General features: G+C 38.4%; 2 protein-coding genes, 1 long non-coding RNA gene and 1 pseudogene across 3 annotated transcripts; 2 read left to right on the top strand and 2 right to left on the bottom strand.

Annotated features, from left to right (window-relative positions):
- Positions 1–5925: 5925 nt before the first annotated feature.
- LOC141835790 (lysM domain-containing GPI-anchored protein 1-like) lies at positions 5926–6630 on the top strand. The gene has a single exon (XM_074723193.1). The coding sequence runs from the start codon at positions 5929–5931 to the stop codon at positions 6628–6630; it is 702 nt and encodes a 233-aa protein (XP_074579294.1). The 5' UTR covers positions 5926–5928.
- A 14183-nt stretch (positions 6631–20813) lies between these two features.
- On the bottom strand, positions 20814–30396 carry LOC141835604 (uncharacterized). The gene is made up of 2 exons (XM_074723008.1): positions 28255–30396; positions 20814–21062 (listed from the first exon to the last, which is right to left on the bottom strand). The coding sequence occupies exons 1-2, from the start codon at positions 30394–30396 to the stop codon at positions 20814–20816; spliced, it is 2391 nt and encodes a 796-aa protein (XP_074579109.1).
- Positions 30397–33140: 2744 nt separating this feature from the next.
- Positions 33141–73246, top strand: LOC141835652 (lysM domain-containing GPI-anchored protein 1-like; annotated as a pseudogene).
- Positions 73247–84205: 10959 nt separating this feature from the next.
- On the bottom strand, positions 84206–84904 carry LOC141814501 (uncharacterized). Its single transcript, XR_012600488.1, has 4 exons — positions 84822–84904; positions 84556–84604; positions 84360–84448; positions 84206–84238 (listed from the first exon to the last, which is right to left on the bottom strand). It is a non-coding gene; the product is annotated as an uncharacterized LOC141814501 (long non-coding RNA).
- Positions 84905–142108: the final 57204 nt, after the last annotated feature.

The raw sequence follows: 142108 nt of genomic DNA, 5'->3' as shown, positions 1-142108 counted from the left end.
AACTTGATAATATACTTTGCTACAAATTTTAGATTTTTTTGAATTTTATGAAATTTTTAAAGTATTTCTGAAGTTCGTATCAAAAAGTTGCACAAAGCTGTTTCAGGGCACCAGTCGACTGGTGCAGATATCAGTCGACTGGTCCCAGTCGAGTGTAGACTTAATTTTCACTTGACTAATAAATCTATGAGTTTTGTTTAAACAGGTCAGTCGACTGATGAGGACCTTAGTCGACTTATGTCAGTCGACTGATTCAGAGATCAGTCGACTGATGTGGCTGAAATTCTCTGATTTTGATCCTTTCTTGACTATTTACGTATCCTTTGACCTACTATTCTTTGATGCATGCTCTAGGAGCATTGTTATGGTCTATAGGATTGATCAAACCTATACTTTAGGTGCCACAAATCCATTGTTGGTGCATGGGGAGTAGGGTTTTAGGGGGAGTGTGTGCCTAAATGAACAAATTTGTTATTATTAAAGCATGAGGCTCCTTATTGAACATTTGCCCTACCTCCTATTTGTTTCCACCTCCTTTGAATTTATGATCTTTTTGTTGTCTGTCAAAAAAGGGGGAGAATGAGTTTGGTTTAAGTTAGAATCAACATGTTCTTATGCTTTTATTCATGCTTATTGTCTTATGATTCATGCTTTATGATTATGGTTATTTTGCTGATATTATATCCTGTTGTATTAAAGACCTAACTTAAATAAGTTTTTGTCAAACATCAAAAAGGGGAAGATTGTTGGTGCAGTCTTGCCCCAAGCATCATTGAATTTTAATGTTTGGCTAAAATGAGTTTAAGTTAGGCAATGTTGGTGATCTAACATGTGTGATTTGAGTATACAGGAAAGTCCAGGTTTGAAGACTTGGCAAATGGTGAAGTCCCGGAGGCGCGGTCTCTTGGCAAATGGTAAAGTCCCAGAGGTGCGGCCTCTTGGCAAATGGTGAAGTCCTGGAGGCGCGGCCTCTTGGCAAATGGTGAAGTCCTAGGCGCGACCTCTTACGGGAGACTTAGCATGACGAAGCTGAGGGAAACATCTCAAGCAAGTGCAAGGATGGGCACGAGGCTTGTGGAAGATGTTTGAAGGCTTGCGTCAAGGCTAAGGGATGAAGAAGGAAGCTGAAAGGGGATTTTCAGCTTCACCAGTCGACTGACACTGCCATCAGTCGACTGATGTATTGATCAGAAACATACAGAGACTTTGGTGACTGATCAGTCGACTGACCAGTTGACCAGTTGACTAACTGATCAGTCGACTGACCAGTTGACCAGTCGACTGATGACCAGTCGACTGATGGAGCCATCAGTCGACTGATATTCAAACGTTGGGCTGACAGCTGGAGCAATAAACACAATCTAAAGTAGCCGTTGAAGCCCACCAGTCGACTGGTCCCTGGGGCAGTCGACTGGTATCGCGAAAAATATAAAATGACAGATTAAAGCTTGGAGAAGGTGTGATTTTCATTCTATCATCTCTGTAAGATCTTCAAGTGTTGTCTTTCATATTCTTCCTCCATACTTCACTATTCATTTCTGTAAGAGGAAGAGAGATTGTTTGTAAAGGTTTCTCCACCTTCAAAGAGTGCTTTGAGAAGGAGAAGTTTCATAGTGGAAAGGTCGCGTGCTGTGTGTGGATCCTTGGACTAGTCACCTCGTAGAGGTGGATACCAAGTAAATCGAACGGGTTAGCGTTGATTTCTTTTTCTCTTGCTTTTGTTTTTGTGCTTCCGCTAATGATTTTGTAGGCAAGAGCAAAGAACGCTATTCACCCCCTCTAGCGAACGCACACATCGGTCCCAACAGAAATCGTATAACCTTGGCACCTCCGTCTAACCTTTACTATGCCTGTATAGTCGAATTAATGGATATTTGTTCACTCCTAGTACCTACAAATTCCCATGCAGGTTGATCCGTAGGTCGGAAGGTAACCACTCCTATAAAATACTAGAAATTATTAAGGGTTTAATTGTAAAATAAACTTGCCTTAGAGGTTTATGGAAAGATTAGGAAATTTATTTAAGTTGAGTGGTTTAATTAAAAACCTAAGGCAATTAGGGTTATAAATAGAATTAAAGGTTTAATTAATTAAAGGTGAATGAGTTTAGATTAAACTCTAATTAATTGGATAAACTAAATAAGGTTTTGGGTTAATGGTTAATAGGTTCTAGGGCTAATGGGTTGTTGGCCTAATGGATCTTAAACCTACAAGCCCGCTAACGCCATATAAAGGAAATGGGTGGGAAGCTACAGTGCCGAAGCTTCTCCCAAATCGCGATTTTAAACCTCTGTTTCCAATCCCTGCTCCTCTGTTTGCCTCGTCGCCGTCGACAGCAGGGTGGATCTAGCTCCAACGACGGTGCCACAAGGAAGGAGGAGGTCGGCGATCAGCTGCTAGATTCGTTGGAGCATGGATTACCGCCGGAAGGGGTTTGAATCGGTGGCAGTAGCGGCTCAAGGGGGGCGAGATCCGGAGGAAGAGGAAGCTGATAGGTAAGGGATTTGAGTTAGATTTTTAGTTGTGATCGATGCTTGAGTTTAGATCTCAGTTTTCTTGATTCTCAGAACTTAGATCGGGAGCTTGATTGGGGTTGGCCAGCTGTTGGATTGTGTTGGAGCTTTGCCGCAAGCAAGAAGGAGAACGGTAAGCCAAGATCTAAAATTCTTAGGGTTTCTTGGATTGAATCTTATTACATTGGCCTTGAATCTTCCCTAATCTTGGATCGTCTTCCTCTCCACAGCTCGGTTGCTGTGATCTGATCGGATTAAGGTCGATGGGTTCGGTAGTGAAGGGTGGATCTAGGGCGTTCAATCCAATTAGGGGTAAGTCTTCTTGTCGATTAAAGGTTGATTATTCTTGATTAGCAAGAGATCTTGTGGACTTATCTTGGTGGATGGGTTGTGTGCTGTTCGGGTGAGTTGGAGTAGGGTTACTGTTTGATCGATTTGTTGACGTTTGGGTAGGTTAGATCAGAGGAATGATTAATTTGATATTTCTTGATTTTGTGGGTTGATTAGTTGGTGGGATTTGTGATGAGCTTAGATCATATATGATTTTTAGCCTTGTTTTAATGCTCATCTACTTGTAATTCATTGCATATGCTACACTTTGTCACACCTTATTTATTTATAATTGCATATTTCTTTTCTTTGCTCGAAGATCTGCTCTTTGTACATTTTGATTGATAGGATGCGATTTAGAGCCAAAACGATGCATTATTGATGGTGGAGCAAATAGTGGAGAAAAGAGACTCGCACTGGCCGTGCTCGTCATCACGGGCAAGTCTCTCATGCAGCAAACACGAAGAAATGGAGGAGAAGGAGCAACAACGCAGAACACGGTCGTGCCTACCAGGTACGGTCGTGCCTCACATACACACACGGTTTAGACACGACCGTGTCCCTCCAACAGAGAAGCGATAGTCCAGGGCCGTGCTTACCAGGCATGGCCGTGCCTTCATCCAGAGAGTCAACTGCTAAGGGCCGTGCCTTTCAGGCACGACTGTGTCTCCATCCTAGCATTGAGGCAGGGCATGGCCGTGCCTACTAGGCACGACCGTGTCTAATTTCCAGAGGAGCGGCTGTTCTCAGCCGTGCCCTAAAGGCACGGCCGTGCCAGTTTTCCAGAGCAGCGGCAGTACACGGCCATGCCTCCCAGGCATGGCCGTGCCCATTTTCTAGAAGGACGACAAGCCACGGTCGTGCCTCCCAGGCACGACCATGTGACGGAGGCGTGCCAGGGGTGTGCTGAGGCCTATAAATACATCTTTTTGCACCTTTCTATGATTATCTTGGGTCATTCTCCAAATTCTCCTTTTCCTTGAGCTCCATTATTAAGCCTTCCAAAGCTTACTTCATTCTCTTAGTCTTGGATCTTGTCATGGGTCCTCTCATTCCCTTCAATGCCTCTTCCTCCTTGGTTTTGTCTTGTAAACTTGTATCCCCTCCTTGGTCCACATCACCGTGCCTAATTTTGTGCTATCTGCACACTTAGATCAGCTCATCAGTAAATGTCACATATTTAACTTGAATATTTTGTCACTGTCAAAACTTAAGTTTGATCATCTGGTGCTCTCTGTACTAACATAAACTAATAATTTTTATTTAATTAAATTAAATTGAATTAAGATAGAATAAAATTTCAATTTTAGAATTAACATAAATCAAACATAAACAACTGAATTCAAATTGAGATTTAGATCAGTTTGATCTTATATAACATTATCACTAACACTGTAAAAATTATATTTATAATTAAAATTTTAAATATGTAATCATTAAAAATATTTAAAGTTATCTTATATTTTTAAGTTACTATAAAAAACTATCTAGTAATTTAAATTACAAGCATACATTTAGTAAAATATAACAAATTAACTTCATTATTTCCTACATCAATAATCAGTAATGATTGTCCCCGAGCTATGGTACAGAATATCTACATAATTGATCAATTGCAGTTTCCTGATTTACCTCCTCACAAATGGTCGGGGGGGGCCGCTAAGATGGCGGATTCCACCTTTAAAAGAGAAGAAGAGAATATCTACATAATTTCTCGGACATCTAAGATTCGAATTACAATTATAACTCACTACAGGATGAATTCCCATAAAAGAGATTAGGCTTAAAAAAGTTAGATTGTTAGACCACCTGCTAAGAGCAATTTTTGAATTTATTCTGATGGTCAGTGAAAAATTTTTATGGAACCAAATTAATTATTGATTAGTTGATTCAAAAAGTTAGATATACAATGTTAATTAAAAAATAATGTGTAACTATTCAAATTTATATTAGCTTTATTATATTTAAATTGATTTTTAGATAATAAAATTGGAATTAAATCAAATAACAAAAATAAATTTATTAAATTAAAAAATTCAAACCGAGTAATTAAAAAAAACCTAATCAAATTTAAAAGTTGATTCAGGGGAGGAAATAGTGTTTAGGCGCGGGAGTGAGGGACGATGGGCCGGACGACTGAGCACGAGCGGGCGGACAGAGCACGGCCGGAGAGAGCGAGCGCGACCAGGAGAGCGATCGCGGTCGGCGAGAGCGAGCGGGCCAGAGCGCGGGCGCCGGACAGAGCATGGCCGGGAGAGCGAGCGCGGGCTGTCGGGAGAGCGAGCGTAGGCGGCCGAGCATGGGCAGGCAAGGGGCGGAGGCGAGCGGGAGAACGCCGGTCGCGAAGAGCGGGAGAACGCGCGGTCGGGAAAAACCTAAAGGGCGTAACTTCGTACAGTAAAGCCGGATGGGAAGGGTTAAAGGCAGATGGGAAAAGGAAATTAAAGGAAGGTATTTTTAATAGCGTATGATTTATCTACGCTGTCAATATTATGTTTTTAACTTTCCTTTAACATCGTATAATTTTTATATGCTGTAAAAAATACTTTTCGCAGCGCACGTTTATACGCGCGTTGTTAATGTTAAAATATAATAACTTATCCGTAGCGCATTTGATTATGTGCGTTGAAAAAATTATTATTAATAGCACATAATAGATGTGTGCTGTTAATGACATGACGTGGAAAGTCAAATTTAGTAGAGTGGTTGAAATAAATCATTAAAATTTTATACATTTTAGTGATCTTTTGCAAAAGGCTTAAAAGATAACAGACTTCTAGGGGCAAAATGAAATTTGCTTTGCCAAAACATTAATTTATTATCTCCCACCCCACTCTTCTCTCCTCCCATCGGTTCTCCCACCCTCCTTCCCGTCCGCCCCCTGCATTCCTCCACTTTTCCGTCCATTCTCCTCCCTTCTCCTTCCCTACCCCCCTCCCTCCCATTGCATTCCTTCACTTTTCCGTCCGTCCATCCGTCCATCCATCCCCTTCCTCCTGCATTCCCCCCCCCCCCCCCCCCCCCCCCCCCCCCCCCCCACTTGTTCCTCCCTTCTTAACGACAAGCTGAAGAAACACTCGAAGAAATGGACAAGAAGCTTCTGCTCCTCTTCTTTATCTTGTTTCTCTTGGCGGCTACGACCACCGCCAAGTCTACCATCGAACCGTGCACAGGCGGCAGCTCGTGCTACGCCCTCCTCGGCTACACCCTCTACGCCGACCTCAAGGTCTCCGAGGTAGCCGCCCTTTTCCAGGCGGACCCCCTCGCTCTCCTAGCCGTAAATGCCATCGACGTCTCCCTTCCCGACGTCGAGAACCGCATCCTCCCCTCCGGTCTCTTCCTCCGCGTCCCCGCCATCTGCTCCTGCTCCGGAGGAATCCGCCGATCCATCTCCACGCGCTACACCGTCCGCCATTCCGATACACTCGCCTCCATTGCCGCCTTCCTCTACGGCGGCCTCGTCTCTGCGGACCAGATCCAGGAGGACAACGCTATATCCGACCCAGCCGCGCTCGATGCTGGCACTCCCCTTGTGGTTCCTCTCCCTTGCACTTGCTTCAACTCCACCGACAACTTCCTCCCCGCTGTCTACCTCTCCTACGTCGTCCAACAGGGGGACTCCGTGCCTGGCATTGCTTCCCACTACTCCACCACAGTAACGGACATTATGAATGCCAATTCCTTAGGAAGCCCTTCCATTCAACCAGGGGACATTATTTCCATCCCACTTCCAGGTTCTCATAAAACTCTTCTTGTTATTATTTTCATCGAGATGGCTGATGCATAATTGCAAATTCTTCCTAGTTTGCTTGCTAGATTTTTCTGTTTCCTTTGTTAACATTGTGTAGTGTGCATAGTTGGCTGATACAGTCTATTGTGAAAGCGAAATGCAGTCTAATACAGTAATCCCTACCTGTGTTTCTCAAAAGAATCAGGGACTATATTTAAAAATTGTTCTATTTTCCTTTCTTATTCACTTAGTATACGAAGAGAAGTGAACATACAACTTAGCGAGGTCTAAATTATGATCCATGACAGCGCGAACGATACTATTCCAATATAGTATCATGTCATGTTGATACAATTTCTATACTTACTTTTAAATAAAAGTATATATAAATTACAAAAAATATTTTCATTAATATTTAAGAAAAATAAGCATAAATTATTACTAAAATCTTGTCCACCTAATTAATACTTAAAGGGGTATTGTGCACTAAATGAGACCTTGAAATCAACTCTGTAGTTTTCCAAGGTTCAAATCTATTCTATTGAAATATGCTACTGAGTTGGATGCTGAGGTAGCAGTAATGATGCAGAGATGTGCACCTTGTAGTCTGACCTAGATGGTGTGACCTAGTCAACGCACACTAGAGCAGTCATTAGAGGGTGCCAAAGTCATTTGGCAAAACCCCTTTGATGCTTAAATAACTAGGATGTAATGGAGGCGAGAAGAAAAAAGAGGATTGAGAGAGATAAAATATATATATATATATATTGCTGGTTTTGAATCCATACTTGGATATTTATATGTGTGAGCTGACAAAGTCCCCTAGTTTGAAACCCTAAAGTTTGGATGCACTAAAATTGATTTATTAATGATATATCAGATCCCAAAGGGATTCGAGGTCATTATCTTAACATTAGGCAATCAACCTCACCTTTCATCTTCAGGGTTTATCCCTTTCTTTGTTGGCTAATTAGAGAGCGACCTTTGTTTCCCCGTTTCTCTGTTTTTCCAAGAGCTTCTCGCTTATTTCGACATCTACTTGAGTCAACTCATTCCTAACTCCTTTCGTCCTCTTGCTGGGATGATGATTGTCTTCCGCCATGTAGGCCTTCCTTTGACTCCCCTCTCTTTCATTCTTTTTTTTTTCTTTTGAAAAAGACTAAGGTTGGGGTCTTCTATCTTGCTGCCTGACCTAACTCTTTGTTTTTGGGGGCTTGCCCGACCTCCTGTAAGGGCTTAAAAAATAATTTTTTCTTTATCCGACCTTTTTTCCCTTTCTCTAGAAGGAGAGCTTCCCCCTATGCCTGACTTGGGCAAGTTTAAGGGGAGGAAAGCCTAGAACTTGTTCGCTAGGACCCTTCGAGGTCAGCATTATAATGTTAATTACCTCATCGAGAAGGGCCCTTTATATCACTTTGGGTTGAGCCTTGTTGAGACATGCCTGTAGGTAATAGCTTGTACTTCTCATCCATTCATGATGGTTTGAGATTTGATTTGAACTATTGTTGTGTAGAAGAAAAGATGTTGTAAACATTGATAACCAAGAAGTTGAATAGGCAAAGGAGGGCCTTGGATGACTCTATCCAAGAAGGCCCATCTCAACCATCCCAGCCATCTCCTCCCGTTCTTCGAGTTGAGTCTTCTCTTGAGGAGGCTAAGGAGTTCCTAGTTTGAAAGAGCCAACGATGTCTGTCGCTTCGCAAGTGCCTAGAGGCTTAAGAGGTTGCCATTGCAAAGGTTGCCCCTACCAAGGCCATCCTTGCAGAACTTCCTACGGCTCAACCACAGAGTCCCGAACCTTCAATCTTGTTTGGTGGACCTTCCTAGTCGAACTCGGGTCCTGTCCTTGTTACCTTGCTAATCGAGGAACAAGTGGCTTTAGCTGTCGAGATGTCACCACTCACACGTCGGCCAAGGTTGCTTACACTTGAAGAGTGACAAGCTATGTGGAATTTGTTGTTGGCTCACGTGGTGGATAATATTTTGGTCGGCTTGGGTTGCGTTTTGCCACTTACCCACTGATTGCTTAGTTATGTAGGTCTAATGTTGTCTGCTTTCTTAGTTATAATGGTCTAATGATGCAAACTTTCTATAACAAGCTTTTACACATTACAAGGAGCTAATGGAGTAGATTCCTTGCATCCATACATCTCAAATTGCATTTTGAGCATGAGAGGTGGAGTTGAAGTCCATGGTCGAGCATTGGGAGAAGGAGGCTAAGGCCTCCAAGGCAGAGGAGGCTTACCTTTCCTAGATGAGTTTGATGGGAACAATACCAAGCTGGATGGGACTAGAGGCTGACCTCTTAGAATCCCCCAAAGTGATAGGTTAGCCACCCAAGCCACCACCTTCTTTGAACTTAGGTTTGATAGATGGGTGGCCTAGTTCAAGGCACAGAGTTATCCTCTAGAGGGGAAGTAGCGAGTGTTATCTTATAAAGTTGTCCTAAGGCAATTAACATAGATAATATACTATTTATTAGATAAATAAAATCACTATATAAGTGTACATTTTCTATGTATTTGATTTGATCTTAAACTTAATTAGTGAGATCCACAATACAATGCATAGCATGAGAGACATTGTGATTGGATCACAATTAGTGAGTATCTCTACATATGTAATTATGTACGTATTGAAATATTCTATAGTCGATGAATTGATGAGATTAGACACTATTGATTCTGTAAGACTAACATATGTTAGACTTTTTAGTTTTACCTAGCAATCGATTCTAACTAGCTGGAAACATTGGAATGTTTGGAGTTAGTCTATGGATGCTAGTTAAGGGTAACTAGTTCATCGGAAATGACATTTTGCAGTTCGAGTGTAAATTTCCTTTGACTTGAGGTATTTAAGTCATCTTGGTCATGAAAATTTAGACTTTGACATCTTAAGCAAACGCCTCTACGGAGGTGTGGACTCGGGATAATTGAGTATAAGTCGAAGTGCCCGAAAGTGATTAAATAGCCAATAGGGGATTCAACACTTCTTTTATTAGATGTATACCCTGTGATCGTTTGTCAGGATTTTAATCGTAAGTCTTTGGCTAAAGTAGAAACACATTAAGAGGATAGTCCTTTTTGACATATATTTTGAATAACTTGAATCTGTAAAACAAGGAATTACTGCTTGAGCTAGGTGTGATGTAGTCAGCCTAGTGGGAACTGACACATAGATCATGTTCTAAACTAAGTCGGTGTAAGATGTGTGAAAGAACAAACGCACGAACAACTGTAGCTGTTGAAGGGTTCATAAGTGATTTTGGAATCAATTGTGATTTTTCGATTAATTGGAGGTCATGATGTACTATTAAGTGTCACTCATGATCGATTTATAATTAATGGTTAATTATAGATGACCAATATAAATCAGGAACCTATAAGGTCATACACACTACGAGATTCTCCAAGAGACATAAAATGAATTTGAGAATTGGATTCTTAGATCAAGAGAGATTGAGTCTGGTTGAACAAGGACAAATATAGAAGATATTTTATCAGAACAGAAGCTTGGATAGACCACGTCTTTTGAAGACAAAGTGGACTCTTTTTGATTTAATTATAAATCAAATTGGTTTGATTTTAATTAAAAGAAGGTTTGGTTTTAAACCAACACGGTTTAGTCTTGAACCAAACTTAAGGCTATCGATTTGGATTTTGGGTTAATGGACATGGATTTTTGGTTTATGAACCAAACCCATTAGAGATCTATAAATAATCTCTAAAGAAGAAAGATTTAACAGATTAAAAACCTAAGAGTTAAGTTTTAATATCCATCTCCTTCTCTTTTAGCGGTTGGCCACAAACTTCTTTCCATTGTCACCGCCCACCCTTTATGGCATTGCCGCTATCTAAGTGAGGGTTCTCCAATCTCCCTTTCGGCCAAACTTTCTTCCACTGATTAGCTACCTCCCTAAGTCAGACTTGTAGGATCGTAGATGCGCTAGAGGGGGAGTGGATAGCAGTATCTTTTTAGCGGTTTTTCTTGATTTTTGAAACTTGTATCGATTAAAACAAAGTCATTGCAGTGGAAATAATGAAAGCTATAATAACGATAAGCACACAAAAATACACTTTATTTTTACTTGGTTCATAGCTAATGGCTGCTATTCCAAGTCCCATGATCTTTGATCATTTACATATGAGCAATCCACTATAAAACTCTTTCCTTACGGAGAAGAGTTGTAACGATTACAAAAACAATTATGATACAATTTTATCGTAAAATTAGAGCATACAAAACTTAAATCGTTACCACAATCGGAGAAGATGCAGCTTTTGCGGTGCGACTCCGGCGTTACGACAGCTGGTAGGGTTTTCTTTCTTGCTCAGGGTGCTGTAGGCTCGCGTTGGAATTCTCTGAATTGATGATTCGAACCCTCTGTTCGATGTGCTTTTATAATGCCTTCCAGTTATCTGGATTTTCCTTCCAAGCGACTCCACGCAGATCGCCGATCCGCCATCTTCGTAGTTGACTCGGCTTTCTAGTCGCCTGGATTCCCCTTTCAGTCGACTCCGTGCTGACATGGAGGATATGGATGAACTTTGACTTCCGCTGCGATTATTCGAACCCGAGTCGTCTGGATTCAACCTTCCAGGCTCTTGGATCGTCCGGTCGACTGGATTCCAGATAAAGTTGACTGGAGTCAAAATCCTCGTCTTTGCAATTTGTATTACAAGTTAGTCCAAAATACAAAGTAATAGATTGGATTAACAGTTCTTTGAACTGTTAATTGGTCTTAACTTCAGGTTTGCAATGAAACATTGGGTTAGATCGACGTCAACAGTTCCACTCTGGGAACGTATCCTTACCCACTCCACTCAGGAGAATTTACCTGACTTGCATCCAAACTTGTTGGACTTCTCGCTTAGCCATGGTCCTCGACTCCCAGGGTTTGCTGTTAGGCTACCGGTCTTCCTGACTGCCTAGACTTCCACCAAATCTTAGTCCTCCTGACTTGCTTGGATTTCTGTTATGTTTTCTGGTCCTCCAGACCTGCCTAAACTTGCACCTTGTGCACTTGACCTTGTCAAGTCTTCTGCCTGATCCTCCAGATTAGGACTTTGCCTTTGTCTAGCCGCAATTAGGACTTGTTTTGCCTAGCCTCAACCTGCACACTAGATCAACTTGTTAGTCTACAACACACACTTGAACCTCGTGCCATCATTAAAACCAAGGTTCGATCATCTGACGCTCCCCGCACCAACAATCTCTCCCTTTTTAATTATGACAACTCGAGTTTCAAGTTAAGAAAACAACTTAACATATAAGAATTAAGATCAACATTTCATGTAAATAATTCATGCAAAATATACAATGTGCAAATGTGCAATTATCAACTCCCCCTACTTTCAGGGCTCCCTTGAATTTATACTCATTTTAAAACAAGCAGAGTTTTGAAATAAAGTCTTTTTAGTTCTCTCCCCCTGAACTTAACATGATTTAGTTTTGATCAAATTGATGCAAAACCATTCAAGTCCTTGAAAAATTTATCATGAAACAATTTTTGAACTTTTGAGAACTTTTTTCAAAAGATTTGAATTTTAGTACATAAATTCAAAATGTGAATTTTGAAAGAAATTTAAACTTTGAAAATTGAATAATTTGAAAAATAAATTTGATTTTTTTTGTTACGCCCCGGGAGACAGCTTTCTGAGAAATTTCGGCAGCATCTCCCCTGTAACAATTGACTTTCCCTGAATACATACATGATATAATCAATCCATAACAGGCTATGGATATGTAGTGACAGAAATAATTAAATAAAAGTGACCAACAAAGCCACATGCATATATATCCAACACATAATGATCCACAGGATCACTATCACCATCCCTGCAGCGAAAACAAGCACAACCACGCAGATATAATACGATCCACATCAACAAGTATATCCAAGTCAGAAAGAATCCCAAAATATCCGATCGACATCCAAAACTCGAAACTCCAGAATCACAAATAGAGTAAACTAAGTCTGAATAAGTCTGAGAAACGGATAATATGGGAAATATAAAGAAAAATAAATAGATCTCCAGGGACTAGCAGTGCAGCTCTCCAGACGGCATCAACCTGAAATAGACATACGGGTAAACGGAGTGAGTTCAAACGAACTCAGCGGGTATCAAGTAGACATGTATCAAATAGCTAGCAGACAGTAATGGAAATACCGATAGAAGAATGACAGGAATAAAAATCTGATCTCCTGTGTATATATACTCACCAGAACATGCTAACGATATAATCATAGGTAACCTGATCCCTAACAAATCCATATGATCCCTGTATATACATATCCAACATATGCAGATAACCTGAATGCAACAATATCACCAAAGAATCCCTATATCATACACAAGTACAAGAACATATCCTGGTCACCCCTGCTACCCATCTGATCCTTACATACCAAGGTGAGGTCGCGTGGGTCCTCAATGATAAATGCCCGTCAGATCCATCACCGAGATGTGAGGTCGCGTGGGAACTATGCCCGTCAGATCCATCACACTCGAATGGTGAGGTCGCGTGGGAACTGAATATGCCCGTCAGATCCATCATTGATAGGTGAGGTCGCGTGGGAACTGAATATGCCCGTCAGATCCATCACCGATAGGTGAGGTCGCGTGGGAACTAAATATGCCCATCAGATCCATCACCGCTAGGTGAGGTCGCGTGGGAACTGAATATGCCCGTCAGATCCAGCACTGGTATGTGAGGTCGTATGGGTAGGGGTATAACCGCTGTGCACTCTGACGTCATCGCTAATGCGTGACCGAATGGACAGTATGCTGGCCAGCGTATTATAATATAACCTGAAATCTAACCCTAGTACAGGTAATCACATCCGAACCATAATGCACGCTACACTAGTACTAGAATGGTACAGAGTCTTAGGTCTAACATGTGCATAAAAAAATGATGTATAGTACCCAACCAGTAGCATGTTGATGGTGTCAAATAATATACAGTCAAATGCCTAACAGATAAGTAACCAGATCATAGGTATCAACAAAGATCAGTATGAACTAAAAACATAATATCACTGGTAGCCAAACTATATATATATACATGTCTAAACGCGGCATATCTACTAAGAGATAAGTCAGAGACAAGATACCCGCCTTCAGTAGTAGTCCGTGTCGGAAGGAAAACTCCGTCTAGAAGTCCGGTAGCAAGTCAATATCCTGTATCACGGACTTAATCTCAGCTACTTACATACCAAGGTGAAGGAAAAACCTCAAGGCAAAAGTTCTCTTATAAAATAAGGTATTAGCATGCTCCTAACCTCTCAACAAAGGTCTCATACATTATGCCTTCGTTATTTAATCAGAATAAGTAAATAACTTTATTTTTTCTTTTTGAAATAGTTTTAAGATCCAAAAACTAATTATTTCTTAATTTACTATCACATATTAGAATTACAGCAAACCACCTCTGGATGCTTATAAATAAGCATATCAGGTATCCTTTTAGAAATCCAGTAATCGATAGAAAAAAACTTTTGTCTATTAGAGGTCAATCCACTCGATTGGTCATCCTCTTCCACTGATTGTAAACAAACGAGGTATGATGGGGATTTCTTTCATACTACAACAGACCAGACTCAGAAAAAATGCATGTAAAGGAACCAAATAATCGATGGAAATGCCATAAGAACAGGACTAGACCAGGCCGACCTTTCTTAGAAAGCAAAGTTTCACTTAACCCATTGATTCCTTTCCTAATGGTCCGCATCCTTGGATCTCGAACAACCAACAAGGTGAGATCTGTACCTCCTCAGAACTCTGACTCGTGGTGTCGACCAGGCAAAGGCAAGCGAGCGGCAACGTCGGCAGAGAGGGGCGCCGAAGGGGAGAAGAGGCGCGGCAGCAAAGTCGGCTGAAGGCAGTGGCGGAGCGGCGTCGGCTAGGGGAGGAGATCTCGCCGATCGGTGCTGGTGTCTGTCGGACCACGGCAGGCGGCGACGAGCTGTGCAGCGGCAGGCGGCGCTGGGCAGAGAAAGGCACGGCGCGGATGAGGAAGAGGAAAAGTGCGGCGCTGTAGGGTTTTCTTTTAACTTGTCCTAACGGGTTGTAGGCTTAAGATCCATTAAGCTATTAAACCATTAACTCCTTTATACTTAGGGCTTTATTAATTAATCGCAGCAAGATTTTAGGGTTCATTTATTTACGGATAAACCCCTAATCTTTCGGTATTTTACATTTTTGATTTTGAAGAACTTGAAATCTCATATTTCTCTCATCCTTTGACATAATCAAAATAAATAAAAGGGTTTGAGTCTAAGCATGTTAATAATATGTAAAATATTTAGACAAAAAAATGTTATCCGAGGGATGAGTGTCCAACTTTGGTTTTAACTAACTACTAAGAAATAGTAGCTTGACCCAGTTAGTCAAGTGTAAGTGTATCATTCCATTGAGCTTATGCTCAGCAACACTTAACTTGATTCAATATTTTGTTTAGAGCTCAAGTAAGGTTCGATGTACTGACATAAGCATTTGATACTTAAGCTAGAATCTTATCCATCTTACACCATTCTAAGTTTCACAATCACAATCAAGGTAACTAGTGTGCTGTGTGAAATGCTCCACCTAGATCTATAGGTATATGCTTTCTAGGTGGAAGATTCTAGTTTAAGGCTAAATCATTCCTTTCCTTACTTTTGAAATCAAAAAAATTTTTGAAAATAAGTTTTTCAAAAGAAAAAAATAAGTTTTTTTTAAAATTTTTTTAAAAACTATATAATAGTAGATTTGAAAAAAAAATATGAGTTTTTAAAAAATTGAATTTTCCTTATTCTACCAATCACAGTCAGAGTATTCAAGGATTAAACTGCAAATAAGTAAACTATTCAAGGACTAAAATGCAGATAAGTAAAAATATGCACAATTTATGTAATAGTGTTTAACATGTCTGAACAAGTCTAATCAAATGTCTACTGGGGTGGTGGAGGTGTGGATGACCCATAGTCCAAGCCCTAAGCATGTCCATCGTCTGTGTCTGTCTATCGATCAAGTCGGCATGCTGGGCTAGCATCCTCGCATCCTGATCATCAAGTCGGCTGAGCACCGTCTGCTAGAAACCCTGAACAGTCTCCTCGAGTCAGGTCAATCGTTGATCGGTGGTAAGTGGAGGTGGAGGTGGAGGAAACTGGAGCAATTCCTCTAAATCTAGGTCATCATCATCCACGTCAACGGATGCTGGTGGTGGTGGTGGGGCTGGGGTTGAGGCTGAGGCTGAGGTTAATGCCCTTGTCTCCAGGATAATACCCCATCATCATCTACTTGGACCTCAGCTAATGCAAATTTCCTAACTTCTAATATGTCATATTCATTAGGTGGTGTGATATCACTATCGGTGACATCAAACCCTAGTGATGCTAATAACTCAATCAAAATATGACAGTAGGGCATATGAACCCTCCTACTGGTGGTAACTGAGGATGCAAAAATAATGGTATGAAACATATGTAGACCAATGTCTATATCTAGTCTATGTATGAATGTATAAAGTAGAAAAGTGTGGAACGGTCACATCACAGCGATATCCCTGGTGGTTAGTGGTAGAATGCAATTAACTATCATCCTATACAGGACATAGTCCTATACCTTAAGCCTGATGGAGGAGAATTGGACCACAGTAGGAACACGCTCCTCCTGGAAGAAATACATATGCATGAGATCTAATGTAATGTGAGAGTAGGGATCCCCAAAAGGTACATCCCTGGGTGGGTAACATAAAAATGGGCACTGGGATGGGTGAAGTCCTAGAAAAGTACTAATGATGGTGGGTGATATGATAATGTCCATCCCCCTAACTCGGGTGGAGTAGGTCAGGTCATTGACCTGAACTAGGTTATTGTACAACTCAGCACACATAGACTCGTGTTAACCGGAGTAGTACAATAAACTAGTTGATGAAGGCCATAATGCTCTATGACCTCCACCGAGGGAATGCATGATTGTGCAAAAAATATCCTACAGATATACCTAGAATGTAATGGGATGAAGGACAATGAGTTAAATCTAATCCTAAGTTCCTCTGTAGGAAACTTGGGGTCAGTACTGGGTGTCCTAGAGGGGCCAGCCTCACAACCTCTTTTCTTATATCTAAAGCATAAAAAAATTACAATTTTAACTACTAAAAATAAAATTAATTAATTTAGGAGGGTTTTTTAGGAGATTACCTAGGTATTTTAGCAGTATTATAATAGACCTGATGACCTAGAGCGTTGTCGGCGTCGCAAGACGGTAGAAAATGAGGGTAGAAAGGTGATTTCATGTGATTACCATGTGGGCCAGGTGACTGTTTTTATAAAGTCATTCTAGGCGACTGGAAGACGAATCGAGTCGCCTGGAATGAAGCGGTGCGAGGCGACTGGATCTTCAGTCCAGGCGACTAGAGTCAGAAAACTGTGTGCTCACGCGAAAATCGCGGCCAATTTTTGGTTTCTTATTCGAGGCGACTGGATGTTAGTTTCCAGTCGACTAGACTTGGCTGGGCTAGATTTTTTGGGTCCGTTTCGGGTTAATTGGGTTGGATTTAATTGATTAAATTTTAACTTAGGTTTTGATTGATTCTTGTTAAGGTAAATTTAAGGTAAAATTTAATTTGGTTAATTTAGTTAAGGTAGTTAGAGAAATTTGGTAATTTTAAAATTAAAGTTGGTTTAAGAACTGATTAAGTTAGTTTAATTAAAATTGATTAAGTTAAGGTAAAATTAATTTAATTAAAAAAATTATTAATTAAAATTAATTAAGTTAAGGTAAAATTAATTTAAGAATTAAGGTAAAATTAATTTAAGTTAAAATTAATTTAATGTAAAATTAATTAAGTTAAAATTAATTTAATTAAGTAAAATTATTTTAATTAAGTTAAAATTAAGTTAAAATTAATTTAAGGTAAAATTAATTAAGGTAAAATTAATTTAAAATTAATTAAATTAAAATTAATTTAATATAAAATTAAAAATTTTAATTTAAAATAAAATTTAATTAATTGATTTCTAAATTAATTCAAAAGATTTTACCTAATTCATCTCACCCATGTCTAGATTATCACACAGTTAATCCTATAGGTTTTGTGAGATGATTTTTCAGTTTTATCTTATTAATTAGATTTTTAGGTATCTATTATTTGATTAACCTTGAGTTAGATTCAAGTTTAACCGTTCAACTTTCTAAACATACATTTCAAGGATCAGCTTCCAGGCCGTGGCGAGGCACAGGGGCCTTCTTGGGTATCGAAACAACGACCACTTTCTAAGACAAAGCTGATTCAAAAAATTATAAGCTTAGCTAGTCTAGAGAGAAACTTTGGTCTAATTAGTCTAGGATGTGGCGAGGTAGTTTCGGCTAGTTCGACCTGGCTAAGCAGACTAAGTAAGGTACTCCTTACCCCACTTGATTACTTAAACTGGGCCTCCCTAACGTACTATCATCTCGTCCCACCCTGGTACTATGTTGGGCAAGAATTAATCAAATATTTATCCTTACCTAGCCTAGGTTATTCTAATGTAGAAAAAAAAATAAAAACTAAAAGAAATGCAAGCAATCATTTAAAGGTTTTGGATCCCTTGGATCATGACCCTTGTTGGTCTGATCAAATGTATTTGATCCTTGGGGACCCAGAATTGGTTCGTTCCAATTGGATTTATTAGTTTGGACTTTGGAACCCATGCTTGGACTCTGGGTTTCTTTGGTCTGTGTAATAATGTCATGAATGCTCTATTTTTAGATTTATGTCCAATGCTTGATCGATTGTATCCAGCCTTTTGGGTTCCAAGTATCATGTCAAGATACTTAGATCCAAAGGTGAATTTTTCAAGTGATCACCTTAGATCGTCAACTTGAAGCTTTAATTGAGAATTTTTCTTTCTCAAGTTGGACTTGAGTCGATGTCCGATTCGTTATCGATCTCCGTTGGTTCGTCCCTTGCAGGAAGTGTGAGGAAGCTTGTCGTAGGTTCTTCATCCGAGTCCTTTGACGACGATTCATCCCAAGTGGCCTTTAGAGCTTCTTCTTGGATTTTCGATTCTTTTTAGCGCCTTCTGATTCAAGCACTCGACCTTGAAGTGGCCTTTCTTGTTGCACCCATAACATTTGAGTTCCACTTTGTCGGTTGAAGATGGATTGGTGTTCGTCTTGTGTGCTTCTTCACTTCTGGCTTCTTGATTCCGTGCTTCCTCCGGATCATTTTGCTGACCAAGTTCACCAGCTTCGTTGTGACTTCTTCATTGCTTTCGGAGTTAGATGAATCAGATTCTTTGACCTTTTTAGACTTCTTTTCTTTTGTTATACCTGCAAGAAGAGTAACACCTTTCTCTTCCACTTCGGCATTAGTCTGTTCATGCAATTCAAATTCAAAAAAATATTTCATCTAATTTAATTTTTGAAAGGTCCCTGGAGACCTTGTAAGCATCCAACATAGATGCTCACAAAGTGTTCCTTGGGAACGCTTTCAATGCGTACCTTATTATATCCTGGTTCTCTATCGGTTAGCCGATTGCATGAAGACCATTAAGTATGTCCTGAATTCTTGCATGAAGAGCGCTTGCCGACTCCCTGTTCATCATCTAGATATTACCACGACAACGATTCTCACGATTGGAAAGAGGGGTTGCGCCGACAAGGGTCGCTGTGCTCCAGCAAGGGGGCGGTGATGCGTGGCTCAGATTGTCGTCTAAATGAGCACGTCAATTTAATTAATACTGAATCCCCTAACTAAAGTAGTATAGGACAACTCGAGTCGTCTCCCAACGATTGTAGACGGTGTGTGGTAATTCTAGTGGTTATTACAATTGGGGATTTGGATTTTTTTTTTCTTTTTGGATTGGATGGGGGGTTGTTGTCTTAAGTTCTAATTCTAAACAATGGAAAGAACACTAAGTATCAAAAACAAATTGCATTAATAAAGTAAAGAGTGTAACAAGTAAATAAGTGCATAATCAAAGAAACAAGCAAGAGAAATCTAAAGAAAAACATATTCAAAACTGTAAGGGGAATTTAAACAAACACTTGGTATGCCAAAAGTCTAATCTAAGTTCAGAAATGGAAGAAAAAGTAAAGCTAATGATTCTCGCTAAGGTTCTCACCGAAGGTGGATGCAAAGCAAAGTGGACTCCATGAATGATGCGCCGAAGGAAGGAATCTCCAACTTCATAGTAATCCGGAGAGGATGTGGATGGATGAGACGACGTGAAGGAGAAGAAGGTCCTCTTGCTCCTTGATGGATGGAAGGTGGTCGGATGGAAGAAAGGAAATCTCCTCGCCTTCTTTTTCGGGGCAATGAATGGAGATGTCGGTGAAGAAATGAAGGTAGGTGGCGGCTAGGGCGAATCCCGAGGAGAGAATGGCTTTTTCTTCATAAAAATCAACTTTTATACCTCCCAAAAGCTGCTCCGCGACACGGCCGTGCCTCTTAGGCACGGTGTAATATCCTAAAAAAATTTTAGGGTTAGAACTAACAAATTAAAGACCGTGCCCTAGTTAGTTTGAATTTAAGTGGATTGAAATCTAAATTTGGCAAACCATTTAGGTTAACTAGGTTGGACCTAGAATTAGGTTAAGATTATTTTAAATAAATGGGATGGGAAGATTCGTCTCGCGAAGATGAATCAAACGAAATTAGTTTAGGTTAAATCGGAGATCATCTGGTTAGTGAACCAAATGAACCAAGATTGAACCAAATTGGTTTGGTTCGTACGAAAGAGGTTTTAATAAAATAAACTAGATGGAAAGATTCGTCTTGGAAAGATGAATCCAACAAAACTTGTTTGGATCAAATTAGAGGTCGTTTGGTTGATGAACCAAGCGAACCAAAGTTGAACCCGGTTCGTTACAATAATCGGTTCAATAATTTTAATATATCTTAGGTTTTTAATTTGGTTTAGCCGATAAAAACTTGATTTAATGGTGTTAGTTTAGAATTAATCGGTTAAACCGGTTCAGGTTACTATGCACTCCTCGTTATAAAAGGAAATCCATCTGAAGCCCCCTCAAAGTCGAACCCCTCTTCTCCTCCTTCTTTTGGCCGCCGCAGCCACGGTTCTCCTTGGAGCAGGGCGCCATAACCTTCTTCCTATTTGGACGCCGGCCTTCTCCTCCTTCTTGTCGCCGCCGTCACTGATCTCCTTGGAGCAGAGCCGCCATCGCCTTCTTCCTGCCCGACGCCGTCTGAAGCCTCCGTCGAAGTGCTGCTGCCGCAAGGGGAAGGAAAAAGGGGGAACGCCGGAGCCTTCGCTACTCGGGGATGCACCGATTCTCCTCCTTCTCTTCTTCTTCCCTCGTCGCCACCACCCGACGCCACCGCCTACCTGCTGCAATTTTCTGAAGCCACCGCCCTGTCATTGCTGTCGTTCTCTGCTCGATCACCACCGCCCCTACCTCGTTCCGACGTTGCCCTGATGTTTGTGTGAAGAAGAAGCCCTGCCGCCCGCCAACCGCCAGAAATAGCCGACGCCATGCCCAGCAGCCGCGTCTCTGCCATGGCTGCCCACCCAATATTCGGTAAAGGGGTTAATTGGTTCATTGGAGTAAAGTTAATTAATTACTTAAGGTTTATTTGATTAACAAAGGATAATTGATTAATTGAGATAATTTATCTAATTAATTTGATTATTAATCAGTTAATTATATATTAATCAGTTTAATAAATTATTAATTAGTTAGTAAGTAGTAATTAATTGCTTGATTAATTAGTTTAATAACTAATTGGTTAAGTTTGATAATTAATGAGTAGTTAATTAATTAAGTTTAAATAAATTATAGTGAGGGTTAATCTGTTCAATTGAACGAGTAGATAATTGATTATTGATAAGTAGTTAAGTTTATTGTTCTATTAGTTAATGAGAATTTAGTTATTTTCTTAAGTAAGGTAATGCTTAATTATTGATCAGTTTAATAATTGATTAAGGATCATGTAATTCATTTGAGGGTTAATTGAATTATTAATCAGATTAATAATTTGATCATATCAATTAAGTAGAAATTGAGTTAGGTTAACTTTTGAATCGACTAGGGTTTACTTTATTGAAAAGTAAATATAATGATTAGAAGAGGTTTATTTTAATTACAGGATCCGGATCTGTTGATCTTGCTATACGCGGAGGATGTTATTAGGGTTCTTGTTGCGACGATTTTGTCAATCAGGTAGGTGATTTACTGTATTTGGTCAATACAGTTCTTTCTATTTCCAGTACATGATTCTTTGACAGTTCTTATAGTTTGATACCTTGATTCCTGACTGTTACTTGTATATTGCTTATGTTACTTTTGTTCATACCATGCTTGACCCTATATTCGTTGACCTTGGTTTACTGTTCTTGATTTTGTTCCCTATCCTTGATACCTGAGATTATTATGACTTATACCTATGCATATTGATTGGACTGGTAGGTGCTAATGACTATGAAATGAACATCTCATCATGACGCCTGATAACGATTGTAAATCCCAATGATGTGGGTCTATCGTGTCTATAGTTGGCCTTAGTAGTATATAGGTGGTATTGACACCCTATTTCCATCATATTGATGGCGACTGTATGGCAGTGCACGCAGTCGGCGGCTGTATGGCAGTGTACGCAGCCGAGTCGATGATCTGATCCCGACACCGGTTAGGGGTGGTACTCGGAGAGTATTATAGGACAGATATCGGCCATAGGATATGGGATCACCGGACGCGAAGCACTGATCCCTCGATTTGGATCACCGGACTACTTTGTTGTAGGGCACGGAGTACTGATCCCCCGATGCCGGCCATACCCAGTCTCAGATGCTTGCACGAGTGCTGTAGCGTGTGGGGCAGTTGCATCATGCATACGCATATCATGTGCATGTTATATATATGTATTGGACCGTACTGATCCTGCATTTGATTGCTTATCTGTTTGATTCGTGATTGTTGCATTTTGCTTGACGTGTCATTCATATGATGCATCACATGAGACTATTCTAGTACTTACTACCTGCAGAGTTATTTATGATATCTGGCAGAACTTTGGTATGTATCTTTGTTATCTTTATTTATCTCTTCATGCACTATTTGTTTCTATATTACCCACTGAGTTTTGTACTCACCTCTTTGGACCCTGGGATTTTTCTGTCTTCCCAGGTACTAGGTAGGAGCTTACAGATAATGCTAGGGATCTGCCAGCTGTGTCATCTCACATCAGAAGAAGTGGTAGATTTAAGTTATTCACTTTAGTAGTAGTTTGATAGGGTTGTATTAGCATTCATTATATTCAGGATGGTGTAGACAGATTATATACATTGGTGTGGTTATTATCGCGGTTTTTTTCGTTGCGTGGTTGTATCTCATGTGGATTTCCGTATGTATGGTTTTTCGACTTTCTCGTGGTAATCTATTATAATATAGGATGTGTTAGTTTATTTGCATGTGGCCGTGTAAGCCTTGTATGTAGAGTTCTTTGTGTGAGTATGATGGGACGGGTAGTCCATATTTCCGGTCGCTTGTGGCCGAGGTATATTCGTGTTTGTATACAGGGATTTGTCAGCGATACTGGGGAGGTGCTGTCGAAATTTTTCGGACGGCTATCTCTCGGGTTGTGACACTTGATGATCATCCAGGTTTCAAATTGGATCTTCAGGTATGTTTCCATCCGTCCCTTCCAGTACCCAAAATCTTCTCAGGAGAAGAGTGGGGGACGAACAGTACTAAAACCCTCTTGTTGGGCCATTAAAACCTTGCACGACAAAAACAACGAAAAACTGTTCCAAGACTAAGTCTTGGATTAGTAGTGCGGGAATTAAGAATAAGATTAACAAACTCGAGTGGTGTTGCACCGACTTCGAGCAAAACCGATTCGCAAAAAAAAATAGAGTATAACTAAAAAGCTAATTCTAATTTGACTCCGAAAAATAAAAAAAATACCACGAAAATTGTTTTGAATGGTGATTGCACCGATTCAAAACAACCTCGCTCTGATACCAATTGTTAGATCGAAAGCGCTAGAGGGGGGCGGGGTGAATAGCGCTCGCGGCTATTTCGTTCGTTTCGGAATCGTACGAGTAAAACAAACGAAGCGGAATAAAAATAAAATAAGACACAGAAACACCAAGATTTACTTGGTTCGGAGCCTTGAGCGACTCCTACTCCAAGGCCTGCGATCGTTGATCGCTTTCGATGGGCAACAACTATAATATCGAAAAATCTTTATATAATAAGCTATAATAAAATTATACCAATAATTAAGAATGAGGAAGGCTGATTTTCGGTGGAAGCCTCCTTTCCTTTTTGAGGCAGAACGTTGAAGAAGAGAAGCACAATCACGTTGATGAAGGCTTGGACAATTGGCTTCGTTGGCAGCACGTTGAAGAAGAAAAGCTTAGATAAAAAAAATGATGATCTACTTCACGTTGAAGCCTTAACCCTTGCTTTATAGGGTGTTTAAAGAGCCTTGAAGCCCTCCACGTTGCATGCGTGAATCAGTCTTGCATGCATGGATATTAGCCGATCAGTGCAGACTTATTTTGCTACTTATCCACAATTCAAAGATTGCATTTAGGTCCCTGCAAAACATGTTAATCCCAAAGTAAACCAAATGTTACATTTTGGTCCCTGCAAAATATGTTAATCCCGAAATAAACCAAATGTTGCATTTTGGTCCCTGCAAAATATGTTAATTCCAAAACAAACCTGCAACACAAAGTTAGGACATAAATGGATAAAAAGAGATGTCGACAGCCTCCGGACTGTCTGGGTCTGACTTCGGATTTCCGTCCGAAAATCCTAGGTCAACCCGACGCCTACTGTTCCCTCTACGAGGAACGCGTCCTCACCTACTCCCCTCAGGAGAGATTACCTGATGCCAGTACAATCCTCCAGATTGATTGACCTTTTCCTTGGCGCTCGATGCTCCCGGATTTTCTGCTGGACTTCCGCTTCCCGGCTGGTCCAGTCTTCCACCTGGTTCGCGACACCAGGACTTTCCACCAAGGGTTACCATCCCCTAGGACTTTTTGCCTAAAGCACTCAACCCACCAAGACTTTTCGCATAGGGTTACCACCCCCTATGACCTAGGGTTACCACCCCCTAGGGTTTTCTCCTTGCCTAACCGCAGCTAGGACTTTTGCCTAAGTACACTTAGGACTTTCCTGCAAACTTATTCAAACCGTTAGATCACAAATGGACTTAACTTTGAATCCCTTTGCCATAAACAAAACTTAGGTTCGATCGTCGGATGCTTACCGCACCAACACTTGACTCTGCCAAGACTTCCGCCTGATCCTCCAAATCAGGTTTTCCCTTTGCCTAGCCTACAACTAGGCTTCACTCACCAGGACTTCCCTTGCCCAGCTTCACTCACCAGGACTTCCCTTGCCCGATCGTCTTGATCAGGACTTCCACTGCCTAGTCTAACCGACTAGGTCTTCTACTCACTTCCACACATCCAAACATCAAGTCCTGTTTGGATCAATCCTTGGTCAAACTGACCGACTTAGGTGTATTATCAAACATCGAAACTCTAGGTAAGATCTTAGTGCATCTTGCACCAACAATCTCCCCCTTTTTGATGTTTGACAATTTCTTAAATTAATATAGGTCAGGGTTTAACAATCTAGGAGAATTCTATATTATTAACTTAAGGTGCCTTCTCCCCCTTTTCATACATCAAAAAGATTTTAAATTTTAAGTTCATTCTCTCTTGCACCAACAATAAAGATATCCATATGGTCACATCTAAGTCTTGATAATTCTTGAAAGACCATAGTAGATTAGAAAATTTTCAAATAATTTATAAGTCTTTTAAGTTAATTTTTCAAAACTCAGTTTTTGCAAAATTTATAATTTTGATTTTCAAAGTAGATTTTGAAGATATTTTTAAACTTAGTTTTCAGATGAGTTTTTGAAATACTTTTGCAAACATAACTTTTGTAGTAGATTTTCGAAATAGTTTTTCAAAAGAATTTTCAAAATGGGTTTAATTTTCAAAATAGATTTTGAAAGTATTTTTCAAATTAGTTTTCAAAAGTGTTTTGAAAAATAGAATAATTGATAATAATTATGAATAATTTTGAAATGATTTTTATTGAAGGTATTTTTAAAATAGATAGTTTTTGAAAAATTATTTATTATCCTTTTTAAATTAGAATCTCTCCCTTAACTAGACACGTCCTCAGGACCCTTTGTTAACCACAAAGCAAACTCCCCGTGTGTCTTAGGGTTTGATCCTAAGTCAAAAGAAGAATGTGTAACACTACAACAATTTAGTAATTTAGCGACTAATTAAAATCGTCGCTAACATAACATTTTCGTCGCTAACCTTACTTTGCGGCGAAAATTTTTCGTCGCTAGTATCGTCGCAATAGGATTATCGCAAAAGAAACTTAGCGACGAATTAATACAATTTCGTCGCTAACATTAGCGGCGATATAATAATCGTTGCTAATCTAGGAAATTCATCGCTAATATTAGCGACGAAAGACAATAGTGTCGCCGCTAATGTTAGCGGCGAAAATAGTATTTCGCCGCTAACATTAGCGGCGAAATTAACGGAATTGTCGCTAATTAAAACCCTATTTCACCCAACCCACCTACGTAACTTAGCGATGATCTCCGTCGAATTCGTCGCTAACATTAGCGGCGAATTTAAAAAATTCGTCGCAAATAAAACCCTATTTCACCCAACCCACGTACGTAACTTAGCGGCGATCTCCGTCGAATTCGTCGCTAACCATGCTAATGTTAGCGACGAATTCTCTTCCTTTCGTCGCTAATTTACGATAATTCTGCACCCCTGCTTCTTTTCTTTTTATCTCATATCACATACATATAACACCTATCACATACAATATCACACGTATCACATACAGATTACACCAAAACAACATAAAAATTCACCTCAAAATATACTTAAAACACAAAGTTTGATACATAAACCAATTCAAATACAATACACAAAGTTTAGATACCAATTCATACACATTCAGACACAAAGTTCAGCAACGTTCAGATATATACAAGCTGTCCAATGCACTCAGCAACTTCTACACTTCAGCACACTCAGCAACAAAGCAACAAAGCAACTTCTACACTTCACACTTCAGTCTCTTTCTCCTCTCTGCGCTAACTCAGATCTTCTCCTGCATCTTCTCCTGCAGCTGCAACCGGTGGATCCTATATACATTTTTTTCCCTTTGTTAGTTTTCAATTATTGGACTAAAAGGAGTTCTTCCCCCTCTTTGATAAATTCAGATAACAAGTAATGAAACAAAATAAATACAGCAACAAGTAGAAACATTCAGATAACTTGTAGTTTCATCAATATTTAAAGAAATTAGCAGTAATGGAGAAATGCAGTATGCTGTCATGGTTACTCTCAAGGTATAACCCAAGTTAACACACTCCGTAGTAGCCAACTTTAACAAAAAGCAGAAGACAATGTTATGTGATATGAAAAGCAGGGGAAGGTCCATGTCACATACTAATTAAAAGGCTAAAACGTGTAACTTGGCAAACTTAGCACACAAACACAGTAAAACTATGAAAACATCTGGCATGAGAACATATCATAAAAATGAAAGCAATTTCGAAGTATACTGGAACAAAAGTAAACAAGAATGATTATGACAGAACAAAACAATCTCACACAATAATATAGGTACTGTGGAAACATACTAGAAGAACATAACAATCAAAAATGATTTGGGCATAGGCAAAAATACAAATGATAAGATCTACTTAGTACTAGTGTTCCTATTCCCATGGCATTTATATTTGGCAATGCATTTTCACATTGTTCAGTTAAGGGATATTAAAGGTGTCAAAAATTAAACCTGATGTGGATGTAGCACCTGAACTGATTGTATAAAATGAAAGAGAAAATCTGATGCATCATTTGGCAGATGTCACTCACAAATTCTGGTACAGTTTAGCCTGAATGCATAGTGGCAGACCGCAATGCAACTTTCACAATATAAAGTACTCATTAAAGGAAAGGCACCACAAACTAAACTTGATATGAATGCAGTACATGTAGTGATTGTAGTAAAACTAAAGTGAAAATCAGCCGTATCATTGGGCAATGTGTTACACATTAGTGGAAGAGAATCAGACCCATTTGATCATATCTACTATCTCTGCAACTGAAACAACCGAAAGTTTAGCATTTTAACTTACCATCACAATCTAAGATGAAGGGGGAGGTGGAGCTGAGAATCATGGATCAAAGATTGTATCGCTCCAGGTGCCAATCGATTAAGAATTTGTTCAAATATATCTTGTCTAGATTTCATTGCTTGCAATTGATCTTGGGTGCTTGCTAACAGTCGTGCCAATCGATTAAGATTATTTGTTCAAATATAACTCTTGTCTAGATAACCAGAGCGTGTACAGGACTTGATCAACTTCTTTACAATTATTGAGAATATACCAATGTGCTTTCTTATGCAAAGTTGCAGGGAATTTTTGATTATGATGGTTGCCAAAGACTCTTGCTTGTTGTGAGAAAACACTTAAATTGCATATTACTGGGTCTTTGTTTCGTTCTGGTCTGCTAAATCTTGTCTCAATTTGACTCATATATAAAGAACTAAAAGTCAATGCCTCATTTACAATATACCCCTCTGCAATAGATCCTTCAGGTCTTGCTTTATTACGAACATATTTTTTAAGTCTGCCCAAATATCGTTCAAAGGGATACATCCATCGTGAGGAAACAGGTCCAGCTAACATGGCTTCACGAGGTAAATGAACTGCCAAATGAACCATAATGTCAAAAAATGCTGGGGGAAATATTCGTTCCATCTTACATAATATGAGAACTATTTCCTCCTCCATTTTACATAAGTCCGCAATGTGTAAAGATCTTGCAGTTATTTTTTTGAAAAACTCACATAACTCAATCAGTGTGCCACATATGTCTTTGGGAAAGAATTTACGTATAGCCACTGGAAGTATTCTTTGCAACAAAACATGACAATCATGTGATTTTAATCCATATAACTTTCCATCATTTACATTCACATTTTTAGATATATTAGCAGCATATCCATCAGGAAACTTCACAGACTTTAAAAATTGGCAAAATTCACGTCTTTCTTCCAATGTCAATGTGTAACTTGCATATGGTTTACTAAACTTGTCTCCTACTTTCTTCAAATGCAATTCACTTCTAATCCCCATATCTTGCAAGTCTAATCTTGCTTTCAATGTGTCTTTCGACTTTCCATCTATATTTAATAATGTACCAATCAAAGCATCACAGATGTTTTTTTCAATATGCATCACATCTAGATTGTGTCTCAATTTTAAATCTGGCCAATACTTTAACTCAAAAAATATAGACTTCTTTACCCAATTTGTATCATCAAAAGATCTCTTCCTTTTTGTACTTAATGTAGGATGTTTACTGAATGTCACCTGAGGTAATGCATCCAATTGTGCTAAAATCTCATAACCACTAAATTGTTGTGGGGGTCTTTCTTGTTCAACCTTTCCATTGAAATTCTTATTTTTACGCCATGGGTGATGCACATTCAAGAATCGACGGTGACATGTGTAGCATATTTTACTCCGTAATCTTTGAGATTTAGTTTCATGCAGACATACTGGACATGCTTTATAACCCTTTGTGCTCCATCCGGATACTGTTCCATATGCTGGAAAGTCATGAATAGTCCACATCACAGCAGCGTGTAATTGAAATACTTGTTTAGTCGATGCATCATATGCTTCCACCCCATCATCCCATAGCTCTTTCAGGTCATTGATCAAAGGTTGCAAGTATACATCTATCTCTTTTCCAGGTGATTTAGGCCCAGGAATTAAAAGAGACATAATTAAATATGATGGCTTCATCATTTTCCATGGTGGCAAATTATAATTCACAAGTATAACCGGCCACATACTATAAGCATTTGACATGTTTCCAAATGGATTAAAACCATCAGTAGCCAACCCTAACCGAATATTTCGTGGATCACCTGCAAATAATTCATGCGACATGTCAAATTCTTTCCATGATTCACTATCTGCTGGATGTCGTAATACACCATCTGTTACAACCCGCTTTTCTTTATGCCATCTCATATCTTTTGCTGTATGTTCTGAAATAAACAACCGTTTCAGTCTGGGCTTTATAGGAAAATATCGAAGAATTTTTTGAGCATTCTTTTTCTTATTCATCCCATCATACTTGTATCTAGGTTCCTTGCATACTGGACAGGCATCCTTATTCTCGTGCTCACCCCAAAATAATATACAATCATTCTTACATACATGTATCTTCTCATATGTCAATCCCAACTCTTTTAACAATTTTTTGGCTTCATAATGAGAGTTTGGAATCGCATTTGGTTTGGGAAATGCCTCTTGCAATAACTGAAGTAGCATGTCAAAAGATTTGTTACTCCATCCATTTAACACCTTCACATGCATTAACTTCACCAAAAAATTGAATATGGAAAAATTATTACAATTGTGGTACAACTCTTTTTTTGCTGCATCAAGCATTGAAGTATAACTTCCACTAATATCATTTGCATTCATATTTGCAGGGATATCATCGAATTGAGGTGCGCCGATGTTGATATTTTGTGCATTTCTTAAATCAGTAAACATGTCTTCAAAATCATCGTCTTCAAAATCACAATCGTTTGCAGTTTCATTATCAATACTTATATTACCAGATGATGTAGCAGCTTCTCCATGAAAATTCCAGACTTTATATAATTTGTCAAATCCCCACCTATAAAGATGTCCTCGAACATAATCCAATTCATATTTAAACAAATTGCCACACCGCCGACATGGACAACGAATTTTTGATAAATTCAAACTTATCATATAATTCTCCGCCATCTTTAAGAACTCATGTAACCCATTTATATATTCATGGCTAATCCGATTCTCGATCATTATCCAATTTTTGTCCATATTTAAACAACCTGGTGAAATACATGAAAAATTTCATACCCTAAAATAGCTCATAAAAAAGTATGTAAATATGTTATGAACATTTTCAAACATGATTAATAATTTCTATAATTATCGAAGTTTCATTTATTAAAAGACATAATAAGAGAATAACAACCCGGAGGATGTATCATAATAAGAGCATAAGAAAATCTACGAAAAGTTAGCGAAAAAAGAATAAGAAAAACTATATCCTAAACAAACATCAATCCGACATGATGTTAATCCTAGGATTTCCTCATATAAAGAGGGAAATGTGGACTCAGGTAAATCATCATTATCATTATTCCCAACCCTGCTGCAAAGTTTATCTTCAGTGCCTGTTGTAATACCAATACCAAACCATACGAAAAACTAAGTGACCAAACCATACAAATAATCAAGTGAAACACAGATAAGTCAGGGTTAAAATATATGAACACTAGATCTTGACATTTCAATCTGAATATATACATATATATATCACTATAAGGAGATGATCATAACTATAGAGTATGATCATTTACAAAAACTAAGATTTAAACAGAATATGCATATCTAACAATTACATTGAAGGTTTTTATGGATAGAATTAGGGTAAATATGATACAAAATGTAAAGAATTTAGAATTAACAAAATGTGTTATTGTCTCTGATGTTTGAAAACTACACCTTCTTAAGGATTATATGTACATGTTACAAAGAGAGAATGCCAAAAACTGTTGACAGAATGTCTTACCATCAGAAGTAGAGGACTCTTTTGGTGAAGGTAGTGTGAGGACCAATATAATGAAGCATTCTAAATGGGAAACAAGGAAGCATGCAGATGTTTGGGTTTATTATCATCAACTCAGGCCAATTACTTTAGCCCAGATAAATGAGGACGATCGCATTAATGAATCAATTTTTTGCAAAGCTATGGTTAGAGGCAGAATGTGATGACTGAACCTTCTAGGGGACCTTTGTATGTGTACCATGAAACAAGTGTCTAGGAATTTAGTATGAAAAGAGTTGTTATAATATATACAACAAGTATAACTGAGCCTCAAAGGCGAAGAAAGGATAAAGAGAAATAAGAAGTGTAATTGGACAACTAATGGAAATCTCAACCTCTTAGGAATTAAGAACCAAACCAAGAGGGCATATAATAGAGATACATTGATGTTGCTCAAAGCCTAGGGCACCCACAGGGTGGGTAATAATCAGATTGGGATAAACAGAGAATAACTTAAAAGAACTAATTCCATAAAACATGAAGTGCTATGCATATATGCTGATCCAAGAAAGACACACATCCTAATCAATACCTTTGATCTGGGATTGCAGTGCTTGAATTTCTTCGTGTTGTTTGCTTCAACAGGAAAGCTCGGAAACAAAGATGCTGTGGCGGCGGAGAAGCTGTGGAGGAGAAGCTGTGGAGGAGGAGCTGTTGTGGCGGAGGAGGAGCAGCGGAGATCACTGTCAAAATTTATGTTTGATCATCTGGTGCTCTCTACACTAACATAAACTAATAATTTTTATTTAATTAAATTAAATTGAATTAAGATATAATAAAATTTCAATTTTAGAATAAACATAAATTGAACATAAACAACTGAATTCAAATTGAGATTTAGATCAGTTTGATCTTATATAACATTATCACTAACACTGTAAAAATTATATTTATAATTAAAATTTTAAATATGTAATCATTAAAAATATTTAAAGTTATCTTATATTTTTAAGTTATTATAAAAAACTATCTAGTAATTTAAATTACAAGCATACATTTAGCAAAGTATAACAAATTAAGTTCATTATTTCCTACATCAATAATCAGTAATGATTGTCCCCGAGCTATGGTACAGAATATCTATATAATTTCTCGAACATCTAAGATTCGAATTATAATTACAACGTACTATAGGATGACTTCCCATCAAAGAGATTAGGCTTAAGAAAGTTAAATTGTTAGATCACCCGCTAAGAGTATTTTTTGAATTTATTTTGATGGTCAGTGGAAAATTTTTATGGAACCAAATTAATCATTGATTAGTTGATTCAAAGAGTTAGATATACAGTGATAATTAAAAAATAATGAGTAACTATTCAAATTTATATTAGCTTTATTATATTTAAATTGATTTTTAGATAATAAAATTGGAATTAAATTAAATAACAAAAATAAATTTATTAAATTAAAAAATTCAAACCGAGTAATTAAAAAAAAACGAATCAAATTTAAAAGTTGGAATAAATCATTAAAATTTTATACATTTTAGTGATCTTTTGCAAAAGGCTTAAAAGATAACAGACTTCTTCGGGGCAAAATGAAATTTGCTTTGCCAAAACATTAATTTATTATCTCACTTATCACTTCACCTCCCACCCCACTCTTCTCTCCTCCCATCGGTTCTCCCACCCTCCTTCCCCGTCCGCCCCCTGCATTCCTCCACTTTTCCGTCCATTCTCCTCCCTTCTCCTTCCCTACCCCCCTCCCTCCCATTGCATTCCTTCACTTTTCCGTCCGTCCATCCGTTCATCCATCCCCTTCCTCCTGCATTCCTCCCCCCCCCTTTTTTTTTCTCTTCCTTTTCTCTCCCCATCGCGCCTTGGGAGGGACCACTTGTTCCTCCCTTCTTAAACCACAAGCTGAAGAAACACTCGAAGAAATGGACAAGAAGCTTCTGCTCCTCTTCTTTATCTTGTTTCTCTTGGCGGCTACGACCACCGCCAAGTCTACCATCGAACCGTGCACAGGCGGCAGCTCGTGCTACGCCCTCCTCGGCTACACCCTCTACGCCGACCTCAAGGTCTCCGAGGTAGCCCGCCCTTTTCCAGGCGGACCCCCTCGCTCTCCTAGCCGTAAATGCCATCGACGTCTCCCTTCCCGACGTCGAGACCCATCCTCCCCTCCGGTCTCTTCCTCCGCGTCCCCGCCATCTGCTCCTGCTCCTGCTCCGGAGGAATCCGCCGATCCATCTCCACGCGCTACACCGTCCGCCATTCCGATACACTCGCCTCCATTGCCGCCTTCCTCTACGGCGGCCTCGTCTCTGCGGACCAGATCCAGGAGGACAACGCTATATCCGACCCAGCCGCGCTCGATGCTGGCACTCCCCTTGTGGTTCCTCTCCCTTGCACTTGCTTCAACTCCACCGACAACTTCCTCCCCGCTGTCTACCTCTCCTACGTCGTCCAACAGGGGGACTCCGTGCCTGGCATTGCTTCCCACTACTCCACCACAGTAACGGACATTATGAATGCCAATTCCTTAGGAAGCCCTTCCATTCAACCAGGGGACATTATTTCCATCCCACTTCCAGGTTCTCATAAAACTCTTCTTGTTATTATTTTCATCGAGATGGCTGATGCATAATTGCAAATTCTTCCTAGTTTGCTTGCTAGATTTTTTCTGTTTCCTTTGTTAACATTGTGTAGTGTGCATAGTTGGCTGATACAGTCTATTGTGAAAGCGAAATGCAGTCTAATACAGTAATCCCTACCTGTGTTTCTCAAAAGAATCAGGGACTATATTTAAAAATTGTTCTATTTTCCTTTCTTATTCACTTAGTATACGAAGAGAAGTGAACATACAACTTAGCGAGGTCTAAATTATGATCCATGACAGCGCGAACGATACTATTCCAATATAGTATCATGTCATGTTGATACAATTTCTATACTTACTCACTTTTAAATAAAAGTATATATAAATTACAAAAAATATTTTCATTAATATTTAAGAAAAATAAGCATAAATTATTACTAAAATCTTGTCCACCTAATTAATACTTAAAGGGGTATTGTGCACTAAATGAGACCTTGAAATCAACTCTGTAGTTTTCCAAGGTTCAAATCTATTCTATTGAAATATGCTACTGAGTTGGATGCTGAGGTAGCAGTAATGATGCAGAGATGTGCACCTTGTAGTCTGACCTAGACGGTGTGACCTAGTCAACGCACACTAGAGCAGTCATTAGAGGGTGCCAAAGTCATTTGGCAAAACCCCTTTGGTGCTTAAATAACTAGGATGTAATGGAGGCGAGAAGAAAAAAGAGGATTGAGAGAGATAAAATATATATATATTGCTGGTTTTGAATCCATACTTGGATATTTATATGTGTGAGCTGACAAAGTCCCCTAGTTTGAAACCCTAAAGTTTGGATGCACTAAAATTGATTTATTAACGATATATCAGATCCCAAAGGGATTCGAGGTCATTATCTTAACATTAGGCAATCAACCTCACCTTTCATCTTCAGGGTTTATCCCTTTCTTTGTTGGCTAATTAGAGAGCGACCTTTGTTTCCCCGTTTCTCTGTTTTTCCAAGAGCTTCTCGCTTATTTCGACATCTACTTGAGTCAACTCATTCCTAACTCCTTTCGTCCTCTTGCTGGGATGATGATTGTCTTCCGCCATGTAGGCCTTCCTTTGACTCCCCTCTCTTTCATTCTTTTTTTTTTCTCTTGAAAAAGACTAAGGTTGGGGTCTTCTATCTTGCCGCCTGATCTAACTCTTTGTTTTTGGGGGCTTGCCCGACCTCCTGTAAGGGATTAAAAAATAATTTTTTCTTTATCCGACCTTTTTTCCCTTTCTCTAGAAGGAGAGCTTCCCCCTATGCCTGACTTGGGCAAGTTTAAGGGGAGGAAAGCCTAGAACTTGTTCGCCAGGGCCCTTCGAGGTCAACATTATAATGTTAATTACCTCATCGAGAAGGGCCCTTTATATCACTTTGGGTTGAGCCTTGTTGAGACATGCCTGTAGGTAATAGCTTGTACTTCTCATCCATTCATGATGGGTTGAGATTTGATTTGAACTATTGTTGTGTAGAAGAAAAGATGTTGTAAACATTGATAACCAAGAAGTTGAATAGGCAAAGGAGGGCCTTGGATGACCCGGGCCTGGATGACTCTATCCAAGAAGGCTCATCTCAACCATCCCAGCCATCTCCTCCCGTTCTTTGAGTTGAGTCTTCTCTTGAGGAGGCTAAGGAGTTCTTGGTTTGAAAGAGCCAACGACGTCTGTCGCTTCGCAAGTGCCTAGAGGCTCAAGAGGTTGCGATTGCAAAGGCTGCCCCTACCAAGGCCATCCTCGCAGAACTTCCTACGGCTCAACCATAGAGTCCTGAACCTTCAATCTTGTTTGGTGGACCTTCCTAGTCGAACTCGGGTCCTGTCCTTGTTACCTTGCTAATCAAGGAACAAGTGGCTTTAGCTGTCGAGATGTCACCACTCACACGTCGGCCAAGGTTGCTTACACCTGAAGAGTGACAAGCTATGTGGAATTTGTTGTTGGCTCACTTGGTGGATAATATTTTGGTCGGCTTGGGTTGCGTTTTGCCACTTACCCACTGATTGCTTAGTTATGTAGGTCTAATGTTGTCTGCTTTCTTAGTTATAATGGTCTAATGATGCAAACTTTCTATAACAAGCTTTTACACATTACAAGGAGCTAATGGAGTAGATTCCTTGCATCCATACATCTCAAATTGCATTTTGAGCATGAGAGGTGGAGTTGAAGTCCATGGTCGAGCATTGGGAGAAGGAGGCTAAGGCCTCCGAGGCAGAGGAGGCTTACCTTTCCTAGATGAGTTTGATGGGAACAATACCAAGCTGGATGGGACTAGAGGCTGACCTCTTAGAATCCCCCAAAGTGATAGGTTAGCCACCCAAGCCACCACCTTCTTTGAACTTAGGTTTGATAGATGGGTGGCCTAGTTCAAGGCACAGAGTTATCCTCTAGAGGGGAAGTAGCGAGTGTTATCTTATAAAGTTGTCCTAAGGCAATTAACATAGATAATATACTATTTATTAGATAAATAAAATCACTATATAAGTGTACATTTTCTATGTATTTGATTTGATCTTAAACTTAATTAGTGAGATCCACAATACAATGCATAGCATGAGAGACATTGTGATTGGATCACAATTAGTGAGTATCTCTACATATGTAATTATGTACGTATTGAAATATTCTATAGTCGATGAATTGATGAGATTAGACACTATTGATTCTGTAAGACTAACATATGTTAGACTCTTTGGTTTTACCTAGCAATCGATTCTAACTAGCTGGAAACATTGGAATGTTTGGAGTTAGTGTATGGATGCTAGTTAAGGGTAACTTGTTCATCGGAAATGACATTTTGCAGTTCAAGTGTAAATTTCCTTTGACTTGAGGTATTTAAGTCATCTTGGTCATGAAAATTTAGACTTTGACATCTTAAGCACACGCCTCTACGGAGGTGTGGACTCGGGATAATTGAGTATAAGTCGAAGTGCCCGAAAGTGATTAAATAGCCAATAGGGTATTCAACACTTCTTTTATTAGATGTATACCCTGTGATCGTTTGTCAAGATTTTAATCGTAAGTCTTTAGCTAAAGTAGAAACACATTAAGAGGATAGTCCTTTTTGACATATATTTTGAATAACTTGAATCTCGTAAGACAAGGAATTACTGCTTGAGGTAGGTGTGATGTAGTCAGCCTAGTGGGAACTGACACATAGATCATGTTCTAAACTAAGTCGGTGTAAGATGTGTGAAAGAACAGACGCACGAACAACTGTAGCTGTTGAAGGGTTCATAAGTGATTTTGGAATCAATTGTGATTTTTCAATTAATTGGAGGTCATGATGTACTATTAAGTGTCACTTATGATAGATTTATGATTAATGGTTAATTATAGATGACCAATATAAATCGAGAACCTATAAGGTCATACACACTACGAGATTCTCCAAGAGACATAAAATGAATTTGAGAATTGGATTCTTAGATCGAGAGAGATTGAGTCTGGTTGAACAAGGACAAATATAGAAAATATTTTATCAGAACAGAAGCTTGGATAGACTATGTCTTTTGAAGACAAAGTGGACTCTTTTTGATTTAATTATAAATCAAATTGGTTTGATTTTAATTAAAAGATGGTTTGGTTTTAAACCAACACAGTTTAGTCTTGAACCAAACTTAAGGCTATCGGTTTGGATTTTGGGTTAATGGACATGAATTTTTGGTTTATGAACCAAATCCATTAGAGATCTATAAATAATCTCTAAAGAAGAAAGATTTAATAGATTAAAAACCTAAGAGTTAAGTTTTAATATCCATCTCCTTCTCTTTTAGCGGTTGGCCACAAACTTCTTTCCATTGTCACCGCCCACCCTTTATGGCATTGCCGCTGTCTAAGTGAGGGTTCTCCAAGCTCCCTTTCGGCCAAACTTTCTTCCACTGATTAGCTACCTCCCTAAGTCGGTCTTGTAGGATCGTAGATGCGCTAGAGGGGGAGTGGATAGCAGTATCTTTTTAGCGGTTTTTCTTGATTTTTGAAACTCGTATCGATTAAAACAAAGTCATTGCAGTGGAAATAATGAAAGCTATAATAACGATAAGCACACAAAAATACACTTTGTTTTTACTTGGTTCATAGCCAATGACTGCTATTCCAAGTCCCATGATCTTTGATCATTTACGTATGAGCAATCCACTATAAAACTCTTTCCTTACGGAGAAGAGTTGTAACGATTACAAAAACAATTATGATACAATTTTATCGTAAAATTAAAGCATACAAAACTTAAATCGTTACCACAATCGGAGAAGAAGATGAAGCTTTTGCGGTGTGACTCCGGCTTTACGACAGCTGGTAGGGTTTTCTTTCTTGCTCAGGGTGCTGTAGGCTCGCATTGGAATTCTCTGAATTGATGATTCGAACCTTCTGTTCGATGTGCTTTTATAATGCCTTCCAGTCATCTGGATTTTCCTTCTAAGCGACTCCACGCAGATCGCCGATCCGCCATCTTCGCAGTTGACTCGGTTTTCTAGTCGCCTGGATTCCTCTTTCAGTCGACTCCGTGCTGACATGGGGGATATAGATGAACTTTGACTTCCGTTGCGATTAGTCGAACCCGAGTCATCTGGATTCAACCTTCCAGGCGCCTGGATCGTCCGATCGACTGGATTCCAGATAAAGTTGATCGGAGTCAAAATCCTCGTCTCTGCAATCTATATTACAAGTTAGTCCAAAATACAAAGTAATAGATTGGATTAACAGTTCTTTGAACTGTTAATTGGTCTTAACTTCAGGTTTGCAGTGAAACTTTGGGTTAGATCGACGCCTACAGTTCCACTCCGGGAACGTATCCTTACCCACTCCACTCAGGAGAATTTACCTGACTTGCATCCAAACTTGTTGGACTTCCCGCTTAGCCATGGTCCTTGACTCCTAGGGTTTGCTGCTAGGCTATCGGTCCTCCTGACTGCCTAGACTTCCACCAAACCTTAGTCCTCCTGACTTGCTTGGATTTCTGCCATGTTTCCTGGTCCTCCAGATGTGCCTGGACTTGCACCTTGTGCACTTGACCTTGTCAAGTCTTCTGCCTGATCCTCCAAATTAGGACTTTGTCTTTGCCTACCCGCAACTAGGACTCGTTTTGCCTAGCCTCAACCTGCACACTAGATCAACTTGTTAGTCCACAACACACACTTGAATCTCGTGCCATCATTAAAACCAAGGTTCGATCATCTGACGCTTCCCGCACCAACAATCTCTCCCTTTTTGATTATGACAATTCGAGTTTCAAGTTAAAAAAATAACTTAACATATAAGAATTAAGATCAACATTTCATGCAAATAATTCATGCAAAATATACAATGTGCAAATGTGCAATTATCAACTTCCCCTACTTTCAGGGCTCCCTTGAATTTATACTCATTTTAAAACAAGCAGAGTTTTGAAATAAAGTCTTTTTAGTTCTCTCCCCCTGAATTTGACATAATTTAGTTTTGATCAAATTGATGCAAAACCATTCAAGTCCTTGAAAAATTTATCATGAAACAATTTTTGAACTTTTGAGAACTTTTTTCAAAAGATTTGAATTTTAGTACATAAATTCAAAATGTGAATTTTGAAAGAAATTTAAACTTTAAAAATTGAATAATTTGAAAAATAAATTTGAATTTTTGGATTTTGAAGAACTTGAAATCTCATATTTCTCTCATCCTTTGACATAATCAAAATAAATAAAAGGGTTTGAGTCTAAGCATGTTAATAATATGTAAAATACTTAGACAAAAAAATATTATCCGAGGGATGAGTGTCCAACTTATGTTTTAGCTAACTACTAAGAAATAGTAGCTTGACCCAGTTAGTCAAGTGTAAGTATATCATTCTATTGAACTTATGCTCAGCAACACTTAACTTGATTCAATATTTTGTTTAGAGCTCAAGTAAGGTTCAATGTACTGACATAAGCATCTAATACTTAAGCTAGAATCCTATGCATCTTACACCATTCTAAGTTTCACAATCACAATCAAGGTAACTAGTGTGCTTTGTGAGATGCTCCACCTAGATCTATAGGTATATGCTTTCTAGGTGGAAGATTCTAGTTTAAGGCTAAATCATTCCTTTCCTTACTTTTGAAATCAAAAAAATTTTGAAAATAAGTTTTTCAAAAGAAAAAAATAAGCTTTTTAAAATTTTTTTTGAAAAACTATATAATAGTAGATTTGAAAAAAATATGAGTTTTTAAAAAAAATTGAATTTTCCTTATTCTACCAATCACAGTCAGAGTATTCAAGGATTAAACTGCAAATAAGTAAACTATTCAAGGACTAAAATGCAGATAAGTAAAAATATGCACAATTATGTAATAGTGTTTAACATGTCTGAACAAGTCTAATCAAATGTCTACTGGGGTGGTGGAGGTGGTGGATGACCCATAGTCCAAGCCCTAAGCATGTCCATCGTCTGTGTCTGTCTGTCTAACAAGTCGGCATGCTGGGTTAGCATCCTCGCATCCTGATCATCAAGTCGGCTGAGTACCGTCTGCTGGAAACCCTGAACAGTCTCCTCGAGTCAGGTCAATCGTTGATCGGTGGTAAGTGGAGGTGGAGGCGCAAGAAACTGGAGCAATTCCTCTAAATCTAGGTCATCATCTACGTAAACGGATGTTGGCGGTGGTGGCTGGGATTGGGGCTGAGGCTGAGGTTGATGCCCTTGTCTCTAGGACAATACCCCATCATCATCTACTTAGACCTCAGCTAATGCAAATTTCCTAACTTCTAATATGTTATATTATTAGGTGGTGTGATATCACCATCGGTGACATCAATCCCTAGTGATGCTAATAACTCAGTCAAAATGTGACAGTAAGGCATATGAACCCTCCTGCTGGTGGTAACTGAGGATGCAAAAATAATGGTATGAAACATATAGAGACCAATGTCTATATCTAGTCTATGTTGTAGGGATCTATATGCGCGAAAAACCGATTAAACCGCATATAACGCAGCGGAAAACAGGATCCCTCCAGAAGATCCATGCGAAAAACAAACTCGTTTGACGATTCTACCTACTAGAATCGAGTATACCTTCGATGCGTGCCCTTCGCAATCCCGACAGCAACTCTTTGCCTTTAAGGTCGTCGGATCTCAGCACGATCAGAGTGTTCGCGCCTCCACGGTATCCACACGAACACTGAGATGGAGAAGAACCAAACTGTGGTGCTAGCCACAAGAGGAGGTTCGGCCAAGAAGAAGAAGAGAAGAAGAGGAAGAGCAAGAGTGTCCAACAACCCCTTCATCAAGAGCCTCTCACCCTCTTTTTATAGCCCACCATGAGATATAATGGATGAAAAGGGAAAATTAATATAATATTAATTCCGAAATTAATATTTTATTAATTTCAATGCATCTCATGCAAAAGATCTTTCTCCTCTTTTAATGAAAGATCATGCATCTCATGCATGACAATCTTTCTCTTCTTTTAAGGAAGATAATGCAGCTTTTTAATTATCATGCATCTCATGCATGATAACCTTTTAGTCAAATTCGAATTTGGGTTGTGTGACTTGAGTCCAACTCGAGTCTCACACAATCTGAGCTGACTTGAGTCCAACTCGAGTCCAACTCGAGTCCAGCTCAATCCGAATTGACACTCAGGGCTAATTTTAACATATGTATGAATGTATAAAGTAGAAAAGTGTGGAACGGTCACATCACAGCGATATCCCTAGTGGTTAGTGGTAGAATGCAATTAACTATCATTCTATATAGGATATAGTCCTGTACCTTAAGTCTGATGGAGGAGAACTGGACCACAGTGGGAACACACTCCTCCTGGAAGAAATACATGCGCATGAGATCTAATGTAATGTGGGAGTAGAAATCCCCAAAAGGTACATCCCTGGGTGGGTAACATAGAAATGGGCACTGGGATGGACGGAGTCCTAGAAAAGTACTAATGACGATGGATGATATGATAATGTCCATCCCCCTAATTCGGGTGTAGTAGGTCAGGTCATTGACCCGAACTAGATTATTGTACAATTCGGCACACAGACTCATGTTAATCGGAGTAGTACAATAAACTAGTTGATGAAGGCTATAATGCTCTATGACCTCCACCGAGGGAATGCATGACTGTGCAAAAAATGTCCTACAGATATACCTAGAATATAATAGAATGAAGGACAATGAGTTAAATCTAATCCTAAGTTCCTCTGTAGGAAATCTGGGGTCAGTACTGGGCATCCTAGAGGAGTCAGCCTCACGACCTCTTTTCTTATATCTAAAGCATAACAAAAATTACAATTTTAACTACTAAAAATAAAATTAATTAATTAGGGGGGTTTTTAGGAGATTACTTAGGTATTTTAGTAGTATTATAATAGACCTGACGACCTAGAGCGTTGCTGGCGCCGTGAGACGGTAGAAAGGTGATTTCGTGTGATTTACCGTGTGGGCCAGGCGACTATTTTTATAAAGCTGTTTCAGGCGACTGGAAGAAGAATCGAGTCGCCTGGAAGGAAGCGGTGCGAGGCGATTGGATCTTCGATCCGGTTGACTAGAATCAGAAAACTATATGCTTACGCGAAAACCGCGACCGATTTCTGGTTTCTTATTTGAGGCGATTGGATGTTAATTTTCAGTCGACTGGAGTTGATTGGGCCGGTCTTTTTAGGTCCGTTTCGGGTTAATTGGGTTGGATTTAATTGATTAAATTTTAACTTAGGTTTTGATTGATTCTTGTTAAGGTGAATTTAAGGTAAAATTTAATTTGGTTAATTTAACTAAGATAGTTAAGAAAATTTTGGTAATTTAGTTAAAGTTGGTTAAGATTAGTTAAGAATTTTTTTTTTTAAAGTTGACTTAAGATTAATTAGGAAAAATTGGTTTAATTAAAACTGATTAAGTTAGAGTAAAATTAATTGAAGTTGAAATTAAGGTAAAATTATTTTAGTTAAGGTAAGGTTATTAAGATAAAATTATTTTAATTAAGATTAAAATTATTAAGGTAAAATTAATTAAGTTTAATGTAAACTTAATTAAGTTAAAATTATTTTAATTAATTAATTTAATGTAAAATTGATTAAGTTTAATGTAAACTTAATTAAGTTAAAATTATTTTAATTAAGGTAAAATTAAATTATGTTAAAATTATTTTAATTAAGATAAATTTATTTTAATTAGAGTAAAATTAATTTAAGAAAAATTATTTTAATTAAGGTAAAATTAATTAAATTAAAATTAATTTAATATAAAATTAATTAAGTTTAATGCAAAATTAAGTTTAATTAATGTTAATTGATTTATAATTAATTAAAAAATTTTCTCTAATTCATCTCACCCATGTCTATATTATTACACAATTAATCCTATAGGTTTTGTGAGATGATTTTTCAGTTTTATCTTATTAATTAAATTTTTAGTTATCTATTATTTGATTAACCTTGAGTTAGATTCAAGTTTAACCGTTCGACTTTCTAAATATACATTTCAAGGATCAACTTCCAAGCAGTGGCGAGACATAGGGGTCTTTTTGAGTATCGAAACAATAATCATTTTTTAAGACAAAGTTGATTCAGGAAATTACAAGCTTAGCTAGTCTAGAGAGAAACTTTGGTCTAACTAGTCTAGGATATGGCGAGGTAGCTTCGGCTAGTTCAACCTGGCTAAACAGACTAAGTAAGGTACTCCTTATTCCACTTGATTACTTAAACTGAGCCTTCCTAACGTACTATCATCTCGTCTCATCCTGATACTATGTTAGGCAAGAATTAATCAAACATTCGTCCTTATCTAGCCTATGTTATTCTAATGCAAAAAAAAAAAAAAAATAAAAAATAAAAAGAAATACAAACAATCATTTAAAGGTTTTGAATCTCCCTGAATCATGATCCTTGTTAGGTCTGATCAAATGTATTTGATCATTGAGAATCCAGAATTGGTTCGTTCCAATTGGATTTATTAGTTTGGACTTGAGAATCTATGCTTGGACTCTGAGTTTCTTTGGTCTGTGCATTGGTTTGTGCAATAATGTCATGAATGCCCTATTTTTAGATTTATGCCCAATGCTTGATCGATTGTATCCAACCTTTTGGGTTCCAAGTATCATGTTAAGATACTTAGATTTAGAGGTAAAATTTTCAAGTGATCATTTTAGATTGTCAACTTAAAGCTTAATTGAGAATTTTCCTTCTCAAGTTGGACTTGAGTCGAATCCTCAATTTTCGTGATTTCGATTGACGATCCAGAGTTGACTTTCTCCTTGAGGAGAACTATCTCCTCTTGGAGCGATTTAACTAAGGCATTTGATTTAGCTAATTTTTTACTTAAACTAAAAATTATCGAATAAAACTTTTTTGTACTTTCAATGGTATGGGAACCTTCGAAAACGGATGCAGATCCGTGGCTTGTACTCGTGTCGGTATCCGATTCGCTATCAATCTCCTTTGGTTCATTCTTTGTCGGAAGCGCGAGGAAGCTTGTCATAGGTTCTTCGTCCGAGTCCTCTGACGATGATTCATCTCAGGTGGCCTTTAGCGCATTCTTTTTGGATTTCCGATCTTTCTTCTGATTCGGGCACTCGGCCTTGAAGTGACCTTTTTTGTTGCACCCGTAACATTTGAGTTTCGCTTTGTCGGTTAAAGATGGATTGTTATTCGTCTTGTGTACCAGCTTCTTCACTTCCGACTTCTTGATTTCGCGCTTTCTTCGAATCATTTTACGGACCAAGTTCACCAACTCCGTTGTGACTTTGTCGTTGCTTTCGGAGTCTGATGAATCAAATTCTTTGACCTTTTTGTGTTTCTTTGCTTTTGTTGTACCTGCAAGAAAAGCGATACATTTTTCTTCCACTTCGGCGTTAGTCTGTTCATGCAATTTGAATTCTGAAAACATTTCGTCTCATTTAATTTTTAAAAGGTTCCTGGAGACCTTGTAAGCATCCACCGTATATGCCCATAAAGTGTTCCTCGGGAACGCTTTCAATGCGTACCTTATTATATCCCGGTTCTCCACCAGTTGGCCGATTGCGTGTAGACTGTTGAGGATGTCTTGAATTCTGGTGTGCAGCGTGCTCACCGACTCCCCATCCATCATTCGGATATTGTAGAGCTTGTTCATCAAAAGGTCTCTTTTGCTGACCTTCATGTCCGAGGTGCCGTCGTACAGTTCGATTAACTTGTTCCACAAATTTTTCGCACTTATAAAGGACCCGACTCGGTTCAGTTCCTCCTTGGTTAGCCCGCATTGCAGGATTTGGGTTGCTTTTGCGTCTGCCTCGATTTTTCTTCTCGTGGTCGCATTCCATTTATTGCAAGTTTATGGTAGACCGTCATTGTCAGTCGGGATTGTGAATCCTGTCTGGATGACTATCCACATGCCCACTTGTGTTTTAAGATAGTTACTTTATCCTACCTTTCCAATAGGTGAAGTCCTCCCCTGAGAACAGAGGTGGCCTTGCGATGCTAAAAGCTTCTTGGTAGGCCATTGATCTAGCACATAGAAAGCCAGAAAAAAATAATGTTCCAAGATTTAGTCTTGGATTAGTAGTGCGGGAAAAAAATATAAAATATAAATTTAAAAAATTTTAAAAACTTTGAAAAATCTGAAAACGACTTTGGAAAAACCTTCTCGATCAGTGGTTATACCGGATTCGAGAACCCCACACTGATACCAATTGTAGGATCGTAGATGCGCTAGAGGGGAGTGAATAGCGGTATCTTTTTAGGGACTTTTCCTGATTTTTGAAACTCGTATCGATTAAAACAAAGTCGTTGCAGCGGAAATAATGAAAGCGATAATAATGACAAGCATACAAAAACACACTTTGTTTTTATTTGGTTCACAGCTAATGACTACTACTCCAAGGTCTATGATCTTTGATCGTTTACGTATGGACAATCCACTATAAAATTCTTTCCTTATGGAGAAGAGTTGTAATGATTACAAAAGCAATTACGATACAATTTTATCGTAAAATTAAAGCATACAAAACTTAAATTGTTACCACAATCGGAGAAGAAGATGAAGCTTTTGCGGTGCGACTCCGACGCTATGACGGCTGGTAGGGTTTTCCTTCTCGCTCAAGGTGCTGTAGGCTCTTGTTGGAATTCTCTGAATTGATGATTCGAACCCTCTGTTCAATGTGCTTTTATAAGGTCTTCCAGTTGCCTGGATTCTCCTTCCAAGCGACTCCACGTAGATCGTCGATCCGCCATATTCGCAGCTGACTCGGCTTTCCTGTTGCCTGGATTCCCCTTTCAGTTGACTCCGTGTTGACGTGGAGGATATGGATGAACTTTGACTTCTGCTGCGATTATCCTAACCTGAGTCTCCTGGACCGTCCGGTCGACTGAATTCCAGATAAAATCGTTCGGAGTCCATATCCTCGCCTCTCCAATTTGCATTATAAGTTAGTCCAAAATACAAAGTAATAGATTGGATTAACAGTTCTTCGAACTGTTAATTGGTCTTAACTTCAGGTTTTTAGTGAAACCTTGAGTTAGACTAACACCTACAGTTCCACTCCGGGAACGCGTCCTTATCCACTCCATTCGGGAGAATTTACCTGACTTGCCTCCAGACTTGTTGGACTTCCCGCTTAGTCATGATCTTCGGCCCCCAGGGTTTGCTTCTAGGCTACCGGTCCTCTTGACCGCCTAGACTTCTTGTTGGGATCGTCCCGGTGCAATGCACGTGTTTACACGTTTCGTAAACGTGCGCAACGGAAATTTACAGATAATTAAACTAATATTATCACAACATACGCATGACAAAAGCAGGAATTAAACAAGTACAAGGCATGACGGGAAATTAAAATTTTTTGAATAACAAATTATTCTACGTGTACCTCGCGATGACGATGTTGAGCCGTGTTGAATCAATCGAGCGATCCTCGTCCGAGTCTCGTCTCTACTAGTGATCCACGCCAATTATTGGACGGCTTCGGAAGCCACGTGTCGCGTCATCGTCTTCGGTACTAGCCGATGATCGATGACGATCGAATCGAGAGAAGTTTTATTCCGGAAACCACGCAACAACATTTATCGCGATTGTTCCGGGACTTTCTAACTATCACCGAGAATCATATTCGCGGTATAGTTATTGGTTGTCAACCTTTTGACTACCGATTAGGACAGATAGGTCGGAACTGTTCCGACAATGATGGAACGTTCTTTAGAAACTTCGTAAGTTTGGTGAACGGTATTGCATTCGTCCCCATGCCCGAACAAAGACGGATTGCATCCTTTCCCACACAACCGAAAAACAGACTGTTGGGGCAACACCGACAAGGGTTGCTATGCTCCAGCAAGGGAAAGTTCGCCAGTCGACGTTCTTTCACGCAGTTGCTGTGAGAACCCTTCTCATCACAACCGCACGCCTAGGAAGAAGAAGGAACATAATCTTCATAGCAACAAACAGAGAGGAAGAGATCAGGACAGAAAACTTCGCGGCTTCTCCTCACTAAGGCCCGCGACACTCTGTCTCAGAGAAGAACAGGGCAGTGTTTGTTCCTCTTCTCGCATTATGTTTTCTCCCATCAACCATAAGGAAGAAGCAGTGCCAACGTCCAATGCCGGCGGCGGTGGTTAGGGCTCCGACGTCCTCACGGAATTGGCGCCTCAAGAAGAAAACACAGTCGCGAGCAGGAAGAAAGGGGGCCGACACTCACACCTCGCGAGCGTGAGGAAGGAGAGCGCTCGGGTGAAAATGAGAGGCGGCGGCGAGGGTTTCGTCGTCGGAGCTCCACACGGCTAGGGTTTCGCTGTCCTTCTTCTCCTCTCTCATGCGGCTGAGCGAAGGCGGCGGATTCTATGCCTCCGGCAGATGGCGCGAACAGGGGTTGGCGCCGCACTGGGGCTTTGCCTTCTTCGTCCCCGGCGGTTGCACGAGCAACGGTGATAGGCGGCGAGGTGCTCGGCTATCTAGGGTTTGGCCGCCGGGCTTCGGCGAGCCGGCACGCCACCTTGCCGTCGGGGTAGCACGCGGGGAGGAGATGAACTGCGGTGGTCATGAGCGCATAGGGTTTCTGCAGTACTTAAACCTTATTTCGGCTAAACCTGACTAAACGGGCTGAACCAAATGTTAACCTTACATACTGTAGCGAACCTACTGTAGCAAATGCTACTGTAGCAAATCGGATGCAAACTTGATTCATTTGGTTTAATAATCAAACGATCTCTAATTTGACCCAAACCAGTTTTGTTCAATTCGTCTTCACAAGACAAAGCTCCTCATCTCTTCCGTTTAGCTAAAATCTCTTCCATCATGAACCAAACCAAGTTGGTTCAATTTCGGTTCAAAATCGAATCATTTGATTTAGTAACCAAATGACCTCTGATTTGAACGAAATTAGTTTCGTTCGTTTCGTCTTCGTAAGACGAGTTCCATCATTATGTCCATTGTCTGGTTCAACCAGACTTTATTTCTCTCGTTCTAAGAATCCAATTCTCAAACTCGTTTTAAGTCCTTCGGAGAACTTGTTGTGCGTGTGACCCAATAGGTTTCCGGCTATGTTGGCCGTCCGTAATTAATCATTAATTACGGAACGATCATGAGTGACACCTAGTAGTATATCATGATCCCCAATTGACCGGAAAATCAACGATTGATTCCAGAACATCTTCTAAACCCTTCAGCAGCTACACTGAATCGTGCCTCGTTCCTTTCACCGTCTTATACTCGCTTGGTTCAGGACATGGTCTATGTGTCGGTCCCCACTAGGCTGACTACGTCACACCTAGCCCAAGCTGCTTTCTTGTCCTGTGGATTCAAGTTACTTGTACATGTATCCTAGAGTCTCGTACTCTTAACATATAATGCTTCGGCCAAAGACTTTTAGTAACAATCCTGACAAGCGGCCGCAGGGTATACGTCTCCTTTTCCAAGGAGCGGTGAATCTTTTGTGGGTTATTCAAACACCTTCAGACACTTCGACTTATACCCAATCATCTCGGGTCCACACCTCCTCGGAGATGCTTACTTAAGATGTCGAAGTATAAGCCTCCATGACCAAGGTGACTTGAATACCGCAAGTCAAAGGAAACTCGTACTTAAGCTGCATTGAGATCTTCATTGACATATATAAAGAACCATATGAAGTCTCAAGACAGGTCACTCCAATGAACTGATTACCTTTAACCAGCATCCACGTTTAACTCTCAACATCTAATGTTGACAGCAGTGAGATCAGCTACTTGGCTAACCAAGGAGTTCAAAGCGTGCTAGTCTCGACAGAATCGATGACGTCCATGCTCATCAATCCTCGACTAGGGATAATTCTAATACATTCATAATTACACGTGTAGAGATGCTCACTAGTTGTGATCCAATCACAAATTCTCTCACGCTATGAATCGTATTGTGGACATTCAGTATTTGAGTTTAAGATCCAATCAAACACATATGGAATGTGCACTCAAATAGTGAATTGTTATTTATCCAATAAATAGTATAACTGTAAGGCGATTGCCTTAGGACACCCCTTAAATTAACACTTCCACCAAGCCTTGGTCCTCCTGACCTGCTTGGATTTTTTCCATGCTTCTCGGTGCTCTAGACTTGCATGAACTTGCACCTAGTGCATTTGACCTTGCCAAGTCTTCTGCCTGATCCTCCAAATCAGGACTTTGTCTTTGCCTAGCCGCAATTAGGACTTGCTTGTCTAGTCTCAACTAGGATTTTCCTGTGCTTCCTGCACACTAGATCTTGTTAGTCCACAACACACACTTAACTTAAACCTCGTGCCATCATCAAAATCAAGGTTCGATCATCTGGTACTTCCCGCACCAATAGGTCTACCACTGAGCGCTATAGGAGCAAGAACCGGTGGCGGAAGTAAGGAGCAAGAGGAGAAGCAATGGTTGTTTCTCCATCGCGAGGTATCTTTCTTTGTCCCTCTTTGGCCATTATTCCGGCGGGCAATTGTTGTTGCTGGAACTTCCATGCCATTAGGTTAGTTGCCCCTTGTTTATAGCGAACCATTCGATTTTCGAACGGTAGTGTAATCACCTCCATTCAATTCGCTTTGTATTGTCGGGTTACTTTGAACTGCCGGATACTGAATTGGACCATAGGTTCTTTCTTGGACCATTCGTTTTCTTCCTTCGACTAGTATCGAAACGGAAATACTATATGTGACTTAGGGAAGTCGTCTTGTGGAGATCTCGGTGTGGATACGAGTAGAGACTGTAAGATTGAGTTAGAGCGCTAGAAAGGGCGTGAATAGTGCTTTATCACTTTTTCACTCTTTGAATAATTCGTGCGGAAATCAGAGTATGCGAAAACAGAAAGTGCAACGGAAAGAATAAATATGAACATTTTTGTTTTTTACTTGGTTCATAGCTATAGATTGCTACTCCAAGACCCACAATCCATGATCGTTTCTGACGGACAATTTACTATAAAAACTTCTCTCTCATGAGAAAGAGTTTGTGACTTTTACAAAATGTGTTAGGATTAGTGAACTTATGCCATTCTAATCTTTCAAGTACAAAAAGCAACAAAGCAATTACCGATTTAGTATTAGCTTTGTAGTTGTCAGTGCAGTTCCTCGGTGTTATGACGGTGGTCTGGATCATCTATTTACGCGCAGGAAGTCGTCGTAGAAGCATATTGAATTAATTCTAGGGTTCTCCCTCGTAGATGTTTATAAAGTCTGATCCAAGCGCTTGGAAGTCCTACTGGGTGCTTCCATGTCATCCTGTCGATTCGCTTTCGACGCTGACTCGGTATCTTCCGAGCGTCTGTATTTCTTTTGGGCGCCTGTATGCAGATGTGGAGGTTGCTGGATTAACTTTAACTCCGCAGCGTGTTATTCAAATTCGGGCGCCTGGAGGCTGAGGCGTTCCGACCACTGAGACTTTGCCACCTCATTCGCTTTACTAGCCCGTGTTGGTGCAAGAAGTACTAGATCTTGCTTAGAGTTTTGATATTTGACAATACACCTAGGTCTGGTCAATTTGACCAAGAGGTTGATCCAAACAGGACTTAATGTTTGAATGAAGTGAGTGAAGTCTAGTCAAACCAGATGACTAGCGAGAAGTCCTAGTTGGTTAGACTAGGCAGTGGAAGTCCTGATCTGGAAGATTGGGCAAGGGAAGTCCTGATTAGTGAAGCTAGGCAGTGGAAGTCCTGATTTGGAGGATCAGACAAGGGAAAGTCCTAGTTGTAGGCTAGGCAAAGGGAAGTCCTGGTTTGGAGGATCAGACAGAAGTCTTAGCAGGTCGAGTGCACCAGGTGCAAGTCCATGCAGTGTCAGGAGGATCGGGAAGCATGACCAAATCCAATCAGATACAATTAGGAGGACCAGAGGGTTGGTGAAGTCTGGGCTGGTCTGGAGGACCGAGTCGCAGCAAAAAAGTCCTGGGGGCCAGGGACCATGGCTAAGCGAGAAGTCCAACAAGTCTGGAGGACTTGTTGGCAAAATTTCTCCTGAGTGGAGTAGGTAAGAGCGCGTGTTGGGAATCCTATGCCATAAAATGAAAAATCGCAGCGGAAATTAAGATCCTCCGAGCGATCCATGCGAAAAATCCGTACAAGTTTAAACTATAAAATCCAAATCCTATCTAATAGGATTTACTTTTGATGCGTGCTCTTCGCTTATCTCGCTCGTCCAAAGGTGGTTGGATCTCAAGCACGTTCAAGTGTCCGTGTCTCTATGCGTATCCATACTAACACTCACACTTTGGAGAAACTTCATTGTGCTAGCAACCTTGAAGAACTTAGCCAAGAAGAAGAGGAGAGGAGAGAATGAATCATCCAAGAGTTCTTCCAAGAGGAGCTCTTTTATAGGCATGCCATGAATACCAAAGGTTTTTAGGCTTTTGATATTCTTCATTAATGCATGATTAATCCTATTAATTAAGCATGATAACTTCCTTGTATGTAACCTCCATGTATGTAATCTCCTCTTCTTCAATGCATGATTAATCCACATTAATTATGCATAATGAATCAAAATCCATCTTGGTTTAATTTGAGTCTAACTCAAATTCAACTCATACATGATGACTTCCATGCATGTAACTTCCTCTTCTTTATTGCATGATTAATCCACATTAATCATGTATAATGAATCAAAATTCATCTTGATTTAATTTGAGTTTAACCCAAATTCAACCGACTTGAGTCTAACTCAAGTCTAGGCCATTCAATGAGCTTAATTGTTCTTTTAGTCAAACTAAAATGAACCCATCTCCAAATAGTGTTATTTGTGTGTGACCCAATAGGTTCTTGTAACGTTGGCAATGTTTCTAAAATTTTTTTTAGAAACATAAGCAATGAGCGGCATCTAGCAATGCCTCATTGCTATCTAAGTGACAAGAATGTCGAGATCCGACATAACCTCCGTGACTATGATAATGTATGACCATGTCTTTTTATCCTCGATATCTAGATTGATCAATGAGGCATAGACCCTGTCATCCTCTTATCAATCTTTATGTTTTTTGATCCCCAAATAGACTCACTCAAGCAAATGAGCTTAATATCTCATATTGATTCATTTGAGCATGACCATGTATTTCATGGTCCTACTCTATCAAGAGGCCGAAAGATATCACTCCCGTTATATGAGAGGGATAGATCCCATTTACATCACTCACATCCTTCCGCATAATTTGTTACATATCCAGTGATCACCTTTATAGTCCACCCTGTTACCGGTGACGTTTGACGATACCAAAGTACATAACTCCTTATGTAACCTATTACCGGTTTGACGATACCAAAGTACATAACTCCTTATGTGACTTCAGTGTCTAAGGACTATTTATATCAATAGTTACATGAGAAAGTTTATGACACTCATATAACGATCCATGAAACTTTCTCATGGCGGGTCAATTCAGTATACATTCTCTAATGTATACCCATGTGTCAACTCGATATCTCATATCCATGACTTGTGAGATCAAGTCATCCAGTTGATTTACATGCTAGTCTTAGCGTATTAACATCGTCCCTGAATATTAATGTTTGACTAGGAATGGTTAAGGGTAGTGTTCTCTATATCATCTCACTATCGATTCAAACAATCGATATGATATAGATTAGAACTAGCTACCCAAGGACATTATTATACTTAGTTATTAGGCACAAAAGTAAGTATAATAACCAGAAAGCTTGCCTTTATTAATAATATGATACAAAAGTCCCTAGTCAATCATCACATAATTGACTCTAGGGCTACTACTAACAACGCGTTCCCAGAATGAAACAGTAGGTGTCAGACTAACTCAGAATTTCAGTAGAAATCTGAAGTTAGACCCACAAGGTAAAGTTTAGGATTCTCTGTTTGTTTGTGTGCTTGTCTTGCAGGAACCAGGAGCTGGAAGCAAGATGAAGAATGCAGAGGTGAAGCAAACAAAGGCAGCTGAACTAAGTCCGGGGTTAACTCAGGTCATACCTGAGTCAAAGTGACTCAAGTCGACCTGAGATGGAGTCAAGTTGACTTGAGTGGATGGAGTCGACATGAGTAGGTACTCAAGTCAACCTGAACATTAGATAACGCAGCGAAAAACAAAGTTTATCGGCAAGTTCCACGTCGGACTAGAGTCGACTTGAGTAGGGACTCAAGTCGACCTGAAGGCCAAGTCAGTCGCGGAGAAAGTAGATCGAGCGTACATGGAGTCGACTTGAGATTGACTTAAGTCGACTTGAGCATGCTATAAAAAGAGGGGTGACGTGCACATCCAAGATATAAACATACAAGCAATCCTCCTTTCCTAGTGGTGATTCAGAACGCAAACGAGGCTAAGCTAGTTCAATCGAGAAAGATCCAAGAGGAGTGCGAGGCGCTGAGGACTTCCAGATCGGCAACACTTGTTTGGTTCTATTTCTATTAATTTTCCTTTCTGTTTTATTTACTGTTATTATTTTGGACTGTAAGACGAGTTTCTCCACCTCCGAACAAAGTTCGGAAAGGAGACCACTAGTGGACGGACTCTTCTCGTGCATATGTCTTGGATGTACTAATCCTGGGGGTTAGGAACCAAGTAAAAAATCCGTGTGTCCCCTGTGTTGTGTTTCTAATATTCTGCTGCAAGTGTTTTTGTTAGAACGAATGATTTTGAAAAAGCGACAACACGCTATTCACCCCTCCTCTAGCGTGTTACAACGATCCTACAGCCCGTTCGGCTAACGTCCGGTTGCCTGGATCCCTTCTGGGCGCTTGGACCGTTCGATCGCCTGGATCTAGATAAGGACGTCCAGAACACAAAATTCCAGCCTCTTCTTTTCTTCATTACAAGTTAGTGCAGAAAAATAACTGGAAGGAAAATAGTTTTTGCAAACTGTTTGGTCTTGACTTTAGGTTTCCAGAGAAACAGTAGGTCAGACTGACGCTTACTGCTCCCCTTACTGGGAATGCGTTCTCACCCACTCTATTCGAGAAAATTTGCCTTTTGCTAATCAGGTCCTCTATACCTGTTAGACTTTTGCTCAGCCTTGATCCTCGGCCATCAGGTCTTTCACTGCTAGACATTCGGACTTTCAAACCCTCCTAGACTTTTGCCTAGTGCTCTGATTTATCAAGATTTCCTACCCAATCCTCTAGACCAGGGCTTCCTTACTTAGTCCTCCAAACTAGGTCTTCCTTGTCCAATCTTCTAAATCAGGTCTTCCTTTGCCTAGCCATAATTAGGACTTTCCTGTGCTATCTGCATACTCAATTCAGCTCATTAATTCATTTCTCAAACTTAATTTGAATCCTTTACCATTATTAAAACTCAAGTTCGATCATATAGTGCTCCTTGCACCAACAGAGACAACCTTCTCAAGGCTGCTAGTTGATGTCGTTTCCATTTCGTGTCATTCAACAGGTATAATTTGTTTATGTCATTTTTCTATGATTATGTTTTTATGAGTGTATACTTGTGTGAGTTTTATACGTAAATAATAATAATATTGATTATTATGCTTCCGCTGGATGTTTAGTGAAATATAAATTTAAAAACGCGTATATAAAAACTCAACAATGAGGAAGTTTTGTAGAGTTTTCTACCTAAAGCTTTTGAACCCAAGTAGGTCTCATGTAATTTTTGATGTAATTATGTAATATACTTGATTTGTGACACAAAGTAATATTTTACAAAAATAAATTTGTATTGTGATTGAACTTGGTGTAATTTGGTTGACTTTAAAGCCTATGGAAGAATTTAATCCTTAGATGTGGCCTAGGAGATGCGTTTGAAAGTTGACTCTAGAGCCAAGGGAGCTAAGGGGGAGAAGTCGATCCTGTGAACTTTAAGTGAACCACTGAGGTCATGAAGAAGTTACTATAAGTCAACCCTAGAGTCTTTCGACGAACCATTAAGACTAAGAGGGGATAGCTCGTCCTCATAATTTTTAGATGTACCATTAATATTTAGGAGAGATTGTAATAGATCAACTCCATAACTTTTAAGCAAACCACGCACTATGGTTAAGGGGGAGATCGTTCTACGACCTTTAAGCGAACTATTAAGATCACGGGAAGACCACATCGTAAGTAACTCCTTAGTCTTAAGCAAACCATTAAGACTAAGGCTCTGTTTACTTCTAAGTGTGGATTGAGGAAAAAAAGAAATCCAATATGGAAATAAATCTTTAGGGAAAAAGAAAGGAATATTTTATTTGGTGTGCTTATTTACTTCAATTGAGGGAAGCTGAATGAGATCAATCCATTACATTATTTATTTAAAACAAAGATAAGAAAACTAAATAGTTTATTGGCCAAAATACTTTAAAAAAAAATCATTTCTAGACTAAGAATTCAACATTCTTTATTAAACTAAAAAATATTAAAATTATTTATAATTGTGTTCTTTAATATTCAATATCTTTATTTTATTTTATTTATTTTTATATATTTGTTCATTAAGGTTTTCCTTATTTTACATTTAACCAAAAGACACTTGATATTTACAAACTAGGTAAATTTAAAATTAAACTAAAAGATCAATCGGTTCACATTAAACCAAAATACTTACATCATGGTCATATATTAAAATAAAAAATTATCAACAATAAACATTTCTTAAAAATAATCCACAATTATTACAAAATTATTGTCAATTTAAAAATTAAACTTATGACTTTCATGTAGCAATAACTATAGATAACTTATAACATGTCCAAACTAATTTCTATACCAATCCAAACCTTGCAAATTGTGACTATTTGGCTTAACACAATTCAAAATTAGAAAAAGAACATCTTTAGAAGAGCAAGTCTCTTCTCCGGTAGACATCACATAACAAATATCATTTTCTCCTTGTACTCTCTTAGGAATAGGTACTAATCAAATATATTTTCATTTGGGACACTAGCAGAAATTAAGTATTTAGAGTTTCTCATTTACCTTTTATAGACGAAATGACTTATTCTCGATAATTAAACTTGAATGACCAATTGCAACAATAACCTCCTTAATACTTAAGTCGATGACTGAACTTTTCTTACTACCATATATATCAATAGATGTAAATTTTCACTTCTTTAATCCCTCAACAAATGGTGAATTATCAAAGTCCACTTCGGAACTTGCATGTGCATCATTCCTTTGTTTTTTCACTTGAATAATTTCAATATTTTTTTAATAGCAGTGGAAGCTCCTTAACTGTTTAATTTGTCATGAGCGAACAACTCACAACTTCTCATAATGAGGCGCAGGGGTATATCTCTGCTTCTTAATTGATGGATTAGCCTAAACAAAAATAAACTTAATCATAAACATAATAGTTATATAAACGGACAAAATACGACTAATATCTACTATCAATACTTATATCAATAAATTGCTTCCTACTTCCTCAGCCTCAAATCTCTTACACTCAACATATCATTGAAATTTGTTATATTTGAGAGGTGTTCTAAAGTAATCACTTTAGATAATGTACTATTTATTGGATAAATAAAATCACTATTTGAGTGTATATTCTTTATGTATTTGATTTGATCATAAATTCAATTAATGAGGTCTATAATACGATATATAGCATGAGAGAAATTGTGATTGAATCATAATTAGTGGGTATCTCTACGTGTGTAATTATGTACGTATTGAAATATTCTCTAGTTGATGAATTGATGAGATTGGACATCATTAATTCTGTAAAACTAGCATGTGTTAGACTCCTTGGTTTTATCAAGCAGCCGATCCTAACTGGTTGAAAATATTAGGATGTTGAAAGTTAACATATGAATGCTGGTTAAGGGTAATTAGTTCATCGGAAGTGATCTGTCATAACACTTCATATGGTTTTATGAATGTCTATGAAGATCTCATTGCAGCTCGAGTATAAATTTTTTTCGACTTATAGTATTCAAGTCGTCTTGGTCATGGAGACTTATACTTTAATAAACAATATTATTTCTATTTTTTCATTAAATAAAAAAGACTTCTATTTGATTTTTAATAACAATTATTGTTATATAATTTTAAATGACGATCTTTATGGAACTGAAACATTATGCAATGATATCTACGTGTTAGATATATCCAATGACATATTCAATATCGAAACGAGCAACAAACGTGCTCGAATAGATGATCAATTAACATACCACACGTAATATTTACCGCCTAGGCAAGTAAAAAATGTATGCCCGGATTACACAAGTGTGGAATTTTAGAATTATTTGAATTTGATTCATTTGATACATGCGATTCATGCTTGAAAGACAAGATGACTAAGTTACCTTTTAAGGGAAAAAGTGAATGAGAAAATGACACTTTGAGCCTTATACATATCAATGTATGTAGACCCATGTCAACTCATGCATGAGGACGTCATAGTTACTTCATCATCTGGGGGCCGTTGGGGTGGCGGATTCCACCATTTGTTGAAATGTTATAGCTACTTTATCACCTTCATCGATGATCACTCACGATTTGAGTACGTGTATCTATTAAGATACAAGTCTGAAGCCTTTGAAAAGTTTAAAAAATTTAGATATGAAATAGAGAAACAATTTAGTAAAGGTATTAAATACTTTAATTAGATCGAGGTGGTGAATACTTAAACTAAAAGTTTCAAGATTATTTCAGGGATAATAGGATATTGTCTAAATGGACTCCATCTTATATGCCACAACATAATGGGGTGTCAGAAAGGAAAAATCGAATCTTATTGGGCATGATTAGGTCAATAATGAATCATGCAAGTCTTTTCAAATATTTTTGAGGTTATGCATTCGAGACAGCTGTTTACTTACTAAACAGAATCCCGACTAAGTCAGTCTCTATTACTCCATATGAGATATAGAATAGTAAAAAATCTCATTTATCTTAATTGAAGATATAGGGTTGTCTTATTTATGTGAAGAGGACTGTATCAGGCAAAATAGATGCTAAGTCTGATAAGTGTTTATTTATTGGTTACCCTAAGAAAACTAGGGGTTATCAATTTTATCATCCCTCGGTATAAAAAGTATTTGTTTTAAGACATATTATTTTTTTAGAGAAAGAGTTTCTTTTTTACAAGAAAACAGTGGGAGTGAGATTGAGCTAAGGGTAGCTCAAGAAACTTTAATAGACACAGAAGCGATGTCTAATCTAGACCCACAGTCTGTTACTCATAAGGATGAGATAATGGCTAAACCTGTAGATACACCGTCACTTCGTAGATCTAGTTGGATACATCTAATTCCCGAGAGATATGAATTTCTTATAAGTGAATTTATAGACGTATTACTCATTGAGAATGAGGAGCCTAGTAGTATGAAGAAGTTATGAAAAGTTCAGAAAGTAGCTCATGGTTAAAAGTCATGAAATCATAAATGGATTCCATTTATGAAAACCAAGTTTGAAACTTGGTGGACCCACTCAAGGGATAACACCTATAGGGTGCAAATAAGTTTTCAAGAAGAAAACCGACATGAATGATAATTTGATTATCCACAAAGCAAGATTGGTGGTGAAAGGCTATCGTGAAAAATATGGTATTGATTATAACTAGACATTCTCACTAGTGGCTATGCTTAAATCCATTCGGATACTCCAAGTCATAGCAACTCATTACGATTATGATATATGACAACTGATATAAAAATAAATTTTCTTAATGAAAATCTATTTAAGGATATGTATATGATACAACTAGAGGGTTCATATTTGTTAACAAAAATAAAATATGCAAGCTTCAACGGTCTATTATGAATTGAAGCAGGTATCGAGGAGTTGGAATATCTGTTTTGATGAGATAATCAAAGAGTTTGATTTCTCACAAAATCCAGATGAATCTTGCGTGTACAAGATGGTTAGTGGGAGTGCGGTTGTATTTCTAGTATTATATGTTGATAACATATTACTTATAGGAAATGATATGCTCGTTCTATAGTTTGTTAAAGTTTGACTGTCAAAAATATTTTCCATGAAAGATTTGGGGAAAACAACTTATATCCTTGGGATTAAAATCTACAGAGATAGATCGAAAAAGTTACTTGATTTTTCATAGTCTACATATATCGATAAAGTGTTAAAATGGTTTAACATAGAAGAATCCAAGAAATGTTTCATTTCTATAAGACATGAGATTCACCTTTCGAAGTCTGTGTCTGCGTACACAAGACGAGAGGATTCACATGAGCCAGATCTCATATGCGTCAGTTATAGGATCAATTATGTATGCTATGTTATGTATAAAACTTGATGTATTATATGCTCTGAGTGTCACTAGTAGATATAAGTCGGATCTAGATATGGATCATTGGGTGGCTGTCAAGGCAATCCTTAAGTACTTAAGGAGAACTAAGGATTCGTTCTTGGTATATAGAGGGGGTGATATGATTATACGTGGATATACTGATGTTAATTTCCAGACAGACAAAGATGATTCCACGTCCCAGTCTGGATACGTATTTACCTTAAATGGAGGTGCAATAAGTTGAAAAGTTCCAAAGCAAAAAAATTGTTACTGATTTTACCACTGAAGCAGAATACATTGCTGCTTCTGAAGCAGCAAAGGAAGCGGTTTGGATCAAGAAGCTCGTCACTGAACTTGATGTGATTCTAAGCATTATTGAAGTAATACCAGTTTACTGTGACAACACTGAGGTCATTGCTTATGCCAAGGAACTTAGGTCTCATCAACGATCCAAACATGTGCTTCACTGTTATCACTTATTCAAGGAGATCATTAGTAGAAATGAAATATAAATCGAGAAAATTTCTACCGAAAAGAATATAGCAGATCCTTAAACGAAACCTCTACCTTAAAGTAAGTTTGAGATTCACGTAGAAACCTATGATATTGGATGTCATGGTGATTGCCATTAGATCAAGTGAAAGTATGTTATATTTGAGAAGTGCTCTAAGATAATCGCTTTAGATAATGTATTATATATTAGATAAATAAAATTACTATTTGAGTCTACATTTTCTATGTATTTGATTTGATCTTAAACTCAATTAATGAGATCCATAATACAATGCATAGTATAAGAGAAATTGTGATTAAATTATAATTAATGGATATCTTTACATGTGTAATTATGTACGTATTAAAATATTTTCTAGTCGATGAATTGATAAGATTAGATATCATCGATACTGTAAGACTAGTATGTATTAGACTCCTTGGTTGCCAAGCAGTCAATTCTAACTGGCTAAAAATATTAGGATGTTGAGAGTTAATATATGGATACTGGTTAAAAGTAACTAGTTTATCAAAAGTGACCTCCCATGAGATTTCATACGGATCTCATTATAGATTGAGTGCAAGTTGTCTTCTATTTAAGGTATTCAAATTATCTTGTTCATGGAACTTATACTTTGACATTTTAAGCAAACGTCTCTATGGAGGTGTGAACCCAGGTTGATTGGGTATAAGTCAAAGCACTCGAAGGTGATTGAGTAGCCTATAGAGGATTCATCACTCCTTTTATTAGGAGACGTATATCCTATGAGTAGCCAAAGGAGTCATAACCGATGGTGGAAGCAAAGAGCAAGAGAAGAAACAACGGTTGTTTCTCTGTCAAAAGGTATCCTTCTCTCTCTCTCTTTGGCCATTGTTTCGGCGGGCAATTGTTGTTGTCGAAACTCCCATGCTATAAGGTTCACTACCCTTTATTGACAATGAACCGTCCGACCTTCGAACAATAGTGTAATCACTTCTGTTTAATCTGATTGGTATCGTCGGATTACTTTGAGCTGTCGGATATCGAATCGGATGGTAGGTCTTATCTCAGATTGTTCGTTTCCTTCCTTCGACTAGTATCGAAATGGAAATATAACACGTGACTTAGGGAAGTGGTCTTGAGGAGATCTCGGCGTGGATACAAGTAGAGACAACATTTTTCAAGATTGCTAGTTAATGTCATTCCGCTTGATGTCATCAAACAGGTATAATTTGTTTGTCATTTTTCTATGATTATATTTGCATGTGTGTGTATTTTTGTATAGATTCTATGCGTAAATAGTAATAATATAAATTATTACGCTTTTGCTGCATATTTAGTGAAACATAAATTTAAAAACACACATGAAAACCCAACAAAATCTACTTACATTCTTAAACAAATCATAACACGAATTCAAGTTAATCTTTAATGTTTTCATTCTATTCTTCAAATGATTCTTTGTTAATGGAATTTTAATCTTCTCACTACAAATGATAATCATTTCTTTGTATGAAATAGATATGAAAGTGCTATCTATTCGGTTACCATTAACTTGTTGATTTAACATAACATCTATAAAAATATTATCCATTTCATCGGTCCACTTAATCATATCCTTAGCATGCCTACTCAATATTTGCATCAAATTCACTCGTGAACATGAAAAAAATAAAATCAGATCTATTCATAGTTATAAACTCGTAACATTCAACTATATAATATTAGATTAATAAGCATAATTAATGCATAAAAAATAATATCCAATTAAAGAACATCTAACATTAAGATTTCGCAATAGCATGTTTAAAACATCACATTATTCAAATTAAACATTACTAGCATATTAAAAGTGGAACATAGAGTCACACATACTCAATATGTTATATCATAACATTCTTATAATTTTCCTAATAAAACCTAATAAGCCTTTTTTGGTTGTTATTGTGATTTAACCACATATCATTGGATATGTTATCCTTGATCATATTCCCTTGCCTATGGTCAACGTCTTGTCTCTCATTGCAACTCACTTCATTGTCATAATTTGCACTCAATTCATGATCCACTTCACTATTCAACCTCTCATCTAGATTCACCTCAATTAAGAAATTATAAAGAATACAACATACTAAAATAATATTTGTACGAATGCTAATTTCATAGTGAAATTCTATTTTGTTAGCAATTATTGGAAACCTCTTCTTTAGAACCCCAAAAACTTGGTCGATTGCATTGCGAAGATTGAATAACTCTTTTATATTTGTAGGGCTACATCTCGAGTATTCCTTCAAGCGATAACGAATTCCTCGATAAGGAACCCCTCTTTGCCATAAACTTGGAGTCAACTAAAAGTATTTACCTACTAACAGAAGGAAGGATATAGGTTACTTATATTTACTTCCAAACATTAACCACTGACGAACATTAATTATAAACTAAATACCATGAGGAATTAGTAATTTAATGCGTCTAGATAAAGCATTTGGACGATTCGAGAATCAAATGTAGTTCTTTCCCACCTAGACAACATATATGTAAACTTCAGGTCGAAAGAGCATTTAGCCAATACATGTAGTTGGCCAATCCTTTCTTCCTTTATATCTAGGTGTGCCTATATCGGATACCTTAAAATGCATATGAGTTTCATCTAATGCACCAACACAATCCTACAGTTAGGAGACAATGAGCATATTTAGTTGCAAAGTACCTTACAAACCTTCTAAAATTCAAAATGACCAAAATGAGTGATACCTTGAAGTAAGGGTAGAATCTATTATTACTCTCTATAAGTGGAGGGATTTCAGATCCATTTAGTTGCTTTATAAATTCAGTATGAAAGTTCAACAATGACTTTCAAGACTTCATGAAAATGATTATTAGAAGTGCTTACACTTCTACAAAAGAAAAAATTCATCTTGATGCTTGACATCATGACTAAGCAAATATAAAAACTTAGCAACCTTCTTTACAACACTTCAATTCCTATTGGCTTTTACCCTTGTGTTGTGCTTTAATGGTTCACAAAAGTGAACAAAGCCTCCACATTTACCCTAAGAATACTATGACATGCCTCATTATATATTATAAGGTTGTGTAATAGAATATGTTATGCATTATCTTTTTGCTCATTACTCTCCATTAAACCTTTACCTACTACTTATTCATAACCTTCAACATCATCCAAAGAATAAAAATACAATTACTATTTATGAAAACTTCATCATTTGAATTCTCATCCGAACTACCATTGTTCTCTGCATAACAATCATTAACATTCAGATAATCTCCTTCACCATTGTCCCACTCCTTACCAAATCTGCGAAAAGATAAACAATAATAGACTACTATAAAAAGCAAACAAAAGTTGTAATGGTTAAGTCAATCATGAAAAAGCTTTTGATGAAGTCAGTTGGGATGTTGATTCTTAGGACAATGGAATCCTCTATATTAATAGTGAATCTTATCAACTATTGATATTAGTTAACTATTTGTGTGCTATCTTAGGCATGCATTTCTTCTCCAATTGCAATTACAATTTCAATGATGGATTTTGTACACGGACTATTTTCTAGCAAAAGGGCAAATCCCAGCGACAATTACAGAATGCCTAGACTTAGTAAGGGGGGCAAACAAATATGGTTGTGATCCTCCTTTATGAAATAGATGGGAAGTACCGCTAATAGTAAGGACTATAGTGGATGCACTTGGTATGCGTCAAGCCTATGCTTTTATAACTCTAACATTCAAGATAGAGAACAGAACAACATTCAGGAATCGGATCACATCATATCGCTAGAAAGAACATATTCATACAATCATTATTGTCAGAGATAATGCATATTCAGATGAAAAATCATATGAAGATATTGTTGCATGCAAAAGTAATGGATTGTCTTCTATTTGATGCACATGGTCAGTGTGTAGCTTTATTTGCAAAGAAAACAAATAGAAAAAAAAACTACTATCTCTAAACATTTGAGTGTTCGCCATTCATCAAGATCTTTGGTTTGAATGGCTCCAGCCAATAACACCAAATATATATCAAGATCGTTAAAATGGAGACAGAAATCAACATAGATCAAGAAGATCTTTGGTTTGGCATGCATTTCTCCCTTCACTAATTGAACAATGGATTAAAAACTTGCATGTTTCAGTAAGATCAGATTTGAAGAAATGAAGGCAAGAACATTGGACACGTTGCCACAGAAGATGGTAAGGATAGCTAGAGCGGTGACGTGCAACAATTGTGGTAGCAGTCATGGAAGCAGTCATGAGAACTGACGTGGGTAGTCATAGGGGCAATCGCAGGAGAGGAGTCGGCACGGAAGAGAAAAAAAGGGGAAAAAATCTAGAGGATATTTATGTAATTTTTTAATTCATTCCTTCACTTCACTTTCCGTCTAATTCGGAGGGGATAAGGTTCTCTCAAAAATATATACCGAAGGATTATTTTTTCCATCTACTTTAAATTTTTAATAAAGTAAACATAAGAAATTGTCATAGAGGAAAATTTTCCCTTGTTTTATATTCCCTATCTCCAAGTAAATAGGGGATAAGGGTCTGGAGAGCTCAACCCTGTGACCTTTAGGTGAACCACTGAGATTGGGGAGAGGTAAATCAACCCCAAAATCTTTAGGCGAATCATTAAGGTTGCGGGGCAGTTCAATTCGGGACCTTTAGGTGAACCATTGAGGTCAGGGAGAGGCTATCATAAGTCAACTCTGGAGTTTTTAGGTGAACCATTGAGACTTAAGGGAGAGTTCGATTACATAATCTTCAGGCAAGCCATTGAGGTCTAGGAGAGGTTGTAGTATATCAACCCTAGAATCTTTTGTTGATGCAAGGAGTACTAGTCTATCTTTAGAGTTTCGATGTTTGACAAATACACCTAGATCTGGACAGTTTGATTAAGGGTTGATCCAAACATGACATAATATTTGAATGTGAGTGAAGTCTAGTCAGGTCAGTTTGACCAGAAGACTAGCGAGAAGTCCTAGTCAGTTGGACCGGGCAAGACGTCTTAATTGGTTAGATCGGACAAGGAGAAGTCCTAGTTGAGTAACAGGCAGGGAAAGTCCTAGTTGCGTCTTGCCCGGTCCTAGTCAGTTGGATCGGGCAAGACATCCTAGTCGGTTAGACCGGACAAGGAGAAGTCCTAGTTGAGGTTAAGCAGAGAAAGTCTTAATTGCTGCTAGGCAAAGGAAGTCCTGATCTAGAGGATTGAGCAAGGAAGACTTGGTTTGGAGGATTGGGCAAGGAAGACCGGGTGAGTGAAGCTGGGCAGGAAGTCCTGGTTGGAGGCTGGGAAGGAAGTTCTGGTGAGTGAAGCTAGGCAAGGAAGTCCTAACTGGAGGTTAGGCAAGAGAAAGTCCAAGCAGGTCAAGTGTGACTGGATGTTTGGCAGGTGAGAAGTTTATCAATGGAAGTGATTAGTCCTAACTGGAGGTTAGGCAAGGAAAAGTGCAAACAGGTCAAGGCTGACCGGATGTTTGACAGGTTGGAAGTATACCTATGGAAGTGACTAATCCTAATGGGAAGTTAGGCATGGGTAGGCCAGTAGATTAGACCTATAGGGTAAAGGCTTAGGTAAGTATAGTATGTCAGACAGACTACAAGTAGACTTAGATTGTTTTGTTTGTGTGTATGCTTATCTTGCAGGAACCAGGAGCTGGAAGCAATATTGAAGAAGCATAGGAGAAGCAATCAGAAGCAACCGAACCAAGCTTGGAGTCAATTTAGGTTAAATTTGAGTTGATTAGATCCGAGCGCCCGGATGTTACTCTAGGCGCCCGAACGGTCTAAACGCCTGGAATAAAAAGAATCGGCTCTGATAAAGATCGAAGAGATCGGATTAGATTGGATCCAAGCGCTCGAATAAGAATTAAGGCGCCCTGAAGAGTTTATATAAGGCCCTTAACGTGCACCACAAGGAATATCTTCTCTACTCATTCTTCATCTTGCGGTGCTGCTAAATGCGAATGGAGTTAGACTGTGCGACCGGAGAAGTTCTAGGAGGAGTGTGTTGCGCTCGAGACTTCCAGATTAACCTAACGGATGTTATTCTTATTTTTATTTAAGTCTTTCTTACATTCTTGTATTTCATATTTCTATTATTAGACTGTAAGACGAGTTTCTTCGTCTCTAGACAAAACTCCGAAAAGGAGATCATTAGTAGATGGACGTCTTTTCGTACGTAGGCCTTGGACGTACTAACCCTGGAGTTTAGAAACCAAGTAAATTCATGTTTCAGTGCTTGTGTTATTAATTTCGCTGCAAGTGTATTTGATAGAAATAATGAACGACGAGCGCTATTCACTCCCCCTCTAGCGCGTTCACCGATCCTACAATTGGTATCAGAGTAGGCCTGCTCTTAATCGGACTAACCGCCACTGGAGCAAGACGACAAAAATGGAGGGGGAGCGAGATAAAAATTTTATAGTTCGTTTTAAATTGCATAAATCTGGAAACAGCCTCCTGCCAAAGGCAAGGTAAGGCTGCGTACAATGGATCCTTTCCTCGACCCCGCAAGGCGGGAGCCTCGTGCACTGGGCTGCCCTTTTTTTTTTTTTAAATTGCATAAATATGTTTTAAGTGCAGGGAGAGAGGACACTATAAAAATCAGTATTCTATTCGTAAGATTCAGACGATACCACCAGCGACAAAGTAGCAATCGATGCAAGGAGCTCGGAGAAATAAAGAGCACATCACGTGCTTCAAGAGCTAGAATCGCGGATACTACAAAAATCGGTGCCCGGAGAGAAAGACAGCAGAGAAGAAATCGGAATTAGGAGATGCGATTCCGTAAATATGTTTAATTACGAAAATACCCCTAAAGTTTCACATGATAGAATTATTTCTTTTTACAAAATTAGATAAGTTAGAAAATATTAAATTGACTAATTCAAAATCTAACAATTTAGATACTTCAAACATAGAAAATTCAAATTTAATCAATTTGGAAAATTCAAATTTAACTAATTTGAAAAATTTAACTTTAGAAAACTCAAATTTAATTAATTTAAAAATTCAAATAATTCAAAGTTAGATAATTCAATTTTAAATAATTTAATCAATTCAAAATTGACTAATAAAAATTTAAATAATTTGATAAATTCAAAATTATCTTTTTTAACTAATTCAAATTTAAATAATTTGATCAATTCAAATAATTCAAAAAATTCAGAATTAAATATAATTAATAATATTCATTGGCAAAGTCAATTTATTTTGAAATTTTAATTAATAATAAAAATAATTTAAAAAATCTAAACTTAGATATTATCAAAAATGAAAATTCATCTAACTGGACAAGTTCAATTGATAAATCCAAATTAAATTATAATTTGACTAATTCAAATTTAATAAATTCAATTATTAATAATTTAAATTTAATTAATCTAGATTTAATTCAAAAAAATAAAAAATTAAACTAATTCTTTAATTCATTCAAACAAGATAACTCACAATTGAATAATTTAAAATTAATTAATTTAATAAATCTACGTTAGGGAAACTTGGTCTAGATAGTTAAGTGGGGTAAGGAGTACTTTGCTTGGTTTGCTTAGCTAAATGAACTTAACTGAAGCTACCTCACCATATCCTAGACTTGTTAGATCAGGATTTTTCAAGAAATTGATTAAGGTCATAATTTTTTAAAAAGACTTTGTCTAAGAAAGTGGTCATTGTTCCGATATCCAAGAAGGTCTTTGCCTCGCTACGATCTGAAAGTTGATTTTGAAAATGTGAACTTAACTAACTAACGGTTAAACCTAAATATACTATAAGGTCAAACATTCAATATAATTAACTTAAATAAATAAAGATAAAATTGACACATCTTATAAAATCCATAAGGTAACCCCTGTATGCCATATACTGAGGCACTTAGAATGAGTGAGATGTTAAGGACTATTAAATCATAAAGTTTTAAAAAATATTTTTTTTCAAAAATTATTAAACTATTTTTTTAAAAATTATTTTTAAAAATTTGATAAATATTTGAAATTCATGTTTGCTGTGTGTAATTATATGCTAAAGTTTTCAAAACTCTATATCTTTGAAAATTTGTTTACTAACACTTAGAAACACTATGTTTAGAACCCTAAGACATATAGGTAGAAAATCTTTGTGGTTAACAAGGAGCTCTAAGGAAGTGTCAAGGATAGGGGGAAGTCCAACTTGAAAATTCAATTAAAATTTATATTCTGATAAATTATTTTTAAAAATCATAAGTTATTTGTTCTGGTGATTTAGATTAATCTCTTAGATACACAGGAAACTTGCCTTGTGGGTAATAAGGAGTCCTAAAGAAGTGTCAGATTGAGGAGAAGGTCTAAATCAATGGAGCAAAACTATATCAAAAATTATTTTTTATAAATATTTAAAAACTCTTTGAAAATTATGTCAAAATCATGTTTCAAAATTATTTTAGAATTATTCTTTTAATTTTGGTTAAACTCTCAGACACATAGGGAGGTTGCTTTGTGGTTAAGAAAGAGTCATAAGGACGTGTCAAGTTAAGGGGGAGATTTTGATTTAACAGAATAATAAATAGTTTTCAAAAATTCATCGATTTTACAATACTTTCAAAACTATTTTTGAAAAATTCTGTTGAAAGTCTTTGCAAAATTCTTTCAAAAGATAATTTTAAAATTTATTTTGAGAACTCTTTTGAAAAATCCTTTTGAAAAATTATTTTATAAAATTATTTTTGAAATCTACTATGGTCTTTCAAGAACTATCAAGATTAAGTTGTAACCATAGGACATACCATAATTGTTGGTGCAATATAACAAGTTTTTTGATGTATGAAAACGGAGAGAAAGGACTTAAGTTAAAAAAAAATCTCTAGAATTCTCCCAGACTTATAATGATCTGATTTTAAACTTAAGAAATTGTTAAACATTAAAAAAAAAGAGATTGTTGGTGGAAGGAGTACTAGTCTATCTCTAGAGTTTTGATGTTTGATAATACACTTAGGTCTGGTCAGTTTGACCAAGGATTATTCCAAACAGGACATAATGTTTGGATGTGAGTGAAGTCTAGTCAGGTCAATATGACCAGAAGATTAGCGAGAAGTCCTAGTCAGTTAAACCGGGCAAGAAGTCTTAGTCGGTTAGATCGGACAAGGAGAAGTCCTAGTTGAGGTTAGGCAGGGAAAGTCCTAGTTGAGTTCTGATCTGGAGGATTAGGCAAGGAAGATCTGGTTTCGAGGATCAGGCAAGGAAGACCTATTAAGTGAAGCTGGGCAGGAAGTCTTAGTGAGTGAAGTTGGACAAGGAAGTGCTAACTAGAGGTTAGGCAAGGGAAAGTCCAAGCAGGTCAAACGTAATCGGATGTTTGGTAGGTGAGAAATCTACCTATGGAAGTGACTAGCCTTAATGGAAAGTTAGGCATGGATAAGTCTAATAGGTTAGACCTATAGGGTAAAGGCTTAAATAAGCCTAGTAGGTTAGATGGACTACAAGTAGACTTAGATTGTTTTATTTGTGTGTATGTTTATATTGCAGGAACCAGGAGATGGAAGCAATATTGAAGAATCATACGAGGAGCAAATAAAAGGGGAAAGTCCAACTAGGTTAAGCGTGACCGAATGTTTGGCAGATGAGAAGTCTATCTATGAAGTCACTAGTCCTAACTGGAGGTTAGGCAAGGGAAGGTCCAAACAGGTCAAGGCTGACCGGATATTTGGTAGGTGGGAAGTCTACCTATGGAAGTGACTAGCCCTAATGGAAAGTTAGGACACGGATAAACCTAGTAGGTTAGACCTATAGGGTAAAGGCTTAGGTAAGCCTAGTAGGTCAGACGGACTACAAGTAAACTTAGATTGCTTTGTTTGTGTGCATGTTTATCTTGCAGGAACTAGGAGCTGGAAGCAATATTAAAGAAGCATAGGAGGAGCACATAGAAGCAACAAGTTTAAGGTCAACTCAGGTTAAACCCAAGTTGACTAGATTTGGGTGCCTGAATGTTACTCCAGGCGCTTGGACAGTATAGACGTCTCTAGATGGTCCAAGCGCCCGGATCAAAAAGAATCAACCCCGATAAAGATCGAAGAGATCGGATCGGATCGAAGCGCCTGGATAAGAATCCAGATGTCCAGAAGAGTCTATATAAGTATCTCAACGTGCACTACAAGGAATATCTTCTTTACTTCTCATTCTTCATCTTGCGGTGCTACTGAACGCGAATGGAGCTAGGCTCGTGTGACCGAAGAAGTTCCAGGAAGAGTGCATTGCACTCAGGAGTTTCAGATCGGCTCAACGAGGTGTTGTTCTTATTTTTATTTAAGTCGTATATTCTTGTATTTCATATTTCTATTATTGACTGTAAAACAGGTTTCTCCGCTGCCGGACAAAGGCCCGAAAAGGAGACTATTAGTGGACGAGCGTTTTTCTGTATATAGGCCTTAGACGTACTAAACTTGGGGGGTTAGGAACTAAATAAATCCGCGTGTCCTTGTAGTTGTGTTACTAATTCTGCTGCAAGTGCATTTGATAGAAAGAACGAACAACGAGCATTATTCACTCCCCCTCTAGCGTGTCCATCGGTCCAACACCTTTACTTGAACCATTAAGGTAAAGGGGTAGGTCGATCTACGAGCTTTAGGAGAACCAATGAGGTTGGGGAGAGACCATCACAAGTTGACCTAGAGTCTCTAGGGGAACCACTAAGACTAAGGGGGAGAGCTCGATCCCACGATATCTAGGCGAATTGTTGTGGTCTGAGAGATTGTAGTAGATTAACCTTAGAACTTTAGGTGAACCATTATGGTTAAATGGGAGCTTGATATGCGACCTTTAGGTGAACTATTAGGGTTTGGGAGAGGCTACTACAAATCAATCTTAGAGTCATTTGGTGAGCCATTGAGACCAAGTGGGAGAATTTGATTCTACAACCTTTAGACGAACCGCTTAGGTAAGGGAGAGGTTGTAGTAAATCGACCCACTAGAAGCTTTAGTTGAGCCTTGAGGATAAGAGGGAGCTCAATTTGCAACCTTCAGATGAACAACTGAGCTCAGGGAGAGTTGTAGTAGATTGACCCAATAGAACATTTAGGCGAACCTTGAGGTTAAGGGGGACCTTAATCCACAACGTTTAGATGAACCATTAAGATGGGGAAGAGGTTATTGCAAGTCCACCTTAGGGTTTTAAGCAAACCATTGAGACTAAGGGAGAGAGCTTGATCCTGTGACTTTCAGGCCACTAAAATCGGTGAAATGAGGTAGAAATTGTGATCCTAAGATGAGGTCTACGAGGATTATCTGGAATGGAATAGTAACAAAATTGAAGGTGTATTTTAATTGAAAAAGGAGTAATATATTAGATTAAATGCAAACAAAAAGGCAGAGGCGTCGAAAAGTAGAATAACTTCCCCTCAAGTTGGAGCATGACCACTGGTTGTATGAAGCTCAGAGGGTGCTTGGCTTAGAATAATGTACAAAAAAGCTTGGCTATAGTATGGATGCAGGTGAAAAGTGTTCCACATTCTCTTCAACTCATTCTCTTATGCATCTTGCAAGTAGTAAGCTCCTGGGTTGAGCTTCTGAACGACCCTTGAATGACCCTTCGCATTTGGTGTCGACTTTGCCTACCTCTCCCATAGGTTGAAATCTTTCAAGGACTATGTTCTCAACTTGGAAAGAACATGGGACCGCTTTAGCTTGGCATACACGGTTTTTGTAGGGCTCCATCCCTTCCCCTCTTTCAAATGTACACATAGAATCATTTATATGTTAGTTTGTGTTTTTAGATATAAGCCTATTCTCTAGAACTTTCAGATGATATTGATGACATACCACTATAGCTCGTGTTAAAGGAATGATAATGTATTAATTATATTCTTTTTTTATTCTTTATGATTACAAATTATGATTAACCTCTACAGAGACCATCAAATCTCCATCATGACTTCTTTATAAGTTCGTGGCTTGCTCTATAGAATTCATCCATGAGGCCATCTTGGGCTGGTAGCTTCACGTTCCCTAAAGATAAAAGCTGTCTCTTGGATTTCCTCCATGGAGGATGGTTCTGCTAGTTGGTCCTTATTATGTTCTGAAGGTGTTGACTAGCATAAGAATGCTCCTATTAAGAGCAGAGTTAAGGTATGTTTCCAGTCCAAAGAACAGATTAAAGAATGTGAAGTTTGTTGGCTATCTGACATGATGAGTTTCAATTACTCCAAGGGCCAATAAGAGAAGTCAAACCTATATATTTTCATGTAGGATGGCACAGTGATACTAACATTTACTACTCAAAACAGTTAAGATATTTTTGTTGTTACAAATCTATTGCCATGATTTGTTAATATTTTAGTTGGTGGATTTTAAATATATACTTTGTTTTCGCCCTTGACATAAGATTTTTTTAATCACCGCATTAATCATACATCAAAGCATGTTGGATTTCTTGGTGTAGCATGCTCATCAATGTTCTCCAAGAGTGCAACAGATTATGGTTTGACTGTGGCTAATGGGACTTATTTCATAACGGCAAATCACTGTGTGCAATGCAGTTGTGGACCAGGAAATCTCAAGTAAACTATTAATCTGCCTTTCCTTCTACACACTTTAGTTCATTTTGTTTTACCCTGAAGCTAAGCACGCTGTTCTTTGCAGTTTGTACTGCGCACCAGCATCTGTAGCAGCATCATGTTCTAGCATGCAATGCAGTAACAGCAATCTTATAATAGGGAATTTTACTTCCCAGCAAACTAGTGCAGGTTGTAGTGTTGCCTCTTGTGATTATAGTGGTTTTGTTAATGGATCTATCATCACTACGTAAGCAGCTTCCTTTCTCATTTTTTTATCCTTTTATTTTTGCTTAAATGGATTGTGTGATTTTGGATTATTTATTCAGGTTAACTACATCTATCCAACCCCAATGCCCTGGTAATATTTCACTTCCTATTCCTATTTCTGACTATTTCATGTGTTTTGAAGTGCTGACATAGCATAATTGTGCGCTCCAATACCTTGTTTTAGGGATGCATCAACTTCCTCCAGTTATTTCCCCACCAGCCACTCTAGAGCATCAGTCATTTCTCTCTCCATCACCATCACCATCACCATCACCGGTGGCTGAATCAGGTGGTACTGCCACAAACCCAAGGTCCTCGGTGCCTGGAATATTTTCTCTTCCTGGTATTTCTCCTGCCTCTGGTCCATCTGGAAGCATTTCCGATGCTATTGTTATCAGACCTTTGTGCCACAATTTGGATATGTTGGCCTATTCCTTGTTTGCGTTCAGCCTCCTGTCGAGTGTTTATGGCATTTAAAAGTCATGTAATTCGTGTGAAAGTTTGCTTTGGGAATTCCACTTTGCCAGGGACTAATTTCTGTTTTCATGTATCTGAACAATTAGCTGTAATATATCTCCATTGTTTGAATGAAATCTGAAGATCAGATCAGTATAAGGTAATGCATTCTTTTATGCATTAGTAAATAATATCAGATGGTTATAGGCAAAAGTGTGTAGCATTTTTGTTTTTCTTTTGGTATGTCGTTGGTCCAAGCTTATTAGCAAAATTACACTAGAATGCAATGGAACTGATGAGGCGTAGGATCCCTTACAAACTCACGTTGAAACCTCAGACAGTTTCTCTAATATACCATCCTTCCACACTTCAATATCAGAGCTCCTCCAGCTGCTCTACACCCTTTGAATTTCCTCCCTTTTGTTGGGATTGCGCTGAATGCTAGTCTCTCGTCATCTCCACCACCCCCTCTGCAGCGTCCGTTGGTCCTTTTCCATTTGGTCGCATATTGTATGCCTCTTCAATGCCTACATGCAACAACCATTCTCCCATGCCACCTCCAAACACACCGTAACGCTTTTGTCTAATACCACCATCCAGCTTCGTTGCCTGCCTCAGTTTCTCCTAAAGTATAAACCCACTATCTCGAGTATCCTTGCTAGCCAAGTAACCTATAAAAAAACTAATTAATAAAAATTTATTATTAAATTAATTTTTTTAATAATATATTAATTGATATTTTTTTTATTAATTTGTCGAGCACTTTAATACCTTTATAAATTATATACCTTATAGATAAATCATTAATGAAGAAGTTTTATATCTTTGTATTTTTTTTTCTCTAGTTCGGTTACCTTTCTCTATTATGGTATTGGAATTACTATTTTTCTAATTTTTTTTTATCGTCGTTCCATAGTGATTTGTTTTTATCACCACCGCAAGTGCACATATTATTTCATCTCTTCCTTTATCGTCATTTTTTTCCTTTTTTTATTCACTCTTTTCCTTTATTTTTTCTTTTTTGCTTCTATGTTCAATGTTGAATACTCGAAGTGAATGTCAAATTTATCTTAGAGTTGGGCATTTTGTTACTCAATGTCTTAGATGATTTTACATAAATTTTATTGGTGGTCCTACAACTTTAAAACAATCGACTATTTTATATATTTATTCTAAAGTATTCTTGTCCGTACCTACTTTTGATAAACCATCAAAGTTTTCGTCTACTGAATGATATATTGACATTGAAGTAACTTTTCATGTCACATCAGATTACAATATCCTTACAGAAGTAACATTACACTATGGCTCAGAAACAGTGCAATTAGGCGATGACTCAAGTTTGCAAATTACTAACTTTAGAAACACATATATTCATTTATCTAATTGTACTTTCTACATGTGCAATATCTTTCACGTTCCATCTATTACTAAAAATTTATTTTTCATAGGTCAAATTTTATCCTGATAATGATGTCATTTTTTAATTTCATCTTAATCATTATTTTATAAAAGATAGAAGAACAAATATTATCTTATTTTCTAATAGAATCAAATATGACTTCTATTATCTTCAAAATTCTTCAATTAAAGCTTTTATTGGTGAATGTACAAATAAACTAGTTTGGTATGCCCGACTTGGTCATCCTTCTTTTCGCATTATTTAGTCGATCATCAATGGGTATGATTTACCTACTTCATTTACCTCATCTCCGTCTCATTCATGTAGGATCTAAAAGTCATAAATTACCTTTCTCTTCATCTGATCATGTTTCTAATCTTTTGCTTGAATTATTCGAATGTTTGGAGCCCTGCATCTATCTTGTCTAACCGAGGTTTCCTATATTATGTTACCTTTATTGATCATTTTAGTAAATAAACTTGGCTCTATCCTATGAGAAGAAAATCTGATATATTGGACATATTCTGTTATTTTCAAAAATAAGTTTAATGATATTTTAATTATAAAATACTCTTTGTTCATTCTGATTGGGAAGACGAATATCAAGTTTAGTTAAGTTTTCTCTAGGAATAACCTTACATTCTTTACAAATCTTTATATCATTCTTCTTAATTATAAGTTCTTAGAATTACGACTTATTATTCCCACTTTTGAACGTGACTAAATGTTCTTTTCTTTTCTTGAAAAACGTATTAGCTAGTATAAGGTCATACTCTCACAAAATTTAATATAGTTTTCCTTTCTTTGTTTCTTGTTCCAAATCCATAACCCACCCGACCACGGTTCAGAATCGACGGTTCAGAACCGCCGGTTCGACGGTTCGGAACAGCCGGTTCGACGGTTCATGGCAGGTCGACCCTACCTTAACCACTCAAGACGGTTACAGTTCATAGTTCAGAATCGCCGGTTCACGGTTCGGTTCACGATTCGCGATGGTTCGAGATTATTATATTAAAAATTTTAAAATTTAAAATTTATTAAAAAAAAGGCTTGCATTTATTAAGTTGCCTACGTATCCTCTTAGGGTATAGGGGAATAAAAAAATGGTCAAATGATCTTAGCCGTTGAAAAAACAAATCAAAAAATCAAAAAAAAACCCCAACGGCTCCGAACTGCCGGTTAACCGGCGGTTCGGAGCCGTTGGAACCGGCGGTTCGGAGATTGGAACCGCCGGTTCCAACGGGAAAGTGAAAAAAAAAATTAAAATTTTGAACTGGCGGTTCAACCCACCGATTAACCGGCAGGCTGCCGATTTCAAATCCTCTTGAACCAGAACCGGCCCGGCATCCTGCCGGGCCGGTTCCGGGTGGCCTGTTGACCCGGGCCAGGTCCGGGCTGGACCCGGCCCATGGTCGGGTCTACTCACACACAATCATATTCCTCATTTTTTACTCCTGTATGCTCATTTAGATTTTCTCCTATTAAAATCATTTCGATTGACAGAATATTTTGTAATACCTCATCTAGGTCATTCCAAAATTTAGATTTGTGTTCATCTAATCCTACTTAAGGTGCATATATGCTAATTACATTAATAGTTTCTTTTGTCACTGCTATCTTAAAAGTTATAATCATATCTTCCTTTTAAACTACTTTTACTGGTTCATCCTTTAGCGAACTATTTACAACAATACCTACTCCATTCGTGTTTTACTCCTTCTTGTATATTATAATTTTAAATCTGAATTCTCTATCATTTTTTACCTTCTCTCCTATGTATTTTATCTTTTGTATACACAAAATATTAATTCTTCTCCTAATCATCGTATCTATTACCTTCATTGCTTTACTAGTGAGTGTCCTAGGTTTTATATTTCAAATCATAGACAATTAGTTTTCTATAATATTTGTTTTTATCCAATCTATAATATGAGAATACTTGCATATTTAACACTACACCCAAATTTTTATGGAAATATAGTGGTCCTTGCCGAGTGTTACAGTCAGATCCTGCAACACTTTCTTTCCGAGGAGCATATTTTTTTAATGAAATTAATTAAAATTAAAATTTTATTCCATCAAACCCGCCAATGTTGATCCCAAGTCTGGATGAAAAAGGGTGAGGATTATGTGTTAGGTTGTCATCCAGTTTTGATTTTTAGGCATATGTTCAATGAATGGATTCATCAAACTATTATGCTAATGTTATGTTGTTCCCCAAAAGGAACGCATTGCAGGTTCCGACTGTAACATCTTGGCAATGACTACTACATCTTCATGAGAACTTGAATACAGTATAAATGTGCAAGAGTTCTCACACTATAAGTTGGATAAGAACAAATATTATAGGAAAATTAATTATCTAAGATTTGAATCATGGATTCTAGGAATGCTTACTAGTAAAATAATGGAGGTAGTAGATACAATGATTAGGAGAAGAATTAATATTTTATGTGTACAAGAGACAAAATGGATAAGAGAGAAAGCTAAGATAATAGAGAATTTGAATTTTAATTTATGATACACAAGAATGAGTAAAATAATAAATGAAGTAGGTGTTGTTGTAGATAATTCACTAAAAGATGAAGTAGTAGGAGTAATTAGAAAGGAAGATAGAATTATAACTCTCAAGATAGTGGTGGTGAAAGAAACTATTAATATAATTAATATATATACACCTCAAGTATGATTAGATTAAGTTGCCAAATCTAGGTTTTCGAATAACACATCATGCCAAACGAAACGATTTTAATAGAAGAATATCTAAATTAGTATGATGTTGGGCTTCTATATGCGTAATTTAAAATTTTTAATTTCACAAATCATAATAGTGGAAGCATAATAAAAATTTTTATTACTAACTACATAAAAACCCATCCAAGGAATCACACGCATGCAAAGTAAATAAGATATAAACAACTTCATACCTTTTGAATGACACGGAGCGAAAACGACATCAACTAGCAACCTAGAGCAAGGTTACCTCTACTCGTATCCATGTCGAGATCTCCTTGAGATGACTTCCCTAATCATGTGTCATGTCTCATCTTTGATACAAGTCGAAGGGAGGAGACAAATGATCCGAGAGAGACCTACGGTCCGATTCTGTATCTGACGGCTCAAAGCAACTCGGCGATATGAATTGAATTGAACGGAGGGGATCACACCACTATTCAAAGGACATATGGTTCACTTTCAAGAAGGGGTAGTGAACCTATGTAGTGTGGATGTTCTTGCAGCAACAATTGCCCCAAAACAAAAACCAAATCGAAAGGAAGAAGCGATACTTTTCGGTGGAGAAGCAACCGTTGCTTCTCCTAGTGTTCCTTGCTTCCACCATGGGTTGTAGCTTCCTTTGGTTCTAGAATAGCTAGACCTTGAAAGGATACTGATCGTAGGAGGATTAAGAATCGATGGTGAGTTTTGGAAGGTCCTCAATGGCTGCCGGCAACAAGAACTCCAACAAGGAGTAGCCAGCGGCAACAAGAAGGAGGAGGCTTTGGTTGGGTGGCTAGGGGAGGAAGAGAGCTACAGTTTTAAACCTTGTTAATATCTCTTTATAAGAGTTATAATTATAGACCTCTAATGGGTTTGGTTCGCTAACTAAAAACCCACATCTATTAATCCAAACTTCAAACCGATAAACTCAAGTTTGGTTCACAATCAAACCGTATTGGTTTTGTGTTTGATTTAAAATCTAACAATTAGGTTTTTAATCTATGTAAATAACTTTTCATAAGAATTATATTTATAGATGTTTAACAGATAAATTTGGTAAAGAATAATGAACAGAATCTGTTAAACCAAACATTAATCTTTTAGCCTCAAGTTTGGTTCACAACCAAATCGGGTTGGTTCAAAAGCAAACCACCTTTAATTAAAACCAAACCAATTTGGTTTATAATTAAATCAAAGTGGACCCACTTTGTCTTCAAAAGATGTGGCCTGTCTGTGCATCATTTCTGGTAAAATATCTTTCATATTTATCGTTCATCTAGTCTAATTAGACTCAATCTATCTTGATTTGAGAATCCAATTCTCAAACTTATTTTACGTCTCTTGGAGAAACTCGCAGTGCGTATGATCTTATAGGTTCTTGATTTATGTTGATCGTCCATAATTAACCATTAATTATGGATCAATCATGAGTGACACCTAGTAGTATATGATGACCCTCAATTAATCAAAAAATCACAATTGATTCTAGAACTACTTCTGAACCCTTCAGTAGCTATAGTTATTCATGTCTTTATTCCTTTTATGCATCTTATACCCGCTTAGTTCAGGACATGGTCTATGTGTTAGTCCCTCCTAGACTGACTACATCACGCCTAGCCCAAGTTGTAGTTCCTTGTCCTGTGGATTCAAGTTACTCAAAACAACTATCCAAGAAGATCATCCTCTTGACGTGTTATTTTTTTGGCTAAAGACTTACGAGTAACAATCCTGATAAGTGGTCATAGGGTATCTGCCTCCTTATTAAAAGAGTAGGGAATCCTCTGTTGGCTACTCAAATACCTTCAGGCACTTTGGCTTATATCCAATCATCCTGGATCCACACCTCCGTAGAGATGTTTGCTTAAGATGTCAAAGTATAAGTCTCCATGATCAAGATGACTTGAATACCTCAAGTCAAAGGAAAATTGCACTCTAGATGCAATGAGATCTTCATAGAATAGAACCATATGAAATCTCATGGCAAGTCACTTCCAATGAACTAGTTATTCTTAACCAACATCCATATATTAACTCTCAACATCCCAATATTTCTAGCTAGTAAGGATCAACTCGGTAAAACCAAGGAGTCTAACATATGCTAGTCGCATAGAATTGATGATGTCCAGTCTCATTAATTCATTGACTAGGGAATATAATTACACATGTAGAGATACCCACTAATTATGATCCAATCACAATTTTCTCATGCTATGCATTGTATTATGGACCTCATTAATTGAGTTAAAGATCAAATCAAATACATAGAGAATGTATACTTAAATAATGATTTTATTTATCTAATAAATAATATAATATCTAAGATGATTACCTTAGGACACCTCTCAAATATAACATATGTAGGAATGAAAAATGAGAAATATAAGATGCATGGGGTTATGGGTTTGGAATAAGGAATAAAGAAGAAAAAAACTATATTGAATTTTGCAATAACATATGATCTTATACTAGCTAATATATTTTTTAAAAAAAGAGAAGAACACTTGGTTACATTCAAAAGTGGGAATAATAAGTCATAAATTGACTTTCTTATGGTTAGAAAGAATGATAGAAAAAATTATAAAGATTGTAAGGTTGTCTCTGGAGAAAACTTAACTGTCCAATATAGGCTAGTAGTGTGATATGTACCTCAAATAGTATCAATGGGAGAAAAATATACAAATCCTAGAATTAAATGATGGAAGTTAAAGGATGAAAAACACAACATATTTAAGGAGAGGGTAGGAGTATAAGTATTAGGAGAAATACATGGTGACTCGAATATAACATGGAATAAGATGACATTAAAATTGAAAATAGTAGCCAACTAAGTGAGTCAAAGGGACGTGCACCACTATATAAAGAATCTTAATGGTGGAATGAGAAAATATAAAAGAAAGTGATGAAAAAATGCGCATCCTATAAGGAATTATATGCTTGTAAGAATAAGGAAAACTTTAAAAAGTATATAGTAATCAAGAAAGAGACCAAGAAAATAGTAATGAAATTTTTAAACATTTATATTGAAAATTGAATACAAAAGAAGGAGAAAAAAATATTTACAAAATAGTTAAAGCGAGAGAGAGGAAGACAAAAGATCTTATTCAAATAAGATGTATTAAAGATGACTAGTAAATGATGTGAAAATAAAAGAGTAATAGAAGAGGTATTGTGCTTGCTAACTACAAGTACATGATTGTCATCAAGTAGGAAAATTATTGTCCTTTGGGACCGTGGTATTGTCTACCAATTTATGTGCAAAAGGAGGTTATCTAGATGAATCGAATTGAGGGAATTATTATGAAAGAAGCGCAAACTAAGAAAATTTTATGAAAAGTGATGAAAAAAATAATTCCTAAGATAATCCTAGGATTTCGATTTCACCACGATAATCATTGACAATTTAATTGTGATTCCCTCTCTTACTTCAATATTAGATTATGCTTAAAGATGATTTATCATAAGGTAACTAATGTTTCCTCTAGAAATACACCAATGTATCTACCCCCAACACAACCACTATTCCCATTAAGTTATGTCACAACTAATGTTATTTTCGAGAGAATTTGAATTACTTTCGTGATCAAACTCCCAAGTCCAGTTTTATAGATCTGAGATTAGAGTTCACCTCTTAATCTATCCCCTAATCTCTAATATATGCTAACATACACTAATACATCAATAGTTAAGCATGCTAAAATTGAATCAAGAATCAAACATATCATTAATAAAAGAGAGAAATCATAAATATCAATTGTCAATTTAACATCGAATTACTCCCTAATCTTAGAATTAAAGAGATTACTCCATCACAATGGAGATACAAGCCATAAATATCAAAGAAAACATTCTACAATGTAAAACTAAGATCAAAGTGCAGAAAGAACTCAGTTGTAAATGTTGTCAACATCTCTGGTGTTGGGTGTCTATGCATATTTTAAAATTTTATTTCAATAAACATGTAATGGAAGCATAATAATCTAAATTATTATAGCATGCACATCAAATACACATGAGGATACACATGTGTACAGATATAATCGTAGAAATAGACAGCATAAATAAATTATACCTGTTGGATGAGGTGAAACAGAAACAACATCAACTAGCAACATTTAGAAAAGTTACCTCTACTCGTATCCACACTGAGATCTCCATGAGATAACTTGGACAAGTCACATGTTATGTCTCCATTTTAATACTAGTCGAAGGAAGGAGACAAAGCGATCTGAGAGAGAACTCATGGTTCAATTCGGTATCCGACAACTTAAAGAAACCAGACGATACAACACGAACTGAACGGAGGCAATGAAGCTGTTGTTTGGAAGTTATAATGCTCACTGTCGATGAGGGGTAGTAGGTCTAATGGCGTCAGAGTTTTGACAATAATAATTGCTCGCCATAACAACAACTAAGGTGTCGGAAGAAAACCATTCAGTTGGAACAACACCTTGTTGTTCAGCTTTAAAGTGGTGTCAGCTGTGACCACTGGTTGGTGCTTTCTGGAGGGTGATTGTTATATTCGAGAAATTATAAGAATTATTTATAAATAAATTTACCTTTATTATTACGGATAAAGGGGGTTAATGAAACCAAATTTGTAGTTAATTAAATTAAGTCTAATTTAAATCAATTATGTTAAATGGCCCAACCTTAAAACCCAAATAAAGGGCCCAATTTGGAATAGTGCATCAGCCCAAGGTAATGGTTATTGGATTGGTATGGAATCCGTTAACCCATCGCCCGTTAAGAAAAAAAAACAATTTAAGCCGCGATCGCGACTCCTTCCCTGTTTCGCCTTTTCGCCGCGAGACCGCGTCGCTCGCCTGCGGAGAAATCGGAACAGGGGAGGGCTTTAAAGGGGCCACGGTGGGGAACCCTAGAGAAAGCCATCGCGACCCTCTGCCGCACGCCCCGATCATCGTCGCCGCCCGATCGCTACCACCGCACGCCGTCCTCTGCTCGTCGCCGCTCTGCAAGACCGCCGCCGCCCTGAAGAAGCAGCCAGCCCTACACTACAACAAAAATGACTTTCCGCAGCGCGCAAATACACTATCCGCAGCGCGCATCGCACGCTGCACAGTTGCAAGCTGTTAAAAGTCATTAAGCATCCGCAGCGCGCAATGCACAAGGGAGGAGACAAATGATCATTAAGCTGTTAAAAGTCATTAAGCTGTTAAAAGTCATTAAGCATCCGCAGCGCGCAACAACAACAACAACCACACACAAATAACACAATAATAATATTGTTATTATTATAACATGTCAATAATAATGAATACAGATTCGAACAAGGTAGATATTGTTATAACATGTCAATAATAATGAATACAGGTTCGAACAATTACAAATTGCAAATTCAAACCAATAGTTACAGAAGCAGGAAGATATAGAACTTAGCTCAGATGAGCGATGTCAATCTCCTCAGAAATCTTGAATGTTGCTACTGCACCAAACTTGCTCCTCCCTCCCTCCCACTCATCCTCGGAATCCTCGCTATCCTCGTCCCCATTGTGGCTCCATGTTGATGGCGTCGAGGGGTCACTGATACTCCTTGAAAAGCAGTTTTTAGTAGTAAGCATATCAACTTGACCTAAATGAGATATCTTAACCACAACTGCATCGTCATCCACAGGCAAAGGCTGCTTCCATGGTTCTCCATCAATTCACATAAATGTATGCTCTGCTGCACCCTTGTGGAATTCGAAACGAATTCTACGCGCCTGAGTGAGAAATGCAATAAGTGCATTAATATTTTGATGATACATGGACCCATGAAAAGGTGAACAGTGAGGTACATATCATTGTGGAAGTACACAATATTACACACAAAATCAGTAGAAAAGACATGAGATAAATACTATGTCAAATTCTCCAATCTAGTCCTTTTGAATAATGAACAAAAAAAAAAGGTCTCTTCCCTTATCTTAAACTTGGGAGTATGGAACTTCTACACATTTTACAAGTGAACGCAATCTGTTGACTTGGCATCACATGACTTTCATATTTGATATTTTTATTAAAAAAATAAGAAAAAAATCAACATGGCACATGCAATATTTTAAAGTTGCCTCTTTGATATCCAATTTTTTAGACGTTCACAAAGAAAACATCGAATTTGTTTCAAGAAAATCTTACAGCTTAGTACCATCGTAAGCCTTTTTAACATGGACTTCAAAATTAATCCATCATAAGCCTTGTGCAAATTCATTGTGTGCATTTTTTTCAATAGAAAATCTCCTCATTAAGCCTTACCTTTGAAATGTCTTCATCCTACTGTTTGCATAACAACCTTTGAAAATAATCACCTAAATAAAATCACTAGATTACTAATTGGGGGAAAGAAAGAATAAAATTGTCTACACTAGTCGTAGAGACAAGAGAAGCATCATTGACATAACTGACAAAACCTCATATTTTGGCAAAAAATAGGTAAATGAAGGAAATGGATGGATGCTATAAGTTAGTGGGTAATGAATAAATTCATTGATCCAAGAAGAAAATACTGAACTTCAGAATCTAGCACCTTCATTTTAGACATTCATTTAAGCAAGCTTGTTACTTGCATTAATAAACACAAGTAGATTTGTGGAAGCTTGGTAAATTGGAAAATTCAAATAGTTATCTTGTTCTTTGGCTTGTAGCACTTTGGTTGAATTCTAGAGTGTATGTATTATAGTCAATGCAACTGGTAAGCTCTTTCAACTATCATCCTCAAAAATCTGTAGTCTAAATTTCAACTGTCACAGTGGCCGATTGCTTTAATAATCTTTATGGCAAAGAAGAAATCATTTTTGTTAGGACTACCGAAGCAAGTCTTTTTCAGAATGTAATTGCATAAGTTATGGAAAAGTTATCGATTAATTCTAACTTGCAGATCAATGTTACAAAAATGGAACACAGAAATTTTCTAATACAACACAGATTAATGAGAGTGCACCTTGTTCACACGTATCGGCTTTCCGTAAAGTTTAATCATGTTCAAAATCTTTATAGCCTGCAAAAGAACAGGACCAAAAGAGAGTGAAATAAAATAAACAGCCAATACACATGCCAAATTGGTTCACATAAAAATTGCAAAAAGAAAATTAAACATGAATGAAACTTAATGAACTGACATAATCTGCATCTTCTTCACTCCGAAACTCAATAAATCCATATCCTTGATGAAGATTTGTAACTCTATCCTTTGGAACATAGACATTAACTGCAAAACAAAATCTCAATCCAGTTTAAGGTTTCCGAGTTAAAATTGAGCAAACCAATGAATCCACATACTGACAAAAAAAAAAACTGCTTACGCTTTTAACTTACCAACAGGGCCTGCTTGGACAAACAATTCCCACAGTAACTCCTCACCGACCTACAAAGTTGACAGCAGACATCAGGGTACATACATATCAATGATAACCAAGACAACACATAGGAAAAGCTCAAGGTTTATTAGTGCTCGAATCAAAGTAGCCAACCAAAAACCTAGTACCAGAAGCAGGAAGCCATAAAACCTATGTGCAGGAATCAGGCTGTGAAATCAAAAACAGGGAAAAAAGGGTAAAAGACGGGAAAAAACGGTAGAGCACCTGAGGGTCAAGGTTGCCAACATATGTGGTAGCCTCTTGGTTCCTCTCTGCGGCGTGCTGACCGAGGAGGTTGGCTCCGACTCGCGGTCATGGTACTTGCGGTTCACCTCCCTGATGTCCTCGTTGCGATTGGCCCCCATGAGAACATCGAGCTGCTTCCGGATGGCGTCCATGCTCACCTCCACTAGGGTTAGGGTTTGGCGAGATTTTCTCCGACCCTTCCCGAACACTGGGAGCGGAGAGGAACGGCAGGAGGAGATGAACGGCTAGAGGAGAGGAACGCCGTGAGCGGAGAGGAAAGGAGAGGCCGAGCTCGCGACGGTGGAGAGGAACGGAGAGGCCGAGCGGCGGGATGGGGGAATAGGCGAAGGAGGTCGAGGAAAATAAGGAGGGATGGGGAAAGCGCGAGTGCGAGATGAAACCTAAGCGGGATCGGGGAAAAGTCGTGCGCGAGACAAACCTAGCCAAGGCGTTACAACGTTTTTGTTTAAAAAAATAAAATTAATAAAATTATGACAGCGTATGGTGTATGCTGTTAAAAGTATTTTTAACGGCGCACAATGTGCGCTGTTAAAAGTATTTTTAACAGCGTATTATTGTTGCGCACTGCGATTGATAAAATTATAATATTATCCGCAACGCATTTTATTGGGTGCGCCGTCAAAGCAACTATTAACGGCGCGCCTATGATGTGCGCTGCGGATGACGCGCTGCGGAAAGTCATTTTTGTTGTAGTGCTAGTTTCTCGCCCTAGCCCTTATCCCTAGCTCGCTTCTATTCCTTCCCTCCTCTGCTGCTGCCCTACCGCCGTCCGAAAACAACAACCTCGACGCCATCCCCTTCGACCAGCGCCACCGTCCCCTGCAGACCGGAGCCCGACCGCCATCCTCCTTCGTCGCCGCGCGTGGAGAACACCAGCAGCGACGCCGTTCCCTGCTCAATCGCAGGCCGCCAGAAGAAGCCACCGCCGACGCCCTGCCGCCACGCCTCTGCCGCCGGTCGCCAACCAACACCAGGTAAAGGGTGTTGGGATTAAAGTTTAGAATTTCTTAAGGGTTAGTAATTAGTTAATTAGGTTAAGGCTTATTTGATTAAACCGATAGTAATTGATTAAGAGGAATTATCTAGTTAATTGGATTATAACCAGTTAATTTTGTGTTAACCAGTTTAATAAAGTGTTAATTAATTAATTAGTAGTAATTAATTGCTTGATTTAGTAGTTAATAACCAAGTTGTTAAGTTCGATAATTAGTGAGTAGTTAATTATTTTAGTTTAATCGATTTAATAGTGGGGGTTAATCGGTGGTTTAATTGAATAAGTAGATAATTGTGTTGTGTTAATTAGTTAAGTTATTGTATTAATTAGATGGTTAATTACCTTGATTGACAAATTGATAAGGGATTAAGAATAAAACGTGTTTAATTAAAGAATAAGTTTAATCGAGTTAATTGATTAGATAGGATTAATTGGATTAAGGTTTCTTAAGGTTAAATGGATAATTAATCGGTCAAAGTATTACGTAATTAGATTAATCAATTTAATCTAGATTGATTGGAAAGGATAAGTTGTATTAATTGTAATTGAGTTAAATATCTTAGAATCGAATAGGGTTTACTTTGTGGAAAGGTGAATATAATATTTAGAAGATATTTATTTTAAATTTCAGGACTTTGATTTGTAGATCTGGTTATTTAGAGAAGTTCTTATTTCGATGATTCATCAATCAGGTGGGTAATCTCTGTATTTAGTCAATACAGATCTACTCTCTTTTCAGAGCATGATTTCTTTTTCTGTTGTTGATTTCATTCCTATACCTATTGCTATCCTTATTACAGTTGTTCCTTGATTCATTATTTGATGCTTACCGTTGACCTTAATCTGATCCTTCGACCTTAGTTAATTGGATGTCTGATACTTGATACCTAGTTTCGGATACTTACAGTTGATATCTTGATCTCATATCGTTGCTTGATTATTAGTTGTTGGCTCTTAGTATTGTTAAAAGTTAGTTGTTGGAGTTGTGCAATATGTCCTGTTTGGCCCCTCAGTTCACTGCCCCGAGGGGGGGGGGTAACTGGGGAGTGTAGAGTGCGGGCAGTGACTTGCACTTGATTATGTCCTGTTTGGCCCCTCAGTTCACTGCCCCGAGGGGGGGTGACTGGGGAGTGTAGAGTGCGGACAGGGACATACATTGGATTACGTCCTGTTTGGCCCATCAGTTCATTCCCAAGGAGTGACTAGGGAGTGTAGAGTGCGGACAGTGACTTGTTGTTGATTTCGTTGTTTGTGCGTTTTGACATGTATTTGTTGTTTACTGTATTTATAGTTGCTGCACTTGTTGCTATATAATTATGAAATTGTTATTATATGACTGTCGCATTCGTATGACATGACATACATGATTAACATATTGCATATTGATTTTACTCTTGTAGTATTATGTTGAACTGTATATCTATTGATATCCATGCTTATACTCCTTTAATACCTTGACCCATTGTGCACTTTCATGCTAATACCCACTGAGTATTTTTATACTCACCACCCAGACCCTGGGGTTTTCTGTCTCCCCAGGTAGCAGATAGGTACTTGGAGCTTGGAGATTGGTCGGCTGCTTCCATCTCACACCCGAAGGTTACTAAGTTATTATTCATTTTTCTTGGCTTTACGATGTTTCCATTGCGTGGATTTTCGATTTTATTTTGATATTGTGCATGTAATGTTGAAATTAGCCCTTAGTGTCAATTCAGATTGAGTTGGACTCGAGTTAGACTCAAGTCAACTCAGATTGTGTGAGACTCGAGTTGGACTCAAGTCACACAAGCCAAATTCGAATTTGATTAAATGTTATCATGCATGGGATGCATGATCATTAAAAGCTGCATTATCTTCCTTAAAAGAAGAGAAAGATTGTCATGCATGAGATGCATGATCTTCATTAAAAGAGGAGAAAGATCTTCCACATGAGATGCATGGGAATTGATAAAATATTAATTTCAGAATTAATATTATATTAATTTCCCCCTTCATCCATTATATCTCATGGTGGGATATAAAAGAGGGTGAGAGGCTCTTGATGAAGGCGTTGTTGGATGCTCTTGCTCTCCCTCTTCTTCTCTTCTTCTTCTCTTGGCCGAATCCTCCTTTGTGGCTAGCACCACAGTTGGGTTCTTCTCCAACTATCAGTGTTCGTGTGGATACCGTGGAGGCACGAACGCACTGATCGTGCATGAATCAGCCGACCTTGAAGGCAAGAGTTGCTGTCGGGATTGCTTGGTGCACAGCGTAACGCTGCTACTCCAAGGCCCACGGTCCTTGACCGTTTACTGCGGGCAAATCCACTACTTCACTTGCCCCTTACGGCAGCAAGTGCAATGAATTACAAATCAATCAAAAGCTCGGTACAAATATTAAACGAACTTAAATTCTTTATCGACTTTGATTATGCTGGAGCTCCCCAAAAGCTTGTTCTCACCGTATTGGCGGGTCTCAGAATGATCTGGATCATGCGCGACACCGATGTCGAGGATGGAGCGCTTGGGAGTCGCGAGAACGGAGTTTCGAATCGAGAGAAGGATTGAAATCGACTGCTACTTGCGGCTGTCTTTTATAGTGCACCTGAGTCGACTCAACTGTGCATCTGAGTCGACTCCAGTCGATGTGGCAGATCAAATTCTATCGCTCTCGCTCGTTTTCCTACCTGAGTTGACTCAATTGTTCCTTCGAGTCGACTCCAGTCGTCATGGCCGATAAAACTTTATCGCTGTTGCCTGAGTCGACTCAACTATTCACTGGAGTCGACTCCAATCTGATTTGGCGGAAAATCGACGCGCTGACTTTCAGGATTCTGCTGGCTCAGCTGGAGTCGACTCTAGTCCTCACCTGAGTTGACTCCAGTGATAAAAACTAGTATTTTTATCCCGGAGTTAGCTTTCATTCGATTTTACCTTTCCTGCAAAAATGTTAGCGAATAATATGCAAAATAAGCTTGTTTTTAAGCCGATTTCTAGAACCAACTTAAGGTCTTTACTTCAGGTCTCCAGTGAGACCCTGGGTTAGACCGATGCCTAATGTTCCTCTCGGGAACGCGTCCTGACCCACTCCACTCAAGAGAATTTACGTGACTGCCAATCGAGTCCTCCTGACCCGTTGGACTTTTGCTCAGCTCTGTCCTCGGCCCCTAGGGTTTGTACTGCGGCTCGGTCCTTCCCGACCAGCCAGTCTTCTGCTGCGACTCGATCCTTCCCGATCAGTCCTGACTTCTGCTACGGTTGGTCCTCCTGACCAACCCAGACTTCTGCTGCGACCTAGTCCTCCTGACCAGCCCAGACTTCACCTGATGTTCTTGACTCTGCCAAGACTTCATGCCTAGCTTCCACTAGGACTTTAACCCTGTGCTTCCTGCACACTTAAGTCAATATCTTAGTCCAATAACACACTTAACTTGAACCTAGTTCCATTATCAAAACTCAGGTTCGATCTGCTGGTGCTTCCTGCACTAACAATCTCCCCCTTTTTGATTGTGACAACTTAAGGTTTGAAGTTAAGTCCAAACCATATTTTCAAAAATAAATCAGTTTATTTTTGCAAAACCATAGTTTAAGAAAAAATAACTTAGTTTATTGCAAACGCTAAATCAACTAATTGCATGCATAACACTACAACAAAAATGACTTTCCGCAGCGCGTCATCCGCAGCGCACATCATAGGCGCGCCGTTAATAGTTGCTTTGACGGCGCGCCCAATAAAATGCGCTGCGGATAATATCATATTTTTATCAATCGCAGCGTGCAACAATAATACGCTGTTAAAAATACTTTTAACAGCGCACATTATGCGCTGTTAAAATTATTTTTGACAGCGCATATTGTGCGCCGTTAAAAGTATTTTTGACAGCGCGCATAATGTGCGCTGTTAAAAATGTATATTGACAGCGTACAATGTCCGCTGTTAAAAATTTATAAATTATAACAGCGTATATAATATGCTTTCATAATTATATTAATTTTATTTTCTTTTAAAAATTATTTTAAATTACTTTTATGTACGGCGAATAGGGTTTGGTCGGTGATTAGGTTCGGCGTCCTTCGCTGTTCGTTCTTCTTTTCCTCCCGAACCCAAGCCGAAGAGAAGCGGTCTTCGGATCCTTAAAGCGCCGCCATGTACATCTCCTTCCCCGATCCCGTGCTCGTCGCGCCCCGCTCCACTACCGCGATTCCTGTAAAACCCGGTGCCACTTCTCCTCTCCCTTCCTTGCCAGCCGCACGCGCCCCTTCTACCCTAAACCCCCCGCCGCCGCCTCCTCTCCTCCCCTTCCCTCGCAAGCCACGAGTTCTCCCCTCAAGTCGTCGCCTCCTCTGTTCCCTCCTAGCCGTCACCATCGCGTCCCGCCGGCAACCGAAGTTCTCCACCGCCAGCTGCCGCACGCCACCTCCACCTCCGGCCTGAAGACGTGACGCCGCCGCCGCTTGAAGATCAACAGCTTTGCTGCCGCTCGATTGTCGCTGCACAGCCGCCATTGTCGCCTCTTTTGCCACAAGTCCGCCGCCGCCGCCCCTCCCCTTCCTTGCCAAGCCCCAATTGCCCCATGGTTCGCCTCCTACTCCTCTTGGTGTTGGCCCGGGGGAAACCCTTGCTCACCGCCGCATGCAGAAGACTCACGGCCGCCGCCTCCTTCGCCAGCGAGCAAACCAGATAAGTTGATTAGGTTTTGTTTTTCTTCTTGTTTTCTGTTGGGACTTTTGGGATCGATTAAGATTAGTCTGATATTGACAATCCCCCGCCGCCGCCTCCTCTATTTCAGTTAATTATAACAATCACAGATTTTATTCTGATATTGAAGATGGTCTACTCCATCTTTGAGTTACAGCAGACAGGGAGCTTATCTTTTTATTTTTACTATATCCTAGAGTCATGGTAGACATGGAGCTTGTAATAAGTTTTTCTTAATATTTAAGGGCATCAATCTTCTTGATTTGCAGGTGAAGGAAAGCAAGCAGCTTGTTAAGTGTTTTCTGAATTACTTGAGGCATGATAAATCTGAAGTTGGTGTGCTCTTTGATATGCTGTCAATCTTCTTATTCCGAACTCGCATTGATTATATCTTTTTGAAGGAGTTTTATATAATTGAGGTAAGCAAATTCGTCTGTCTATCTTGTATGCCATAGAGGATTAGTAGTGACAGCAAAAGTTGCTGATAAGTTTCTCACAGAATTGTATATATAAAGGTCTCCATCATTACCTTTGGTTCTTGTATTGTCCTGTATGTTGGTTATCAGCATGATAATTTGAAATCATAGTTTAAAGTGATATCATATCCTCTACTCCACAGGTCAATGAAGCAAATGCAGTCTCTCAACGAGATGAAACTTTAACACAAAATGTTTCTGGAGTTTCAGTTGAAGAGTCTATTCCTTCAAACTCACCGAAGGAAGAGAATAGGCTGCACAAAAATGACTTCCTTTGAGCCGTGTGGTTTGTGTCTTATAAATCTCCTTCCAATAAGCTAGTCCTTTCTATAGAATTGACTTCTTTTTTTTTTGTTTCTTTCCAGGAAATGATTCTCACTTACCTAATTCTGCCGATGCTGAATTAGAGTTACATCAGAACCCACATGACCTATTGACAGAATATGCCATGGATAACCACAGAAATGAGTTATTGGTCGATCCATGCCAGAAAGACACAGAAAAGAATCAGATGAATTGCTCTGCAAGCTCCGAGTTCCCTGAACCTGAAAAAATGCTCTTAGCACCAACTGTGGAAGGTGTTGTTGGATGATACAACAGTCTTACATGCTGAGTATGTTTTCTTTACATTTCTTTCTGTATTTTCATATCTGACTTCCCATAAATCCCTGATCATGCTAAGGTAATTTTTAACCAAATTTTCTAAAAAATTTGCATCAAATGACCAAATTTTGTTTTGATTACTTGCATGAAATTTTCAAAAGGATCAGAATAGCAAGAAATGGTACTAAGATATTATTAGCCATATCTTTTCAAGTTAGTCTGATTTGGCATGGATAGTGTAATTGCAGGAACAACAAGAAACTACTTGGTCAAGTTAGAGCATTTGATCGCCACTGCAACATGGTCCTCGAAAATGTTAGGGAGATGTGGATCGAGGTATTGCAACTTTACAAATGCATACAATTCATCATCTCTTTTCATGCATGGCTCCTTATGGTTTTTACCCTGATCACAGATACCCAAGACGGGCAAGGGGAAGAAGAAAGCTCTTCCAGTCAACAAGGATAGATTCATCAGCAAGATGTTCCTTCGTAGAGATTTTGTATTTTCGCAGAGATTCATCAACAAGGATAGATTCATCAGCAAGAAAGCTCTTCCAGTCAACAAGTATATATGTGCTAAGTATCAGCACATATATACACATAACCTCATGTATTTTATGTTTTTCTTTATGTTCAAGATAACAAAGTCTTGTAAGCTTATCAAAACAGATGTCAATGTTATATATAATTGTTGGATTATAAATGTGTAATTTTATATGGTATTTGTGTGTGGTATTTATGTTATTAATTATTTGAGTTTTGAGTTTATAATTGTGATTTGAATGGTTTAATTATTTTATTTTATCCACAGCGCACATTGCGCGCTACGATTGATCACATCCGCAGCGTACATTGCGCGCTGTGGAAGCTCACATTCGCAGCGCGCAATGCACGCCACGGATGATCACATCCGCGGCGCGCATTGCGTGCTGCGGAAGCTCACATCCGCAGCGCGCATTGTGCGCTGCGGATGCGATCATCCGCGGCGTGCATTGCGCGCTGCGGATGCCTAACGACTTTTAACAGCTTGCAACTGTGCAGCGTGCGATGTGCGCTGCGGATAGCATATTTGCGCGCTGCGGAAAGTCATTTTTGTTGTAGTGAATGGTGAACTGGATTTTTGGTTAAATTTATTGTACTTATATTATCAATTAAAACTTTTATATTTTTGTATTCTAGATTGAAATCAGTTAATGTGTGCATCATCCACAGTAGTTAAGCAACACATTCACCTAAGGCTATGTATTCAGCTTCAGTTGTAGATAGTGCAACACAGTGTTGCTTTCTACTACATCAGCTGACTAGACAAGGACCCAAGAACTGGCATCCACCCTTGTACTTTTGCGATCTAGTTTGCAACCGGCGTAATCTGAGTCTGAATATCGTATTAGATCAAAGTTGTTGATTTTAGGGTACCACATTCCCATAGTTAAAGTTCCTTTGATATATCTTAGTATTCGCTTAACTGCGGTTAGATGTGACTCCTTAGCGTTAGCTTGGTACCTAGCACACATGCCTACTACAAATAGTATATTAGGTCGACTTGCAGTTAGGTAAAGTAGACTTCCTATTATACTTCTATAATATTTTAGGTCTACTTATTTACCATTTGGGTCACTATCTATATGACAGTTAGTTGCAATTGGTGTACTTATTTTCTTAGAGTTTTCCATTCTAAATTTAAATATTAAATCTTTTGCATATTTACTTTGATAAATATAATTTCCATCCTTAGTTTGTTTAATTTGAAGTCCTAGGAAGAAATGTAACTCTCCTACCCAACTCATTTCGAATTCATTTTTCATTAATTTGATAAATTCTTTTAAATATTTTGAGTTGGTTGATCCAAAAATTATATCGTCGACATAGATTTGTGCTATAAAGAAGTCTTTTTCTATTGTTTTTACAAATAAGGACGGATCAATTTGTCCTCGCTGAAAACCTTTAGTGACTAGGTAAGTCGAAAGCCTCATACCATGCTCTAGGAGCTTGTTTATGTCCATATATGACTTTCTTAAGTTTGAAGACATAACCAGGGTGATCTTTGTCTTCAAATCCTGGTGGTTGACCTACATAGACTTCTTCTTTTATGAACCCGTTCAAAAATACTAACTCGATCTAAATACTAACCTAAACCCTAAACTCTAAATGTTAATTAACCCTAATATTAAAATTAAAAACTAACCTTCACCCTAAACATTAACTATAAGACTAACCCTAAACACTAATCCCAATCACTAATTCTAACCCTAAACCCTAATCCTAATCACTAACCCTAATCACTAACCCTAACCCACCACTAACAATAACTAACCCTAACCCACCACTAACACTAACCCAATAACTAACCCTAACCCACCACCAGCAGCCCTCCACCACTCAATGAAGTCCGGCCAGTACCACTCCGACAAACCCCTCCGCCGGCGCCACCAGCAGCCGCCCGCCGCCGGCCAGCACCAACAACCCTAGCGCTGCTGGCTGGTGAGCTTCAGCAACCCGTGCGGCGCAACAGACCGTCAGCAAAGAGCCGTAGCCACACCTTCTGCCGGCCAACGCACCCACATTAGTCGGCCACCGTTCCCCGCACCATTTCCAGCCTCCCTAAACCAAGATTCAATCGATTAAATGCAAAGAAACGACCAAATCTTACCATGAGACACCTTCGTCAGCCGTATTCATCGCTGTTGCAGCCGGAGGATGGATTGGAGAGGAGAACGGGGATCGACGGAGGCAGTACAGCGCAAAGGAAGAAAGGAAGAAGAAAAATCACGAAGGAAGAAAGGGGATCGGGCGGGCGAAGCGTTAAGTTAGGGCTTTGGCGACGAATACATTTTCGTCGCTAAATTCGTCGCCAAATTGGCAACGAATCAGCAGATTCATTGCCAATTTGGCGACGAATCAGCCATTTCATCGCCAATTTGGCGACGAATTCGTGATTCGTCGCCAATTTGGCGACGAATAGTGAATTCGTCGCCAAATCAAGTGGGTCCAGGTTTTTAAGTGATGGCGAAATCACAAAATTTAGCGACGAATCTATGATTTCGTCGTTAATTTACGACGAATAATGAAATTCATCGTAAATTAGCTACGAATTTGGCGATAAATTTTTGTCGTCGCAATTTTAGCAACAAAAATGGTTTTGTCATAGATTTCGTTACAAATTGGCAATAAATTCTTTTTGTAGCAAAAGTTGTCCCAAATTGGCGACGAATATTATTCGTCGTAAAATTTTATTGCTAAATGGCTGTATTTTTGTAGTGTGTAGACATTTGACCAATGTGATTCTCATTTCAAAATATTACAAAATAGATGTTCATACAAAAGCAAGGCTTATAGTATACATCCCAACAATCTCTCACTTATACTAAAAGACTATGCTGACATAAATGCTGCCATACATCTGATTCACATCCTCTCAACATGCCTATCAACAGCTCTCGCTGGAAAGACCTTAGTGAAAGGATCTACTAGGTTATCCATTGATGTAATCTTGGCGACAACAACTTCTCCTCGCTTTACGATGTCTCGTATCAGGTGGTACTTGCGCTCAATGTGTTTATTTGCCTTATAGGCTCGTGGTTCCTTCGAGTTTGCTACTGCACCACTATTATCACAATAAATTGTAATAACTTTGGGCAAACCAGGAATCACCTCTACATCCATTAAGAAGTTTCTGAGTCATACAACTTCTTTAGCTGCCTCAGAGGCTGTTACATACTCAGCTTCCATGGTTGAGTCCGAAACACATTTTTGCTTGACACTCCTCCATGTTATGACTCCACCTTCCAAAGTAAACACATACCCCGAGGTAAATTTACTACTATCCCTATCTGATTGGAAGTCAGAATCCGTGTAACCCATAGGAAGTAAATGATCTGCTTGGTAAACCAACATTTAATCTCTAGTCCTTCTCAAGTATTTTAATATATGTTTTACCGCAGTCCAATGTTCCTATCCTGGGTTACTTTGATATCTGCTAACCATGCCCACGGCAAAACAGATATTCGGTCTCATACATAACATGACATACATTAGTCTTCCTACAGCCGAAGCATAAAGAACTGCCTTCATTTCCTCTATCTCCTTTGGTGTCTTATGACACATCTCTTTAGATAAAGGTACTCTATGCCGAAAAGGTAAAAACCTTTCTTGGAGTTCTGTATGCTAAACCGAGCTAGAATAGTATCAATGTATGAAGCTTGAGATAAGCACAACATTCTTTTCTTGCGATCCCTTATTACTTTGATCCCAAGAATATGTGCACATTCTCCCAAGTCTTTTATATCAAACTACTTGGACAACTATACCCTTACGTCTGACAACACTTTGACATTGTTGTCAATGAGCAAAATGTCATCTACATATAGTACAAGAAATACCACCACATTTTCGTCACTCTTCTTGTATACACAAGACTCATCCAGACATGGAATAAATCTATAAGACTGGATTACTTCATTAAACCGGATGTTCCAAGATCTCGAAGCTTGTTTCAGTCCATGAATGGACCGATTGAGCTTACACACAAGATGCTCTTTGCCCTTTGCAATGAATCCTTCTGGTTGCTGCATATAGATGTTTTCTTCAAGACTTCTATTAAGGAAAGCTGTCTTGACATCTATTTGTCTAACCTCATAGTCCATATGAGCAGAAATAGATAAAAGAATTCGGATAGACTTAAGCATGACTATCGGCGAAAAAGTCTCCTCATAATCGATTCCCTCTTTCTGAGTATACCCTTTCGCAACAAGCATTGCTTTAAAGGTTTCCACCTTCCCATCTATTCCTCTTTTTCTTTTGTAGACCCATTTACATCCAATAGCTTTTACACCATTTGGTGGTTCTACAAGCTTCCAAACTTGATTAGAATCCATAGATTCTATCTCAAAGTTCATTGCCCTTTGCCAAGATGTTGCATCTTTATCTTGGAGTGCTTCATCATATGTCCAGGGATCAACTTCATGTTCACTAGGGACCAAGTCCGAAGACTCTCCCAAAAATATGAATCTGTCAGGTTGTCTAACAACCCTCCCACTACGATGAGGCACTACCTGTAATTATGTATGTCATGACCCGAGAGATAGCTGTCCGAAAATTTCGGCTGCACCTCCCCAGTATCGCTGACAATTCCCTGAATACAAACATAGATATACATCGGCCACATGCGACCAGAATTATGGACTACACGTCCAGTTATACACACACGCATACATATCACAAATAAAGAATGATGGCCTACACGACCACTAACACCTAGATTATAATAAATCACCATGAGAAAGCCGAAAACCCGTATATACGGAAATCCACATGAGAAGAAACATCTATGCAACGGAAAACCGCGACAAGAACCACACCAATGTATATAACCTGTCTACACCATACTGAATGTAATGAATGCTAATACAACCATATCGAACTACTACTAAAATGAATAACTTAAATCTACCAATTCTTCTGATGTGAGATGGTACAGTTGGCAGATCCCTGTTATCATCTGTAAGCTTCTACCTGGTACCTGGGAAGACAGAAAAATCCCAGGGTCCAAAGGTGTGAGTACAAATACTCAGTGGGTAATATAGACAGATAGTGCATGAAGAGATAAATAAAGATAACAAGGATACATACCACAATTCAGTAAGATATCAAATATAACTCTGCAGGTAGTAAGTAAATAAAATAGTCTCATGCAATGAATTATATGAATGACATGTCAAACAAAGTGCAGCAATTAAGAATCAAACAGATAAGCAATCAAATACAGGATCAGTATGGTCTAATACATATATATATAACATGCACATGATATGCGTATGCATGATGCAACTGCCCTACACGCTACAGCACTCGTGCAAGCATCTGAGACTGGGTATGGCCGGCATCGGGGGATCAGTGCTCCGCGCCCTACCACAAAGTAGTCCGGTGATCCAAATCGGGGGATTAGTGCTCCGCGTTCGGTGATCCCATATCCTATGGCCGATATCTGTCCTCTAATACTCTCCGAGTACCACCCCTAACCGGTATCGGGATCAGATCATCGACTCGGCTGCGTACACTGCCATACAACCATCGACTGCTCCAAGAGTAGTACCACTCAACTTTATTATCATGACGAACTAAGTCCAACTGCAGGATTTACATGATAATTCTTATAAGCTCCTCAAGGGGACATCATCAGCCTAAATAATTAGGACACAGATTCCTTCTATAATCAACAACACACTATATAAATAGCACTATCTTCCAACTCATCGGGCCTATTGATTTAATGAATAAATCTCACCCATTAACAAGTTAAAGAAATAAATACTAAGTATACGTGCTTGCTATTATATTAGGATTAAGAGGACGCACATTCATAATAACAGAGGTTTTGTTCTTTTATATAGTCAGTATAAATAGAACAACCTTGAAACGATCCTGCTCTACACACAAAGTGTACTAGTGTAATTTTATAGTCAAAATAAACTAATACCAATTACACTACAACCGTTCCAATGGTTTGTCCCAATCCATCTTGGTTGTGAGCTACTATTTATAATTTATAAGGAACTGATAACATGATCTTCTGTGTGGCACCACACACCATGTTATCTATAATATAAATTAAGTAGACATATGCATTAACATATATAAGAAATATAAAATACAAACATTTGACCAATGTGATTCTTATTTCAAAATAGATGTTCATACAAAATCTAGGCTTATAGTATACATCCTAACATCTGGTCCTCTTGATTCAGACACGAGAGCACTCACTTCCTTTGTTTAAAGGTTCAACCCACATGGTTAGATCTGGATCATGGCTCTTCCGACGGTTAGTCCGATGAAGAGCGGCTTCACTCTGATACCACTTGTTAGATCCGATGAAATCCATATATATCTCCATAATAGTACGATATTGTCCACTTTGGACCCATGCCCTCATGGTTTTATTTTTGGATTTTATCCAAAATGCCTTATACCAATGGAGATACTTTTCATCATTTTAAACCCATGATTTTTTCCATGTGTTTTAGATGTGTGACTATGTTTGCACCCTTGCAACCCAATAGAAATCACCCAACTGATAATTCTATAAAAAATCAATAAAAGTCAAATATGACTTGACCAGAGTAGAAGACTTAAACTTGGACCTTTTGAACATGGCTTTTGAAGAAAAAAAAGATAAGTTTTATCTTTTATCATATAAAAGATAAATACTTAATTTTTATTAAGAATAATTCTTTATCTTTTATTAAAGATAAAGTTTATCCTTATTTAATCACTGGCTATGATCAAAGCTTATCTTCCGATCAACGATTACGATCGGATCAACTGATGCAAGAGAAAGTTCATCTACGATCAATGATCCAGATCTATTCTCTTGGGCTATAAATAAGACTTAGAATTTTAGAAGTCATATCATCAAATACTTTATAATTTTTTTTCTAAGTCTCTGTGCTACAATTGTAAAGGCTTCTCCACCTAAAGGAGTTCTGATTGAGCGTTAACCGCCTTAGAAGCAACGATCCAGTTGCAACCAAGTTTCTACTTTAAAAGACAAGTGCTATTCTTCTTAACCGTTGATGCACGCTTTTGAAGGACTAACCGCCTGATAAAAGGATGATGGATATCCATCCACCCAAATTTGATTGAAGGAGCAATCTGAGTGGACGAATTCCACCTCCTAACGGTCTTACCTACTCAAGAAGTGAATCAGATTGCTTAGTTTATGAGGGTACCTCAGAAGTCAAGTCTCGATTTAAGCTAATTAACTCAGAGAATCGGTAAGTAATCGCGATTCTATTAGATACACCCTCAATGCCTTCTCGAGAACCCAGGAGTGGAGTACAATCGTCGATGCCTATTATATTTCTAAGGATTTAGAGGTAAGTACGCTAGATGAAATATTTTCTATTTTTGAATTACATGAGTCTCGGTGTGCAGGATCTAGAAAGATAGACAACATTCTCCTAAACACAAGGAGAACAGAAAAGGGATCAGAATCTTCGATGGACGACGAAGAGACAACGCAAATGGTAAGGACCTTTAAAAGTTTTTTTAAAGCTAACAAGTTTTCAAGGATGCAGAAGAAAAGACGATCTTTGAAGAAACGTACTGTCCGATGCTATAATTGCAATGAAGAGGGGTATCGGCCAGGCATTGAAAGCCACCTGGGACGAGACCTGTTTGACGATCGCTGATGAAGGGGGAGTAATGGCACAACGAAGGGGGAGCCTTTCAGGTTAAGTAGCCCTAGGTCTTAACTTAAAAAATTTAATTCAAAAATTAGTGTTGTTCTAGCTATCCTGATAATTTGAACTGGCTCAAGTGTGATTTTTAATCAATCCAGTAACTTATTTTGAGTTCTTAAATCTGTTTTAAACTGATCTCTTTTGTGCTATTACATATGCATATGTATTGACTAATGTTTTTATGTCGTAATCTTAAAAATTTAATTTGACGACAAAAAATTATGTTTCGATGCATGAGAAGGATGGCACGATAAAAATGTTATTTTCATAGATCCAATTTTTTAGAATTTAAATACAGTTTTTCTAAAAATTCCTCTCTGTTAGTATTTAATTTATTTTCGAACTTACCGATCGAATTTAAAGTTGAAAATTTTTGTACTCAGTGCATTTTTTAGATTTTTCAACAAATTTTTGATTTTTTAATAAAATCTAATTTTTTATTTTAAAATTTTGACCAAATCTGATTTTTTCGGATCTTTACATCAGATGTTGAAGATTTTTAAAATTAATTTTGAATTTTTTTAAAAAATAAAAAATTTGTCTTGTAAGTTCTTAATTTTTTTTTCAAATACAAAAAAATCAATTAACTCTGAAATTTTTTCTGTTAATAAAATTATTTGAAATTTTTTAATTAAAAAATGTCATTTACAAATTTAAAAAATCCTTGGTAAAATTTTTTTTCTCTTTTTTATAAAACCAGATTTTTTTTGATCTTTTATGCTTTAGTTAATCACTTAGAAAGATTTTTTTCTCACTTTTTTGCTCGATTTTTTCCTTTCCTTCCCTTAATTCTATTTACTCCATTTTTGTTGTGATCAAAGGGGGAGAGTAGGCGAGGTTCAGAAGGAGGTTATAGTTTTGAAATGCAAAATTATTTCATACTTAACTGTTTAACTTAGTTTTATTATTTTTACTATTTTTTTGTTTAACCCTAAATGAACCTGGGTTGATGCACATCAAAAAAGGGGGAGATTGTTGGTGCCTCGATTAATTTTGATGTGAAGGATGGTCTTGTGTTGTTCTACCCTCTGGTGTGAAGAACTTAGGTACGAAGGAAGTCTGACAGGCTCAGTGCATCCGAAAGACGCGAAAACTATGGAAGAGTACACCGGTGGAGCGAGAAGGGCGTGCACGACGTTTGAGGGACAAGAAGCCGGAAGGAAGTACGCTCGAGGGGCAAAAGGCCAGAGTTGATTTCGGGTGAGCCTACCTCCAGTTGTCCAGAAATCACCCAATCGATGATTCTACAAAAAGTTAACAAAAGTTAAACATATTGACTTTTGACCATTGACTTTTTGGTCATTGACTTTGACTAGAGTAGAAAACTTAGACTTGGACCTTTTGGACGTGGCTTTTGAAGAAAAAAAAGAAAAGATATGTTTTATCTTTTATCATATAAAAGATAAATACTTAATTTTTATTAAGGATAATTCTCTTTATCTTTTATTAAAGATAAAGTTTATCATTATTTAATCAACCGCTATGATCAAAGCCTATCTCTGATCAACGGTTAAGATTGTTGGTGCGGGAAGCATGAGATGATCGAACCTTAATTTTGATAATGGCACGAGGTTCAAGTTAAGTGTGTTGTTGGACTAACAAGTTGATTTAGTATGTAGGGAACACAGGAAAAGTCCTAGACTCTAACTTTCAGTTAGGATTAGTCACTCGGTAGACTTTCCACCTGCTAAACATCTGGTCATCCTTGACCTGTTGGACTTTTTCTTGCCTAATCTCTAGTTAAGACTAGTAGACTTCCCATCTGTCCAATCTCACAGATCAGGACTTCCTACTCAGCTTCACTCACTAGGACTTCTTGTCTAGCCTCCAACTAGGACTTCTCCTGCCTAGCCTCTAACTAGGACTTCTCCTACCCTATCCAACTGACTACGACTTCTTGTCTGATCCTACTGACTAGAACTTCTTGCTAGTCATCTAATCAACTTTGACCTGACTAGACTTCACTCACATCCAAACATTAAGTCCTATTTGGATAAATCCTTAGTCAAACTGATCAAATCTAAATATATTGTCAAACATTGAAACCTTAGAGGCAGTCTGGTACTTTCTACACCAATACTTACGACTAATTATCTCAATCCATACCTTAAATACCTAGAGATCATATAATGAGATAGGTTAATACCAACCTAAAAGCATCCATATAGTCAATCTGCAATCCAACTTAATAGCATCAATACAAGTATAACATGACATGAAACTAGTATGGTATAAATATAAATGGGTCAAATCAAATCCTATATATAGGTTGACACTATCTAAAGAAAACCACACCATCACAATCTGTCTCATGAGCAATCAAGGTACACAAATAGATTACTGACTATGAGCAAACCAGGATAAGATAAAAATATTGACTACGGGCGAACCACACTATCATAACCTGTTTCTTTGGTAGTTAAGTTGACCGACGAAATTCACATATCTCTATAATGGTATGATATTATCCACTTTGAACATAAACTCTCATGAATTTATTTTTGGATTCTATCCAAAAGACCTCATACTAATAGAGATATATTTCATCTTATAAACCTATGATATTCTTTATGTATTTCCAATTTATTCTCATGAGCATACAGGTGTATAAATGACCATTGTCTATGGGTGAAATACTCTACCACGAATGGTTCTCATGGGCAGACAGAGTGTATAGATAGATACTGACTGCGGGTGAAATACGTTGCTACAACTATCGAGTCTAGTGGGCAGTTAGGGTGTATAGATAGTCACTATCTATGAGCAACACATGCTACACGAATGAGTCTTGTGAGTAGACAGAAGGTGTAGATAGTTACTAACTGCAGGCAACAAGATATTACCATGAATGATTCTTTTTTTTATGAAAGGTAAATATATATCATCAAAGAAATGCACGAAGATACAGGAGCTCCAATGACATCTGCTCATATCATGTCTGACGAACTGTCAGATCTGAGCAATCGCCAAAGGTATGTTGTACATGTGCTCTCATGAATACCAAACTCATCTCAGTAACCTCTCCATCTCAATGTCTCTCACTCTATCATGTGTACAAATATCATGTGTGCAACTGTAGGTCAGTGTACCATGTCCTCAGCCAGGTAGCCATGTCGTCCGCCTAATGCGCGAGGATAGCCCTCCAGCCGCCAGGCAGGTCCTCCAGGTGTTATCTCCAAAGTCCTCCAACATCTGCCTGATGCACGAGGGTAACCCGCCAGCCATCAGTCAGGTCCTCCAAGCGCTGCCTCCATCATCCTCCTGCATCCACCCGCATCATCTAGCCCACCTATGCCAGCTGACAGCCGCACACAGCATCTCCAGGTCTCGCAAATGTCCACCACCAGCATCACCGTCATCAACCACCACTAGCAAGCACGACCACCTCGCAGCCACCTCAGCCATCATCCTCCAGTATCCAGCATGCACGGCCACGTCTCAACCGCCTCAACTATCAGCATCCAGCAATCCTCTCAGTCTCCTCCCGGCACTAATCATCAGCAGTGTCCATCTCTCCAAGGATCTAACCCAGGGAGTTGCACACTTTGAGTAAGTGGCCAGCTATCAACGGATTTGGTGTGTCTTTACCGTAGTCGTTACTACAGACTAGATAGGCCATGTCGGTGGACCTATTCACCCTCATAGGCTTTTTAGCAAAGCCTCAGCCATCAACGGATTTGGGACGTCTTTACCGCAAGCCATTTGCTGCAGACTAGATGGATCTAGAGGGGTGGATCCATGCACCCAAAATCATTTTTTTTTACAATGCATATATGCAAGCATGTATGTATGTAAGTAGAAATGCCCTATATATGTAAATGTGAATACAAATGCAAATATACATACAATGTGAGTCATGCTCTAGTATGTGTGTTAATCTAATGATCCCGCTATGCAATATGTATGAATGCAAATGAATGAATATACATGATGTTGTGTGATGCATGTGACATGGATCCAATCCCAAAGACATCATGCACCGCCGTGGCCTACTCCTGCCTCAGCTCTCGATTTGTGTAGACGCCCAGCGCCTGATAGACATGTGTCTGTACCCGCCGAATGAGCGCCTCCTCGTCCAACCTCCTCCCCTCATGCATGCTGCGGTTACAGGCCCTCCATATATGATGTACCAGAGCCACTAGGGCTATATGTCATGTCGAAGAGGCTATAGAAGTCCTCTGGTACTGCCGTCTGAAACATCCTCAACATACTCCGGTATGTGGTCATCTCTGGCCTCATGTGTAACCATGCTCGTATCCGCCCCGATAAGCGACATATGGTCTCACACTGGAAGAAAACATGCTCTAGAGTCTCCTCCTCCTATCTACAGAATGTACATCGCGGGTCCGGTAAGTAGTCCTGTGGAGCACGCACCGGCAGTCTCCTTCATGCAAGCAGCCACAGAGTAAAAGCATGACTCGACTGTATAGAGCGATGCCAGACTATCCTCGTCCACAGTTGCTCTCTGCCTGACACCTCTGAAATGATCATATGCCCATCGCACGCCCCCCTGTCGTTGCTGAAACCAAGATGATAGAAGTTGTGCTGTCATTGCTGGGCTCCCTGCAGACTGCAGGATACTATCTCTTATGTGAAGTAGCTGTTTAAGGAGTGAGGAATCACCATGACATGCTGTCCACTCTCATAGCCCTACCCGCTATAAATACCTATGATGTATCCATCTGATCCATAGGGCATCCTGCCTGTCCTAAATGTTCCATAGAACCTTAGCCAATAAGGCAAGGTTCCAGGCCCATAAGTCCCTCAGGCCAAAACCCCCCTCTGCTCTCGGTCGACATAATTCTGCCCATGCAATGAGTGAACGATGAGTGGTCCACATGAATGACCTGCATATCCCATGTATACGATCAATAACACCACTGGGGATGGGCAAAGTGGACATCTAATAACACTCTACTCCCTAGAGAACTGAGGCCACCAGCTGTGTCTTTCCTGCATATGATAGGGTGGCCTTGGGCCATGATGTGACCTGCCTCACCAGAGCATCTAATAGAGTTATGTAATCTTAGATCATGAGCCTATGAGATGCGAGGGGGATCCCCAGGTATCTGAAAGGCATCTCGCCCTGCTGGAATCCTGTAATGCTTAGGAGTCAGTCTCGAGTATTGCTGTCAACCCCTGCCATGTATATGCAAGATTTGGCCAAGTTGGTCATGAGCCCCACCATCTGAGAAAACTGTCGCAGATAATCTACCAGCTGTGTGACAGAAGATACATCTCCTCGTGAAAGTAATAGTAGGTCATCCGCATATACCAGGTGTGTGATCCGAAGGGGCTCACACATGGGGTGAAAATGAAAATCGGACCGCAGTGTGCATCTGTCAAGTGACCGTGATAAGTACTCCATGCAAATACCGAAAAGGTATGGGAATAGTGGTTCCCCTTACCGCAAGCCTCTCCCGCCTCAAAAAAATATAAATAAATCTTACTTAATTACAATAATTTTTATCTAGTATAAATAAAAATTATTTCATATCTCTTCATCAATTAAATAACTATACATAATTCCAACTAAATTAGAATAATAAACATTAACATTCAAATAAATACAATTTATATCTCAATACTATTCAAATTTCTAAAATAACTGTAATTATAAAAATACCTCAAGCCGGTGAACAAATTCAATTAATTCACATCCGAGCAAATTGTAAACCTGCACAAACAATATTAAAAAATTAATCAACACTTAATTAACCAATAATTAATTAAACTAGGCAGCCAGCGCTGACCGTTGGCCAGTGCCTTATGGATTGCGCTTGCAGGCCGATGACCGGCGGGTTGTGGCTGCTGGCCCGGCCCTGCGCCCACTGCCCCACAATCGCTGGCCCACAACCACTGGGCCCACAACCCTGGCCCGCGGTCGTCGGCCCGCGGCCGCGAGCCCAACGGCGGCATGGCCAACGGCCGCAACCAGCCGCACTGCCACTGGCCGCATGGCCAGCGGCCACGTAGACAGCGGATTCGAGGCCAATGAAAGCTGGCCGTGACCCGCCCCTGGCTACCGGCTGATGGGTCACAGGCAGCGGTCTGGCGCTAGGAAAAAGAACCGACCGACCAAAATAGAAGGGAGATTGCGCGAGAGAGAAGGAAAACCTAAAAGGTAAGAAAGAATCAACAAATCTAGGGTTTATGTGATTTTTTTCGCGACGAAAGATTTTCGTCACCGAATTCGTCGCTAATTTGGCGATAAATTTTAAGTTTTGTCACCAAATTGGTGACAAAATATTTTTTCATCGCAAATTTACGATAAATTTTATGATAAAAAATTATTTGGCAACAACGTTTTCGATGAATTTTATATGTTGCAAAATTTGCAACAAATATTATTTTAATGCAAATTTGTGATGAAAATATTATTTGTCATAAATTTTGTTGTGGATTTGCGATGAAAAATTTTTGTCCCTAAAAAAATTGTTTTTTTTGTAGTGTCCTGCTCTGCTTGGATCTCGTAATATAGGAATATTATATTCCTTGGTTTGAAATTTTTTTACAACTTCATCTTGTTGATATGCAATATCTTATCAACGTTCTTCAATTTTGTTTCCATACTTTCATTTACAATATTTTTCTCACATTTCAAACTAGGATATGAAGCATAAAATACCAAATGGTTCATATCTCTTATACAATCTCTTATGAGTTATTTCAATCAAATTATATTGTGGATGCACTTTCATCCCTCTGACAAGGTCAATCTAGTGACACATAAATAAAATAACTATTTCACCTCTATAATTTCATCCAATAACTTATAAAAATCATTGCTTGTAGCTCCATCATTGGATGATTGAACACAAACCTCGCTATTCATTGTAGTCATTCCCATTCCATGTTCCTGAGTATGAAAATTATATCTGTTTATGAAATATACTGGCCAAGTCCATACCATTACTTTTGGACCCCATGAGAGATGGAATAACAATTTTTGCTCAACATGAGCTTAATTATCCTGAACCTAAAGTTAAATTTTAAAATTAATTAAAAGTTAAAATATGTGTAAATCAAATTTAAATTTTCTACTCACATATGATTTGAACCATGGTGCAAATTCTTCATCGCAGAACCTATTAAACTCTTGTATTTTCAGAATTTAAATTATGAAAAATCCTATAAAAAATAATTATAACATAAATTATTTACGATCTAAGAAAAAAATTAAAAATATATACTCACTCGAAATATGATATTACTTCTGGATAATTCAGTAAAATATATGTGTGGACTGCTCGCCATTCTTGACCAGTTAAGTATCTCTCTTTACATGGTCCACTTGGTCGACCAAGATAATTAAAAATTAAAAATGAGGTCAAATTGGGATCAATAGGACCCTCATCATTTCTTCCCGCTCTTCGTCTTTTGCTTCGAACATGAGGTTCAAAATAATATGATGCAAAAGTTGTTACTTCCTCCACAATGTATGCATTAAATAACGAAGTATATAAGTAATATGATTTTACCTTTCAAATGGATACATCCATCGAAAATGGACAGGACCTCCAACTTTGGTCTCATAAGGCAAGTGAACCAAAAGATGTTCCATCGAATCAAAAAATGAAGGTGGAAAGATCCTTTCTAAATTACACAAAATTATTAAAATTTCTCTCTCTAACGTCTCCATGTGTGAGTATCTCAAAACTGTTGAGCAAATATCATGAAGAAAAATATTTAACTCCGTAATGACACCCCATATAAAATTTGATAACAACTCCTTAAAAGTGATAGGAATGAGCTTTTCCATGAATATATGACAATCATGACTTTTCAAACCAATCAATTTACATTCCTTCAAATCAACACATCTTCCAAGATTAGAGACATAACTATCTGAAAATTTTAAAGATTTCACCCATTCACAAAGAATACGTCTCTGATCTCTATTCAATGTATAAACTGCCTTTGGCTTTGGTCCCCTACTACTTTCATCGACATCAAGAGTAGGTCTTTTACAAAGGAGTCGCATATCTTTTCTTGCATTCAGATTATCTTTTATTTTTTTGACGATATCCATCACTGTATTAATCAGATTATCAAAAATATTCTTCTCAATATGCATTACATCAAGATTATGATGAATCAAATGACTGTACCAATATGGTAAATCTCAAAATATACTCTGTTTAGTCCATTTATGTGTACTTCCATATTCATAAGTTGTACCATGTGGATCTTCAATAACAGATGGAAAGTTATGCACTCTGTACCAAATCTGTTGACCTGTTAATCTCAATGGCGGGGGTGTTCTTTCAATTCTATTCTTTGTGAATTCTTCTTTATTCCTTCTGAAATTATGATTTGGTGGTAAAAATTATCTATGACAATCAAAATAACTCAGACTTCTTCCCATGTTTCAATCTGATTGATTTTGATCTCTCCATACATATTGGACATCCTAAAATCCCAGCGGTACTCCATCCCGATAACATACCATAAGTCAGAAAGTCATTTATGGTCCAAAGAAGTGCAGCCTTCATTATAAACATCTGATTAGTATGCACATCATAGGTAGGAAAACCTTCATCCCATAGTTGTTTCAGCTCTGCAATCAATGGTTGCATATAAACATCTATTAACTTCTTCAAATTTTATGGGTCAGGCACAACCAATGTTAAAAATATATGCAGTGTTTTCATGCACATTCCAGGTGGAAGATTATACAGAGTTACAATAATTGACCAACAAGAATAATTTCTTCTGATTTATCAAATGGAGCAAATCCATCAGCACAAAGACCTAACCGAATGTTTCGAGTCTCCTTCGCAAATTCAGGATATGTTCTATCAAAAATTTTTCACTACTCTCCATCTGATGGATGACACATTAGTCCCTCTTCTGTTTCATGAGTTGCATGTCAAGTCATGTGTTGAGCAGTGACTTTTGATGCATAAAGTCTTTGTAGCCTAGGAGTTAAAGGCAAATAAAACAACTGAGTGTATGTTTTACGTCGCTGTTGACTCCTTCTGGTAGTCTTGTATCTAGCTTGATTACAAAATTTATAAACTTCTACATTTTCATCATCACCCCAATATAACATACAACCAGCTCTGCAAACATCAATTCTTTCCACTGGAAGACCTAAGTCTTTGATAAGTTTTTTTATATTGTAAAAATCATTGGGCATTATGTGATCACGTGGCAATGCCTCTCCAATAACTTGAATAAAATTATTAAAATAATCTTCAGACACATTATGTTCTGCTTTGACATTCAACAGTCTTGTTGTAAGAGATAGTTTAGTGTGATTGTCACAACCAGCCCACAATGGTTCATCTGCAGCACTCAATAATTCTTGAAATTGGAGATATGATTCATTATTCAAATTTTCACCAACTCCTGGTACTTCTGTCTCCTCCAACGGTGATGCATAAGCAGTAAATATTTGTTCAACCATTGGAGGAAAATTAGAACTTGGACCACTCGGTTCAGCAATGAAATTCTGACCCGCTGCATCAGTTACCATCCTCTGATATGGATTAAATTGATCATAATAACTCTGATCCCCATGACTGAGTGTTGTATGTTTTGTCCATAATCCTCATCAGATATGAACGGTTCACCATGACAAGTCCAATTATAGTAATTGAGAGTGAAACCAAATCTATAAAGATGTTCTCAAACTTTATCACACTGTAAAAATTTATCGTTGTGACACTTTCTGCACGGACATCTTATCTTATCTCCATCCATAAACTCAACATTACTTGAAGCAAACTCCAAAAATTATTCTAACCCAACAATAAATTCATCGGTTAAACCCCTACGTTTAGGTAAATTCTTTTTATACATCCAACTTCTTACTTTCTGTATTTTTCCTGAACCCAAAAATTTTAAAATATTAAAATATAATTAATTCTTACTAAATTGAAATAACTTTTATCTACTATAAATAAAAACTAATATAGATCTCCTCATCAATTACATAAACATAATTAATTCCTACTAAATTAGAATAATAAAAACTAACATTCAAATAATTACTAATTATAGCTAAATACTTTTTCACTATCTAAAAATAACTATAATTATAAAAATACCTAAAGCCGATGAACAAAGACGAGTATCTCTCCAATTACTTTAAGTCCACGCAAATTATAAACCTGCACAAACAACATTACAAAATCAATAATTAAATATAATATGCACAAAGAAATACTTTTAGTAAACTAAATTAGTATTTTAAAAAATAGAAGTCTTAAAACTACTCAAGGCTTAATTAGTTCCACCGCGAGCTAGCAAAGCTCATGGTGAGGAATGAGCACATAAATAGACCTCAAGCTCGCGCTAATCCAACCTAGCTCGCGACAGGCCCAGGTGACAAGCAAGGAGGGGGAGAGATGATCAAGCTTACGAGGAGAGATGTGATAGGAAGGAGAGAGAGAGAGAATACCAGAGGCGACAAAGGGCTTTGTTCGTTGGAGAGATCCGATAGAGGAGAGGCGACGATAGCGATGGCGCGACGTTGGCGACGATCGGGAGAGGCTGTGAGAAAACGGTAGAGAAAGAAAAGAGAATCGAGATTTAGGGTTATGCCCTAAATTTAGTGACAAAATCGCCAAATTCGTTACTAAATTCGTTGCCAAATTGGCGATGAATAAATAAGATTCATCGTCAAATCAAACCCTAATCCTAATCCATTTTCATCATGTGACGAATAAAAATTTAAATTTTAATCAGGAATTAATATTTCGTCGCAATTCACAACGAATAATTCATCCATCGCCGAATTAGCGATGATTTTATTTTTCATCGCTAAATTTATGACGAATATTTTATTCATCACAAATTAACGATGAAATATATTTTCATTGCTATTTCATGATGAATTTGACGACAAAAAAAATTTTTCGCAATGAAAATTTATGACGAATGTAATATGTTGCTAATTCTACAACAAAGTTAATATTTGTCATCAAATTTATCGTAAATTGACGTGATGAAAATATATTTCGTTACTAAATTGATTACAATTTAATGACAAAAATGATTTGTCATAAAAATTCATCCCTAATTTGATGCTCGAGAATGAGTGCCGTAGTCCGATCATGAATCGTGTTCGAAGCTACTTAGTGTTTGAAATGGGATTTGAAGCCCAATTGAGTATTCGGGAGTCCGAGTCTAGAGTCGTTCGATGCTCAAGAGTTATAGTTGGAGACAGAAAGTGTTCTAGAATAAATTGAAGAGCATTCAATAATCAATTTTGACATTCTTTAGTGCTCGAAAATCAAGTATAAAGTCATATAATGCTCTATAGTATTGTATCTTGAAGGTGAAGGTCCCTTTTGATTTTTGTGTTGACTTTAGATAGGAAAATTCTCTTATGATATGTTAAATAGAAGGGAGCATTTTGACCATCAATCGTGAGAAGTATTTGAATGGGAGCTGTTAAAATTTTAAATCATTGTAGATTATGAATCGAATTATAATAGATGATCGATGTTCCTGTTGAGAATAGCTCCTAGATGCGTTGACGACTTCTCAGCACCAGCGTTGGATGAGGTCGTGTGAGGAGAAGATCGCGAAGCTGGAAGACCCTGCAAACACAGCAATCGTGAGAGGGAAGGCCAGGAGGTGCCCTGGCTCGACCACTCCGATGCTTAAGTCAGTCCGTGGAGGACGAAGAAAACAGAAGAATAGTGAAGAGTAAGTTATGAGTGTGCATACCTCCTTCTGGAGAAAGAAAAACCTTATATATTTCTGAAATGGGTGTCACGTCACATCCTAAGTAAGGAAGGCATCCCATCATCGGTAGGGATTTTGTCAGAATGAATGGAGTGGTCAGAATGATAGTCCCATCGTTGATATACGATTGTAGGATCATTTTGCACGTAAGTGTCAGACAGGAGGAGTCAGTCTGTGAGATGACTCGAATAAGAATTCGGCTCGGGACTATGCCTTGGACATCGAGGTGTCAGCTTCGCGTTCCAGACTCGAGCCGAGTTCGATGATGAGAGGGGCTCGACTCCCGGAGAAAGGGATTGCGAGTCAAGAACTGACTCTTACTAGCCTTGGAGTCAATAGCTATGGATTGACACGGGAGTCGGGTTTGATGTCAAGCCGCCCCCCTTGGTCCATACTCACAATCGCCCATAACATAAGCTTCCCCACGAGTCTAGTCGAAGGAAGCGTGAGTCAGACTGACTAGAACGATTTATGCCCGAGTCCGAGTCGAGTCAGATCAGGATCAGAATGGTTGATCTGCTTTGGCACTTTGTATTCCAAAATTGGCGAGTGAGTCAACCTTGGTCAACGTGTGTAAGGGACAGATAAGCATAGCCATGCCGGTGATACAGCATGGTGGTGTGCGTACGCTCGGCATGGCCAGGGTCTTTTCTAAGGCGTGCATTAATATGGCATGACATTCGATGGGACAAGTGAATCGTCCCATCACACCATGATGGGGAAAATCTTCTTGGGAAATCAAACTCATCGGACGGTTGTTAATAGATCTCGCCGCTCAATTGGACGGCTGAGGTTGACTAGGGTATCGGATAAAAGCGAGGCGAGGAGGCAGGCATGCGGCGCTTGCACAATTGTTCATCTACTTCTGTATCTACACGGTTGCTCCGCCCTCCTTGCTCCCATCTCCAGTGCAATTGTCTTCTTCGTTTCCCTGTGACAAGTAAGTCTCAGCTTTCCGTCTTCTTCATTCCCGCTTGTAGAGGTTAGATTAGAGTTAGTGATGACCTCCGATGAGTCTGCAAGTCACTGGTATGAGTCCGTAGTTTCATCTTTCACTCACGAGTCTCGGTTTGAGATTAGGCTAACCTACAAAATACTGAGTGTATACAGGATTTGGATCCCCAAGTCAAACTAGAGACCACATCTGCCACCTCCCGACTGCCTCGCTTTTTTTCAAGGTCAACTGGAAGGCGGTCTTCGGTTCCTGATCTCCGAGTTCTTCTAAGAAATCTCTACCTATTTCAATATTTCACTAAACCAACTAGCTCCCAACTCTTTCTGACTCCTTTGTGGAGTCGCTCTTGTCTTTGGCATATACCAAATCCCTCTACGTCCGACCATCTTCGATTTTTTCTTTTACCCGAAGAAAAAGGAAGACGACATTTTCTTCTTCAACTCCAAGCCCGGGTTCAACTTCCTTGACAAGTATCCGACTTCTCACAAAGGGTGAAAGTCAAAGTTCTTCTTTGTTCGCTTCCCGAGTCCGGTGGCTTTTCCGACCAAGTGGCAGCATGAGCTCCCGAGTCTGCCTCCTCTAAAATCTCACAAGATGGAGTCGACGTTCATGGCAGCGTCCGAGTCATTGAAAGGCCTGAAGTTCGACATCAACAAGTTGGTGGGCGAGGAAGGGCTACTATACAGAGGACGTCTAAGCCCGATTGTGACGGAGCTCTCCCAACCACTCGGTAAGGAGTAATAACACGTGAACTTCTGTAAGAACTAACTGATCGTTTCTTTGTTGTATGCAGATGACATCGGATGGACGCTTCAACGAACAAATACTTGAAGTGGGATCGAGCATCGTTCGAGGCCATGCTGACTCCCACCGTCTCCACCGAGACCCCAGCAGCCGAAGTCGACGCGACTGAGGGCGCCAAGGCGGGAGCAACCAAGCCAAGACCTCCACTCGGGGACGACAACCTACTCGAGATGAGGAGTCGGGGGAGCCGCAACAGCTCACGGCGGAGGCCAGCCCATGAAACCTCCGACATCTCGCCCCAAGAAGAAGCATCACCGAACCCCCCAGTAGTGCTCCTCCAAGGCTTACTAGCCAACCCCGAGTGCTCTTGAGGGGCGCCTGCTCTCCTAGCCGAGTCAGGAGCCTCTCCTTCGTCAGAGCCAGAGGCTGTTGAAGTAGTCTCCCTGGTCGAGATAGCAATGGAGATAGTGACCGAGCCTAGTGCTGTGGAAGCGGTTCCCATTCCAGAAAGGACGGACGGGGAGCATGTTGAAGCCCCGACTCCAACCCCTACTGTGGAAGGGTCAGAGAAGACCAACTCTGGGGACGGAATCCCTGCCCCTTCCTCCTCAATGCCTGGGTTGAGCATAGAGTCGAGCGGAATGCCCATAGACCGATCGGACGCTTCCTTCACCGTGAAGGAGGTATTGAGCGTGATGGAGAGGATTCGGTCCATCCGCGGAGCTGACGCCTTCGAAATGATAAGCATGACCGAGCTTACCAACCGTAACAACGGCAATCTATTGAGGGTAAGCTTGTTCTTTGATGATATTCCACATTTATGCCCTGCTAACTAACACTAATATTCTCGATATAGGTCTGGGTCGAGCACTTGGAGCTTCATTATCGAATGCATCACCTTTACCGAAGGTTCCACATAATGGAGAAGCTCGTAGCTAATCTACGAGCGCGAGAGTTGAGGTTGGTTCAAGAGCTAGGTGAGGCTCGAGCTGAAGTGACCCGGAGCAAATAGGAAGTCGAACACTACCGAGCGGAGTTGCTGGAGACTCAGGAGAAGGTGGAGGCCTTAGAGCTGGACTTGGCTGTGGCTCTGGCCAAAGAACAAGAAAAGATTAAACAAGCCCGAGACCAGCTAGCCCAGCGAGATAAAGAATTGTCCCTAGTTCTCGAGGATTCCACCGCCCTGAAGAAACAAGCAGAGTGTGCAACCAAAGGGCAGAGGGTGTTGGGATCGTTGCGTTTGCTAGAGGGGTGAATAGCAACTTTCGCTCTTTACTTACAAAATCATTAGTGGAAGCACAAGATAAAAGCAAAATGAACCAATGCTAACCCGTTCGATTTACTAGGTATCTACCTCTACGAGATGACTAATCGAAGGATCCACATACACACAGCGACCGTTCCAATATGAAACTTCTCCTTCTCAAAGCACTCTTTGAAGACGAAGAAACCTTTACAAATGATCTCTTCCTTTTACAAAAATGAGTAGTGAAGGTTTAGAGGAAGACTTTTGAGAGTTATAGAGCTTGAAGATCGTGCAAGAAGAAAAAGTGAAATCACTTGCGTCTCCAATCTTTAATCTTTCTTTTTATAATTTTCTCGATATCAGTCTGTTGGGATGTATACTATAAGCCTAGCGTTTTGTATGAACATTTATTTTGAAATAATTTGAAATAAGAATCATTTTGGTCAAATGTCTGCATTTTATATTTCTGATATATGTTAATACAGTTGTCCACTTAATTTATATTATAGATAACATGCTGTGTGGTGCTACACAAAAGATCATGTTATCAGTTCCTTATAAATTATAAACAGTAGCTCACAACCAAGATGGATTGAGACAAACTATTGGAATGGTTGTAGTATAATTGGTATTAGTTTATCTTAACTATAAGATTACACTAGTACACTTTGTGTGTATTGAGCAGGACCGTTTAAGGTCATTCGATTTATACTGACTATATAATCGAACTAGACCTCTGTTGTTATGGATGTGCATGCTCTTAATCCCTATATAATAACAAGCACATATATTTAGTTTTTATTTCTTTGACTTATCAAAGGGTGAGATTTATTCGTTAAATCAATAGGCCCGATGAGTTGGGAGATAATGCTATGTATATGGTGTGTTGTTGATTATATAAGGAATTTGTGTCATAATTATTTAGACTGATAATGTCCCCTTGAGGAGCTCAGTGTTGGTATAGGAAGCACTAGTAGATCGAACCAAAATAGGACGGAATCCTAGGCACCTTCATAGTCGACTGACTCAGGGATCAGTCAACTAATGGGTTTCAACAGCTCTTATAGATAGCGTTTAATTCTCCAGCTGTCGTCGACTGGAGGCTCTACTAGTCGACTGGTTAGTGATTTTCACTAGACCAAACTCTCTGTGTGTTTCGGATCAAGACATCAGTCGACTGATGGGAATATCAGTCGACTGATGAAGCTGAAAATTATCTTTCAGCTTCCTTCTTTATCCCTTAGCCTTGATTCACGCCTTCAAACATCTTCCACAAGCCTCGTGCCCATCCTTACACTTGCTTGAGATGTTTCCTTCAGCTTCATCATGCTAATTCTTCCTTTGCCAAGAGGCCGCGCCTCCAAGACTTCACCATTTGCTAAGAGGCCGCGCCTACGGAACTTCACCATTTGCCAAGTCTTCAATCTTGGACTTTCCTATGAACTCAATTCACACATATTAAATCACCAACATTACCTAACTTAAACTCATTTTAGTCAAATATTAAAATCCAATAATACTTGGGACAAGACTGCACCAACAGAGTGCCCTCGAGGTTGCATTGGAAGGGGCTCGGGCTGACTTGAAAGTCTACAAGTAGGGAGAAGCAGACCGAGTGCGAGCCTCCCAAGAAGCTTGGTTACAGTCCGAGGAATATTTAGACCAGTTCCAGGCGAAAACTGCAAGGATGCTGCAGCACGGCTTCGAGGGAGCATTGAAGCAAGTATGTCAGGCTAGGCTACTTCCCGCTGGTACTTTGTTATCCTGCCTAGATATAGCCAAGGTCTGGGCCGAGCTGTTCGAGTCAGAGAGGAGAGGGCGGTAATAGGAGTCCTGTACTTGTCAACTTTTAACTTAATGGAAAGTTCCTTTTGTGTAATGCTTATGATTTGTCTTTTTTGCGCTCGGTTGCAATCTCGATTTAGGAGTATTCAATCGAAGGATTCAGCTTGGGACTTGGGCATCTTTGCAACCAGAAGGCATAAGGAGCTCAATCCCGCCCATGGCCGAATTTGGAAAGGTTGGACCCTGAGAAGGGTAATCGTCGAAGGACGTCGCTGGTCCGACACCGATGGAATATAGTGAGCTCGATCCCGACTATGTCCAAGTTGGGAGAGGTTGAACCCTGAAAAGATCAATTGTTGATGGAGCTGATCTGAGATCAAAAAATGAGCTTGATCCCGACTATGTCCGAGTCGCGAGAGGTTGAATCCTAAAAAGGGCAATTGTTGATGAAGCTGGTCCGAAACCAGAAAATGAGCTCAATCCCGACTATGTCCAAGTCGAGAGAGGTTGAACCCTGAAAATGACAATTGTTGATGGAACTGGTCCGAGATCAAAAAATGAGCTCGATCCCAACTATGTTCAAGTCAGGAGAGGTTAAACCTTGAGGACTCGAGAGAAGTTGGATCTTGAAGACTCGGAAGATAAGTGACTTGTAAAGGCGTTTTTATTGTCAAAACCTTTAAATAACAAGTACAAGAGAGATTTAAGCTCCTCGAGTCAGTTTTTTAGCTGCCGAACCCTTCATGTTCAATAAGGCCGTAAATGAGTGGCATTCCAAGGTCGAACCAAGTCTTTGCTAGAGGAGTCGGAAAGGTAGTAGGCGCCTGAACTTGTCTTCTTGATAACTCGGTAGGGGCCCTCCTATGGTGGCTCGAGCTTGCCGACATCTCCTACTGGTTTGACTTTCTTCCAAACCAAGTCGCCTACTTGAAAAGCCTGTGGGATGACTTGTTTGTTGTAAGTACAACACATGCGCTGTCGGTACGCCGTGAGTCACTTCGTGACTTTATCTCGAGCTTCCGAGATAAGATCAAGCTCCATGAGTCTTCAGCCATCATTGCCGTCGTCGTAGCATTGTCGCCGGTCCGACTCGACCCCCACTTCCATAGGGACTATAGCTTCTCCGCCATACACTAAATGGAAGGGCGTCATACCGGTGCTTTCTCTCGATGTGATGCGGTAGGACTATAGAATGCAGGACAGCTCTTCGACCCAGCTTCCCCCTTCATGATCAAGTTTGATCTTGAGTCCGCACATATCTCTCGGTTGATGACTTTCGCTTGTCCATTGCTCTATGGATAAGCTACTGAGGTGAAGGCCTGTTGAATGCCGAGACCCTTACACCAATCCTGAAGCCTCTTCCCTTGAAATTGCCGCCCATTGTCCGAAAGGGAGGGACCGACCACCGAGGGGAACAATCTCGTTGATGAGCAGACAGAGGTGAAGACCATTGTGCTTCCTGAGCGGATCACCTGCCTGGGGATCTTTGCAGTCTCGGCATAGGGGATTTTCGAGAGCGTTGTTCAGCAGGTTGGCGGAGCTCTCGGGCATATTGGTGGCACTCATTAGTGGCATAGCTCTGAGACTGATGGTAGGCGTAGAAGCGAGACAACCATCGCGTTGCCCCAGCTGATTGAGGGGGTCGAGCCTCCAAAGCCTGAATGGCATGATGGTTGAGCTTGGGGGGGGGGGGGGGGGGGTTGGAGCATTAGAGTCGACCCTTCGGAGGGGTTGTGGCAGAGGCCTCTGGTCGGCTCGACTGGCAGGTGGGGGATTCCGACTAGGAGCGCCATATTGGTGAGGGTCGACATCCTTGCGCCGAGTGGACTGAGCTTTCTCCACATGGATGTACTTGACTGCCCGACTCAGCAAGACATTAAAGTTCTCAGGCGGCTTCTTAATCAGTGATCTAAAGAAGTCTCCCTCTGTTAACCCTTGTGAAAAAGTACTCACCAATACCTCTGAAGTCGTTGAAGGCACTTGTTGCGCCACCTGGTTGAACTGGTGCACATATTCCTTCAGAGATTTGCAAGCTTTCTGTTTAATGGAAAAGAGGTCCATTGCAGTCTTGTGCTAGGTTCTACTGGTGGTGAAGTGTCTCAGGAAAGAGCCTTTGAAGTCCATGAAGGAGCAGATGGAGGATTGAGAGAGTCAGTTGAACCAACACAAGGCCGACCTGGCTAACATCGTCAGGAAGACTCGGCACTTGATGGCATCAGTGTACTGGTGTAGTAAGGCGGCGTTCTTAAACTGCCTGATATGGTCCTCAGGGTTTGTGGTTCCCGTGTGGTCGGGGAATTGAGGAGCTCTGAAGTGTCGGGGTAACTCCTCTTCCAGGATTCGCCGGGCGAAGGGTGAGCTGTTGAGCCCACTGCCTTCTCTTGACCAAGGATATTTGCCCCTGGCCGGATCTCGGGGAGGAGTCTGCTCGGCGGCCGACTCCCTAGAGGCCCCATAGTATTCGGCTTCTTGGAAGGGCCTCATGGAGGGGGCTCGCGGGGCTTCTGCTGGTGTCTGTTGTCGGCGGGCAGGGATCGGGGGGACTTCGGCAGATCTGGTGGAGATTCAGGATGGAGGAATTGGTGCCTCATGCTGGTTTCGAGACACGACTAGGACTGCCGCGGCTACCACTCGGTCGAACTCTTCCGACGTTATGGTGATGAGCAGAGGTCTATGAGGATCATCCATCGGCATGTCTCAATTCAGGACTTTATTTTGTTCCCACAAACGGCGCCAAAATATGTTCCTGTTGATATCAGCTCCTGGATGCGTTGACGACTTCTCAACACCAGCGTCAGATAAGGTCATGTGAAGAGAGGATCGCGAAACTGGAAGGCCCTGCAAACACAGCAACCGTGAGAGGGAAGGCCGGGGAGTGCCCTGGCTCGACCACTCCGATGCTTAAGTCAGTCCGTGGAGAAGGAAGAGAGAAAACAGAAGAATAGTGAAGAGTGAGTTATGAGTGTGTATACCTCCTTCTGGAGAAGGACAAACCTTATATATTTCTGAAATGGGTGTCACGTCACATCCTAAGTAAGGAAGGTGTCCCATCATCGGTAGAGATTTTGTCAGAAGGAATGGAGTGGTTAGAATGACAGTCCTATCGTTGACATACGATTGTAGGATCATTTCATACGTGAGTGTCAGAATGACGGTCATAATTAGGGGTATGAGATTGTCGAAGGAAATAAGGGGAAATGATTGGACAAAACACTGTGAAGGCCATTCGGCGTAAACTTTGGTTGAATCCGAATGAGGGCAAAGTCGCCGAGCCAACTAGGAGGTTTCAGATTCGCAGGAGGAGTCGGTCTGTGAGATAACTCGAATAAGGATTCGGCTCGGGACTATGCCTTGGAAATCGAAGTGTCAACTTTGTGTTCCAGACTTGAGCCGAGTTCGATGATAAGAGAGACTCGGCTCCTGGAGAAATGAATTGCTAGTCGAAAACTGACTCGGATTAGTCTTGGAATCAGTAGTTATGAACCGATACAAGAGTCGGATCTGATGTCAAATCGTCTCTTTTGATTCATACTCACAATTATTCATAACAGATGATTTCAAATCCTCAATTATAATTATCTAGATCTGTATATTTCTAAAATTTTTAGACGATTTCAAACCGTTTGAACCAGATCGGGTACGTTGTAGGGAGAGGAAAAAGGAAGGAGATATGTTTTATGATAGAATTTGATTGGACGGATAATTAATGAAAAATGATATATATTTTTTTATTTAATTGGGTTTGACCGATTTTCCATTTTTGCCCGTGGTCTCCGGTATCAACGCTCTCCGGTATCAACGCTGCAGTAAGTGACAGTGACACTAGCAATTTTTTATTTCTCCGTCTCCAGCCCTAAAAATCACCACTCCTCCCTTTCTCTCTGTCATCAGTTGGGACGATTAAGCCCACGGCGTTGCTTCCCTCAAAAATCCCTTTCCAGTATGAGCGGGTAATCTCTCCTTTGCGATCATATCTCTTTGCGGTTTTATCATATGTTGTAGAGGCTCCTCTTCGCAGATTTATTGTCTTACAGGCTTAAAAGGACTTTTGATGTTTTATTCTTAAGATCGATTACTTTTGTTGGGATACTCTACTTGCCTATCATAATAAGCCTTGAAAAGTACAATTTTTATTCTTTTGATCGTCACGGTTTAGTCTGAGTGGTTAAAATCTAACGCTATGGTATAAATGTTTATGAAGATGCTCCAACGAATGATACCACAGCATCGTAGCCACTGATCAAGCTATCTATACAACTCTATTTCAGAATGGATCAGCTTATGTTATTTTCCCACTTACTTGTTTTATTTAGTGGATAATAATCAGTTCAATGATTTGCAATCAAAATAGTAATCAGGGGCTTGTTGTTTTCTCCATGAAGGAGCTGCTGATCGTATTCAGATAATACAAAATGTTGGAATCAGTTAAGCTCATTTGCATTCATTTACCTTCATAGACTGTTATTAGTGGTCTAATCAGTAATAACAAAAAGAGACCATAGGAAAGAATGCACAGAAGTCAGAACTAAATTTTTGTTTATCTGTGGATTCTTACATATTTGGTTGTGTGTTAAAAATGGAATTTTGAAGACAGGATGAGTGTTTATCTGTTGATTCTTACATATTTGGTTCTGTCCGTTAAAAAGGAAATTTTGAAGACAGGATGAGATTTCACTGCCTTTTGTTGATCGGTATAAAACTTTTAAGATTGGTTAACGGTGTCATCTTGCATAAATAATTTAGTTCAATTAATATTAGAAATACAAATGCTTCCGTTGTGATATTTTGATGACTAAAAATTGGATTCTTTTAGACCAATGATTGAGGAAGTGCTTCTATTTAACTACTAAGGAAGTTAAACTATTTTATTTAATAATCGGTGATCTATGTTACTCTGAAAGGTGTGCAAATGTGGTATTTTGGTGTCATTCCTTCTTTGGGTTGTACTTCAAGCCATGCTACTCTAGCACTTGAATCTAATGATTTTGGTTTGGAGCAATCTAATAATGAAGTTTGTATCTAATGCAGCCCCTCATGGTTGGTTGATAGTAAAAGGATTGCTACAAAGATAAAAAATGCATCTGAAGCATTGGATCCAAGTAGAGCCATTTGGAAAAGCAATCCAACTAAAGTTTGTCCTAGATGTAACCACACAATAGATAATAGTGATGTATGCTTCTTTCTTTGATATGGGTTTCTATGTTGAAATTTAATCATGATGATTTACCAAAAAAGATAATTCCTAGTGAATCCATGCACAGGAATCCATTTAATAATCTCAATCATTATAATTCTCTTCATATCTAAGCAATATACTCAACATGATTGCAGATACTTATAGGTTACAGATGTATTTTCTTCATTTCCTTGTTATAATAGTTTCCACATTTGTAGCAATAGTTAGTTTCAATGTGTACAAGTTCCATCTTTGTAGAGACGATTGAACTCAGTTTATCCTCATCTGTTTTTGTGTATTTGCTTTTTCAATCTCCTTTATGCAAAATGATAACTGGTTTAGGAATCTTTTGAACATGCTTGAGTTCATGCATATATGATATCATGAAGTGCATTTCATCTTATGAAACTGCAGGGCTGTGACATATCATCATATTGATTTTCTAACTGTGCAATTAAGTACTTCCAATAGTTATAGGTGTTACGGGTCTAGTCTTGTATGTGGTTATACGTTTAGGCTTTGCTTCTTACAAAGAAAAGCAATAGCTTGGAAAAAAAAAGATAAAGGAAACACACTCATAGGAAATAATTGTGAAATATTTTCTATTCAATTCTTTCCTTGGAGGGAACAAAAAGAGAGGATTTTTTTTAATTTTATTTATAAAAAACATTCATAAAAAATGTTTTTAAAAAAAAATATCTTGATTTTTTTATTTAAGCTCTATTACATGCAAAAGTTAGTTTCTATCCAAATTGGAAGGAAACAATATAGAGGACAATTAGAGAAGATTTCTTGTCTTTTCTTTTCCTCATTTTCAAATAGGGCTGAGTATTCGGTTAAAACCGAACCGAATTAACTGAATCCGAACAAATTGAATTTTTTTGAGTTAATCGAACTGATTGAATTTTTCAACAAAATCGAACAAACTGAACCGATAAAATATCGATTAATTCGGTTTTCAATCAAATTAATTAAATTTCGAATACTGAGAGTTTAAACTCGAATCAGGGGTTTGTGATTAACCTACATAACGAAATTGAGCATATAAGAAAAGGCAAACCAAGTAAAATTTCCATACCAAAAGATCATTTCAGTTTTGATCAAAACAAGAAAGAGGCGATCCTTGACAGAACATTTTTTTTCTCTAAGACAATATACAAATTAGAAGAAAGACCATAACGGATTGAAAAAGCGAGCACAAATAATTTGATCCCTTCTGACCAAATAACGTGAGGGGAGAGGAGAATGAGATTAGGGTTTAGGAATATGGAAGGAACAGAGGTGGACACGACGAAGCCGTCGAATCCGGCACTGCCCTACTAGGAGGATTGCTAGAGCGAGGAGGAGACGTCGGTGCTGGTCGACGCCTAGGGTGATTGCTACCTCGAACTCAACCGCGGGAACCTATAGCAGAAGCATTAGCAGGAGGTCGTTGATATCGTCAACTCCAAGCTGTAGGAGGGGAGGGGAGGGGCTTTGACTTCGAGGTGTGAGAGTGACGGCGGTTGCCGGCTGCATTAGTGACGATCAACGGTCTCTTCGGTGGCGAGAGCGATAGGAGGGGAGGGTGACGAGAGCGATAGAGAGGAGGGGAGTTGGGAGAGGAGATGAGGAGAGTTGGGAGTGGCGAGAGCAATGGGTCACAGGATGGATTTTGGAAGTAGGAAATAATGGATTTTAAATTCTTCTGTTCGGTTTAACCGAATAAGGAATTTTAAAACGAAATCGAACCCAATAATCCGAAATAATTATTTTTTTAAAAACTAAAATTCTAAAATAACTGAATCAAATTTTTAAATTCGGTTGATTGGTTTATTTGATTTAATCAAATTTTTGCTCATCCCTATTTTGAACAATAAAATGGAGAAAAAGTGTTGTTGGAGAAGTTTTTATAATTTTATTTCCTTATGGGTTTCATATGTATGTCATTTAATAGTCCATGTATAAAAAACATGAAGGTCTAGGCTATTTTATCCTAATTAAGATGTCAATATTATCAAAGCCTTCCTTTTAAGTTTTGATTTTCTATGGTAGTCTTGTGAGAGCGTTGCCAATTTCAGAAATGACTACCCCCTCATCCATTGATCTTCCAATGCTGCATCTTGAATTCTATTGTATTATCATCAATTCCCTCTCTGGCAACTACGTCTTGTTAAGCTCTTTAAGTTTGACTTCTTAACCAATTTTGTGATACCTTATGTAAGATCGGAAAGAGCACTAGAGAAGGGGGGAAAGAATTGCTAGGTCCGACCCAGTGTGTTGCGCGTGTTTACATATTTCGCAAACATGTGCAGCGGAAAGAAAAATAAATAATTACAACTAATTATTACAATACTTGCAACATACGCATGTATGATATAACATGTATATAACATAAATTGAAAATTAAAATTTTACAAAATAACAATTATTCTAGGCATATCTGACAGATGACGTTGAGCGGAAATGAGATTGACATCAATCGAGCGGCTCTGTTAAAGCTTCGTCTCTACCGGTGATCCATGCCAAGTTCTCGTCTGGATGACTTCCAAAGCCACGAGTCACATCACCGTCTTCGGTACTAGTTGACGATTGCAATGGTCGATATGAGAGAAAATTTTATTATCGGAAACACGCAACAACACTTGTCGCGATAAGTTTTCTGGGGCGTTCTGACTATCATCGATAATTCTATTCTCGGTGTAGTTTTTGGTGACCAATCTTTGACCGCCAGTTTGGGGCAAATGACCGAAATCTTTTTGGCGAAGATGGAATAATCTTCGGAAGATTCACGAGCTTCCGGTGGCAAACCCCGATTGCATCTCGATAGCGGCTCCGACAGCAATTTGACAGCCACTCCGATACTCCGACAGCACCTTCAGCACTTCGACAACGACATCCGGCTGCAAGAAATGATTTTCAGTCGGATTACTAGCGTTGGCAAACCAACTGGGAGAGGGAGACGTGAAAGGAGCAGCTTGCTGGTGAAGATCTAGACGGGGCACCAAACTCCGGGAAAGCTTCACCATCCTCCAGCAGTTGGCGATCGGAAGAAAAGAAGGCCAGCGCTTGCGTGATCGGGAAAGAAAGAAAGGGCTAGGGTTTCTCACGTTCACGCGATCAACCACCTTTGCTTGGGAGAAGCCGATGTAGGGAGATGGCACGCGATCGGGAGACGACACAAGGTTGCGCTCAGGAGGAAAGGGGCGGTGGAAGATGCGATTTCCCTATTGCCTCTCTCAAAACCTAAAATTCGCACCATCGAAAGGAAGTATCAACCCTTAAAACTGCGATTCTGTGAATAAAGAAGGCAGCGCGCAACTAGGGTTTTCCGATCGGGGAGAAGGCTAAAGCCAACACTTGCTTCCTCTTACGCGATCGGGACGATGCTCTCACGGGCACCACGATTCCGCCTCTCTAAAATCCCTATTCTTAATTTGGCGCTTGGGGAAGAAAGGGAATGACGCTTAGGGAAGAAAGGGAACGACACTCACACGTAGTCCGGGCAAAATTGCGATTCCTAGGTTAGGGAAAATCGTGATCCGAGAAGAGCCAGGGCGGCGCGGTTCAAACCTTGGGAGAAAATCATGATTTTCACTTAAAAGAGGAAAAACCAATTCTCAGCCTAAAACCACACACTTGCTAGGGTTTGACTGTGGCATAATATATAGGATGGATTAAGATGAGTGGTTGTGATCAAACTTAATTTTGATCTCAACCGTTCATTCCTTCTTTAATATTATATCTCATATAACATCTCTTATCGGGTTTGGATCCAATCCAAAACCCCATCTTTAGCTTGATACCCAAAATCCATATGCCGATTAACTTAAATTTGGTTTAAAATCAAACTATGTTAGTCTAATTTGGTTTAAAATCAAATCGTTTGGTTCAATAACCAAAACACCTCCAATTGGAATCAAACCAATTTGGTTTATTTCATCTTCATAAGACGAAGCCCATCATCGCTTCCGTTCTATCAAAATTTCTTTCATTGGAACTAAATCAATCTAGTTCATTTCGTTTTCATAAGACGAAGTCCATCATTTTTATTTTTGTCTGGTCCAATCAGACTTTATTTCTCTCGTTCTGAGAATCCAATTCTTAAACTCGTTTTAAGTCTTTCGGAGAAACTTATAGTGTGTGTAACTCAATAGGTTTTCAATTATATTGGTCGTCCGTAATTAATCATTAATTACGGAACGATCATGAGTGTCACATAATAGTACATCATGACGTTCAATTGTTCGGAAAATTAACAATTAATTTCAGAACCATTTCTAAACCCTTCAGTAACTATAATGAAACGTGTCTCGTTTCTTTCACTATCTTATACCCGTTTGGTTTAGGACATGACCTATATGTATCAGTTACCACTAGGCTGACTACGTCACACTTAGCGCAAACTTGTTTTTTTATTTTGTGGATTCAAGTTACTCATACATGTATCTAAGAGTACCATATTCTTGACATGTAATGCTTTAGCCAAAGACTTTCAGTAACAATCTTAATAAGCGGTCACAGGGTATAGATCTTTTTCAAAGAGCGGTAAATCTTCTGTGGGCTATCCAAATATCTTCGGACACTTCGACTTATATCCAATCATCCCGGGCCCATACCTCCTTAGAGATGTTTGTTTAAGATGTCAAAGTATAAGCCTCCATGACCAAGATGATTTGAATACCGCAAGTCAAAGGAAACTCGCACTTAAGCTACACTGAGATTTTCATTAACATGTGCATAGAACCATATGAAGTCTCATAGCAGGTCATTCCAATTAACTAGTTACTTTTAACTAACATTCACGTTTAACTCTCAACATCTAATGTCTCCAGCCAGTAAGAACAGCTGCTTTGTAAATTAAGGAGTTTAAAACGTGTTAGTCTCAACAGAATTGATGACGTCTGTACTTATTAATTCATTGACTAGAGATAATTCTAATACATTCATAATTGTACATGTAGAAATGCTCACTAGTTATGATCCAATCATAAATTTTCTCATGCTATGAATCGATTGCAGACATTCGGTAAATGAGTTTAGGATCCAATCAAACACATAGAGAACGCACACTCAATTAGTGAATTGTTATTTATCTAATAAATAGTATAACTATAAGACGATTATCTTAGGATACTTTTCAAATATAATAGACTCCCACTTGGCCTAAGGCCAACCGTTATGGTATCCAATACCACGCGCCTCTATGTGTTCCTCAAACTTACTTCGAGGTAAAGTGTGAAGGATCCACAAGGTTCCTTTCGGTGGGAATCTTTTCGATTTATATTTCTCTTCTACTGATGATCTCTTTGATTAATTAATAACGCTAAAGCACATATTTGAATCAATGGTGAGACCTAGGTTCCATCGCCTGCGCGATTGTTCTATTGTTGTCACAGTAAATAGGTAATGCTTCAACAATGGTTGGAACCACTCTAAGTTCAGTGATGAACTTCTTGATCCAAACTACTTCCTTTGCTGCTTCATAAGATACAATGGTGTCTTATTTGGAACTCTTTCACATTATTGCGTCACCATTTAAGGTGAATATATACCCAAACCTTAAGCAGATGAGGCATCACATGCCTACTTTCCCTTCACAGACTCGAGATAAAATTTGCAATTTCATATTTGAGAACAATTCTTAAATTCCTATATCTGTCCAAGAAATTAGGGTCAATCAACTTATTAGTGTCAAAATTAGTGTGCAAGTTCAAAAACATGATATGCGAAATTAATTAATTTAGAAATACAATCGAGCATATATTAGAGATGATTTGTAAATAATTTATATATATTTATTGATTGGTTCTATTTATTTTACGAATTCCAGAGCCTTTACTTTGCGTTTGGGAGATAGTAGGTTTTTTTTTTCAAATAAGTTGATATCCACTATAGATAAGAACAACCTTGGAGAGAGTCCATCAAATTATTTTTAGTTACAATGGTAGGTATCATATTACTGATTATATATCACGTATACATAACTATTATATTATGTTATCAACTAATTGAATGTTCACATAAACATTGAATTATTAACACATCATTAACATGTATAACGCTTATCCATATTGACATTGGAGAGAGTAAAGCCAGCTCGTTAATCATGAGATCATATCCCGATGGTTCGAATATATCTAATTTCAAGTTGAGCTTCGAGAGAGTCTAACAACTCAAATAAGAAATCAAACTCTGGTTCTAACCATATTAGTGGAAGATGTTAGCTTTAATAATTTTGTAAGGAATTTTAGTTCTCATCCTCTTTTCATGTAAATAATTAAATTATCTATATGACATAACAATAAATAACATGATATAATTAATGCAACTAATTATGACAAATGACATGCAATGACATAATTAATGCAACTAATCATGACTAGATCCAGCCATAGTTGTCGTAAATCTTACGTAATAATAAAATATGATTAAGAATCTGATTTCACAAATCACGATCGTTTAATTAGATTAGGAAATATTTTCAAATCTAATCACATAATTTTATTTTAGAAAATAAAATTCTTAATTAAGAAAATACTAATTAATTAGGAAATAATTTTCTTAATACGAAATCTTTATTACTAATCAATTAAGAAATTTCTATAATTAGAAATTCTTAATTAAATTATAACATTTTCTTATTAGATTTACGACTAACTACGATATGTAAAATAATTTACGTGTATGCCTTGCACTATCAGGTTTTGATACCACTGTTAGGTCCGACCCGGTGTGTTGTACGTGTTTACACGTTTCGCAAACGTACGCAGCGGAAAGCCGGTGCAAAAACACGCGATCGGGAAATAATTATAATTATAACCGCACCACTGAAAAGAGGCATCAACCCTTAAAACAGCGATTCTGTGAATGAAGAAGGCAGAGCGCAACTAGGGTTTTCCGATCAGTGAGAAGGCTAAAGACAACGCTTGCTTCCTCTTACGTGATCAGGATGGCGCTCTTACGGGCACCACGATTTCGCCTCTCCAAAATCCCTATTCCTAATATGGCACTCGAGGGAGAAAGGGAACGACACTCAAGGAAGAAAGGGAATGACGCTCACGCGTAGTTCGGGCAAATCGCGATTCCTATGTTAGGGAAAATTGCGATTTGAGAAGAGCCAGGGCGGTGTAGTTCAAACCTTAGGAGAAAATCACGATTTTCACTTAAAAGAGGGAAAACTCGTTTCTCAGTCCAAAACCACACACCGGCTAGGGACTGTAGCATAATATATAGAATGGATTAATATGAATGGTTGTGATCAAACTTGATTTTGATCTCAATCGTTTATTCCTTCTTTAATGTTATATCTCATATAACATCTTTTATCGGGTTTGGATTCAATCCAAAACCCCATCCTTATCTTGATATCCAAAACTCATATGCCAATTAACTTAAATTTAGTTCAAAACCAAACTATGTTGGTCTAATTTGGTTCAAAACCAAACTATGTTGGTCTAATTTGGTTCATAACCAAAATGTGTTTGGTTTAATAACTAAAACACCTCTAATCGAAACCAAACCAATTTAATTCATTTCGTCTTCATAAGACGAAGCTCATTATCGCTTCCGATCTGCGAAAATATCTTCCATCGGAACCAAATCAATTTGATTCATTTTATCTTCATAAGACGAAATCCATCATTGCTTCCGATCTGTCAAAATATCTTCCATCGAAACTAAACTAATTTGATTCATTTTGTCTTTGTAAGATGGAGTCCATCATTTTTGCCTTTGTCCGGTCGAACCAAATTTTATTTTTCTCGTTCTGAGAATTCAATTCTTAAATTCTGTTTTAAGTCATTCGGAGAAACTTATAATACGTGTGACCCAATAAATTCCTAGTTATGTTGGCCGTCCGTAATTAATCATTAATTACGGAACGATTATGAGTGACATCTAGTAGTACATTATGACTCTTAATTGATCGAAAAATCAACGAATGATTCTAGAACTATTTCTAAACCTTTCAGCAGCTACAATGAAATGTGTCTCGTTCCTTTCACCATCTTTTACCCGCTTGGTTCAGGACATGGTCTATATGTGTCAGTCTCCACTAAGCGCATCTAGCGCAAACTTACTTTCTTGTTTTGTGGATTCAAGTTAATCATACATGTATCCAAGAGTACCATATTCTTGACATATAATGTCAAAGTCGTTCAGTAACAATCTTAACAAGCGGTCGCAAGGTATACATCTCCTTTTTCAAGGAGCGGTAAATTCTCTATGGGCTATCCAAACACCTTTGGATACTACGACATACTCAATCATCCCGGGTCCACACCTCCTTGGAGATGTTTGCTTAACATGTCAAAGTATAAACCTCCATTACTAAAGTGACTTGAATACCGTAAGTCAAAGGAAATTTACACTTAAGCTGTATTGAAATCTTCATTGACATATGCATAGAACCATATGAAATCTCATGATAGGTCATTCCAATGAATTAGTTACTTTTAATTAGCATCCACGTTTAACTCTTAACATCTAATGTCTCCAACCAACAAGAACAGCTGCTTGGTAAACCAAGGAGTTTAAAATATATTAGTCTCAATAGAATCGATGACGTCCATGCTTATCAAGTCATTAACTAGGGATAATTTCAATATATTCATAATTGCATATGTAGAGATGCTCACTATTTGTGATCCAATCACAAATTCTCTCATGCTATGAATCGTATTGCGGACATTTATTAAATGAGTTTAGGATCCAATCAAACACATAGAGAATGTGTACTCAAATATTGAATTGCTATTTATCCAATAAATAGCCATATGGCGATTATCTTAGGACACCTCTCAAATATAACATGAATAACGTGTCGCTTTTTCACACGTATTCGGAAATCATTTTAAAAGGTTTCAAGTATGCAGCGGAAGATAAAAACAAAACTTAGAAACACGTTTATTTTTACTTGGTCCATAGCCTCTAACTGCTACTCCAAGTTTCGCAATCCTTGACTGCTTTCGATTGACAATTCACTAATTAACTCTTTCTCACAACGGAAAAGAGTTTTACCTTTTTACAATAGGAGGAACGATAACAAGTTTACCATTCCTATGAATGAAGTACAAAAAGGATGAATTAAAAATGCCATTTGTTATCGACAAGAAAGTAGGAATTGCGTGCGGTTGTCGGTGCAATATCTCGGCGTCGCATCAGCATCTTAGGAGTGTAGATCGCGCGAACCGGTGCTGTAGAATGATCGTTTAAGTTGTTTCGAAGCCTCTGGTCGTAGCTGCTATCCGGGCACTTGGATCTCTTTCCGGCGCCCCCACGATGCTAGCCGATTCGCTATAGTAACTGACTTAGCATCTTCGAGCAGCTTCCGAGCATTTAAAATGATAACGTGGCGGTTGTTGGATCAGTCTTGACTCTCCTGCACCTTATCTTTCTCCGGGCGTCTAGAACCCTTCCAAACACTTAGAAGCTGAGGTGCCCCTGGCCAATCAGGACTTGCTATCTCATCTGCCTCGCTGGCCCGAAGTATTAACATTCGGACTCTCGGATCTAATAGAGGCGCCTGGACGGTTCAGACGCTCAGATCTAATAGGGGCGCTCGGAATCTGAAGTTTTGATTTCTTAATTTCCTGCATCACAGAGTTGACACAATATACATATACTACAGGACATTTAGTTAGGATAGTTTTACAACTATCTGGTCTTAACTTTTAGGTTTCTAGTGAAATCCAAAGTCAGATTGATGCTCTACTATTCCCCTCAAGGAAATGCGTCCTCACCTACTCCTCTTAGGAGAGTTACCTTTTTGCCAATCATCCGGTCCTCCAGACCTGGTTATACTTTTGCTCAACATCGAATCCTCTAGCCCCATGACTTCCTTTCGATGTCCGGTCCTCACGGATTCATCGATCTGCTAGACGTCCTATTCACTGACTTGGCTAAACTTTTTGCCTGATGCATGCCCTCGATCTGTCAAGACTTCTTATCCGATTCACTTGATTAGGACTTCTTGACTAGGACTTCTTGCCCGGTCCATCTGACTAAGACTTCTTACCTAGCTTCCAACTAGGGTTTTCCTTATCTAGCCTTAAATTAGGACTTTCCTGTGCTATTTGCATACTTAGATAAGCTCGTTACTTGACAACACACTCTTAACTTGGATCCTTTGCTCAGGATCAAAATATATGTTCGATTATCTGGTACTCCCTGCACCAACAATCTCTTTTTTTTTGAATTATGACAACCTGCTTCAAAGTTAAAAATAAATTACTTGAAAATACAAATCCAACATTTCAAAACACATTCAAAGAAGGAAAAGTCTACTCCCCCTTAATTCAATCTCTCCCTTTGAATTTAAGATAGTCTTTTAAAAATTTCATACATTTTCTCTCTCCCTGAATTTAACATGGTCGTTTGAAAATTTTAGCTTTTAAGTTTTGAAGACCACTCAAGAAAAACAGTTTTGAAAGCCAACTTAGTTTTGTACTTTAGAAAATGTCTACTTAGATATGTTTTGCTTTGAAAACCACTCATGAAAAGCTTTATGAAAAAACACTTTATGAAAAATATTTTAAAAGCCACTGAAAAATATTCTATTTTGAAAAATACTTTAATAAATGTTTTTCTTTGAAAATTACTTTAGAAAAACTTATCTTAACTTTAAAGTTATTTAAAACCACTTATCCTTAACTTTGAGGTTACTCTCCTCTTTGACATAATCAAAAACAAATATAATAGGGGGAGTAAGAAATGTTTTCAAATTGTAAAATATTTAAAAAATTTACACGAAGTTTTGAAAAAAAAAACTTTGTAATGTAATACTTGCAATAATGAAAGAAGTAGCACTATCCATACTTAGTTGTTTTGACAAACAAGATATGTATAGACCCTAGAGTCCAAGCATGATGATTGAGTTTATTAAATAAATAATTATAAAAATAGAACATCTATGAAATTGTCCTTCTTCACATGTTTAACTTATATTACTAGTTGACTATCAGAAGATAGCAATTTTCATTAAGTTAGTTAGGTTAAATGTAGATTTCCAACTAGTCAATTACTATGAAGGAACACTTAACTTGATTTATGTTCATTTATATTTTTAGTCCACAGTCGACTAGTGAAGTTGAATAACTCTTTCAGCATCCTTCTTCATCCCTTAGCCTTAACTCAAGCCTTCAAACATCTTCCATAGGCCTCGTGCCCATCCTTTCACTTGCTTGAGATGTTTCTTTAGCTTTGTCATGCTAAGCCTCCCTTTGCCAAGAAGTCGCGCCTCCGAGACTTCACCATTTGCCAAGAGGCCGCGCCTCCGGGACTTCACCACTTGCCAAGTCTTTATTCCTGGACTTTCCTGTGAACTCAATTCACACAAGTTAGATCACCAACATTGTCTAACGTTAACTCATTATAGCCAAATATTAAAATTCAATGATACTTAGGGCAAGACTGCACCAACAGTTCGGTCGCTTGAATCAAATTTGAGCGCTTGGACTCCGGTCGCTTGGATTCCAGATAAGGTCTCTCGGAATCAAAGTTCCTGCCCCTCCATTCCTACATTATAAGTTAGTACAAAGGAAAAGTAACAGGAAGGAGAAAATAGTTTTTAAACTGGTTTGTGGTCTTAACTTTGGATTTTCAGTGAAATCTTGGGTTAGACCGATGCTTACTGTTCCCACACTGGGAACGCGCCCTTATCCACTCCACTCGGAAGAATTTATCTATTTGCTAACAAGTCCTCCAGACTTATTGGACTTTCCGCTTAGCCTCGATCCTCGACCCCCAAGATTTGATGCTAGACAACTGGTCCACCTGACTTACCTAGACTTTCCGCCAAACAAGTGGTCCACCTGGCCTGTCTGGACTTCCCGCCATGCATCTGGTTTACCTGACCTACCTGGATTTTCATTTGGTGCACTTGATCATGCTAAGACTTCTGCCTAGTCCTCCAGACCAAGACTTTTCTTTGCCTAGACTCCACGCTAGGACTTTCATTGCTTAGCCTCAACTAGTGCTTTCCTATGCTCCCTGCACACTTAGATAAACACATCAGTACACACCACACACTTAACTTGAATCTCGTACCATCACCAAAATTAAGGTTCGATCATCTGGTGCTCCCTATACCAACAATCTCTCCCTTTTTGATTATGACAACCTGAGTTTTAAGTTAAGAAAATATAAAATAAAATCATTTAATTCATGCTTAGAGAAAAATTCATGCATGTAATGCAATGTAATAGTGTGATCTATCTCCCCTTGCTTTCAGGACTCCCCTTGAATTCATACTTGGGAAAACAAACAAGATTTTGAAAACTTTTGTTTTCTCCCCCTGAACTTGACATGGTTCAGTTTTGATTAGATTGATACAAAACCATTCAAGTCTCTTAAAAGTATTTTGAAAATAAATTTTGAAAAATTATTTGAACTTGATAAATTTGAATAATTTTAAACTTTTCAAATAGATTTCTGAATTTCAAAAATATAAGTTCAAAATCATTGGTTAAATTTTTTTTTAAAAAAATGTGAATTTGAAATTTGAACTTGAAATCTCTATATCTCACCCCCTTTGACATAATCAAAATAAATCTATAGGTGTGAGTCCAAGCATGATATCTATAAGAAAAATACTTAGAAAAAAATTGTATCCGTGGGGCGCATGTCTAACTTAGATTTTGACTAACTCCAAGAAGTAGTAGCTTGACCCAGTTAGTCAAGTTTAAGTGTATCATTCTATTTACCTTATGCTTAGGAACACTTAACATAATTCATCATTTTTGTTTATAGCTCAAGTTTTGGTTCGATGCACAATATAAGCATTTGGAACTTAGGCTAGAATTCTATGCATCTCATACCGTTCTAAGTTTTCACAATATACAAACAAGTTAGCTAGTGTGCTTTGTGAGATGTTCAATCTAGATCTATAGGTTCATGCTTTCTAGGAAAAAATTCTAGTCTAAGGTTAAAATATTCCTTTCATTTGCTTTGAAATCCAAAATTTTAAAAATAAGTTTTTCAAAAAGAAAAAAAACTTTTAAAATATTTTGAAAAACTAAATAATAGTAGATTAGAAAACATAAATTTTTGAAAAAAATTTAAAGTTTTCCCTTAGTCTACCAAGCATAGTTTAGAAAATTTTAGTTAAAGTACTAAAATGCAAAACTAAGATGATACTAAAAAGAGTATGTAACAATGTCAATAAGTCAGTACAAGTCTAAACAACGCTATATCTACTGAGGGGGTGGTGGTGGTGGATGACTCATGCTCCATGCCCTAAACATGTCCATCAACTGAGTGTCTGTCCATCATGTCGGCATGTTTAGCTAGGCTCCTCTCCTCCTGAATGTCAAATCAATTGATCACAGTCTGCTGTAGACTCTGAACAGTCTCCTCGAGTTTGGTCAGTCGTTGATTTGTAGTAAGTGGAGGTGGAGGAAGCTAGAGTAGATCCTCTAGGTCTAGGTCGACGACTACTGGTGGTGGTGGTTGGGGCTGAGGCCCTCGTCTCCAGGACAACATCCCATCCTCATCTACATTGACCCCAGCTAATGATAGACTCCTAATACCTAGCATGTCAAACTCACTAGGTCATTTGACTTCACCATCGATGATATCAAACCCTAGTGATGCTAAAAATGAGGTCAAAATGGTAGTAGGGCATGTAGACCCTCCTGCTAGTAGTGATGCTGGAAGAAAATATGATGGCATGATAAATGTGTAGACTAATGTCTACATCAAATCTATGAATCAATGCATGAAGTAGAAAAGTATGAAATGGTCGCATCATAGCGACGTCCCTAGTAGTCAGGGGTAAAATGCATGTCACTAACATCCTATATGCTAAGTCTGACAGAGGAGAGGGTCACAGTAGGAACCTGCTCCTCCTCGAGAAAATATGAATGCATGAGATCTAAGGTGACATAAGAGTAGGGATCCCCAAAGGTACATCCCTACGAGGGTAGCATGCAAATGCGTACTGTGAGGTACGAAATCCTAGAAAATATCTAATGATAGTGGGTGAAATGGAAATATCCCTCCCTTTAACTCGGGTGGAATAGGTCAGGTCATCAACCTGAACTAGATTATTGTACAGCTCGACACACAGACTCGTGTTAATCGGGCTGGTACAATAAACTAGTCATTGAAGGCCATAATAGTCTATGACCTCTACCGTGAGTATATATGAACGTCCAAATAATGTCCTACAAATATATCTAGAATGCAATGGTATAAATGATAATGACATGAACCTGATCCTATGTTCCTCAGTAGGGAACATGGGGTCAGTGTTGGGTGTCCTAGAGGGGACAGCCTCATTACCCCGTTTCTTAATCCTAAAGCATAAAAATAAAGGTTTTAACTATTAAAAATAAAACTTAATTAATTTGAGAGTGATTTTGGAGGCTTACTTAGGTATTTTTGCAGAATAATATTAGAACTGACGACCTAGAGCGTTGTTGGCATCGCGATAAGGGGGATTTGGGGATAGGAAAGTCTTTTGGAGTGGTAAAATCCGGTGGGGCCACGGTTACTTTTATAAAAGAGTTTCGGGCACCTAGAAGCGGAATCGGGGCGCCAGAATCGTAGCGGGCGGGGTGCCTCGATTTTCATTCCAGGCACCCAAATTCAGAAAATCGGGGGGCGTCTAGGAAATCCGTGGGCTGGTTTCTGGTTTTTCCTTCGGGGGCGCTTGGATTTTGATTTCCAAACGCCTGGAACAAGCTAATCTGAGCTTTTTGGATCCATTTATGATTTTTAGAATTAATTGATTAATTGTTTTGAATAGTTAAGAGTTTAATTTGGTAAGTTTTTAATTTGGGTGAAAATTTGGTAAAATTTATTAATAGATTTGGTAAAATTTATTAATTTTTGGTAAGATTAAGTTAAATTTATTAAAGATTTGGTGAAATTTATTAAGTTAAAATTTAAAATTAAAGTTAAAATTTAATAAAATTTTGGTAAGATTTATTAAGTAAAAATTTATTAAAGATTTAAATTAAGTTAAAATTTATTAAAGATTTGGTAAAATTTATTAAGTTAAAATTTATTAAAGTTTTGTTAAGATTTATTAAATTAAAATTTATTAAAGATTTGATGAAATTAAGTTAAAATTTATTAAAGATTTGGTAAAATTTATTAAGTTAAAATTTATTAAAGTTTTGGTAAGATTTATTAAGTTATAACTTGAGTTATAATTTTGGTAAAAGTTAATTAGGTTATAGATAAATTAAAATTAATTAAGGTAAAGTTGATTAAAATTTATTAAAGATTAATTAAAATTAATTTATTAATGATTAATTAAAATTAAGATAAAATTTTGTTAATGATTGATTAATGTAAAATTAATTAACGATTAATTAAAATTAATTAAGGTAAAATTGATTAATTAAAATGGTTGATTAAGTAAATTAACGTTTTATTTAAATAAGTAATTGATTTCAATTAAATTCAAGTTTTAATTAAATTAAACTATGTTTTATTCATTAATCAATTTTAGAAAAATTAAGCCTTAATTCATCTCACCCATTTTTAAGATGATCACACAGTTAATCATGTGGGTTGTGTGAGATAATATTCCAGTTTTTATCTTAATTAGTTAATTTACCGTTATCTATTCTTTGATTAAATTTGCGTTAGATTCAAGTTTAACCATTCGACTCCCTAAACATACATTTCAAGAGTCAGCTTCCAAATGGTGGCGAGGCACAAGGGCCTTCTTGGTTATTAGAACAACGATCACTTTTTAAGATAAAACTGATTTAAGAAATCATATGCTTAGCTAATCTAGGGGAAAACTTTGGTCTAACTAGTTTAGGATGTGGCGTGGTAGCTTTGGCTAGTTTGACTTAGCTAAGTAGACCAAGTAAGGTACTCCTTATCCCACTTGACTACTTAAATTAGATTTTCCTAATATACTATCATCTCGCCTCACCCTAGTAATGTACTATATTGGGCAAGTGTTAACCAAATATTTATTCTTACCTAGCCTATATTGTTATAAAAGTAGAAATAATAATAAAAAAATAAAATAAGAAAGAAAATTGCAAGCAATCATTTAAGCAAGGTTTTAGGTCTCCCTGGATCACGATCCCTATTGGGTCTGATCAAATAGTGTATTTGGGTTGGTTCAATCCAACTAGATTAGTCAGTTTTGATTTAGGAACCTATGCTTGGACTCTTGGTTTCTTGGGTCTGTGCAGTAATGTCATGTATGCTTTATGCTTAGCTTTATGTCCAATTCCAGATCTATTATATCCAACCCTTTGGTTTCCAAGAATCATATCAAGATACTTAGAACTTGAGGTGAATTTCTCAAGTGATCTTTTCAGATCGTCAACATGAAGTTTCAATTGAAAGTTCACTTCCTCAAGTTTAACTTGAGTTGAGTCCTCAACTTGAGTGATTTCAGTTGACGGTCTGGAGTTGACTTTCTCCTTGAGGAGTGCTACCTCCTCTTGGAGCAATTTAACTTGGGCATTGGATTTAACAAGCTTTTTTGTTAAATTAAAAATTATAGAATATAATTTTTCAGTACTCACAGCGGTATTGGAACCTTCAGAAACGGATGCGAATCCGTGGCTTGAACTTGAGTCAGTGTTTGACTTGCTGTCAGTCTCCGTTGGTTCATCCCGTGCCAGAAGTGCAAGAAAGCTCATTGTTGGTTCTTCATCTGATTCTTCTGATGATGACTCATCCTATGTTGCTTTTAATGGCTTCTTTCTCGATTTTTGCTCCTTTAGATTCGGGCATTTTGATCTGAAGTGCCCTTTCTCCTTGCACCCGTAACACGTAAGCTCCGTTTTGCTGGTTGAAGGTTTGTTAGAATTTGACTTCTGAACCACCTTCTTCACTTTCGATTTCTTTATGCCTTACTTCTTCCGCAGCATCTTTCGGACCAAGTTCACCAATTCTGTTGTCACTTCGTCATTGCTCTCGAAATCTGATGATGCATCATATTATTCTTCCGTCGCCTTTTTGGATCTTTTTTTGGATGATCCTGCAATAAGATCTATACCCTTCTCTTCCGTTTCGGTATTATTATGTTCATGCAATTCAAATTTTAAAAATAATTTATTTAATTTAATTTTAAAAAGGTCCCTGAAGACCTTATAAGCATCTATCATAGATGCCCACAAAGTGTTCCTTGTGAACATGCATTATTGTACTATGGGGAATCTGTAAAGGAAAGAAGATAAGAACGACGATGGAGCCCAATGAGCACCCAGTTCTCTCTTCTATTCCTATATAAACCCCTATGCATCTAGTTGCAAGAAATAAAGCGAACCCTTGAGTCTTACTTCTAGCAGCTTGTAGTCTTGGAAGAGTAATACAAATCTGTGTGAGTTTTTCATATCTTTCTCCCTTATTTTTTGTTTACCTTATTATATCCTGATTTTTCACGGGTTGTCCGATTGCATGTAGACCGTTCAATATGTCTTGGATCCTTGCGTGAAGTGCACTTGTCGATTCTCTGTCCATCATTTAGATGTTGTATAGTTTGTTCATCAGGAGATCTCTCTTGCTTACTTTTGTATCCGAGGTGCCCTCGTGCAATTCAATCAGTTTGTCCCAAAGGTCTTTTACACTGATGAAGGGCCTGACTCGATTTAATTCTTCCTTGGTAAATCCACTTCCTTGTGGCCGCATCCTTCATTTGTCCCATTTGTCAGAACTGTGGTAGATCGTCATTGTCAGTTGGGATTATGAATTTCGTCTGTATGACTATCCACATCTCTACTTGTGTCTTCAGGTGGTATTCCATTTTACCTTTTCAGTAGATGAAGTCCTCTCCGGAGAACAGCGGTGACCTTGTTGTACTGAATCCTTCCTGATGGGCCATTTTTTCTAGCACAACAGAAAGAACAAAGAAAACGATTCCAAGACTTGGTCATGGTTAGCAGTGTGGGAGAAAAATGAAATAACTTTTTTAAAAATTTAAATTTTTTTTTGAAAAACCTGCTTAACCAGTGGTTGCACTGTGTTCGAGCACTTCGCTCTGATACCAATTGTAGGATCAAAGATAGCATTTGAGGGGGAGAGGGAATAGCGCTATCTGTAGCATTTTTTTATTTTCCTAAAGTCTGTTCATTTTCGTTCGTAAGTTCGATCGATCAAAGTTAAACAGTGGAAAATGTTGCAGCGGAAATTGTAAAACATAAACTTAAAACACAAACACACAAAGAGATAATATTTTTTTACTTGGTTCATAGCAGGCTGCTACTCCAAGGCCCACGATCGTTTAATCGTTTACGTTAGACAATCCACAATGAAACTCCTTTCTTACAAACAGGAGTTTTGTCGATTATAGAAAAATAAGAACGGTAAAAATATTACCGTTCTTTGAAATTAAGTACAGAATAGTAATCAAGTTACTGAAGTTGTAGAGTCGTAGTCTTTCTGAGCACTTCGACTCATATCCAATTATCCTGTACCCACACCTCCATAGAGATGTTTGCTTAAGACATCAAAGTATAAGTCTCTATGACTAAGATGACTTGAATACTTCACGTCGAAGGAAACTTATACTCGAATTGCAATGAGATCTTCATAGACATGTATAAAACAACATGAAATCTCATGGTTGGTTACTTCCAATAAATTAGTTACCCTTAATCAGTATCTACATATTAACTCTCAACATCCCAATATTTTCAGCCAATTAGGATCGACTGTTTGGCAAAACCAATGAGTCTAATTTATGCTAGTCTTACAGAATTAATGATGTCCAATTTCATCAATTCATCGACTAGGAAATATTTCAATACGTACATAATTACACATATAGAGATACCGAATAATTGTGATCCAATTATAATTTCTCTCATGCTATGGATTGTATTGTGGACCTTATTAATTGAGTTTAAGATCAAATCAAACATATACAAAATGTACACTCAAATAGTGACTTTATTTATCCAATAAATAGTACATTATGTAAGATGATCACTTTAGGACACATCTCAAATATAACATATTCATACTTGGCCTAATGTTAATCGCCATGATATCCAATACCATAGGCCTCTACATGACTCTCAAACTTACTTTGAGAGAGAAGTTTCCTCAAAGGATCTGCTCGATTCCTTTTGATGAGAATTTTCTCAATTTGTATTTCATTCCGCCCAAGGGGCCGAGGGGCCGGGTACACCTACTAATGATCTCTTTGATCAAGTTATAACGATGGAGCACATGCTTGGATCGTTGATGAGACCTAGGTTCCTTGGCTTGACCAATGACCCCATTATTATCATAGTAAGCTGGTATTACTTCAACAATACTCGAAACCACATCAAGTTCAATGACAAACTTCTTGATCCAAATCACTTCCCTTATTGCTTCAAAAACAACAATGTATTTCGCTTTAGTGGTAAAATCAACAACGGTTTCTTGCTTGAAACTATTTCAACTTATTGCACTTCCATTAAGGTGAATACATATTCAAACTGAGACATGAAATCATCTTTGTCTGTCTAAAAACTAGCATCACTATACCCACGTATAATCATATCACCCTCTTCATATACCAAGAATGAATTCTTAGTTCTTCTTAAGTACTTAAGGATTGCCTTGATAGCCACCCAATGATCAATGCTTAAATTCGCCTGGTATTTACTGTGATACTCAGAGCGTATGATACATCAGTCCTCATACATAACATAGCATACCTGATTGATCCTATAGCTAACACATATGGGATCTGGCTCATGTGAATCATTTCGTCTTGCATGCGTGATAGCTCCCACAAGAGTACGAGTGTCGTCAAGTAATAAAAGTATCAAATCCACAGGGACCGTGGAATTAATCACTAGACCGGCACAGAAAGAGTTGCAAACGAGTTGGTTTTTGATGTCAGAGCAAGAAAGAGGGGAAATAGAAGGACCTAATCCTCGAACAAAAGGGAATCAACTATATGACAGGTATGGGAAACGACCCTAGGATTTCGGAATCCTTGAGACTTGGCTGATGGTATTTGTGGGCACTTTGTTATTTCTCAATGTTTATACGTATGTAGGGATCCTAACCAAGCTACCCAATTAGACCTTGTAAGGCTTTATCAGAATTAAACATGATCTTCTAATGTTATGATTACTAGTTCGAGATGATACCTAGATAGCCTGGTTCTAATAGCTCTCCCGCTGTCACCGGATGCCTCGACAATACTACTGGTATCCTACCCCCTGTCACCAAGTACCCACTCAAGGACCTCTTCCTAATAGTCAATAACTATTAGTTAACCCTCATGAGAATTTGTTACAGCTCAAGGATTTCTTCGAAAAGTCCGGTTAAAGGTTTACCTCTTGTCACAAGGCACCTCAGTCATACGATCCTAACATTTCCTATGAATATTAATTTACTCCCATCAATATGAAACTACTTCTTCAAAATATCAAAAATAAGTATGAGAAAGAATTCTATAAAACATAGTATAAGCATGTCATAGAAGATAGCAAAGAAATCCATCATCCGTTACATCTCAATTTCTCCTATATCCTAGAGTCAAAGAGATCTACTCCATGACGGAGGAGATACAATTCAAGAAAGAAGAAGAAGAGTTCATCTTAGTTCCTAAATCCTAGAAAGACAGGAAAAAGGACTTATCAGTGTGTGCAGTTCTTCCCTGAATTGAGATCTCCTCGTCGGTAGTGGATGGAAACGGCAGAGTAGCCTCTGGAAGATGGACGTGATGGCGGATTCCTCTCCAAAG

The sequence above is a fragment of the Curcuma longa genome, chromosome 1 (assembly GCF_044706935.1).
Source record: "Curcuma longa cultivar G26 ecotype Majalengka, Jawa Barat chromosome 1, ITB_CL_G26_1.1, whole genome shotgun sequence".
Taxonomy (NCBI): Eukaryota; Viridiplantae; Streptophyta; class Magnoliopsida; order Zingiberales; family Zingiberaceae; genus Curcuma; species Curcuma longa.
This window is presented reverse-complemented; position numbering and strand designations above follow the sequence as displayed.

Excerpts from the sequence above, each read along its gene's own strand:
- LOC141835790 (XM_074723193.1), top strand. The coding sequence starts at position 5,929 with ATGGACAAGAAGCTTCTGCTCCTCTTCTTTATCTTGTTTCTCTTGGCG.
- LOC141835604 (XM_074723008.1), bottom strand. The coding sequence starts at position 30,396 with ATGGCGGAGAATTATATGATAAGTTTGAATTTATCAAAAATTCGTTGT. Across the intron at positions 21,063-28,254 it reads AAGCCATGTTAGCTGGACCT|CCATGGCAGAGACGCGGCTG; the intron begins GTTTCCTCACGA and ends TTGGGTGGGCAG.